The sequence below is a fragment of the Sus scrofa genome, chromosome 8 (genome assembly GCF_000003025.6).
Source record: "Sus scrofa isolate TJ Tabasco breed Duroc chromosome 8, Sscrofa11.1, whole genome shotgun sequence".
In the NCBI taxonomy this organism is placed as follows: domain Eukaryota; kingdom Metazoa; phylum Chordata; class Mammalia; order Artiodactyla; family Suidae; genus Sus; species Sus scrofa.
The window spans coordinates 28,449,024-28,593,202 of NC_010450.4; the positions used below are offsets into that span (position 1 = coordinate 28,449,024).

Here is a 144,179-nt window from a genome sequence, read left to right on the forward strand (position 1 = left end):
AATGATAACTTTTCTTATTTATTCATCTTTCTTATGAAAAAGATAGTATAGTATATTTACTCCTTTAGAGTTTGCTTTTTAACTTTAATAAAAATGCTCTTAAAATCTCCTAGAAATGACTCTCAATCAGTACACAGAGAAATCCCTTATTTAAGTCTATCGCTGTATAATGCTCCATGGTGTAAAAGTACCATGGTGTATTTAACAAATCTCCTATGTTTAGACATTTTGATAGCAGATGATATTTTGCAATTATAAATAATTATGGAATGATTACACTTGTGCATATGCATTTTTATATTTTTGGATAGATATCTCTAAGATAAATTCCCAGAGGCAGGATTTCTGGAACAAAGGGTAGAACATGTAAGTTCTTAGATATTGCTAAATTTCCCTCTACAGATTTCATGTAACTTATGTTCTCAACAGCGTGTATATGAGTGCTTGTTTTCCCACATCCTCTGCAGTAGAGACTGCTTTCAAGTTTTAAAATCAGTACCAATCTGCTAGGTGCCAAATAGTGGCCCAGCATAATTTTAATTTGTATTTCTCTTATTATAATCATTGAATATGTTTTCATATGCTTAAGGACCATTTTTAGATACTTTTTTGCTCACTAGTCTGCAGAATTTGGGTATCTTTTCCCCCTCTATTTTAATAAGTTCTTTGTAGAATACTTTATTATTTACATTGCAAACATTTTCTCCTGACTTGTCATTATCTTTTGATTTTTTGAATAATTTTTCCATCCAAAAGTGCTGTGTCATCTATACAGTCAAATTTATATGCCTTTTCTTTAATTACTTCTGGACTTTGATCTATCATTTCTTTTATTTCCTCTGGAGTTTGAATTATAAAAAGGCTTGCCCTTTACAGTGTTTTCTTTTAGTATATGTATAGTTTCATTTTTTAATAGATCATGCTTTTTTTACAGTTTTATGTTTGCTTTTATATATATTTTTACAATTAGATCTCTTCACATATTGTTTGTTTGTTTTTATAAATTAAGGTATAGTTGATTTAATTTTATCTTTTCCAGAAGTCAAGAAACAGTAGTGTAGTGTTGGGACATGGTCCTGGTTCCTTCCCAAGGAATATACTTAACAATATATCTTTGAGTTCTTCTGTAGGAACTATGGTCCACATCGACGTGGAACAATGTAGTTTCAGGCTGAACACAAGATTCCTAGAGCATCTTCCAGTTATCATACCACCAACCAATCAGAAGAAAGCCATACATCCTGCAGTTTTAACCCTAACTTATGCCTTATAAAAACTTTTCCCCCAAAATCATCTGGGAGTTCAGATTTTTGAGCTCAAAAACTCATTCTCCTTGCCTGACCCTGCAATAAACCTTGCATTGCTCCAAACTCTGATGTTTTAGTTCATTTCCCTTTACTGCACATTGGGAACAAAAATTGGGGTTTGACAACGAAACTTTATTATTTGACCTATATTATTATCAACACTTTAAAATAGAATTTGAAAGAGCATTATTTGCCACTTGTGGTTTTAAAAGGCATTTTTGCAAGAAGGAAGGTAAAAAAGGTGTAAGATAAAATTCATATTTTATGGCAAGACAAGAAAAATTTAAACACAAAAAAATTTCTGCCCTCTGGTCTTCTCTCTCCCCTCTATCATACATTGTGTATGTGCATTATGCAGTGACCAAACCTCCTCAATCAGCAGAAACACCTGCTTAACTCTAAAGAGCAACATTCTCCTAACATTAATAAGACAACTCCTTAAAAATAGCATTCCTTCTTGATCTTGTAAGGGGTCAGGATGACCCAACACTTTCTACTTGCAGATTATGTAGACTGTTAATAATACATCACTTAATGTACAGCCCTCTGGCTCAAGAAAACTTATATAACCGTGCTGTGCTTTGACTTCTAATGGGCGGAACAGTTTTTGGAATTTCTGAGATGCTTTTCCCAGGTTACAATTCTCACTTTGGTTCAAACAAAATTTTCCATTTGTTTCGTAAAGTAACTGATTAGTTTTTCATCAACAGTGGTAGATGTGAAACGTACCTTTTTCAAATTTGCTATCATCCATCCATGATGCAAATAAAAGTCCAAAGGTGGGTCTTATCAGGTGTTAGAATTTTAGTACAAAACGGGTTCCTAGTTAATGCAGCGAATGGTAGTTCCAAAAATAGAGTTTTGTGGTGGCAATCCAGTTGGAAAGAATGATTGGGGACTGGCACTTTGCTTACATAGTTATCATACTGTTTCAATAATTTTATGATTTTTCATCTAGGTCATACAGTTATTTCCAGTGGTTGGGGAGCCTAATGGAGATCATGGTGAGGGGGGTGAGAAGAGGGCTTCAACTTCATTCTCCTGACCACACTCACATACCTAGAGCACCATCACTAAATCTTTCAAAGGAGGTTCCTGTGAAACTTTGGGACCTGGGAATCAAGGTGAAACAGGGCTAGGGCAATAGGTAATACATCACTGCTGTTGTTTTCAGTCACGAGTGGAAACACTTATACTGTTCAATTTGGTTACCTCAGGACAATCTGCCACTCCAGCTGTATTCCCTTATTAGACTATAAGCTCCTGAAGACTATATTCATTAGGACACTGTGGATTGCCACTGACAGAAAGCAAATTCAAACTAGCTTAAGCTAAAAGTGAATTTATTGTGAAACATGCCTGGGAATCCTAGGAGGGGAATACTTTAACAATGCAATTCTCCATTTGAATTCATTTTGCATGAAGTTGTCTTGGCAGGCAAGACAGCTGTTGGTAGCACTAAGGCTTATATTATCTTGGTTTAACAACCACAGTAGAAAATGCTTCTTCATTTTTCTTTCCACATGAATCACTGAAAAAGACTCTGTTTGACCTTGCTTGGCTCATATACGTATCCTTGGCTCTAGTCATGGTCATATGCCAACTCTGTATCCTTAAAGGTGATTTTTTTTTCAAGGAGAAGGGGCTGTCAGACACAAACAACAGGTCTACTTCAAAAAAGAAGTCAAAATCAGGGTCACTTTGATAACTCCCACAGACCCTTGACCTACCTATTCAGTCAGTGGATGCCAGAAGAGCAAAGAAAATTTATTACTAATGAATTTATTTACTATGGACAGCAACCAAAGTAATTTGCTAGAAAGAGGTGACATGAAGAGAAAATTGGCAGGTAAAAGAATAGATGTGAAAAGAAGGGAAAATACACAAAAAAGTGGAAAATAAAGTGAAACTTTGTTTTGTTTTATATATTTGTACAGAGAGTACAGAAAAGCCATGTTAGCTTTCTTTACGAGAAAAAGATTTTAAAGGCATGTATAATTATTGGTATCACTTTTAGAGATTCTGTACAAAATGCCAGGGAGTTTAGCCAATTCCTCTCATGACTTGGTTGTTGTTAGCTGTGGCATCTCTGTTACATTGTTATATAACCATTGATATTTGATGGGCAATCCCAGTAGCTTTTGTGAGCATCTGCTGACTATAATTACTGGTGTTTTACACATGAAGATTGTGAAGATAATTACATTGGAATGCCAAGGTTATTTAACAATTACAAGCTAGACTTGGTAGCCAAGCCTCTCACTACAAATTTCATCACCCAATATTCCCATCGAAAGTAACCCAAATCAACCAGCAATGAGGATGTAACATACAGATGGCATCTGTACCCTTCTCAAACATTTGTAGCCTCATATCCTCCAGGAGAGAGAACACAGGCCACACATACACATGCACTCACATACATACATCCACAAAAACAAAACATCACTAAGCAGTGGAGAGTTGACTGCTGATTGGGAAATAAGGGATAAGTCACATTGCACAATATTTAACATTCTACCAACTTGCTTGCCACCCCCTGCCCCCATTTCTGTATCTTTCTCCTTTTCTTTCTTTTACATCGTAGATAGCTGTATATGTTTTGCTAAAGAGCTCTCCTCCCCTGGAGCCTGAGCACCATCCCTTATGTAATCTGAGGCTTATGTCTTCTACCCAAGAGGCAGTGGATTAAGGATCCAGTGTTGTCAATGTAGCAGTTTGGGTCACTGCTGTGGCGTGGGTTCGATCCCTGGCCTAGGAACGTCCACATGATGTGGGTGTGGTCAAAAAATAAATAAATAAAAACTGATACACAAATAACTCTAAGCGATATTCTGTGATGACCTACATGGTAAAAGAATCTGAAAGAGAATGGATGTGTATACCTATATAACTGAATCACTTTGTTATAGAGCAGAAATTATCACAACATTGTAAATCAACTATACTTCAATAAAAATTTAAAAATAATTTTTAAAAACTTGATATTAGAAATCTTCATTTTAAGGGAAATATGATTTTCCCTATTCATTTCATTTGGGTCCCTGGGTTATTTTGGTTAAAGTGAATAAATGGTAAAAGATTGAATATCTTAATGATGAAGGTAAATAAAGTCAAAACACTTGGTACATATAAGCTCATTCAATGATCACCATAAACCCAGTAAGAAAGTAGTTTTATAGTGCATTTTACTGGGGTATAAGTAAGGGAGCTGGATCCTCTGACTTCTAAACCCAAGCTTATCTTATTCTGCCATGGGCACTGAGTTGGTTGAGTTTATCCACTGAAGTTAAGAGAGAGGTATAAAGAGTTGCCTGGAGGTTGCACTTACACATACCTGTTAAGACATCTAAAGGATTTATACATCTGCCTCAATTGGATCAAAAAAACCTAGGAGAGCAAGGACTAGAGGATGAATCAATACAAAGAAGCAATTCTCAGGAGCCATGGGGGACAGAACAACTAATCTCTATTCTTCTAGCATGTTTAAATGTCTTATTTTTAATCTTGTCTCTCCCATAATTTACGTGGGTGAGGAGGAGACGTAAACTCCCTTAAAGCAATCAACTACTACTTTTCCAATATCTTTCCTACCTTGGGTTACCTCTCCCTCTAAAAATCTGAAGTTTGTTCTTTTTTACTAAAGAGAGAAAACCAAAATGTTCAAAGTTGTTCAATATCTTCTCTACTACTTATTCATATTATTCGACTTACCTCCCTTTCCTTTCTTTCTTTCTGCCCCAACACAATTAAAATAGTTACTACTGCTGTTATAATTGCTCCAGAGCTCAGATCTGTGGGACCGAAGTATTTTGCATGATCCTGTTACTATATTTCTAGGCACCTCTTTTATTCGAGGTAACAGGTAACGACCCTCTTTTGCCTGAATCCTTTTAAAATTCTGAACACATCTTAGAGCTCCCTGAGCAACACTGCCAATTTTTGAAAGTAACACTAATCCTTCTTCTCTGCCTAGATCATTGCCAAATAAAAATCAAATCTCTGAGTCCTTAAAATACTTGATAAAACATCAGCCAGTTACTTGTGGTGTTATAAGTAGTAGAGAATAAAATCAAATGTAGGTAGAGATCAAACTTAATATCAAGAAAAACATAAAAAGATGGGATAAATATTATTGAGCAGTAAATAGTATTGCTACCCATTAGAAATAAAAAAAAAAAAAATCTGAGTTAAAATTCAGGCTGCGCACTTAACAGACAACCACTCTTGTTAAACTGCTAAATTTCTCTCGTCTTTAGGCTGTTAATCTGTACAATGGAAATAACAGTAGCATCTCTTTTCAAAAGTTTTTTGAGGATTAAGTCAACCAAAAAAGAGACATTTAGAACAATATCTGACATATATTAAGAGAACAATTAAAAAATTAGGTATTTCAACATGAATATTTGTAGTTGACTGGATCAGATCACAGATGAAAATGAATCCCGACACAGAAAGTTACTGGGTGTTACTCAACCCAAAGAAGTCATTGGGAGGTTCCCCTGGTAGGATGGCCATTGAGTGCTGAAGTTTAGATCCCGTATATGTTTGATTTACTCTCGTGATCTCTGAATGTTTTATAAAGTCTTCCATTTTCTCCTAAAGCAGACACAGAAAATTCTTACAAAGAACTGGAGCATAAAAGAATTAGGGAGTAAATTTTCCTCAGCCAGTAAAGAATGTTAAGGGACCTGTTTGAAGAAGAAAAGAAAAGAAGAATAGTTGCTGTGTGAAAAACCTTCCTCTGGATAACCCAAATTCAACCAAATGTCTACTGAGTCTCATGATCCCTGAAGAAAGTTATGTAAAACTTTATAAAGAGGATTCTGCTTTAAAATCTCTCTTAAAAGGAGGTAAATTATTCTGTTATTTCCTTGAAGCTGTATAGCATAAAAGGTAGGCTTATAGCACTTCTTCTCTAGAATAAAGTCTAAGGAATTGAGCTAATGCTTTTCCCTGTCTTAAGTGCCCTGTCCAACAGTATATCTCGCAGTGATAATTTTACATTTATTACATGATTATTTTATTACTACCCACCTCCCTCACTCAACTAAAAGTGCCAGGAAAGCAGAACCCAGTCTGGTTGTTTTTTTTTTTTTTTTTTTTGCCATTTTATTCCCAGTACCTAGCATTGCTGTCTGACACTTAACCAATACTTAGTAGATATTCGCTGAATTAATTAATGAAATAATTTTTAAAAAGAATATATAATTCCTTCTTATAGATGATCCCCCAAAGAAATTACTAGTCTGACAAGTGTATATATCGCCAAGCATAGATTTTAATGTATAGTTATTGATGTGTGCCACAAATAAAACAATAAATGTTAATATCATATCAAAATCTTAGTTTCTTGAAGAAATTGCACTGCCATGCTACCCTATGCCTGTGTTCCTATGTGGCAACTATCTATGCAAGCAAAGCATCTGCCATTCTTTCTCAAGAGAAAGTTATATGCTCTCCATTTTCCCTAAGGTCTTGTCTACTTGTCTCATCTATGCCAATGCTGTTTCACTTGTAATATTAAAAACTAAAAATAAAACTAGGGAAATATCGTAATTGTTATACTTGGCTATTTTATTTATTTACATACACATTTGAATGTATGATCTTGAATTTATTTGAAAAGAAAAATACATAAGTGAGTCAGACATGTTCAGCTCAGACTATATCAGATTTAACATAAGAAATGTGGGTTAAAGGTTAAGGTTAATATCTTAGTCATACATAAATTTTACCACCTATGGGATAAGACTCATCCAAAGGGACAGATGATTATACTTCCCATAGCCAACACCCATCATCCTGGCTATAATCATCCATTTACTGAGTTCACCTGACCATTTCAGATGTAAAGGCCCATTTGTACACTGAGCGTAGTGACTGCTTATGTTTTATATAGAGATGATTGGAAAGCATGGCATAAAGTCATTCAGCCTATTTAAAGAGTCAAAAGTTTAGTACCAGAAAAAATTTTAGGAATATTCTAGTCCAACTAATTTTTCCGGTGTTTTTAATTTTTTTGGCTTCCTCCTTCACTTCCTTCACTTCACCCTTTGTCATTTAAGAAAGGGTGAAGTGAGTATCTTGTCCACTATCATTCAGAGCTATGATTAAAAGAATGCATTTAAGATGTCCAGAGAAAGAATAATGGAGCTCTGTTAGTGCGTATAGAGTATCATAGAAGGAAATAAGCATGCATTCCAGCATATATTAGGAAATAAAAATGTTTTTAAAAGTGATGAAAGTTTCCATCAAAAGAAGCTAAGAAAACAAAAGCAATGAAACAAAACAAATACACAAAATAATAAAATAAAAGCCCAATGAAAGCAGATGAAAGAAACAATAAAGCTCTAACCAGAAATTAATGAGATAGTTTATAAATGTATAGAACATACAAAAAAGGAAAATATTTGATTTCTGAAAGTGATACACTTGTGGAAAGACCAATTAAGATAAATAGAAAAAAAATTACTAAGTTAGGAAGGAAAAATGGGATACCAAGTCAGATACCATAAATATTTTACAAGTTAATAATAGAATATTATTTTTAAAGGTATGCCAAAAAATTTGATAGCTGGGATGAAATGTTTTATATCCTTTAAACAGTTTTTAAAACTAACATGAGAAAAAAATTCTGAATAGCCATATACCTGATAAGGGAATGGAATCCATGATTTAAAAAAAATACAAACAGACCACATCAATTGAGATTTTATTGCTAATGAATGCTTCCAAATATTTAAGGAAGATATAAAACAAAATATTTTGTAGTCCTTCAGAGTACAGAGAAAGAGGCAATTCTGAATGTGATACCAAGCCCTAAGGCAGATATGAAAAATGATTACAGACCAATATGCCTCATAAGCATAGAATAAAAAATTATAAGCAAATACTAACATATTGAATCTCAAATTATCTCACAAAGATAAGGCTAAATTAACATTTGAAAAATCAACCAAATAATTAACCACATTGATGAAAGAAAGAAGAAACTATGTGTTCATCTCAATAGATACAGAGCAAGTATTTGATAAAAGTAAATGTTCATGAAGAACCAGAAATAAGATGAAATACAAAACCTACAGCTAACAGCATATTTAATAATAACATTTCAAGGACTCTTCCTTGAGATCAAGCACAAGAGAAGTGTGTACTGCTGCCATCTCTACAGCATTGTACTAGAAGTCCTAGTCTGTGCAATAATGTAAGAACAAAAAGGTATAAATATAGGTAGGTAAAACAATCTTTATTCTCAGATGACATGATCACATACATAGAAACATCTAAATTCTATAAAATATTTGAAATAAAAAGATGTTAGGATGGTCAGTGACTGCAAAATTCAATGGTATTTCTATATTCTAAAAAGAGAATAAGAAAACTAAAATTAAAAATACTGTCTATAAGAGCATCAAAAAATCCAGGATCAAGACATAAATCTTTTAAAAATATGTGCAAGGAGACGGGATTAAGATGGCGGAATAGAAGGACTGGAGCTCAACTTCTCTCCTAAAAACAACAAAATTCACAACTAAAGACTGAGCACTTTCCACCCAAATGGACCGGAAACCCATACCCTACTCCAGAAGAAAAAGAGGAGGCCACATCAAGAGGTAGGAGGGGTGATTTCGTGATATAAACAACCCCATACCTCCCGGGTGGGAAGCTCCACAGACTGAAAACTAACTGGTTCACAGAGACTCACCTAAAGGAGTGAGAGTTCTGAGCTCCACATCAAACCCTCACATGCTGGGATCTGGCACTGGGAGAAAGAGCCCCTGTGGGCTTGTGTGCAGGAGCTCCACAGGACTGGGGGAAACAGAGACCCCATTCTTAAAAGGTGCACACAGACTTTCATGTGCACTAGGTCCAAGGGCAGAGCGAGGCCTCCACGGGAACCTAGGTCAAACCTGACTGCAGTTCTTGGAGGACATCCTGGAAAAACAGGGGTGAATGTGGCTTGTTGTGAGGGAAGGACATTGAAGGCAAAGCTCTTGGGAATATTCAGCAGTTGCCTTTCTCTGGAGGTGGCCATTTTGGGAAAATCTGGCCCCACCTGTCAGTCAGCTGCTGAGAAGCCCCAGGGCAAACAACAATCCAGCTGGATCACAGCCCCACCCCTCAGTAAACAGGCTACCTAAAGACCCCTCAGGCATACAGCTGCCTCTAATCCCATCCAGAGACTAAGCCCCACCCACCAGAGGGATTAGAATCGGCTCCTCCTACCAGTGGGCAGGCATCAGCCCCTCCCATCAGGAAGCCTACAGCAAGCCCCCATACCGACTTCAGCCACAAGGGGGGCAGACACCAGAAGTAAGAGAGGCTACAGCTCTATTATCTATAAAAAGGTCACCACACCAAAAACCTACAAACATGAAAAGACAGAGAACTATAACTCAGATGAGGGAGAAAGGAAAAACCCCAGAAAATCAGCTAAGCAACGAGGAGATTCTCAGCTTCCAGGAAAAAGACTTTAGACTGTGGATGCTGAAGATGGTGCAAGACATTGGAAATAAACTGGAGACAAAGATGGATAACTCACAGGAAACACTGAGAAAAGAGATACAAGATATAAAACTTAAACAAGAAGAGATGCAAAATACAATAACAGAAATTAAAAATGCACTAGAAACAGCCAAGAGCAGAATACAGGAGGCAGAAGAACGAATAAGTGAGGTGGAGGACAGATTAGAAGAAATTACAGATGCAGAACAGAAAAGAGAAAAAAGATTGAAAACAAATGAAGAGAGTCTCAGAGAACTCTGGGACAATGTTAATTGCACCAACATCCATATTATAGGGGTGCCAGAAGGAGAAGAGAGAGAGAGAAGGGGACAGAAAAAATATTCCAAGAGATAATAGCCGAAAACTTCCCTAACATGGGAAAGGAATCACTCACTCAAATCCAGGAAGCACAACAAGTACCATATAAAATAAACCCAAGGAGGAATACATCGAGACACATATTAATCAAACTGACCAAAATTAAAGACAAAGAGAAAATCTTGAAAGCAGCTAGGGAAAAGAAACAAGTAACATACAAGGGAACCCCAATAAGGTTATCGGCAGATTTTTCAGCAGAAACTCTGCAGGCCAGAAGGGAGTGACATGATATACTTAACGTGATGAAAGGGAAAAACCTCCAACCAAGATTATTCTACCCAGCAAGGCTCTCATTCAGATTTGAAGGAGAAATCAAAACCTTCTCAGATAAGCAAAAGCTGAGAGAATTCAGCAACACTAAACCAGCCTTACAACAAATACTAAAGGAATTTCTCTAGGCAGGAAAGAAAAGACAGCAACAGGAAACAAAAATGCCGCAAATGACAAGGCTCACCAGTAAAGGTTTATATACAGTAAAGATATGAAATCATCCATGCACAATTATACCACCAAAATCAGAAATCATGAGAAGAGGTGGGTACAAATGCAGGACATTGGAGGTGAACTTGCAATTAAGAAAACAACAACTTAAAACAATCTCATATACATATAGATTCTTATATCAAAACTTCAGAATAACTGCAAACCAAAAATCTACAATGGATACACAAACAAGGAATCTCTGGAGAAGAAATAGCTCTCATAGTAAATAAGTGCATAATCCACCATGAAGGGAGCCATTTGACATCATTTTTGGAATGCTGAAGTCTTACATCTGATTCTGATTTCCTCTCCATCAAAGAATTTATGATAATTATAATTAAACAATGTGACTGTACAATTAAATAATACAGTTCTACAATTGTATTATTAATAACCATTTCTCTCCATGGTACAATGTAAGGTCTATAATGTCTTGTTTATCACATCACCTAGAATGGTGTAATGCCTATACTGAAGAATCAATAAGATGTAACAAATTGTGAGGACATATTTATATAGTTTCATTGTTTTTTAACCAATTTATGCATTTTATATTTTACTTATTTTCAGAGGGTGTATTATTTTTGTTATTCTTATCAGTTAAGTGATTCTTTTTATTATGCTATATAAAATATTTAATGGTATATAAGGCTTTCTTCTTTATAAATTTTAGTTGCATAATATAACAATTTTAATATAATGCTAATTTTTAAAGAAAAATTGAAATGTAATAGATAAAACTAAGAAGTAAAGATGAAAACCATAAAAATGGGATAAAGTATAGAATAATTTCCTATTTGTCTCAGCATATTTTCCATTCCACTTCTCCAGTGGGAGTCACTTAATTTGTTTCTTAAGATCCATGAATAATAATTTGTGTGAATGTAATTGTATTTAAATGTATTTTATTCTGTAAAAAATAAAAATTAAAACTAAAATAAAAATTAAATAAATAAATAAATAAATAAAAATAAAAATATGTGCAAGACTTCCACACAGAAACCTTTAAGACACAGTTTAAAAAAAATAGATAATTAAAGGGATTATGGATTAGAAGACTCGGTATTCTTTTTAAAAAAATTCCAATTCTATTTTTTTATTTTATTAAAGTATAGTTGATTTACAATGTTTCTGCAATATCTACTGTACAGCAAAAATATTCTTAAGATGCCTATTGTTCTAACATTCATCATTACATTCTCACTGTCAAGACTCAAGATAATCCAAAGCAAAATCACAGCCAGCCATTCTGTAAAAATTCATATCTTGATTCTAAAATGTATATGTAAGGGTAAAAACCTAAAGTTAATGAGACAATCATGAAGAACAAGTCAGAGGGCATAGAATACTAGACTTCAAGATGGACTTTAAAACTTCAGTAATTAAGACAGGATAATACTACTATAAAAATAAACAGAGTACAGAATAGGGAACAGAACATAAAAGAATATAGGAAAGCCTAATGTTCTGTGGTATAGTAAAGATTATATATTATATTGTAGGTGTGACCACTGATTTGCCACAATTTTAATGAACAGTCATTATCACTGACAACCTGCTATGTATAACATGCAGTAAAAGTATAAGGAAGTTGAATAAGCCATACTTTATGATCTGATGAAGTTCATATTTCAGATGTATTTGCAACTTATCTATGACATAAAAAAGTAACATAACAAGGCATATAGGAGATACACCATTTTTATGTAACGAGCATCCTGGAAGACATAAGAGATATAATAAATCTGAAACTATGAATCATATTTTACCAACAGAGAAGCTTATTTTTTATATGAGCACAAGCAAATAGAAATTGGGTCTGCTTTACCTAGTATTAGTACTGAATAATATTCATTTTAGGACTGTGCATTCAGAAAAAAAGTGATTTAAAAATAAAATACTAGAGTATGTGAAGAGTGAAGGTATGTTACACACTACTAAGGCTTTGCAACTTAATCTGCTAAAGTGAAAATTAACATTTTTATAGAAATTCACAATAATTTTCATTTAACTGTTTCCTTTTTTTTTCTTCATTCAGACTTTAGCTTGCTATGTTCTGATTGGTGCATTACATGAGTTCATATTCCCTTCTGAGGGAAAACAATGTTGTACGACTCAACCAGAAAGGAGTAACAGATGGTATCTGATGTTGAAAGCTATTTGCCAAAGTCATAAATTTTATATTAGCAAGATCTGGAAGGTGGATTAATGAGTCATCATTCTTCTGTTTTAACGTTCCCAGAGGCTGGTTTGAAATGAGTTTGCCTAAGTAGTCCCAGTGAAAATTACATTTTACCAGAACATTCTTCTCATTTCTAAATAAAAATAAATGCAATGCATCTTACTAAGCATCTTTTGAGACCAAATCCTCTGTGATACATGAAAGAGAGGGTATCATGTACCCTTGAGGATCCAGGACTTAAAATAACCTCTCTTAACCATGGTTCCTCATCGGTAAAATACAGCTGCATAACTACCTGAGCCCTAAGGTCATATGGTTTCTAAATTCTTCTAATCTTTGCCTCACTTTCAATCTATATTTGTATTTATATGGAAGGAAAAGAGAATAACACAAATCAACTTTTAATCAGATATGTAGGATAATGATCATTTTATTAAACATAACATGAATTAAAGTTTAGACTCCAGGCAAGTCATAGAAACAGAAGTGAGCTTGGAAATGAAAAAGATGAAAACAATGGACTTAAATTTGTGGAGGATCCATGTTGGAGTCATCCTGAGAACTTTGGTTAAATATAGGTTTCCCCCACTCTCTGAAAGTTGAGCAATCCTATGAAACCATTTGTGAGCTAAAATGGCATAAAGTGGAGAGGTAATTACCTTAGAATACATCTTGCTAACAGATGCACAAAAAATCAAGATAAAGCACAGCTGCTCACAGACACAGTTCAAAGCTATGGCAGCTTGATGAGAGAGCAGTTCCTAGGCAAGAAGCTTGGCAGTACCACTCTCACTGCTTGCGGTACATGCTGCCTCTGTAACTGACAGCTGCAAAACAAACACTGAACAATAGTTTTGCTTTCTGCTGTTTTTTTTTTTTTTTTTTTTTTTTAATAAAAGAAAAAATCCTCTTCGGATTTCCTTTAACTAGCAAAAACAGGTACTAACGTAGGTCTTTGGTAAAACGAAGTACTGTAAAGCAAGCTCAAAAAGCAGGGGATACCTGTAAAATAGGATTACTTAAGGAAAGACTTTAGATATATAGCTGTGAAATTAGACTTAAAACTAATAAATTAATAGCTAATTTATTAATAGCTAATAAATTCTTGAGAAAGAATGTGACGTGAAGAAAGTTGTGTTTGAAGAACCAAGAACTGCAGAACTTATTTACCTACTACTTGCATGTTTGTAACCTTAAACAACATCTCCCCTGCTCCCCAACCCTCAGTTCCTGGTAACCACCTTTTTACTCGCTGTTTTTATGAATTCAGCTCTTTTAGATACTATGTATAAGTGATATCATAGAGTATTTGTCTTTCTTTGAATTATCTCAGCACAATGCCCTCAGGGTTCATTGTGTTGTAGCAATTTTCTTCTTTCTCATAGCTGAACAACATTCCATTGTATACTGTCAATCCTCAGTATCAAAGGGGGATGTTTGGCTCCCAAAGCTATTTGCCCATATGAACAAATTAAAGTGCTTTAAACAGAATTCTTTCATTACTTGTACACTAAAAACTCTTTGCATTTTTTTGTTATAAACCTTTTTACTTCTGTGTAAAAAAAACTACATACACAAATTTATGATGTATGTTCAAGTTAACTTTTTTATTTTTTCTAATATGCATGGCCAATATAACCATTGCTTTAAAATATACCTATATATTCTATTAGAAAAAATATCCTATACATTAATACATGTTGAGCAGTTAGAAAAGCACATTGTACACAGTAGGCATCCAATTAATGTTAGTTATTTTTACCAGATAGTAATCCTTACGCTAAAAGTGCCTCTTGGCTTTTTCAGTATGGTTTATTTAAAAGTTTGATTCAATGTAACTTGTAAAGATACACTTCTTTGTGGATTTGCAAATTAATCTTCCAAATTTAAGTCATTAAACTGGTTTGTTTGAACACTGGCTGGTATAAATTTAAATATACCATGATAATCACTATATGTTTTACTGATATTTGGAATACATACAGAAGTAAGCATGGATTTCACGAACAAGCTGGAATCTGTCAAGTGCAAACAGAAGGTAATGTTATTCTATGTGGGTCTATTCCTCCTGTGACTTCTGTATCAATTTCAAGGTTTCTATGGCTTTCTCAATTAATGTTATCTCAAGTAATCTCAGAATGTCTAGTCCAATATAAAAGCGAATGGTCACACTCTCATGCAATGTAAAATGGCTTTACTTACTCAGCTTGGACCTGCCTTGGGCCTGGAAGCCTGTAGTCAGAAGGAGGATTATGGAGGGTTCTCCACTATTTCTTCACTTTGGCCCCTTCCTCTGAGTAGCTGCTGATGTAGGCCCACCAGCATTGGAGCAGGTGTAGAATGGAGAAATAATAGTCATAAAATAAACCTTACTGCCTGAGTTATAATCTCACAGTACTGCCCTCTGGCTGTTGGACATTTTTTTTCCCATTTTTTTTTATTACTCAAATGAATTTATCACATCAGTAGTTGTATAATGATCACAACAATCTGATTTCACAGGATTTCCATCCCACAGCCCAGGCACATCCCCTCACCACCCAAACTGTCTCCTCCAGAGACCATAAGTTTTTCAATGTCTGTGAGTCAGCATCTGTTCTGCAAAGAAGTTCCGTCTGTCCTTTTTTCAGATTCCACAAGTCAGTGAAAGCATTTGATGTTGGTGTCTCATTGTATGGCTGACGTCACTTAGCATGATAGTTTCTAGATCCATCCATGTTGCAAAAAATGCTGGTATTTCATTCTTTTTGATGGCTGAGTAATATTTCATTGTGTATATGTACCACCTCTTCTGGATCCACTCCTCTGTCGATGGACATTTAGGTGGTTTCCATGTTTTGGCTATTGTAAATAGTGCTGCAATGGACATTGGAGTACATGTGTCTTTGCGAGTCGTGGTTTTCTCTGGGTAGATGCCTAGGAGTGGGATTGCTGGATCAAATGGTAGTTCTATTCTTAGTTTTCTGAGGAATCTCCATACTGCTTTCCACAGTGGTTGCACCAATTTACAATCCCACCAACAGTGTACTAGTGTTCCTTTTTCTCCACATCCTCTCCAGCACTTAATGTTTGTAGACTTTTGGATGATGGCCATTCTGGCTGGTGTAAGGTGGTACCTCAGAGTGGTTTTGATTTGCATCTAATAATGAGTGATGTTGAACATCTTTTCATGTGTTTCTTGGTCATCTGTATGTCTTCTTTGGAGAACTGTCTGTTTAGATCTTCTGCCCATTTTTTGATAGGCTTGTTTGTTTGTTTGGTATGGAGTTGCAGAAGTTGTTTATAAATTTGGAGATTAGTCCCTTGTCAGTCAATTCACTTGCAAAGATTTTCTCCCATTCTGTGGGTTGTCTTTTTGTCTTTTTTAGTGTTTCCTTTGCTGTGCAGAAACTTTGAAGTTTGATTAGATCCCATTTGTTTATTTTTCTTTTTATTGCCAATACTCTGATAGGTGGATCTGAGAGGATGTTGCTGTCATTTATGTCAGAGAGTGTTTGGCCTATGTTTTCCACATAGTTCTGGAAGTCCTAGCCACAGCAATCAGAGAAGTAAAAGAAATAAAAGGAATCCAAATTGAAAAGGAAGAAGTAAAATTATCGCTATTTGCAGATGACATGATACTATACCTACAGAATCCTAAAGACTCTACCAGAAAACTGGTAAAGCTCATCCACAAATTTGGCAAAGTTGCAGGATACAAAATCAATACACAGAAATCGACAGCGTTTCTATATACTAACAATGAAAAAGCAGAAAAGGACATTAGGGAAGCAATCCCGTTTACCACCGCATCCAAAAGAATAAAATACCTAGGAGTAAACTTACCTAAAGAAACAAAAGACCTATACTCTGAAAACTACAAGCCACTGATGAAAGAAATCAAAGATGACACAAATAGATGGAAAGATATACCATGCTCATGGATTGGAAGAGTTAATATTATCAAAATGATTATACTACCTAAGGCAATCTACAGATTCAATGCAATCCCTATCAAATTACCAAGGACATTTTTCACAGAACTTGAACAAAATATTTTAAAGTTTGTTTGGAAGCACAAAAGACCCAGAATGGCCAAAGACATCCTGAAAAAGAAAAATGGAGCTGGAGGAATCAGGCTCCTGGACTTCAGACTATACTACAAAGCAACAGTCGTCAAAACTGCATGGTACTGGCCCAAAGATAGAAATATAGATCAGTGGAACAGGATAGAAAGCCCAGAATTAAACCCACGAATCTACAGCCAACTCATCTATGAAAAAGGAGGCAAGAATATACAATGGAGAAAGGAGAGCTTGTTCAATAAGTGGTGCTGGGAAAACTGGACAGCCACATGGAAAAGAATGAAATTAGAACACTCCCTAACACCATACACAAAAATAAACTCCAAATGGATTAAAGACCTAGATATAAGACCAGACACTATCAAACTCCTAGAGGAAAACATATGTCGGAGATTTTAAATCCCGTTGCTTTCTCAAAATATATTGCTGCAGGTGCCTAAGGGATAATTATCTTCAGGGACAATGTAAGACTGTGAATATCTGATCCCTTTGATGCTTGCTGGACACTTAAGTGTCTCTCTAGAGGTTGCTTCACTCTTTGAAAAAATGTCTGATCGAGCAAAGTCCTTTACAAGGCAGCTTGCAGCTGGTTCACAGTTATGAGGTCTGCATGTGACTCACTTCCCTGATCTCCAAGGTGGTACAGCTGGCTATGGGCCACAGTCTCACGTATTTAACACTTTTCTAGGTCTGATTCAGGTCCTAGACCTGAATGTCCTAAAGCTACAGATATGTTTTCTTAGCTCAGTTCCTTAAAACCAAACTTGAGGTGGGGTTTTTGAGAAGATTTAATTTATTGAGGCAGTCTCTCCGAAGAAAGGGAGTGAGAGAAGTGGAAAATAGTGCAAGAAAATACCTGGTTTTAGCTGAAGTTTACTTTCAGCTGATCCTATGAGGGTCTCTGGAGAAAGAACAGAATTGGTCCCAATGAAAAGCAAGGGTGCACACATTTTGCACCAGTTATTACTGGCTGCAAGAAGCTTCATATAAGTCCAGTTAAGGGGCGCTGGGCAGGATGCTCCCTGCATCTACTACACCTATTGTTTTGCTAAGCTTCCCTCACTAGATGCAGTTTTGAGGAAGCAGTCTTTTGTTCTCTCCCCATGTGGAAGGGTTGAGAATATACAGCACAGTTCTCTCCCAAAAAATTCTTATTCTTATCCTCTTGAATGTTCTAATAAATCTCTAGCCTTCTGCTGGCTTAGCTTTGAGGTGGTTGATGAGTCAATACTGACAGAGCTCATTTCACACCCTCCTGGCTTAACCCACTTTGCTGTTTATTTAAGCATATTGTCTCAAGATTAGGAATTCTTGGAACCTATTTTATTGTTTTTGGCTTTGGCCCAAATTCTGAAAAAATAGATAAACTTGCATTTATCCCCCCTTAACAATCCAATCTCTCAGAAACAGGAAATGGGAAAATCTGCTCCTTTTGGCATGAGGTGGCAAAGGGAGGCTTAGAGAATTGTCTATGGTCCAGGAAATTCTGGATGTTTCTAGTAGACTTCCTCTGTTATATAAACCAGATAGCCTTGTTGATGTCTGCATCCTTTTAGTATTTCTGGAGTTATCTGCTGCAGTTAATAATTCTATAAAAATTAAGGATTTTCTTCTTCAAGCTTTCTTCTTTATACTTTCTGTGGCAACTGAGCTAAATCCCTCCTTTTCTCAGTGGGAGGTGACCTCAATATTATGATCTTAGCACAGAGACAGGCATAATTAGTAATTAATAACAATGGGCACTACAGAATTTTTCTCCTCACCCTACCCATATCTTGCTTGAATAGACCCTATGACCTTGAATAGACGTTCTGACCATAACGGTATCAAAATCTTGCTTAAAATTTTCTTTATACTTGTTGGATCATGAATGACAAAGGATGCTTTTGCACAGTACAGCTCAGTAGTCCTCAGGAATCTATATGCCAGTGTTTAACACACTGTACACCTTAAAATTACACAATGTTATATGTCAATTTTATATCAATTCAAAAAGAATTTTTGCCAAACTCTAGCAGTAGAAGGGAAGGAGCAGTAACTCTGATAACATCTTGCTGTATATGAGAGAAGCAATGGCTTTTTTGTAAGAAAGTCATCGGCGGCAACTTCCACTCTAAAGGAAGATATTAAAGAGCAATTTGCTGATGCATTTTTAATAGCATTAATCTATTTTCACATTTTTAGTTCTTTGCAGTTGGCAGTCAATAGGTAATGCATTACTGAGCATTCCCAGTTTGTGCAACATGTGTATTGATCTTCAATGAAAATGTGATAGGCAGAAAGAGTACTTGAAAACTGAAATCATTCATAGCTGAATAACCAAGTCTCTCCAGAAAGGTGGAGCATACTCTGTTGAACATGTGGATAAATAAAAACAAACTTGCAATTAGAAGATGAATAATTTCCGGAGATCTAACGCACAGCATAGTGATTAGAGTCACCAATACTGTACTGTAAAATCTGAAGTTGTTACAACTAGATCTTAAATGTTTTCACCACAACAAAGAAATAATAATATGTGACATGATATAGCTACATGTAGGTAGAGCTACACTGGTAATCATATTGCAATATGTAAATGCATGAAATCAACACATTTTACACCTAAAGTTGCACAATGTTATATGTCAATTATATATCAATTTAAAAAGAATTACTGCCAGACTCTTGGATTTTAAAATTTATATGTATTATTGCATTTACCTATAAAAATAAGATTTTCTTGAAAATGTTTAACTTTCATATTTACATCATAGATTTTTATCCATTTTAAATGAGTGAAGTAAATAAACAATCTGGAATTGAAATCTATGTGTAATTGCACAAAAATACATTTTAGTTAGGAAAAACATTGCTATCCTAAAAGGTTTTCTAATTAAAAACTAGCTGAAAAGAAAAAGTTGTTTCTACAAGACAAACAAAGAAGCTCCTTTATTTTGGAACATATAGGGAACTTACAGAAACAGGATATAGGCAATGAAATATTTAATAAAGGAGAACTCTGGAGGAAACAGAGCAACAGGATAATTTTTTGTGAGAATATTTAACTAAAACTGCATATTGTCTTCCAATTAGTAATAAGAAAATAAACACATCACTGTTTAATGGCTGAGAATTGTTGACAGAACCATTGAGTGATATAGGAACAAAGGAGGATTTCTAATTAAAATTTCATGATAAGTGAATTATGTCACACAAGTTTAAAACTACCTTTGCCAAAACTTAAATCTAAATTTTAACCTCCCTATAGAGCCTGGGAAGGACCTTGAATATATGTTTAAAATCTTTGAATTAGCATTGAGACTGAGCATTAGGACTGATACAACATAGAGCTGTGGTGACTGAAGTACAGATACAGATATCCACGTAATTTTTCTAACTCCCATTGGCTCTTCGGTAGACAAGATAAAATCCAGCATTTTTCAATATAAGCCTCAGTTAAAAGGCTCAGCAAGAGACAAAGAATGATTTGGGAGAAATTTAGAATAACTGGGTCAACAGTTCATATTTATGTTTCCTGGAGGAGAATGATGCCAGGCTGATAAAAATGATTTATAATTCTTAATAAGAGGCAGGTATGCAAGGGACTGTGAGGGCTTATGGGTGGGGGCAGAAGGGTGGAAGAGAATAGTGTGTTGATAGACTATAAATAAGAATTGCTAAGAGTATATTTTTGTTGTTGCTAGTTTTTGTTTTGATTAAAATTATAGGGGTATCACCTTCCATTTTTTAAAAATTATAGTTGATTTACAGTTTTGTGTTAGTTTCGACTGCACAGAAAAGTTACCCAGTTTTATATATATATATATATATATATATATATATATATATACACATATATATATGCATGTGTGTATAAATATATATATAAAAATCTGTGTGTGTGTGTATATATATATATATATATATTACAAATTATATTGGTACATACATATACATATATTCCTTTTCAGATTCTTTTCCCTTATAGGTTATTACAAAATATTGAATATAGTTCCCTGTGCTATACAGTAGGTCCTTGTTACTTACACATTTTACATATAGTAATGTGTATATGTTAATCCCAAATTCCTAATTTATCTCTCTCACCCTTTCCCCCTTGATAACTGTAAGTGTGTTTTCTCTGTATATGAATCTATTTCTGTTTTGTATATAAATTCATTTGTATCTTTTTTGTAGATTCCACATATAAATGATATCATGTGGTATTTGTCTGGTTTATTTCACCTAGTATGACGATCTCTAAGTCCATCCATATTGCTGAAAATGGCATTATTTCATTCTTTTTTAAGGCTGAGTACTATTCTGTTGTTTATATGTACCACATCTTCTTTATCCATTCCTCTGTTGATGGGCATTGCCGGAAATATCTTGATCAGGAGTTCAAGGACTAACAGGTATAGGAAAAAGGACACTTATGCTAGAATTTTACAGGGAGTATCTTCATGGTGAGGGGCAAAGGAAGGTGGACTAACCTGGGACCTCAAGTCTTTAAAAATCCTAATCTAATCAGTCAGCTTCATGCATCTTCCTATTTGGAGCCTGGGACAAATTATCTTTGCTCTAAAAATGACCCATCTCTAGGAGTTCCCTTCTGGTGCAGCAGGTTAAGGATCTGGCATTGTCATTGCAGTGGCTTGGGTTGCTACTGTGGCACAGGTTGAATCCGCATCCTAAGAACTTCCACATGCTGTGGGGTCAGCCAAAAAAATCAAAAATTAAAATGACCCCCATCTTTTTACTAGTGGGGAAAGGAAAGAGCTTGACCAAACTAAAAATCAAGAGAAGAACCTCAAAGAAGGACAAAAATGAAAGAGGTCATACCAACAATAAAAATCACTGCTCAGGAGAAAATTAAAACCAGTAAGAGAATATGACATGTGGCAAAGAGAAGGAACTATATGCTATAGGAGATTTAAATAACACAAGAGGACTCTACCCTGACCTTAGTATTTCAAACTAAGGAAGCATCCACAAAACAAAAAGAAGGACTGACAAGAGGCATTCTGGGCTTACTCTTTTGAGTAAAAATATATGTTTTGTGATGGTCAGTGACAGCTTGCTGGGGCCAGGCTTTGTGTGTAAGGACAGTTACAGGTGCTAACTAGATGTGCAGCATCTTCCTAGAGCAGCACCATCCAAAAGAAAGCTACTGAAAGCCATGTATACAATTTAAAATTTTCTAACAGCACATTCAAAATAAACAGGTAAAATGTGTTTCTATAATACACTTTTATTTAATACAGTCTATCTAAAATGATCGCATTTCAGTATTTATTCAATATAAAATTGTTTAAGAGATATTTTAAATTATTTTTATATGCTAAATCTTTGAAATCTAGTGTGTATTTTATAATTAAAGTGCATCTCAATCAGGAATAGTCACTTTTTCAGGTGTTCAAGAGCCACATGTGGTCAACGGTGATACCATATTGGGCAGTTCATTCCTAGAGTGTGAATCTACAGTGTTGTAAGTAAACCAAGCAAGGCTTGTCAGGCTGCATCATGACTTTCTAGTTCCTAGCTTCTTTTCAGCAACCGTACTCAACCAAGTATTTCCTCATTCACATATTTATACAAGCATTTCTTTTCTGCTGACTCTTCTTCCTAGGGCTGGAAAAGTCCTCAAGTCTCTCCCATACTTAAATGCAAAGCAAACATGTTCAATTCAATTCTTCATTCTCTTCGGAGTGACATATGCTCATTCTTTCCATTGCCTCAGACTTCACTAACCTCTCAAACATGAGCTAGGGCACTGCACAAGTCCAAGAACTTCATCTCCAGATATTACAATAGAAAAGTATCTCCAGGTGTTCATTTTTCAAGACGGATATTTCCCTTCTGTCTACAGCCACTGTACAGAACCTGCTTGTCATCACACTAGCAACTTGCCTCTTTATTACACAACACAATGACACACTTTAGTCCTTCTCTGCCCTTATCACTCAGCAGTACCTGTCCTTCTCTCTGTGTTTCCCTAACATCAACATTTGATTTTTAGGTCCCCTCTCATGTTGCTTCTTTTTGGTCTCTTTCCAGGCTTATATTTTTGATACTATCCTTTATATTCTAGTTTTCTCAGGGTCTGTACTTCTCGCTCTTCTGTCCTCACATTAAAGATGTTTATGAGGTCTTTTATTCTCATATCATCTGCTAGGACCTATCCTTTCAAATCTGTAATTTTCTTAAAAGTTTAATGGAAGTCTAGTTGATTTACAACGTTTTGATCATTTCTGCTGTACAAATCTGTATGTTTATTCCAGAATTCAATTCCTGGACAACAAACCACAGAGCCAACCTTCTTAATTTACATCTCTGCTTAGTTTTAGTCCTCAGGGATTTCAAACTCAACATGTCTGAAACATAATCTATCTTCTCCATCAGGAAAACTTCTGAATTCCCTGCCTAATCAAGAGTATGCCTACCTACTCAGTTGCTAAAATCAGTCACTTGTCTCCATTATTTTTTTTTTTTTTTTTGTCTTTTTTTGCTATTTCTTGGGCCGCTCCCGCGGCATATGGAGGTTCCCAGGCTAGGGGTCCAATCGGAGCTGTAGCCACCGGCCTACACCAGAGCCACAGCAACGCAGGATCCGAGCCGCGTCTGCAACCTACACCACAGCTCACGGCAACGCCGGATCATTAACCCACTGAGCAAGGGCAGGGACCGAACCCGCAACCTCATGGCTCCTAGTCAGATTCGTTAACCACTGCGCCACGACGGGAACTCCTGTCTCCATTATTTATAATTCTATCTCCTTTAACTCCAGTTACTCAGTCACAGTACCCTATCATTTTACTGACCTTGTATTTCTTTAAACAGTGCACACATTTTCATCCCTGTTGCTGCTCTTTTATTTAGACCTTGTTGAAGTGACACAATGGAGAAAGTTTCTGGTTTTGAAACATGTTTCCTAACCTTGCTGAACACTATTTCTTTCATATCGTGTCTATGAAAAGTATGTAAAATAACACATAATGGAAACTCAATTTTCCACTCTTAATAATCCCTGAAAGATCTCTCTAATCCTCACAATACATACAAATGCCTTAGTATGGCCCACAAAGACATTCATGATCTGATCCCCAGTTTAGTATCTTTCACTTTAAAGTCTTCTCTTTTTTAACACAGGCCTACTTTTTTTTTTTTTTTCCCTAGGAGCACCTGCATGTTTTTATTCATCTTTCTCCACATCTTGAACATGTTTCACTGGAATAATTTCTACCTGATCATTGCCAAGAATTTTTAATCACTTACCAAATTTTGCTAAGCTATGACCTCCTACAAGATTCTCTCCCTTGACACCACTCATACGCTGTCTTTACATATTTAACCATAGCATTTATTTAATAGAATTATAATTATATGTTCAATTATTTGTCTCAGAGGTCTTATCTTAATGGTTACCAAGCCTCTCCAATGTAATAGACACAAGAATATAAAAAATAAATGAATGGATGGTTTGAGGTAGATATTCTGTATATGACACTAAAAATTTGGGTAATGCAATTGAAAGTTATGGCATTAAAAGTGAAGAAGGCATGATAAAGAAACACATGATTATATCAATGACATGAAAAGACAGGACTTTGGTTTCTAAACCAAGATATATTATAGTCCAATGATGGAAACACTCTTGGCAAGACTCTTAAGAGGTCCTCTGGTGAATTGGAAGTATTAATTGACATGTTCTCATAAAGAGAAAAATTTAAAAGAAAGAGAAAAATTGACTCAGGGAAAACCAACAGATTCATTCTATTGTTGGAAAAACTATAAAATAATTACCTTGAGAAAATAACTGGTATAATGTTACTTACATGTAGTTATGAGCTCAGAAACAGATGTAATAAATTGATTAAGCCTGAAATTAATTCCTGCTCTTTGCTTTGGAGGTTCTAGTCATTGATCAAATTAGACTAGACATAGATATTTCTATTAAAGCAAGAGAGCACTGCAGATAATCTGAAAATATAGTTCTTTAGCTACAAGAGAATATAGATTTGTAAGCAACAATAAAATATTTGGATTTTGCACTTACCCTACAATACCTAAAAAATTACAGTTACCTAAAAAATTACAGCTGTTAAGAGGAGATGTACCTAAAAAGCAGACATATTGAGCCTAGTGAAGAGGTTTGGGAAATTCATAGAGAGGGACCTCCTTCTACTCTTCTTTTGGGGGCAAGTTTTGAAAAGTAAAGAATCCAAAATTTTCCTATTGCTTGTTAAGTTTCAAGGAGAAAAGATATATATTGAGAGTCTAAGCAAATGGGCTTGGGACAGAATTACAGAAGACATGTGTTATGGGCAGAATTCAAGGAAGATTTAGGTACTTTTTCCTACCAGTGAAGGTGTCTCAGAGATGCAGTGGACTTGAAGGCCATGTGCAGTTAAGATGAAGAGACTATAGCACTGACATTCACGAACCAAACATGCTACCGAAATGAAATGTGTTATTTTTTATCAGTGTGGAGTCTTCACAATACTTACATCCCTCAGAACTTAGAGAAACTGGTGAAGATGCTGAATTGATTGAGATAACATTTCTGCCTCTTGGCAGAAGGGAGTTTGTGATAGAAATTTAGTGCAGTTAAAAAAAAAATAAAGGATATTACATCTTTTGCTCACAAACAATACTAGAGGAATGAAAAGAAAAAAAAAACCAGTAAAATAAAGCCTAAAAAAATAGATTCAAAGAAATGTGATGGTGGTCCTCAAACATCTGAAGGACTTCAAAATGTAATTTCTTCTGGGTGTTTTTTAGGAGACCGATGATATATTCAGTAAGTGGAAATTACAGAGAGAAATATTCATGGTAAATTAAACAAAAAACCCAATCCTATTGGTGAGAGTCTTTTAACAATGGAATGAACTCCGTATTGAGGTCTTAAGCTCTGCCACTGGAGCCTGGAAGAGAATCAATATGAAGTGCTATAGAAGCAGTTCTTCAGTTTGGTGAGACAACAATCCACATGCTTCCTAATGTGCTACCAGGACGGTATAAATTTTCACAGTACATCAAAGCCTCAGCACATTTATTCTGAATAGGACACTAAAAGAATGACAAAATAACAAGAGTTTAACCTGTATCTTAACAAAATTTAAACCAAAACAGGACTTGCAAAAATATGTAGAAATGCTTGGCAGCTTTGTAAGTTTTATTTGAACTGTTCTGCTTTATATATATATATATTTGCCTTATATGTTTTGCTAAGGCATTTACTCAACTCTGAGACTAATGGATGGTAAGAGGCTGCCGGAGATAATACTGGAGATAATACTGGTTCTGTCACACATCTATAGTGATAAGTCTTGAAATTATGTGAACATATTCTTGTGGAGAAAATAATGACAAGAGGAATTCAATGTTCACATTGGAAAAGAAAAAAAGTTCTGTGAACAAAGAGTGTTTGTCATTCTTGCCATGCTTTTCTAACTGTGATAAAGGCATGCAGGTGACAGAGTTGTAACTCAAAAGTTATTATTACTTTTTTTTTTTTTTTTTTGCATCTTAGCTCTTGACAATGGATGATTAAACACCTGGCTAATCACAAGTTATTTAATCAGAGAGTTTTTATGTGATTCTTTGAGTTTTTGATTCAGTATTTGCAGAGATCATTTTATGAGATATCAGATAGAAAATGTTTTAAAACCACTGAGATACTCACAAGTAGCATTCAATTATTCATCACTGTGTCTCTAGGCATTATCTTCCCTTCCATCCTTTTGGACACTGGCTTGAGTAATCAACAAAATAATTACTTCTATCACATTGGATGGTAGGCATCATGAATTGGAAATTGTAGATGGAGAATAGCATCAATATTAAATCGACTGGTAGGAAACCTAATATATTCATTTAAAATAATTCATAACAAAAACACAAGCTAATAAATCCAAATAGGGATAGGGATGCTAACAATCTTCATTTATCATATTTTACTACATTAAAGTTTATGACACAAAGTTGTTTTTATATGTAATTACTTTGGCAAATGAAAAAAAAGAGATAATGGAAAAAAATGTTAATTACTGGCAGAGGCTTTCAATCAGTCATCTTCAGAATTTAAAACTAAGACTCAGAACCCCAAGTTTGGTAGAGCTGAAGGAGTTCTATTTCAAGAGACATCAATAATTTCTTGGAAATTTAGCAGCATTTGTTATTTGATCCTTTATATTAAATAATTCTCAATTCACACACCATAGAAGGCCCAATATTACTCATGACTTCAAATGAAAATTGCATAGATACACAGCCACATAGAATGACACAGCTACACAAAATTGATGGTAATTCCAGAAACCTGGGTCTTTCAGTATATTTTTATTATAACCCCTGTCATACCCTTCCCTAGGCTAAATGTATGTGATACTAATGATCTCTACCTTTCACTGAGTGCATATGCTAATCTTAATACAATTTTAAGTATTTTAGATACATTCCCATTTGATCCATACAATCCGTAGTATAGGTATTATTTTATTCTAATTTTATCATGTGGAAAATAAACATCAAAGGAGTTAACTAACTTGTCCTCTAGTAGGTGGAGGATTTAGTTTCTAACTGGGACTTTAAAGTCCATATATGTCACCACTACTCTATCCCACCTCTTGAAGGCCGAAGTATACATGGTCCCTGCACTTTTAAAAAGTTGCTGAAATAAGACTTTCCCTTTTATTTTCATTTTTGGTTGGATCCCCAATGCTAAGAATGTTTATTTAATGTCTGAACATTCTAGAAACAAATGTCACTCCATCCTTAGAGAATTTAAGTAGTAACCATTAAAAAGTAGGTTGATGACCTTTATAGTATCATTGACCTTGAAGGTATATTAAGAAAGACTTGAATACTGATTAGGAAAGTGAATATTTCTTTAGAAAGAAGAGTAATTTTAGTGCATAGTGTCTTTCCCTTTTTAACTTCATAGAACAGTGGGGTTACTTTACTTAACTGAATCTAAGGAAACCAATTAGCTTTTTGCCACATAACTAACCACCACAAAATTTAGTGTCTCAAAATAACAACCATTGATTTAGCTTGTAATTATGTAGTTCAACTAATGAGGCTATATTTGACTGGGAAGTTTCCTGATTTTGGCTGGACTCTTGCTTCTGCATTTAGCTGTCTGATCAGATGAGACAGGACTGATCTTAGCTGGCTCATCTGGATTCCATGTGGCCTCACATTTTCCAGCAATTTAGCCCATCCTTACTCACACAGAAGGGGTGCTGGGGTCCCAGGTGGGAGAGTAGAAATATGCAAGGTCTTTTGAGTACTAGCCTTGAGACTGGCCCAACAGTGCTTTTGCCAGCCCAGCTTAAGTCCATATGTAAGGGTGGCAAGGCTGAATCTACTCTTTGATGAATGGATCTACAGAAATATGTTGCAAGGAATGTGGATTCAGGAATAGCAAAGAACTGGGGCCATTTTTGCACTTTATTCCCTTAAGTTAAGTATGCTCTGAAAGAACACCTGAAGAGTTTGACTTCTATCTTTTGAAAACTCAGAGTCTGGTACATGACTCACTGATGAAAAGAATAAAATCAAGGTTAAAGGAAGAGAAGAGAGATGACTCCAGAGGAAGAAAGCTGTAGTATCTTTATTTGTGGTGACAAGTAGTCTTGCTTTTGTGGGGCATGCATAAACCCCTCAGAGTTATATTGAAATATTTCTATCCAGAAATATCTCCTTCAGGTGAAACTGTTGTGGAATAGATTGTAGGAAAATATGAGCAGAGGGTTGAAAAAATAAGGAGCCAGATATCAGAGATTTTTAGTCCTACTAGAAAAATATAATCAGAGGAATCTAATAATTGTATTTTAGAAGAACAAAAATGAAAAAAAATTTACTCCCCAATACAGAATATAAGCATTGATAAATGTCACTTGCAGAGCACACCATACTAGACCATAACCCCAGTAGTCAAGTTAATATTTCTGACCCTTAGCTTCAACACTGGAGGATCTAAAGCAACAAAATGATTGAAGATGAGGAAAAGAATAAAATAACAAAGGTAAGTATTGAAGAAGCCAGCACTTCAGTGAGTAGCTGAACAAAAATATTCATGCAACAAAGTATTTATGCAACAAAAATATTACCACCTCTACCACCACTGTCCTGGTCTAAGTCATTGACTCATGAATTATTGCATTAACCTCCTCCCTACTTATCCTTGCCTACTACAGCCTATATTTGACATAACCATAGTGATTCTGTTCAAAATTAAGTCAAACCATGCACTCCTCTGCTTAGACCCCCTTTCTCTTAGACTAAAAATCAAAGCCATAAGTGGCCTAAAGACCTAGAATAGACATGAAGGTGTGATGCTCAGATCTTTCAAAAAATAACTTGACATCCACCTGCTCAGAGTGCAGTTTAGCTGAAGCTTCTAGCTGCAGCATCTCAGTATCTGCTGGAGCATATGAGATCCCACCATCCCCAGGTAGTTCCCAGCCAATGATGTACTTATAGTGGGGGTGATAGACTTGGCTATTCCTGCAAATGCAAGACTCTGCTTATAGGCCCTCCTTGTTCTGAACCATTTTTTTGGCTGAGAAATGTCAAATATGAATCACAGTGAGGTAGTCCCTGCCCAATTCTGGCTCCTCTCCTCTTGTTTTTCATAGATATTAGATTTGCAGTGCAGTCTGAAAGCTTGCCCTAACCAATCCCACCCTTCTACCTTTAAAAAAAAAAAAACTGAAGTATGCAATATTTTGTACACTATTCTAAAATTAATAATAAATTTACAATATTATATTATCTTCAGGTGTACAGCACAGTGATTCAATATTTTTACACTTTGTACTTCATTAAAAGTTGTTATAACAGCTATAACTCCCTGTGCTATAAACACTATATCTTTGTTGCTATCTATTTTATCTCTTAATCCAATCAATACATGACATATATCTATCTACCTATCTATCTATCTATATGCCATATCTTCTTTATCTATTTCTCTCTTGATGAACACAGGCTGCTTCCCATATTTTGTCCATTGTAAATAGTGTTGCTATAAAATTAGAGTGCATATATCTTTTCAAATTAGCGTTTTTTTCCCAGATATATACCCAGGAATAGAATTGTTGGGGCATACCATAGCTATGCTTTTTAGTTTTTGAGGGACCTCCATTCTGTTTTCCAGAGTGGCTGCACCAATTTACATTCCCACCAACAGTGCAAGAGAGTTCCCTTTTCTCCACACCCTCTCCAACACTTGTTATTTGTAGACTTTCTGATGATAGCCATTCTGACAGGTGAGGTGATATCTCCTTGTTTAGATTTGCATTTCTCTAATAATCAGGTATTGAGCATCTCTTCATGGGCCTATTAGCCATCTATATGGTTTTCTTTGGGAAAATGTCTATTCAGTATTCTGCACATTTTTGACTGGCTTGTTTGCTTTTTCTTGATATTAAGTTATATGAACTGTTTATACATTTGGGATAATAACCCCTGTTGGCTATATATCATTTGCAAGAATTTTCTCCCATTCTGTAGATTGGCTTTTTGTTTTATTGATGATTTCCTTGGCTGTGCAAAAGCTTTTAAGTTTAATTAGAACCTATTTTTTTTATTTTTCTTTTCTTTCTAATAAATGAATTCAGCAAATTTTCAGGATATAAGATTAAGATACAGAAATCTGTTGCTTTTCTACACACTAATAATGAAGTATCAGCAAAAGAACATGAAAAAAATCCCATTTGTAATTACATCAAAAAGAATGAAATATCTTTGAATAAATTTAATCAAGGGGTTGGGTTCTCTGAAAGCTATAAATTATTGATAAAGTAAATTGAAGATGATGCAAAGAAATGGAAAGATATCCCATGTTCTTGATTGGAAGAATTAATATTAAAATGATCATACTGCCCAAAGAAATCTACAGATTTAATGATATCCCTATCAAAACACCCTTGACATTTTTCATTGAACAAGAACAAATAATCTTAAAATTCATAGGGCACCACAAGAGACCCCAAACTGCCAAAGCAACATTGAGCAAAAAAGAACAAAGCTAGAGGTATCACCCTCCCAGACTTTAGGCTACACTACAAAGCCATGGTAATCAAAACAGCCTGGTACTGGCACAAAAACAGACATATACATCAATAGAACAGAATAGAAAGCCCCCAAATAAATCCACACACCTATGATCAATTAATCTACAAAAAAGGAGACAAGAATATACAGTGGAGCAAAGACAGTCTCTTCAATAAGCAGTGCTGAGAGAACTGGATAGCTACATGTTAAAGAATAAGATTAGAACATTTCCTCATAGGGGAAGTATCAAGGTGGCAGAGTAGTAAGACATCATGATCACCTTCTCCCACAAACACATCAAAAAAAACACATCTACATGTAAAACGATTTGCACAGAACATCTACTGAATGCTGATAGAAGAACTTAAACCTCCAAAAAGGGCAAGAAACTCTTGACATAGAACAAAAGAAAAAAAGAGAAAGAGAGAAAAGGAATCAGGATGGGACTAGCATTCCTGAGGGAGCTGTGAAAGAGAAAAGGAACCCATATCCTGGGAAGCCACCTAACCAACGGGGAGATCAGCTGAGCCAGAGGGACCTCAAAGTCGCCAAGAAAAGTGCAGCAGCTAGACTGAAGAGGGCAAAGTAGAGTGAGAGCCACACAGATCATCTGCACCACCACCCCAATGACCATAGCCTGAGATGCTCAGGTGGGGGCTGGATGCTGAGACTCAGGCTCTGGAGGTCATTTCCATGGAGAGGACTAGGGTTGGCTGTGTGGGGACAGCCTGAGGGGGCTAAGGAGTGGTGTGCCATGGGTGGGGGAGCAGTGTGCTATGGACTGGGAGTGGAACTCAATGGCAGAGGGAACCCAGGAGGAGGACTGAGTACCCAGGAGAAGCAAGGCACCATTGTTGGGGAGCGCAGGAGCAGGAGAGGCAGACTGCCATAGGAATCTCCTTGTATACACCTTGGCTCTCAGAGGGCAGGACACCTCTGGCACAGGCTACAGATGGCAAGAAGCCACTTGCTTGGGCTATGGGAGATTGGGTACTTCTTTTGTGGGCTATGGGAGACTGGGTACTTCTTTTGTGGGCTATAGGTGGCTGGGCATCTCTTGTGCAGGGTAAGGGCAGCAGGGGGCTAAGTGCAATGTGGTGCCTCTTGTGTGATCTACAGGTGGCAGGGAAAGACCACAGCAGTACTCCCAGAGGCCAGAGGGACACGTGGCCTGCCACCACTGGGGACTTGTGAGTGGGCTCCACCTGCAGCCCCAGTCATCTCAGGGGTAGGCAAAAATAAAAAGAGGGCACTGCAACCAAGCACCACCCATTGTTGCTCTCACTCCCGTGGGAACACACCCACCCTGCTAGTGCCACTGCAAAACGCTCTGGGCAGCACCCAGACACTTGATCACTGTCCCTTCCCAGGAAACTACAACTAGGAGCAGCTGGTGCAGCACTTCCTACATGGGCTAACCGGGATGGGGTACTTCTTGCATGGTCTAGAGGTGGCTGAGGCAAACCACTGCAGTTATCTCTGACTTCAGAGGTGGGCAGGGCCCACCACCACAGAAACCACTTGCAGCCCCAGTCACCTGAGAGGGCACCACAGAGGAGGGCGCTGTGACTGAACACCACCTGTTGTTGCTCTCACTCTCTGGGAGCATACCCACCCTACTGCTGCCACTGCCAAATGCTTTGGCTAGTGGCCACACACTTGATCACTGTCACTTCCCAGGATCCTGCAACTAGGAGCAGACTGTAGAGCACCTTCTGTGTGGGCTAAGCACGACAGGGTGCTTCTTGCATTGTCTGGGTGAGGGCAAACCATCACTGACTCCAGAGGTGGGCATGGCCTGCTACCACTAGAAGTCTGTGAACAGGCAGCACTTGTGGCCTCAATCATCTCAGAGTGTTGCAATCAAACACTATCTGCTGTTGCTTTCCCTCCCCTGGGAACTCACACCCCATGCTGCTGCCACTGTCAAATGCTCTGGGCACCTCATAAATCTGCCTGAGGCCTATTACTACTTCCCAGGGCCTTGCAACTAGGAGTAGACTGTGCAACCTTCCTGCAGATCCTTGCTGATGTTAAGAGCCCAGCAACCCAGGCACTGAATACTAGCCCTACCCATTGCCTCTTTCTCGCTAGAAACACACTCAGCACCCTGGAGATAACAGTCTGCTCACCCAGAAGAAAGAGACAGCAAATATTCAAACTCCCAAAAATAAATAATAACCCCCCACAAAATAAAGAGGGGTGCTTTTGCTTAGAAGTAGCCCTGGAAGACTACAGTTTGGCTTCCCAAAACTCACAGAAAAAGAAAAACATAACCAAGATGAAGAAGCTCAGGAACCATTCCCAGTTGAAAGAACAGGAAAATTCACCTGAAGCAGCAAACAATGAAAGAGACCTTTGCAGTCTGACAGACATTGAGTTCAAAAGAGAAATAGTAAAAATACTGAATGAATTAAGGCTGAATATTAAGGAATTAAGAGCAGAACAGTAATGCAGATTCCTTTAGAAAGGAACTAGAAAATGTAAGGAGGAACACAGAAAAATTAGAAAATTCACTTGCAGAGAAGCAAACTGAGCTAAAGGCAATAAAGAGCAGAATGAATAATGCAGAGGAATGAATCAGTGACTTGGAAGATAGAATAATGGAAATCACCCAATCAGGACAGAAGACAGAAAACCAAATGAAAAAACACAAAAGCAATATAAGAGATCTATGGGATAATATAAAGCAGGCCAATCTACACATAATAGGGATTCCAAAAGGAGAAGAAAAAGAAAAGGGGATTGAAAATATACTTGAAGAAATTATGTCTAAAAACTTTCTAAATCTAAAGGAAACTGATAGCAAGATACGGGAATCACAGAGAGCCCCAAACAAGGTGAACCCAAATAGGGTGACATCAAGACATATTATAATAAAAATGGCAAAAGTTAAAGAGAGGATTCTAAAGGCAGCAAGAGAAAAACAAAGCGTTAATAATAAGGGAACTTCCATGAGGCTATCAGCTGATTTCTCTAAAGAAACACAGGACAGAAGAGAATGGCAAGATATATTCAAAGTTCTGAAAGGAAAAAAATCTGCAGCCTAGAATACTCTATCCAGCAAGAATATCATTTAAAACAGAAGGGGAAATAAATAATTTCTCCAACAAACAAAAATTAAAAGAGTATAGCAGTACTAAACCCATTATAAAGGAAATACTGAAAGGGCTTCTCTAAATAAAAAAAGAAGCGAGAAGAAATAGAATGGAGCAAACCACAACTGTAAAGTAACTACTTTCAATAAGCCAGCATACAGATCTAAAAATGGGGGGAAAAAAAACTACAATAAAAGTGATGGAAAACACAAGGAACAGCAAAAGGACAAACACGAAGCTGTAAAAAAGGACTTCAAAGTTACAGAATGTTTGGAAGTAAAGAAAGAAAATCTAGACTCTTTTTTTTAAATAATATAAGCCTATATGACTATAAGGCTAAATCAAGCAGATACAGGAACAGGTTCACACACTTAAAAAAACAGGGCTATCACAAATCAAAACCAAACATTATATTCACAAAATCTGAGAAGAAAAGTACTGAAGCATAAAATAAATGGAAATCATCTAACCAAAAAAGGAAAGGAAGAAAGGAGAAACATAGTATCAACTGGAAAACAAGGTTTAAAATGGGAATAAATGCATATTATCGATAATTACCTTGAATGTCAATGGACTGAATGCTCCAAACAAAAGACACGGAGTGGCAGATTGGATTAAAAAAGCAAAAACCTATAATCAGCTGTCTACAAGAAACTCACTTTAGGGAAAAGGATACATATAGATTGAAAGTGAGGGAATGGAAAAAGATATTTAATGCCAATGGACAAGACAGGAAAGCAGCAGTTGTGATACTCTATCAGACAAAATAGACTTTAAAATGAAAGCCATAAAGACAGACAAAGAAATTTAATGGTATCCTCATTCAAGAAGAGGATAGGACAATCATTAATATATATGCCTCTAATATAGGAACACCCAGATACCTACAACAAATACTAACAGACATAAAGGAGAAGTTGATGGGAATACAATAATAGTAGGAGATGTTAACACCCCACTCACATCAATGGACAGATCCTCTAGACGGAAAATCAATAAGGCAACAGAGATCCTAAAGACACAATAGTAAACTTAGACTTAATTGACATTTTCAGGACATTACATCCAAAAAAAAAAAAAATCAGAATATACATTCTTCTCAAGTGCACAAGGAACATTCTCAAGAACTGATCACATACTGGGGGACAAAGCTAACCTCAACAAATTTAAGAGTATAGAAATTATTTCAAGTATCTTCTCTGACCACAACAGCATGAAACTAGAAATCAACCACAAGAAATGGGAAAAAACTAACTACACGGAGACAAAACAACATGCTACTAAAAAACAAACAGATCAATGAAGAAATCAAGAAGGAAATTAAAAAATACCTCGACACAAATAATGAAGACACAAACATTGAAAATATATGGGATGCTACAAAAGCAGTGCTTAGAGGGAAATTCATAGCAATACAGGCCTTCCTCAAAAAAGAAGAAAAATCTCGAAGCAACAACTTAACCCATGACCTAAATGAATTAGGAAAAGAAGAATAAACAAAACTTAAAGACAGCAGAAGGAAGGAAATCACAAAGATCAGAGAGGAAATCAATAAAACAGAGATTCAAAAAATAGAAAAAAATCAATAAAACCAAGAGCTGGCTCTTTGAAAAGGTAAACAAAATTGACAAACCTCTGGCCAGATTCACCAGGAAAAGAGAAAAAAACTCAAATAAACAAAATGAAAAATGAAAAAGGAGAAATTGCAACAGACACTGCAGAAATACAAAAAACCATAAGAGAATACTATGAACAATTATATGCCAACAAATTTGAAAACCTAGGAGAAATGGGCAACCTTCTAGAGACTTAGAGAGTACCAAAACTGAATCAAGAAGAAATAGATTAATCGAACTGACCAATCACTAGAAATGAAATTGAATATGTCACAAAAAACACTCTCTACAAATAAAAGTCCAGGAACAGATGGCTTTACAGGTGAATTCTACCAAATGTACAAAGAGCAACTTATACCTATCCTCCTTAAATTTTCCCAAAAGGTTGAAGAAGAAAGAACACTCTCAAAGACATTCTATGATGCCACCATACCCCTAATTCCAAAACCAAACAAAGATACTAACAAAAAAGAAAACTATAGGCCAATACCTTTGATGAATATAGATGCAAAAATTATCAACAAATTTTAGCCAACCAAATCCAACAGCATATAAAAAAGATCATACACCAAGACCAAATGGGATTAATCCCAGGTTCATCCCACAAGGATGGTTTGACATACAGAAATCAATCAACATCATATACCACATTAACAAAAGAAAAGTCTAAAACCACATGATCATCTCAATAGATGCTGAGAAAGCATTTGACAAAGTCCAACAGCCATTCATGATCAAAACTCTTACCAAAGTGGGTATAGAGGGACCATACCTTAGCATAATAAAAGCCATTTATGACAAACCCACAGCAAATATAATACTCAGTGGAGAAAAGCTAACAGCCTTCTCACTAAAATATGAAACAAGACAAGGATGCCCACTCTCACCACTTTTATTTAACATAGTTTTGGAAGTCCTAGCCACAGCAATAAGACAAACAAAAGAAAAAAAAAAGGTACCCAAATTGGAAGAAAAAAGGTAAAATTGTCACTGTATGCAAATGACATGATACTATACATAGAAAACCCTAAGGACTCAATCCAAAACCTACTTGAACTGATCAACGAATTCAGTAAAGTAGCAGGATATAAGATTAACATTCAGAAATCAGTCTCATTTCTGTATACGAACAATGACATACTAGAAAAGGAATACAAAGATGCAATATCTTTTAAAACTGCACCCCCAAAAATCAAATACCTGGGAATATACCTGACCAAGGAGGTAAAGGACTTATATGCTGAGAACTATAAAACATTAGATAGGAAATTAAAGAGGATTCAAAGCAATGGAGAGATACTCCATGCTCCTGCATTGGAAAAATTAATATTGTAAAAATGGCCATACTACCCAAAGCAATCTACAGATTCAATGCCATCTCTATCAAATTACCCATGACACTTTTCACAGAACTAGAACAAACATTCCAAAAACTTATATGGAACCACAAAAGACCCAGAATTGCCAAAGCAATCCTAAGGAACACAAACCAAGTAGGAGGCATAACTCTCCCAGACTTCAGGCAATATTACAAAGCCACAGTCATCAAGACAGTGTGATACTAGTACAAAACAGACATACAGACCAGTGGAACAGAACAGAGAACCCAGAAATAAACCCAGACACCTATGGTCAATTAATCTTTGACAAAGGAGGCAAGAATATAAAATGGGGAAAAGACAGTCTTTTCAGTAAGTGGTGCTGGGAAAACTGGACAGCCACATGTAAATCAATGAAACTGGAACACACCCTCTCATCATGCACAAAAATAAATTCAAAATGGCTTAAAGACTTTAACATAAGACAAGACACCATCAAACTCCTAGAAAAGAACATAGAAAACATTCTCTGACATCAACCTTGCAAATGTTTTCTCAGGTCAGTCTCCCAGAGCAACAGAAATGAAAGCAAAAATAAACCAATGGGACCTAAACAAACTGACAAGTTTTTGCACAGCAAAGGAAACCATAAAAAAAAAAAGACAACTTATAGAACAGGAGCGAATAGTTTCAAAAGATGCAGCTGAAAAGGACTTAATTTCTAAAATATATAAACAACTTATACAACTCAACAACGAAAAAGCCAACAACCATGGGCAAAAGACCTGAATGGGCAAAAGACTTCTCTAAAGAAGATATATATATGGCCAACAAGCACATGAAAAAATGCTCAATATCACTGATTACTAGAGAAATGCAAATCAAAACTACTATGAGGTACCACCTCACTCTAGTCAGAACACCCATCATTGGAGTTCCCATCACGGCTCAGTGGTTAACAAATCCTACTAGGAACCATGAGGTTGTGGGTTTGATCCCTGTCCTTGCTCAGTGGGTTAAGGATCCGGCGTTGCTGTGAGCTGTGGTATAGGTCTCAGACGTAGCTCGGATCTGGGGTTGCTATGGCTCTGGTGTATGCCGGCAGCTATGGCTCTGATTAGACCCCTAGCCTAGGAACCTCCATATGCTGTGGGAGCAGCCCTAGAAAAGTCAAAAAACAAACAAACAAAAATAATGGCCATTACTAATAAGTACACAAATAACCAATGCTAGAGAGGGTGTAGAGAAAAGGGAACCCTTCTGCACTGTTGGTGGGAATGTAAATTGGTACAAACACTGTGGAAAACAGTATGGAGGTTCCTAGAAAACTAAATATAGAACTACCACAAGACCCAGCAACCCCACTCTTAGGCATATATCCAGACAAAACTTTCCTTGAAAAAGACACATGCACCCGCATGTTCATTGCAGCACTATTCACAATAGCCAAGACATGGAAACAACCATTGACAGATGACTGGATTAGGAAGAAGTGGTACACCCACACGCACACACACACCCACACACACACACACACACACACACACACACACACACACACATGGGACTACTATTCAGGCTTAAAAAAGAACAAAATAATGCCATTTGTACCAACATGGATGGAACTAGAGACTCTCATACTAAGTGAAGTAAGTCATAAAGAGAAAGACAAATACCATATGATATCACTTATATCTGGAATCTAATATATAGCACAAATGAACCTTTCCACAGAAAAGAAAACCACAGATCTAGAGAACAGACTTGTGTTTGCCAAAGGAGAGGAGGAGGGAGTAAGATGGACTGGGAATTTGGGGTTAATAGATGCAAACTATTACCTTTGGAATGGATAAGCAATGAGATCCTGCTGTATAGCACTGGGAAGTGTATGTCATCACTTATGATGGAGCATGATAATGTGAGAAAAAGGAATGTATATGTGTATGTGTGACTGGGTCACTTTGCTGTATAGTAGAAAATTGACAGAACACTGTAAACCACCTATAATGGAAAAAAATAAAAATCACTAAAAATATTTGAAATTTTTTTTTTAAATTTGCTCATACAATATAAAAAATAAACTCAAAATAGATTAAAGACCTAAATATAAAACCTGCAACCATAAAACCCCTAGAACACTGACATAAATTGTGATATTTTTTGGATCTAACTCCTAAGACAAAAGAAATAAAAGCAAAAGTAAACCAATGGAACCCCTACTTCTTTTCTCACTCATAGAATGGTGCCCCGATAAACTCCTGCACTCCTAACTATTTCAACATCTACTTGCTGGAGTGCCTGAAATGGCCACATTCTGGCCCTTTGTGCTTCTGTGACCTTACATCTCCTACTCTTCCCCTCATTCACTGTGCTTTACCTTCATTGGCCTCCTCCTGGCTTTGAATGTGACAGGCCCACTCTTTCCTCTGCCTAGAGCACTCTAAACTCACACATTAGCATGGCCAACTATTTAACATTATTCAAGACTTTATCAAATATCAATTTTTCCATGTGGCTTTCCAAGACCAATGTATTTCTGCAACCTGACACTCTCCCACCACCATGCCTGGTACCTATATTCTCTCTCATTCTTCTGAGCTTTTTCCATTTTCTATAACATGTAACCTGAATTTAAGATCCTTCTGGTAGTATCTCTATTTAGATCACTGAAATATCTCTAACACTCAGTTTGTGCTTGCCATGTAACTATTTTTTTAATGTGAATTCCATCTTCTGTGCAACAGCTACAACCTTCTGTTGGAGTCAGGCCCAAAATGGGGGAGGAAGAAGCTCTGAGCTGAGTAAAAGGTAGAAACTTTGACGGTTAAGAGTTTTTAATATCTGGAATTGATACCTAATTTACCTGAATGTGATGGGAAAACTATGGAATTACCAAGGTATTTTCAGGGATGGACAGAACAACACAACAGGGATGTGAAGGAAAAAACAGCTGCTTTCTGATTGCACCGGGTTAATTAAATCCAGTTAACCTTATAAGTAATTTCATACACAAAGCATTACAGTCTAATCGGATCATTGGTATACCAAGGAAATAAAACAAAATACAAAAACAAAAAAACTACAGAATCAAAAGAGTAGACATCAAGTCCAATCAGAAATGACTAGTTAGGAAGTTTCTTTCGTGACTCAGCAGTAACAAATCCAACTAGTATCCATGAAGACTCAGGTTTAATCCCTGGCCTTGCTCAGTGGGTTAAGGATCTGGCATTGACATGAGATATGGTGTAGGGCGCAGTTGCTGCTAGGTCCAGTGTTACTGTGGTTGTGGTGTAGGCACGCAGTTACAGCTCTGATTCAACCTTCCTAACCCCTAGCCTGGGAACTTCCATAAGCTGTGAGTGTGGCTGTAAAAACACCAAAAAAGAAAGAAAGAAAAGAAGGAAGGAAGGAAGGAAGGAAGGAAGGAAGGAAGGAAGGAAGGAAGGAAGGAAGGAAGGAAGGAAGGAATTACTGACTAGTTAGGTGATCTAAATTGCTTTCTCTCTGGCCATCAGTTTCTCATCTGCAAAATGGTGACAGTTGTCAATTCACAGAAGTTTTGTGTGACCCGAAATTATTCAATTTAAGTAAAATGTGACCTGGAAACTATAAAAATTACCATGTGGTTATAATTTGAATTGAGAAAGAAATATTGATCTTTCCATGATCATTCGCTAACAAATATTTTTTGCTGATTCAAATTGAGAATAAGATAACTTATTAAAAATTCCAACAAGTATATCGAAGAGAACAAGGTAAAGAAATAGTGTAGTTTCCTTTATTAGAAATCTGCTTTTCTTCTGTATTTCCCTCCTCATTTTTTGCAAGGGACCCCTATTTACCTTAGTGATGACAACAGAAAATGAAGGCAAAGACCTGCACTGTCTTAGAAATATGAGAACGAATTAATGCAAAACCCTGCATATTCATTCAAACAGAACTATTGAAGGGCTCAAGAACTTATATTTTTTCGAAAGGGACAGAATTAAGAGACAAATTGATTAGTGATGTGTTACTTAGAAGACATGAACAAGGAAGGTACATTTCCAAAAATATACAACTCATAATTACTGTTTAAAAGATGTTTTAATTAAAAGGTAGACTCCAAATGAAGGTATGACATGTATAGGTTCAACCAACGGTAATCATTTGATGAGGAAAAGATACTTTGATACGTTTGAAAGGTGGCTATAACTCTTTGTTCCTAATTCACAAGTTGAATATTGGGTAGTTCTGAGTAGATGATAAAGTAGTATTAAAAAAAAGCAAACTGTGTGTATGGGTTTGCAGCAATGTATTTTTAGTTCTTCTATTACCACAGTAATGATATTGCAAGGTGTTTAAATCCTGTTCATTTCTAAACACAAATTTATACTCATTATAAAAGAGATACACTATTTCACACATGAATTCTTTTGAATATTTGGTATTTTACTAATATTCACATCCCTAAACTGAAGTCTAAATAATGAAATTGCAAAGAGATGGAAAGAAGAAATTATTCAATTATGTCAGCTGATTCAGCTGGTCAGAATCCATGTGTTTGATTCTTTTCCTAAATTAACTACTGGTTAATGGACACAACTAATACAAGTCAACATAGATAACTGGAGGTGATAAGTTATCTGACTTATCGGGGACCAAACCATTTTTAAACCCAAAGTCCATGCAATATGAACATTAACACATCAGTGGACCAGTCTAACAGCATTTATTAATATTGGAAAACAACTGAATTATTAGGAATGCCAAAATATTCTGAGGTCAAATTTTTAGTAATGCTATTTACAATAACGTATTTGAACAAAATAAATGATATCAAGGACCCACAAGTATCAACCCTAATAAGGGCAAATAAAAAAATCATAAAGTATTCCACATGTAGTTCAGAGTTTTCATGAGTATAGGTTTAAGGACAGTAATCGATTTTTCTCCACAGAAAAACAATATTTATATTTCAATAGTTCTGCTTGAATGATATCCTATCTAGAATTTTTTTTTTTTTTTTTTTTTTTTAGATTTTTAGGGCCACACTTGTGGCATACAGAGGTTCCCAGGCTAGGTACCATATCAGAGCTACAGCCGCCAGCATACACCACAGCCATAGCAACACAGGATCCAAGCCGCGTCTGTGACCTACACCACAGCTCACAACACGCCAGATCCTTAACCCACTGAGCGAGACCCAGGATCAAACCTGCGTCCTCATGAATGATCGTCAGATTCGTTAACCGCTGAGCCACGACAGGAACTCCTTAGGTAGCACTTTGATTTGATTCAGTCTTTAGTCCTCAGAGCAAGGAGGATTCATCATAACACGCAATAAAGTTCTCTGTACTTCACTCTCTGGAATGTATCCCAAGTCCTAATCCATCCAAAAGTCATTTCTATTTTTCCATCCAATTAGTGAGCTCCTACTGTGTAGCAGACATGACTTTACTTTCAGGATAAATGAACAGTGATATAAATTACCTGTCTCCAGAAAACTTATGCAGCTTGGGTCTCAAAGATCTCATGGAGTGTAAGAACAGTGAACTTGGAAACAGCACCTAACTCTGCACTGGAGAGAACCGGGTCAGGGAAGACAGACCTGAGAAAATGACGCAGTGATGGATGGTCATGAACAAGAGTAAGGTGAGCAGCAGCAGGCGGGCACCAAAGTGGAAGGAAAGGAATAGGAGGAGGGAGATGATTTTCATGGTGCTACAAACTATGTTCAACTTGGAGCTCGCCCCTTTCTCTGGATCTTTGCAATTTCCCTCAAACTGACACAAACAGTTGTAGCTTCCAGTGTTATAAATTGCTGCATGTTCTTTTGCAAGCCATACTGTCAATTTTCTATTTCTCCGTCACTCTCACCCAATGCCCAGCATGGAGCTGTGCACAGAGAATGTTCTCAATAACTGAGGTATTAAGTGAAATGGAAATTTTAGAATAGGAATTTTTAAAAGATCATATATTACCTTCAAAAACCACTGTAAAGACACATTTAATCTATGTCTTTATATGGATTCATCCCAGTAGGTGTTGACAGAGTTCTCTGTCTTCCTTCCTTTCTGGCTGTCATCACAGTATGTGAATTTTGTGGATACTGACAGAATTGAGTCCATGACACTAATTTCTCAAATAAAGTTTAACAGAGATCAGGCTAAACTGCTTTTGTTACTTCCTCAAGAAGGGAGAGGGCAGCATGTCTTATAGATAAAATTGACCATTTTTCACCCCAAAATTATTCTGTCATTCTGTGCTGAATGTGGCAATTCTGATTGTTAAAATCATTTATGGAAGGCTTTAAGAGAAAAGATGCTGCCAAGGTATGTTAGCATTGATTGTTTTTTTTTTCCTCTGGTATAAATGCTGAAACTGGAAAAGTAGATATAAAAAATAGACATATCTTGAGATCTGATTTTTGAGACTCCCTGTCTAATATTCAGCCTCTTTCAAAGCAAGTACAGTCATAAAATAATATGCTTATTAAGAATGTATTCCTTTTTAAAAGGATTGTTTTTTATTTTAAGAAGGAAAATATTTTAAACAGAGAAGTCAGTACATAACATTTTAAATCAGAATAAATATTTTAAAAAGTGAGTGGCTACAAAAGCAAAGTTCTCAAAATTATGCCAAAACATGAGAGCATTTTGTAATTCTAAAAATGCAAAAAATGTTGGTTTAAGTGACATGCAAATAGACTTGCTATTAAGGTATGGCCTCAAATAACATTCATTTCTCTGAAATTCATAATTAGGTCAAATACATCATTATCATTCACCTTAGGTTTGCTGAGAAAATACAGTTTTTGAGAAAAAATTAACATAGGAATTTATTCTTATATCTAAAAACAGGAAGAAAAAAAACTTCTTACATTTCTATTGAAAATGAATGTATCCACCTGCTATGAGAAATTCCCTTTCCAGGTAATCTCCTCAGGGCCAGATTCATCATTGATAAAATCAGGGCACTTTTGGCTTTGCAAAATTTGAAAATTCTATGAGTAATGAACCTATGCCCTTTCCAATGATATGATTTTGTATCCCTTGGTTAAGAATGAAGGGAAAGAAGCACTGTGGAATTGTTCCTTTTATTGCTCTTTCTCTTTGCCCCCTGCTCTAGAGCTCTGCCAACATGCTGGTTGAGGGCCTTCTTTGTACCAACAGTCACCTGGCTTAGAACCTATTCCCTTCTTACTGGTATGTGAAGGGTTATATTGGTAGAGCTGGCTGTGAATCCACATCCTGAGCAGTTGATATGACTCTGTATGGCAGGACTGCCTTACTGACTAATCTAAGAGAAGCTCAAACAGAGCACTCAGGTATGATGGAGCCAGCTTCTACAAGGCCAAATAGGTGCGACTGTGCTTATAAATGGAATTGATTCTTATATTTAAAGACTGGTAGCCCAACCCACTGATATGATGAGGTTGTGACTAGACTAACAACTCTTTCTTCCTTGGGGGAAGAGTCAGAGGTAGGTAAGCAGAGAGTAGGGACTTTTTTGAGAAGTTGAGGGAAATTTTGAGAAGGTCCCTTCTCAAAAGGCTGAGACAGAAAAGCAGAACAAGGAAGAGATTAAGTTTTCTGCTAAGAGTCAAATGCTAATTTAACTCAGCATTTCCTAATGCATGTTCCAAAAGAATAAATATATTTTTGATAATCCATGGATTTTTCCATTTACTTAAATTGTGATATCATTAGTTTTTGATAAGTTAAATCAATGGTTTTCAAGATTTCAGGAGAAGGATAAATATGAGGCCAAACAATAAAGTCACTGTTTTTTGGTGTTTTGTTTGTTTGTTTGTTTGTCTTTTTAGAGCTGCATCCATGGCATGTGGAAGTTCCCAGGTTAGGGGTGGAATCACAGCTGTAGCTGCCAGCCTACACCACAGGCATAGCAATGCCAGATCTGAGCCATGTCTGTGACCTACACAGCTCATGGCAACACTGAATCTTTAATGAACTGAGCAAGGCCAGGGATTGAAGGTTCATCATCCTAATGGATACTGCTGAGCCACGACAAGAACTCCCATCATTGGTCATTTTTGACTCTCATTTTAGGTTATTGCTATTATTTTTCCAAAGCAAGACAATAGCCTTGGGTGTTAGGCTAGGATAACTTGTTATAGAGGTTTACTATAGAAAGCAGTTAGAGGGAATTTCAAACACTGTGAAGTTGTATTTTTGCACAAAAAGAAATAGAAGACTCTGGGCAGAAATGGGAGGTAAATAACAACAACAGACAACTGTGACCAGCAGTTCCATGTTCCAGGTAATTCTCAAATACTTAATACATCTCATTTGATCTTTATAACAACTTTCTGACATTATCTTCATTCTACAGGTATGAAAACATGGAAACTAAGGATTTACATAACTTTCCCAAGTTTACACAGCTATAAACAGCAGAAGGTGGATTCAAACTCAAGAATCCCAGGTCCAGAGCTAAATTTGATGGTACAGTCTTCTACCTCTGCTAATTTATAAAGAATTCAGACACAGTTTTCCTCACCTCCAACAAGCTTATCTTCACAGAGTAAAACTTCAGGTCAAGAGGTTGGTAAGGGGTGGGGGGGAGTGATACAAAAGAAGTCTCAGAGAAATTAAGGAGAAGCTATCAAAAGAGGGAGTCAAATACCTGGCTTCATGTTTGGAAATCTGGGATATGGTCACCTGAAAAAGTGCCACTTTGCCTTCATGGGCAGCCACAGTGATGTGTAAATGGTGTCATTGATGTTTGGGTATAGAGATGGCTTGAGTTATGCTTCTTTGTGTTGTGAAATCTATCTAGAAATCCATGCATATTCTGGAGAGAAAGAGAAAGACAGCTAAGTTGAGAAGAGTTGAGAAGAAAGCCATATGACTTCTCTGACACAAGGCAGAGTGGCTATTAGAGAGAGAAATCAAATTCTTCCTGAGACTTAGAGACCTGCAATGTCAGTGAAAACCAAACTGAGGCCAAGTCATCAAGGATTTGATCACACCAGTAGGACAAACCATAAGCACATCTGTACAGTTGCCAGTGATAAATTCTAGCAGACAAATCAATGGATCAGTTCGAAAGGAAGAAGTCAAGACCAGCACTTAAGACAATTTATGAGTCCAAAGTAACAATCTCCACCCCCAGACATCATGGGCAACAGTTAGTCCCCACTTCATTCCAGGTTCATCTAAGATTGGAGTTAGAAGCCGTAAGTGTCTCTGAACTTCTGAATATTTACCAAAAATATCTTTGTTTCAGAAATTGTTTTGAACTGGGGAGGTCTGAGATACAGTGAACTAACACTTTTAATTTTGTTTCTTACTCTGACCCCATCACATTCCATTACCCAGAAAATAAGAGATTATTTTGAGAATTAGAGCAGTTGTTAAAAAAAAAAAAATTGAAAAATTTTGTACAACCTAATTGGTAGAGTGTTCAACTGGAAATAGCAGCTGCAGAGAACAGGATTAAATGTGTTGTTAATAAATATTATTCAACTCTCATACTAAGTGAAGTAAATAAAAAAGAGAAAGACAAATACCATATGATAACACTTATATCTGGAATCTAATATATGGCACAAACGAATCTTTCCACAGAAAAGAAAATCATGGACTTGGAGAATAGACTCGTGGTTGCGAAGGGGGAGGTGGAGGGAGCGGGATGGATTGGGAACTTGGGGTTAATAGATGCAGACTATTGCCTTTGGAATGGATAACCAATGAGATCCTGCTGTGCAGCACTGGAAACTATGTCTAGTCATTTATGACAGAGCATGATAATGTGAGAAAAAAAGAATGTATACATGTATGTGTAACTGGGTCACCATGCTGTACAGGAGAAAATTGACAGAACATCGTAAAGCAGCTATAATGAAAAAAATAAAAATAACTATATTTAAAAAATGAAAAAATAAATAAATATTATTCGAAAATATTTTCTTGAGGAATTCCTGTTGTGGCGCAGTAGAAATGAATGTGACTAGTATTCATGAGAACGCAGGTTCAATTCCTAGCCTCACTCAGTGGGTCAGCAATCTGGTGTTGCTGTAAGTGATGGTGTATTTCACAGACACAGCTTGGATCCTGCATTGCTGTGGCTGTGGTGTAGGCCAGCAGCTACAGCTCTGATTTGATGCCTAGCCTGGGTACTTGCATAGGCCACAGGTGCAGCCCTAAAAATAAAAAAAAAAATAAAAAAATAAAAACCAAAAAAATGTCTTGCTATATAAGACTAAGAATACTGAGTTAAAAATATACAGGTTTCTGTGGGACAGGATTGCTCAGAAATTTAAATTAAGGTCATTAGCGGTATGAACCTGAGAGCAAATGAAACAACTTCAAATTCTGAGGGAGTTCCAATTGTGGCTCAGTGAGTTAAGAACATGACTAGTATCCATGAGGATGAGGGTTCAATCCCTGGCATCATTCAATGGGTTAAGGATCCACAAGCTGTGGCCTAGGTCACAGATCCGGCCAGGTCCTGTGTTGCTGTGGCTGCAGCTGTAGCAAAGGCCAGCAGCTGCAGCTCCGATTCGACCCCTAGCCTGGAAACTTCCATGTGCCACAGGTATGGCCCTTATAAATAAATAAATAAATAAATAAATAAATTTTTTAATTTAAAAAAATTAAACTATACTATTCCCAGATATTTTTCCATGTTAAATTTTCTGTGTTAAATTTTCCACTTAACATAATTAGCAATCCACAGAACACTCTTTAAGAAATAATGGTTTGGCTCAGTATGTGGGATCTATGCGATTATCAAATACAAAGTCAGGAGATTCAGATCCAGGGTATATATTGTCACTCATACACACTCACATACACAAATACAGAAGGAGAGAGAGTAAGAAAGAGAGAAAGAGAAATCAATATCTCCTTGGAGAGCAAGTATACCACAATTACTTACTAATATTTTAGTGAAAATCACCAGACCTGACAACCTTATCCTACTAATGTGCATCAGATACTCATTTCATGCTAGACAATGAAACAGATTCTTTTTTTTCTTCAGATAAATTATCCCAGATATAGCCAACTAAGTAAAATCAGGTATGGTAAAATGGTCTGAATTTTGAGTTAATATTAGTCAAGAAAAGCTAAACAAGCTTTCCTCCTTGGGTGCTCAAACACACTATTTACTTGAGTACAGAGATTCAGAGGCTGTGGGGTTTTTTTTTTCTCCCAGTGTAGATTATCATTTATTAATTTGTAATAGAGTTTTGCGGAAGTATTTTTCAATAAAACCTAGATGACCAAAATAGGGGTTCCTGCTAAAATCCACATATTTTAATTCTTGCTTTTTTAAGTTTCACCTAAAAAAAAAACAAACTGTTCAGATGTATAAATAATGAACATTTTGCTTTCTTAAATCTCTTTTTTGAGGCTGTTCCATTTTACATGATAAATCCAACTTCAGGAGCATCACTTTTAACTCTCAAAACAGGTGTTGCCACAACAGGTAGAAAATCCATACCAGAGTATAATCAGTTATTCTGAAATGATCCTAATGTTGTACCAACACAAATAAGTTGTTTAAACTCATTTTTTAGGAGCATCTGTTACTGGCAAATTTAATACCTGATTGTCAGATGAGGTTTTCTAAATCCTTTCATCCAGGAAATAATAGGACCATAATTTACTTTAATCTTGTGTCTGATAAATCCTTTTCCTAAGAGTCCAGGCTTCACCTAGGGAAGTTAACATCTTTCTACCCTTTGTTGGCTCAGCTCTTTCCAATTAAAAAAAGGCAGGTACACGTTCTGGTTACTTTAAGTCCGGGAGGCATATTATAAGTAAACATGGAAAAGCAAGGAAAATCATACTACCTCGAAATATATTACTGCTCAAGAATTAGCAGTTTCCCAAGGTGTTCAAGAGCAGCTGTGGTGTCCTTGGAGAACTTGGCTCCTAATGCATGAGTAGGTCTCCCCATTCTAAGGCTTAATCAATGCATCTGCTGGCTTATGCACAACACTCAATCATTAGCACTCTCCCTATCTCACAGTCATGCTCCCAACAGAGAGGATTAGATTTGTTAGAAAGACTGACTATTGTGCCCTCATAATCTCTTGGCAGTCCTTGGCTGTTTATATGTTTTCATGGGCATAAATCTATTCTGGCTTCCAGCAACTCCTATGGGGAGGGGAGAATCCCATTATAAGATTTCCTCGGAAAGAAAAACGAGTTGTGAGCACCGCAAACCTAATAAATTCTTTTTTTCAGTGCATCTTAGTGTGAAGACTCTTTCAAACACTATAAATAATATGAGCTCTTAGCTACCTTTAAGTAACACATTAGCCTGCCACAGTTTCATGGATGCCTGCAGAAGACAGAAGATTCCTGAGTCAGAGGCAATGGGCAGTTTTTAATTCAGAACAGTACCAATAGCCAGAGTATCCTCATTCTATTCCTTTTTGCCAAAGCCACAATTCCTTCGGGGCAAGAGAAAGTGGGCAAGGGGATATTTACACAAGAGGAATCCTAGGTTTAGGTAACCTGAACCTTTGATGTGGTCAGTAAGCCTGCCTGAACTTTTCCCCAGAGGGAGACATTATCTTTATTATATTTGCTTCCACCTGAAGGTTTTTGTCCCTCTAAAATTTATATGTTGAAATTCTAATGCCAAATGTGATAGCATTAGGAGATGAGGCCTTTGGGAGGTGCTTAAGCCATAAAAGTAGAGCCTTTATTAATGGGGTTAGTGTTTTTCTAAGAAACCCCACAGAGAACACTTGCTCCTTCCATCATGTAAGGATACAATGAGAAGTCTGCAACAGGTAAGGGAAGAGGGCCCTCACCCCACCATGTCTGCAGGCTGATCCCAGACTTTTAGCCCCCAGAGCTATGAAAAATATATGTCTATGGTTTATAAGCCACCCACTCTGTGGTATTTTGTTATGGCATCCCAGATGCCATAACTAAGACAATTCTGGACAGTTAACAAACTTGAGCTCTGCTGCAGAGAGAGACAGTATTTCTATCTTCCAAGGTTGTCCACTAGGCAAAATACCCCTGTAGAATATATCAGAGAAAAAAGTAGCCAGTGTCCCTGCTTGCAAGACATGCAGAAATACAGAACTGTCTCCGAGAAGAAGACTCTAGCCCAAAGGGCATATATTAAAAGACGTAAACAGAAACAATGTTGTCAATAAATATTTAAGTTGTATATGAAAACTGAAATCACCAAGTGTGAACTACATTTTTCATCACTCATAGTCACTAGAGGAATCCATCTATGCCCTCTCCCCATACTAAGACATCTACCAGATTTTGCCTTAAACTGACTGCTGCTTCTTTGTGGCTTTATGTCAAAACACTGAGAAAACTGACAGCTTGCTCTTCAAAGACCCAGGGTCTCCATAAAGATAACATATTTGCTATTCATTTCCAATGTCATTTCCTTCTTCATCTTTTTTCCATGAACTACAAAGAGACATGAACAAAAATTTTACTGCCCTCAAAAACAGAAATATCAAGAAAATTCCTCCATCCCGAATATTAGCTAGTGTCCTCCTCTTAAGCAAGTCCATTATCATAGCTAAGAATGAGTGCTTATGGGAAAAAAAAAAATGGATTTTTAGGAAGTAACAGGATTTCACCAGGGTATCTGTTTGCTTTGCTTTGCTTTGCTTTGGTTTTGCTTGCACAGATGTATGTGTCATACATTTCTGATGACAAAATAACTGATTATGGCAGAGACTTCCTGCCTATCCAACATCTATGTTTCTCATGTTTTATTGCAATTATATTAGATTTATTCAGACCATTAAGATAATCAATTACATTATTTGGCTTTTCTTGGAGCTACACATTGCTATGAGACTAAAGTTGCCAAAAATGATAATGATACAAGCAGATGTGTTGGGGGAAAATCAGAAAAGACTCCATGGGGAGCTGACTCTGCATGGAAGTTTGCTCTTTTGACCCTCCTTTACCTCTTTTCTCTCTACTTCATTACTGCTAACATAGCTGTGAGGACTGGAGCTTTTGCAGCCCCTGCAAAGGATTGTGGACCATGTTAGAAGTAACCTGAGTTCCTAATGACTTTCTGAAACCATTATGACAGACTTATACTCTCCATTTCCAAATCGCTATTATATGCGACCATGAGAAATCCAAAAAAAAAAAAATTAAAAGCATTCCTAATACATATAAGCCACTGTTTTTTGGTTCTGTTTTGGAGAGGGGTATGTTTTACTCTTTGCAGCACTAAATAACTGCAAACTATGTAATGGTTCTTACATAAAATTTAGAGAGTGCATTAAAAATATAAGAAAAGCCAAAACAAAACAAAACAAAACAAAAAAACTCGGATTTTTGTTTCAGTGGCAAAATTTATCCAGATTATTAATGTGTTAGAAATGAGTGAATATAAGACATCTCTAGTATGAGGAAACAAGTACTTTATATTTAGAATTTTTATCTTTAACACTTCTTTTAGGATTACTTTTTTAAGCAGAGCACATTCTTGGCTTTAGAAATCAAGGATCTAATATCTACCCTTGAGGCCCTCAACAAGGCCCATGTGTTAAAAACATCATCACCTGAGATTTTTTGCTAGGCCTCAGGCTTTTGGTGGTGTGTCTAATATTTTATATTCGTATAGATTTTATTATGAATATAGCACAAGCCCATGATAAATTCAAATGGTATAAAGAGTACAAAATGAAAAGGAAATGTCTTCATTAAACCCCTTCCCTTCCTATCAAACTCTAAATGATAAACAAATTTTACATATTGTTCCTAAAGATTATCATGTCTCCAAATATATATAAACACAATAAATATCTATTTTATGCAAGGCACTATTTTTAAGTCTTAGGATTTAGTAGTGAACAAGGCAAAATCTTTGACGTCCTGCAATTTTCATGGAAAAATACTTTAAATGGAAAAGAAAATGGAAGGAAGGAAGCAAGGAAGGGAGGAAGGAAAGAAGGAAGAAAGAAAGGCAAATAAAAAAAAATATTCAGTATAATACCACATGGTATGGTACTCATTCTGAAGAAAAAGAAGAAAGGTTTGGTAGCAGAGAGTGACTTGGGTGGGGAGGTTGCTGTATTTAATACAGAGTGGTCAAGAAAGTTTGTAGAGGTGAGATTTGAGAAACTGTATGAAAATTATGGTGAAGTGTTTTATGTGCTGTTATAGCACTTTATTTTTTTAAATTAATAATAAAGCTTAAAGTTATTTTCATTTGCATATTCATTTCAAACATATCACAGGTTTTCATTTCACAGTAAAAGAACCAATGTTTCAGACATTCCTGAATTTGATGACTATTATGAGGTGTAATATCAAATTTCACATTACCTAGTCTAATTTCCTGTTTTAGAAATGAAGGTATTGAAATACAGATATGTCCAGTAACCTAGGTGAGACATACAGGTGGAATATGTAGGATAACTCTCAACTGTGGGCTTTGGCATAATTTCACACATTATTAACACAGTTCAAAACTAAAAATTAAAACTCAGACTCCTCAACTACAAAATACCATACTTCCATCATCATTTGGGGTGAAGATGATCAATTGTTTTCCAGAGCAATGTTTGGTATTATCTCTAGTCAAATGTCAATGCATTTGACAACTAAATTATGAAATCACATGCTATTTCCATTAAGAATAGATCCCAACAATGACCAGGATCGAAAAATTCTACTGGCAATGGTACATTGTTTAAAATATTTATATATACGTATGTATATATGTATTGTATACATACATATATATATATGCGTGTATGTGTGTGTATAATAATAAGCAATTCAATTTAAAAAGATCTATGTACGCATTTTAGTTCCAAATAGGCTAGTTGCCTGCATTGGTGTTTTGGTCATGGTAAATATTCTTCCAGATGGGTTGGCTGAAACTTTAATCTCATTTTGGTTAAAATAAATAATTTTTTAGTCAATGACCCAAATTACTGACTACTAGACTTAAATGTTTTACAAATATTTAAGGATGTTTTTAGTTGCCTTGAGAAGGGACCACAATACTTTCAAACCCATAACTTTATAAGTGCATAACTTGATGTTACTTTTTGAAAACATGAGGAAATAGCAAAGTGATAAGATGTGATAATTCTAAGAAATACCAAGGCATAAAAAAATATTTACAGAAGTTCTTGTTGTGGCTCAGTGGTAATGAACTCGATTAGTATTCATGAGGATGTGGGTTTGATCCCTGGCCGCACTCAGTGGGTTAAGGATCCAGCATTTCTGTGAGCTGTGATATAAGCTGCAGACACAGCTCAGATCCCGTGTTGCTGTGGCTGTGGTGTTGGCTGGCAGCTGTAGCTCCAATTCATCCCCTAGCCAGGGACCTTCCATATGCCTCGAGTACAGCCCTAAAAAGAAGAAAAAGTACATTATTTCTCCCATAAAAGAGTTCACAAAGTTTGCTATCTATGCTAAAATAAATATGAAAGACCTGGAAATTGATGAGGAAATACAGACCATGATTTTAAAAAAACAGTGATTTAAAAACTCAGAAAAACACATGTGAATATTTAAAATAAAACAAACCTGAAAGTGATGGCAATTTTTTCTCTAGCTCTTGAAATAAATGAATGTGAGAGATGCAATGTTAGTTTCTAGTGAACAAAAAGCATATAAAGAGTTGATTTTTTTGATCAAACGTGATTGGCTTCACCAGCAGCATAATTAAAATTTCACCTCATCCTGGGAAGCCTGAGGACATAAGGGTTAAAGATAAACATCCACCTGAGTGATTTAGGTGTTCACTGACTTTGAGGCTAAATAATCTAGCCATTTGAATTCACCCAGCTTCATCATCCCCTCATCTTTTATCCTCTTAAACACATTTCCTCTCTAGGCATTTTGTCCATCAATTTATGATAGTAATCCCAGAAATGAAATTGCATGCCATAAATAGCTTAAAAATACAAACCACTACACAGAACAAAATTTAAACACAGTAGGTGTTTGTGATTTAAATTACCTGTGACAAAGGCAGCTGTGTTGCAGCTTCTCTCAACCACTCAAAGTAAAAAGAAGCTGCTCATATTTCTTCTCAAGGCTCTGCAATCTAAACATTTTTTTTAATTATTGAAAAGCTGAAAATGTTCAAATAAACTGGATAAAGAGAAAATAAAATTTAGAAGTAGAGAAGTGGAAATGCAATTTAAAAGGCAGAAATGCGGGAATAAAATAGATCACATAACAAGGGAAAATAACATTTTTCATACAAAAGAACTTATAAATTAGGTCTTTATAAATACGAATGAAAAGGAAAATGCTAACTTCCTATATTCAGTATAATTCAGTTCCTAGATCCTTTTCCTTCAAATTAAAATTTTAATAATAAACATACAGGGATTTATTTATTAAAAAAAATTTTTGAGTGTCTACTAGTTCTAGTCCCTTTATTATGTTCTACGGAGGATTCAAGATAAACTAATATTGTGCTTTTTATGCAAAAATTTGGATGTGATTATGGTCATAGTGAAAAGACATCAGAGGGAAAAAATGTGAGAAATGAAAAGGTAAGGAAGCCAGTAAAAGGTTGGTACCTTTTTAGGAATTTGCTTCTTCACTTACCAGTAAGCCCTTCTCTTCCTACTCCAACCCTCAAGTTAGAATATAAATGTAAATGCTATCTTCCTGTTCTCAAGAGGTTTCAAGGACATAGATCACATGTGCAAAAGAGCAGAAGAAAAGTAGAATTTTGAGTCATGTTATAAACTTGATTGGTGAGATTTACTGATGTATTAGATAAGAATAAGTAGAAAAGGAAGATAAAGTATCAGTTCTCAGAGTTATTGTGTTTAAGCGGGTTAACAATCCTACCAGTATCCATGAGGATGCGAGTTCCATCCTCGGCCTCACTCAGTGGGCTAAGGAGCCTGTGTTGCCACAAGACGCAGTATAGGCCCCAGATGTGGCTTGGATTCTGCATTGCTGTGGCTGTGGTGTAGGCAGGCAGCTGCAGCTCAGATTCAACCCCTAGCCTGGGAACTTCCATATGCAGTGGGTGCGGTCCACAAAAGCAAGAAAAGAAAGTATCAGTTTTCTATCTTGGATGTCTAGAAGATAACCAAGTTAGGATATATGAGAAGGAACATAATTGAGAGGGTAGAGCACATGGTAAATAACCAGCTCATTTGCAGACTACCGAGTTGTAGGACACTCCTAGATGCAAATAAAGATGTCTTAGTAATAGAGCATAAATTCAGTCATCAAATTGGCAAAAGTATTATGGCTACAAGAACTAACTGGACAACCCAACAGCAAAAAAAACAATCAATCAATGGAAAAATGGGCAAAAGACCTGAATAGACATTTCTCCAAAGAAGATACACAGATGGCCAACAAACACATGAAAAAATGCTCAACATCGCTGATTATAAGAGAAATGCAAATCAAAACTACCATGAGATATCACCTCACACCAGTCAGAATGGCCATCATTAATAAATCCACAAAGAACAAGTGCTGGAGGGGGTGTGGAGAAAAGGGAACCCTCCTGCACTGCTGGTGGGAATGGAAACTGGTACAGCCGCTATGGAGAACAGTTTGGAGATACCTTAGAAATCTATACACAGAACTTCCATATGATCCCGCAATCCCACTCTTGGGCATCTATCCGGACAAAACTCTACTTAAAAGAGACACGTGCACCCGCATGTTCATTGCAGCACTATTCACAATAGCCAGGACATGGAAACAATCCAAATGTCTATCGACAGATGATTGGATTCGGAAGAAGTGGTATATATACACAATGGAATACTACTCAGCCATAAAAAAGAATGACATAATGCCATTTGCAGCAACATGGATGGAACTAGAGAATCTCATCCTGAGTGAAATGAGCCAGAAAGACAAAGACAAATACCATATGATATCACTTATAACTGGAATCTAATATCCAGCACAAATGAACATCTCCTCAGAAAAGAAAATCATGGACTTGGAGAAGAGACTTGTGGTTGCCTGATGGGAGGGGGAGGGAGTGGGAGGGATCGGGAGCTTGGGGTTATCAGACACAACTTAGAATAGATTTACAAGGAGATCCTGCTGAATAGCATTGAGAACTATGTCTAGATACTCATGTTGCAACAGAAGAAAGGGTGGGGGAAAAACTGTAATTGTAATGTATACATGTAAGGATAACCTGACCCCCTTGCTGTACAGTGGGAAAAAATAAATAAATAAATAAATAAAAATTACACTAGCAAAAAAAAAAAAGTTGCCCTTAAAATCTAAAAAAAAAAAAAAAAAGAACTAACTGAAAGACAGGGAAAACTAACTTCCACTGAGTGCCTTCCAAGACACAGACCTGGAGCTTTGCCTAATCGATCTTACTGTTTATCACAACAGGGTGACTGTAATAGTTAGGACTCAGGGAAACGCCATTTCAAGCCCGCAAAGTATAAGTGTTGGATATTCTAACAAAAATAATGGGAACCCTCACTTCATTGCTAGTGGGACAACATTTTGGAAAACAGATTAATAAGCCAAGATCCAGAAATTACTGTCTAGATGTAACTGTTTTCACCTGGATTAAAAAGAGTCTTAATGTCAATGGTTAATTTAGGAGTTGCAATCTCAAGGCAAATAATTTAAGAGAAAATGAAAGTGAGTCAGGGAAAGGTGAAAAGTAATATAAGGTGATGAGTTACTGTACTGGTAACTGCCTTAAGAGGAGCTGAGAATGGCCAACAGCTGTTATTTGACAGCTGCATCTCACATGGTCATGTGGGATGATTCTGAAAAGGCTCTGCAGAAGAAAACATGCATTAGAACAGTCCAGGGCATGCAGGAAAGGACAGAGTAATTATCTATTCCTTCCTATTTTCTTTCTTGGTCAAAGTTCACCCACAAGAAAGTCAACTCTGTCTCACTTCAGGTTGCATCACCAAACCTTTGGCAGCTGTTTGGGAAGACATACTTTTCTCTGTGACAGTCACTTATCAAATTCAAAAGTGGCAGAAAGAGCCAGAGGATTCAGGTGTAGGGCCAATCAATACAACATATTAGTCTTTGCAACAGCTGAGGTTCAGAAAATGCTAAAGATACATAGGAACGTAAAAGAACTTGAAGAGGTATGTAAAAAATGTCCAAAACAATGTCCTAGAGAATTGCTAGTGTATGTGTAGTAGCAAGACTGGAGAAAAAAAATGATATAATGTTCCAGGAGAAATTAAAAATACATTGTTGTATACTCGAACTGTGGAATAATAAGCACTTGTGAAATGAGTGAATTATAACTACAAGTAACAACACCCATGAATTAGAAAACAATACTAAATGAAAGAACCAAGTCAGAGATGAAAATATGCAATAATATTCCAACTATATAGTTTAAATACAGGAAAAAATGATATAGCGCATTACAGAGAAATGCTCATATATATGGCAAATTCCAAAAGGATGATTAATAGAAAATTTAGGATAGTGATTTCCTCTGGGGTGAAGGACCGTATGATTGGGGACAGAACTTTGAAGGCGCAGTAATAACTGTTTCTTTAACTGCAGAGAGGATATATGGGTATTCATTTTAGTTGTCTTAAAATTACACATACCTTTTTTTTGTATGTATTACATATTTAACAATTTACATAAAACTTTGGCTTTTTTAAAAATAGTTCCTAACTGGACTCAATTCCCTCTCTTTCTGCCAATGCGGAACTATGATATGGAAAGAACCTCAGTCCTTAAAATCATCATGTAAAGAAATGCTATTCTCCAACGAGGAACACCCTGATTAAACTGTTACATGAGTAAGAAATAAACTTTACTCTTCTAGTTTGGGGAATTATTGGTTCAGCAGCTAGCATTATCCAAATATGCATACACATGTGATATGCGTATCATGTAAATATATATTACACAGTGCAATATATATGCAATGTAGATAGTAGCTATGAAGGATAATTATAAAATAAGCAATCATGATGCCATACCCAACTTAGGAATTGAAACATTCACAATATTTTTAAAACTCTCTGTGTAAACCTGTGCATCAAAAATGCTGAGGAAAAAAAAAGATGCTCAAATTCTTTTCTGAAATTTGTATCCTGATCAGGATCTTCCTGGATTTGCTACCTGGATTTGTCTTTCCCCAGGTACCTCCAAACATGACTGCTTCATCTCAAGCTTTGTTCATGTTTTTTAGTGTGCCCCTCCTGGTCGTGATATTTAATTTCACACATTAAATCCCCCCCAAATTGCTGTCAATGATCCTTTTTTATTTGTATCCATAGCACTTATTACCTTGTAATTTACTGGGTAATTTACTCATTTAAATTTATTTATCATTGGCAATCCTCTACTAGAATATTAGATCCATGAATGCAGAGAATTTCGTCTGCTTTGTATACTTTTTTATCCACAATACATAAAGCAGTACCCGAATAACTATATCTATTAAATGAATGAATGAGTGATTAGAAGACCGTGCTTATATTAACTCAGCTCAATAAACTGTGATATTACTAGGACACAATTCAGAGAGTCAGCCTTTGAAGAAGTGATCATTCTTTTAGGAGCATATTCTACTTTTTGATATTTTGTGAACTGGTTCAAATTTGTGTATATCTAAATATATCTCTAACCAAGTAAAGCTCTAAATATATTTAGAATATTTCAGTCTACCCAAAAATGTTCTCTTCTGCATACCTTCTTTAACCAAATTTCAGTAAAAGACATGTATACTTAGACTATCAATTCCTAGGTGTTCCTGTAGATGATAATCTTCATTTGAGGACTGTATCTCTCAAGGAAGGATGCCTAAAGATTTTACCTTTTGCCCCAGCTTACAAGCTTTTTATCTCAACCCACTTAGTAAGAAAAGACTTGCCATAATCAGATGAAAGAAATCCTCAGACTCAACAAAGCCTCATTTTATAGAAAGCAAAGTAGCCCCATTGGGAGGACTGGCCAATTTCTCACTTTCATTGATTAAAAAAAAGGCGGGGGGGCTCATTGACAGTATTCCTGAGGCATAGGAGCCATTTTCAAGGCAGACATATATTCTTTTCTCAACTAAAAAGGATTCCCGAGGGGAAAGTAGTCTCACACTGACATGATTCCCAACAGGAGAAGGACAGAGATTAGGATCCTTCTCACTGAAGCCTATATGTGTCTTAAGCTGCCTCTTTTACCTTTGAATGTATGTTTCAGTTGAAGAATTCCTGATCCTAGCTCCCTTTTCATGGAACATCATGATTTTCAGGAAAAAATTCTTGTAATTATATTGTCTTTAGGAAAAAAATATGTTTACAGACCTGGTATGTTATTATAATCAATCTTGACTATATTCTTAAAGAGTATGCTTTTCACATAATGAGGGAATTAAAGTTGCTTATATATGTGAAGCTGTAGCTGATGGTTAAAAGCTGATTTTTTCTAAGATAACCATTTAATGTGTACTGATATCTCACAGAAAATAACACTAATAAAATCTAGATGTCTCAAGTGGATTTCTTATAAATTATCTAGCACACCTTTATGATTACAAGATACAGAACAGGTACAAGTTTGATACAAAGAGATCCTTCATATAATCTGGGTACAAATGTACAGTCTTAACCTCTAAATCAAAGGGCCTTGAGACGTCAGCTTTTATTTTTACCAACCATCTATGAATGCTTCTTTATCTCAGAGTTGTGTTACCCTACTGTAGCTGAGTCAACAAAAACTTATTTGTTCCAATTTCCTTGTGAACAACTATCAATTCAAGGTTGCAACCTCTGGTATTAGCAGAAATTTTTAAGAGGTAGGGCTAAATCAAAGAAAATGAGCTTATAGTTTCCTGTTTCAATGCAAAAAAAAAAATACAATACAAATTTTAATGAGTTTTATGAAAGAAAAATACAGATTTTTTTTTAATGTAATAAGGAAATAATATAGATTGCAGATTAAAGCTGATAGCTGGAAAATCAGCAGGAATAAAAGAATAAATGAAGGAGCACTACTAGTGGTAAGATTAACATGTACAAAGGCCCTGTAACAGAAGAGAGTTAGATGTGATCAAGAAACTGAATGTTAAAAAACCCTGCAATGGGAGTTCCCATCATGGCTCGGCAGAAATGAAACTGACTGGTATCCATGAGGACGCAGGTTCAATCCCTGGCCTCACTCAGTGGGTTAAGGATCTGGCATTGCCATGAACTGTGGTGTAGCTTGCAGACGTGGCTTGGATCTGGCATGGCGGTGGCCAGGCCATAGGCTGGCAGCTGCAGCTCCAATTCGACCCCTGGCCTGGGAACCTCAACATGCAGCAAGTGCGGCCCTAAAAAGACAATAAATAAATAAAATAAAAAACCCTGTGATGGAAGCTAATTAGTTAGGATAAAAAACACAAGTACTCTGGTTAATAATACAAAGTCTCAACAATTTAACAGAATGAGAATGTATGTCTTAGTCTTGTCCAAAGCCAGTCAGGTGGCTCTTCTGGGTGTTTCTTCTCTGAGCATGATTCAGGTACGGACTCCTTCCATTAGGTGGACTTGTCAGTTCAGAATTCTTCTCTTCCAAGGATGAGAGCGGATCACATGGGAAATGCTGGTATTGTCAATGGGGTACATCCCTCTCATTCACATTCTATTGATGAAAACTGCTCATTTGTTCCCAATTTAGGAGCAAGAGAGAATGAGAAATAGAATCTTCCTTTTATGCTCTGAAAAGGTGCCTATCTATGCAGTCTTTGTCCCAAAGGAAGAAGAGACATAAAAATTGAGGCCAGAAAGCTAAGCAGGTGCCGTCTGTACACTAAGATACTGAATTGTATCTTAAAAATAGGAAGTCAGGAGTTCCCGTCGTGGCGCAGTGGTTAACGAATCCGACTAGGAACCATAAGGTTGCGGGTTTGGTCCCTGCCCTTGCTCAGCAGGTTAACGATCCGGCGTTGCCGTGAGCTGTGGTGTAGGTTGCAGACGTGGCTCGGATCCCGCGTTGCTGTGGCTCTGGCGTAGGCCGGTGGCTACAGCTCCAATTCGACCCCTAGCCTGGGAATCTCCATATGCCGCGGGAGCGGCCCAAGAAATGGCAAAAAGACAAAAAAAAAAAAAAATAGGAAGTCAGTGGATGACTTTAAGCAACAAGGTGATAGAATTTAATCTATGCTTTAATGAAATTACTCTAATTATAAATGTGGCTATAAGGAAGGGAGTTGGGTGTACTGGTTTGAAGTTCAAAAAGAGAGGACGATTTGGCAATAAAATTTTGAATATGATGCCCTATTAGAAGTAATTGAAGTAGATAGCTATGGGTGAATTTGCTACAGAGAGAGAAAAACCAAAACAAAAGATGATTCAAATAACATCATTTTTTATATAATTCTTGTTTTCAATACAGCTTAAAGGCCAATGAAGTATCTTCAACTTTCAGATCAATAATTATTACTCTCCACTTCAGAAGGGGGAGACGAAGGAGGGTTTGTGGATCCGGCACTTAGTTTTTCTCTTACCATCTGGAGATGCTGACACAGTGCAAGCAGCTTTATTGTACCTACTTTTTGGACCAATTCTGGAAAGAACACAAATAGCCAACATTTTCATTTCCAGAACTTTTTCCTAACGTGTGAAAAGATTTAAGTGTATGGGTGAGTCAAAGGATAAGTTTCTGTGAGTCACTGAAGAGTAAAGAATAGAAATGCCAATTTCAATTTCTAGTAACTGACAGTTTTGATAAACATTTATAAAACAAGACTATCTGTACCATAACATACAGTAAGATGAAAATGCAATGTAGAATTCTCCTTTCGCTAAAAGTTCCTGAATATAAGAACTTAAATAACTGATAAAGGAGAGTCATCGCTAAAGCATCATGAATGGGAAGAAAAAGGCACCAGAGACAAATTGTTCTAGGTCAGTTATATTTTCCAGAGAAGGTATTTGCTTACTGGTGAAAAACTGGTTTCAATCACCATTAGGGTTCATTTACACATTTCCTTTTATGGGCATCTGATAATACAATAAAGAGAAGGTATAAACAAATACAAAATGGTCTTTGCCTTCTGTGGTTACTAATGAACACCAGAGCAAGAGAATGGCCCAAGGGGTACAGAGTTAGACAGCAGACAGTCTATGCATGAAGCTCTGGTTGGCAGAATCTTCAAAGTCAGTTGCATCCAGATATTAATTTCATCTTACCCAAAATTATATATCTGACATGGTTGTTCCATCACTGGTATGCCTTATTTGATACAGCCATTCAAGACTGGTGTAATAAGAACTCTACCCCCAAAGCAAATTTTTTTTCTAAGAAACAATAGTGTATTGATAGCAAGTATTCTTATACTGGCCCTCATCTTTTAAAGTTGAAGTATAATTGACATATAACATATTATCTTCACGTGTACAACATAATGATTCAATATTTGTATATATTGCAAAATGATCACCACAATAAATCTAGTTAACATCTGTCACCATGTATGGTTAGAATTTTTTTTTCTTGTGATGAGAACTTTTAAGATCGACTCTCTCAGCAACTTTCAAATATGCAATATAGTATCATTCACTATAGTCACCATGCTGTGCATTATATCCCCATGACCTACTTATTTTTTAATTGGCAGTTTTGTAATTTTTGACCACCTTCACCCATTTTGCTCACTCTCCTTCTACCTACCTCCAACAACCACCAATCTGCTTTCCATATCTCTGAGTTTGTTTGTTTGCTTGTTTTTGCATATAAGTGAGATCATACGGTATTTGTCTTTCTCTGACTTGAGTCATTTAGCATAATGCTCTCAAGGTCTATCCATATTGCTGAAAACGGCAAGATTTTCTTTTTTAATGGATGAATATTCCATTCTATTTATTTAACAATTTCTTTATCCATTATCCTTTGGTAGACACTTAGGTTGTGTTCATTATCTTGGCTATTGTAAGTAACGCTGCAATGAACACAGTGGTACATGTATCTTTTTGAATTAGTGGAGGTTTTTTTGCTTTTTTAATATTTTTTAAAAATAAATATCCAGGAGTGGAATTGCTAGACTATATGGTAGTTCTATTTTTAATTTTTTGAGGAATCTCCATATATTTTTAAAAAGCAATTTGTTTTTAAGCAATGGAGAAGTTGTATTGAAACAAAAGATTTCCGAAATCCCATTGTTCTAGTCGCCATAGAATATTATAAATATATGCATCTATGGGGCTCAAATAGACTTCAAACTATTTTATACCACAGAGGTTCTTTAAGAATCTGATAACAGCTATAGACCCCTTCTTCAAAAAAAGAAAATGTCACATATAGTGACACAATTTCTAGTTCTTTTTTGGACTTCTAAACTCAACCATGTATCAGAAAATTTAAGGTTCAGTGGGAGGATTTACTTTTCAAATCTAGACTTTGTATTCATTCCTTCCACTCTTGGTCCACTGCTACAGCTACTTAGATATTCTTATTTTAATTCTATTTTTATAAGCCTGCATTCATTCTCTAATTTTTACTAACAGAGGAACTTGCTGACTCTGCAAAGTGCTCCTTACCAAACTCACACAGTCTTGTCATCTAGTTTTTAATTTCCTCTTTAACAGGATAACCACAGCCTTTCTAAGATCCTCTCAAGTGGAGATCTGTATTTCCAAAAAAAATTATCTTCTCTTCTTTTTCATAATCATGTAGTTCCATTTCCTTAATGTGACACTCAAAACTAAGACATTACTTGATCTGGATTTTCACTATACTTATTAAAAAATTCTAGAGTCAGCTCTTTTGACTTATAAACTTTCTTTCTAATAATACATCCCTATTTGGCATGGTTCCAGTTTTACCACAACTAGACCAAAGACAGAGAAAAAGACACTAGTGGACAGTTGACACTATTTTAAAATATTTTCTCTCTCAAAAGATAAAAAAGATCAAATCAAATCACTATGTTGTACACCTGAAACTATCATATTTTAATAATTACATAGAAATAGTTATAGTCCAATAAAACATATTTTTTCTCTCAACCCAAAAAAGAGACAGTTTGTTGTTTGTTTTTTTTTTAAACCAGAGAGGTTCAGAATGGGCTCAAGTGACAAAGAGAGTCATTAGTATTTTCTTCTAACCTACTTTATACCCTCTTTCCGCATTCCTACTGGCTTGCCTACACATTAATTATTTTTAAACTTATTCTATTCTGAAAAGTTAATGACAGTGAACAAATGGAGGAGTTTTTTTCTAATCACTTGGTGTGTGGCTTAAAGGATGGTTAGAAAAAAATAGATAAAAATATTTTATTTCATGCATATAATATACCAGGTCAAATCCAAAACTTTATAGTTACATATTTAATCCCAAATCTAAGCCATCATCATTGGAGTCTGAAGATTTTTAACTATAGAGACTTTATGCAGTCCTCTTTCTTTCCTGAACTTTAAGAATGTTTCTCCTTTGAGTGGGAGGAAAATAGAATGATTATAAAATACATTAACAATAAAAGAAACCAAGAGTTAGCTGTTTCAAAGGGAAAAAAATAGCAAAAAAAAAAAAAAAAAAGTTGCCCATCAGGAGAGGGGCCTGACAGAACTCCAAGAATACAAAGGAAAGTAATTAAATTGTTTAAATTGCTTCCTTCCAAATGGCTTAGGCTTAGTCTTCGGATTAGTCAGCACCACATAGGGAAGGAATGGCAGACAACAGCCACCATCAAGAAGCAGAGGATGGAATGAAACAGTGAAAAGGCCAAGCAATTATCTCCATGTCCTATTATGGAAGGTTAGATCTTTTCTGTGGGCATGGAGGATCTTGTCTCTAAGGGCTTCCTTTCCTTACGGAATAAGAAATATAGAAACACTTCCTGCAACAAGGAAATGATCTAACTTCTTGAAGAAAATAATGATTTCAGAGGCTTAAAGATATCCTTTCTGCAGGATAAATATGACATTTTTAATATCCCAACTAACTTTTATATAGTCGAGGGCTACAGCTTCAAGGATATTCAATAGGCAGCAAATTCTACAGTACAAAAAAATGGAGAATGAGAAGTCTTGGATGCTCAAAATTACTTTCTTCTACCTTTTTCAATGCCTGCATTCAGGAAATGAAACTATCTCCTGGGTTATAGGAATTGTCTCTGAATGTCCTCTTTACAATGCAGACTTTGTTGCTTTTTAAAAAAATAAATGCATTAACTAATTAGTAATTACTGATTAGCATGGATTTGAATATAACCTATTTGATTTATAATAAGTATGTTAGCTTTCTTTACTGGGAGGAAATTGGAAACTTAAAAAACAAAGGAGATACCCAGAAGACAATTGGTGCAATTTGACTCTTAAAAGGAGCTTGCTATAATCCAAAAGAGGAAAACAACTTTCAGAGTTTGGGGCAAGCACACTAAAAACTGCAATGTAGAAAAGTAAGGAGAACACTGAAGACAACAAATACTCAATTTCAACATTACCCAAAGCCTGTGTGGGCACATGTCCAGGTTTGCCTAAGACATTCCAGGCTTACATCTGTTATCATTATTATTTCTATTATTATTATTAACTCCCTTTTTATTCTCAGAAGGGTCTGAATTTGGTCCATAAATTTTATAGTCACCCCATGAAAAGCCATCCATTCTAGGTATCTCTTCTCAATAGAAAAGAAAGGTTAGGGAGGGGAAAATTTTTACATGTAGATATGAAAAGAAATGTCTTAGTGAGATTGTTGAAGACATTACATGCCAAACCAGTGCACTGGAAGTTGGTGTTTAGGACCAGAGTTTGTGGTTCAGAGGGAAATTTGTTTTTCTCTATGTCTGTTCTGTAAATGTAGAAACTACCCTCCTGCTCATGAGTTTGCATTCATTTAGAGGAGTATATGTGTTTGATCATACTGCACTACTCCTTTTTTTTTCTACACTAGCCATCTCATCTCCACATTTAAACCTTCAGTCTTCTCCTGGAAGGTCCCAACAAATAAACACAACTGTATCAATACAATTAAGTCAAATTAAGTATTTGACTTTAAAACTCAGGTGCTTAAAATGGAACTTTTGACTCCTGCCCATCATAATCTCCATTTCAGGAAATGGTTCAAATCGGAAATCCATGAGGCATATCATATCTTCTTTTTCTCTTATTCACCCAATAAAAATTCATCAATGGGTCCCCATCAGATCTACTTCTACAACATACCAACATACTGAGTCTCTCTTATTGCATTTAATTGACTTTAATCTGGTCACCATTTTCTTCATCTGACCTACTGCAACAGCCTTCTATCAGGTATCCCTACTTTCTTTCTTGGCCCTCCAACATGCTTTCCACACATTGGCCAAAGATATCTTAAAACAAACCAATCATGTTACTGACCCTTTGAAGGCTGTCCACCACACAATGAATAAACTCCTTACTATGTCTTACAAGGGTGTGTTTGACCTGGGTCCTAGCTATCACTCCAACCCCACCTTATGCCACCCTTTTCATTGGGCCTCACTCTTCACGCTACTTGATTTTTTTTTTTTTTTTTTGGAGATACCATGCTTTTTCTACTTTAGATCATTTGTTTCCTTTCTACTGAAATGCTATCCTCTCCATATGCACATGGCAGCGCCTTTCTCCCACTTCAGGCTTTGGCTTAAATTGTACCTTCGCAGGCATTACTTCTGGGGCCTTAGTCCCTTGTTTATATAACACACTGCAATTTATAATCATCTTATATATATATATATATTTCTCCTTTCAATAATTTACTGGTTTTTTCAAATATAAACTTTAGGATAACAGTGACCATTCCTGTGCTTTTTTATGTAATGACTCCAGGGTCCGTAACCTTGTAAACACTAAGTAAATATTTATTTGGTGAATTAATCAATGGATTAATTATGAGTCAGCTAATATTAATCAACTCATATTTCACTAGTGCCAAAAACAAACAAACAAAAAAGCCTGGAGGTAAAAAAATAATCAAAGTGCTTATCTCTGATCTGCAAAAAACTTAAAATTCAAAGGCTGTTTTCCAAAGCAGTCTGTTCTAGAAGTGATTTAAGATGGAAAAAAAAAAAATGTGGAAAGACGTGTTTTCTCTAGAGGTCACATAAACACCCCTCTTTAGGTCTGCTTCTAGGATCTACAAGCCAGCTGCTAATATACAACAAAGTAGTCCCACTGTTAACTCTGCAGTGCCCACTGCACCGACTTAAAGCAGATATCTGGGCTTATTTGATGGGCACCTTTACCATTTAAATGCTCAATTCCACACTTCAAGTCTAGCATCCAATTAAAATGTATGGGGGAAGTTCACACCTTAGTATCTGCCTACATAGCTATCTATTTATGTAGCAAAAGCTGTCAACATGACAAGAGAGAGAGAATTTTTTCCTCTGTTCAGGAAGTATACTAACAACATTAACAACATAAGTCAGAGCAAAATAAATCCATGCTTTTTTACCCATCCTAAGGTATACAAAGATGAAGACCCTTTTAACTTGCTCCAAGTATAATGACACATGAATTCTTTGGTTTATAACATTCTTACTTTCTATTTCATAATTCCTCGTAGCTTTCAGTTCTTCTTTTTCCTTACTCGCCTCCAGCATTGCACACATTGATGATGCAATAATGACAATGAAGATTTTATTGACCAAAATTCAATCTCTCCCTCACTTTCCCATCCTCTTCATATTCATATATACATATATATATATATATATATATACACACACATATATATATATTTTTTTAACCTTTGAGAATTGGTCTCATATCATGGGCCTTTATTCTTCTGTACTTAATATTTATAGTACACTTTTGAATGAATGAACAATGATTATTATAGTTTTGAATCTATATACAAAGTATTAAGCATTAGTTAAAAATTAGAGTGACTGGGTATTCCAATTAGGACATGGGCCAGAATATGAATAAACTGGGGCATAAGCAAAGAATTTAACCTGGCACGATGTCAGGTAGCTTATTTTGGTGACAAACCACCCCCAAACTTTGTGGCATACAATAAATATTTTTCTCACACTCACAGTTCTGTGGCTCTGCTCTGTGTATATTCATTCTGGACTAAAGCTGAATGGACAACAGCCACTCCAGGCCATGTTCTTCTCATTAAAGTGTCCTGGAGCTTCCTGAGGGACAAGCAGAAAGATTTGGTGACTTTTAAAGTATAAGCCTCTAACCGGCACACTGCCACTTCTGCTTACACTCCTTTGACCAATTAAGTTATAATGTCAAGTCTAAAAGCAATGGGGAAGGGAAAGAGACTTTTCTGAAGAAAGTGGGGTGAAAATAAGTCAATATTTGCTAAGTAATCTAATCTACCACACTCTACTTTCTTGTTCATAATTATGTTTGTGCCTATCTCATGCAAAATACCACCCCCAAAAGAAGACATCCCACATCCAATCAGGTCACATCCAATCATGGCATGGATATATATATATATATCACAGCATTCTGGAGATAGATAGATAGATAGATAGATAGATAGATAAACTTAGATACTTAGATACTTAGATAGTCAGTCTATATTTATTCTATAAATATCCAGATCTACACACACACACATATGTAGATAGACAGATAGATAGATAGATAGATAGATCTCCATCTGAATCCAAATTCAGTTCCTTTTGATCCAGAGACATAAGAACTAAAGAGGTGAATTACAGACCCCCACATTCCCAACATCCTATGTGAAGAGGGATAGAATAATTATGATAACATTTCCATCTAAAATGCAGATGACTTCTCAGCACCTTAACAGTCACTGTACCCCCAAATTTCTGAAATACTGCTGGAAAATGTTGCAAGTTTGCTGTACTCTGAGGAGGGTCATTTTTCTTCATTGGGCTCTGGTTATTCCACCAGGTATAGCTCCCTGGTCTACTGCTTCCCATAGTTCTTGGCTCTGCTCTCTGAGAGGTCCTTCCTTTTTCAACATTTTGGACATATACCTCTGAAAAGGGCAAGGAAGAACAGATGCATTTTGGTGGGAAAAAGAGGTCCTTCTGCATCTCAAATACATCTCTGACCCTTTTCATTTAGGCCGACAAAGATTTTGTTAACACAGTTCTCTCAAATACTTGTGTCTCAAATACGGTTCTCTACATATTTGATCCTAGTCAATTACCTGTGCTCAAATCCCCCCACAGTCATTTTTTAAGACATGCCTCCTTCTACAGATTGAATTATGGGTTCTTTGGATCCTTTGGGCTTTTGTAGAACCACATCCTTAAGTTTTCTGGAAGCTTTTTTTTCCAATTGAAAGAATCTATTAAATATCCTTTTAAACTCTTCTCAGGCCTGAACAAAGGCTGCATCAGCCACAGCTCTGATTTGTTATTTAAACTGAAGCTATGCCATAATGGCCACACTTTGGATTTGTTGAGAAGTGGTGTCATTTACAACACTGCAATTTCTGAATTATTTATACTCACTCTAAATTCTGTTTGCAGACAATTATTCCCCCAAGCTTATTTCTTTCTTGAGTGCCTTGTCAAATGCAGTGAGTTGCAACAGGCTCCCACTTTCATTATTTTGCCTCAATAGCACCTAAATCAAAGTTACAAGATTATTCACTATCTATACTTTCTTCTAAGTCAGAGCAGGCTTGGTTTTACCAAAAAAATGTTGCCACTCAGTAAAACAGTTCATCGTTTTTCCCTGTCCAATGAAAATCCCTTCCTGCTCACTCCTTGTTCCCAAAGCTAAAGTCCACATTTCAGGTTTCATTAATATCAGCAATCTGCTCCTTGGGGTATTTGTACCAGACTGATATTAGTTATCTAGTTCTATGTAATAAATTACAACAAACATATAGGCTTAAAATAATACACATTTATTATCTCACAGTTTTGAGGAGTTAAGGATCTGGATATGGCTTGCCTAGATTCTCTGCTTCAAGTTCTCACTTGAAAAAGTTACAAAGTCCTGGGGTGGGGTCCCTTTGGAGGCTCACTTAGGGGAAAGCAACTTGCCAACTTGCATAGTCGTTGGCAACATTCATTTTCTTGAAGTTTTAGAATTCATAGCAACTTGCTTCTTTAAAGCTAATGATGAAAAGACTCCAGCAACAGAGGTACTGCCACCTTATGTAATCATGTAAATGTAATCACATCCTTCCCATTAGTGTTGCCATATTTCACAGGAACAAGTCACAAGTCCTGCCCACTCTTAAAGGGAGGGGACCACACAAGGATGAGAGCAAAGGGGACAAGGATCATGGGGGCACTGCATCTGTTGTTCACTCAGCACCACCAATCTCCCTTCTAAAGGAGCAACTACATTCTCAGAATCTTCAAACTTGTGTATAAGACTGTGGGTTAGAGTTTGCGATGAGAGGAACTTCCATATAATTTGGGAAACAGAAGTGAAGTGAGAGCCACTATCCCTAGAAAGTTGTGGCACATAGGCGCAAAGACTTTTCATACCTCTTCAGACACTCTTGTCTTCTTCATGGCAGGTTCTCAGATTTCCCCCTAAGTTCTATTTACTTCACATACTCATGCATACATGGTGCTTCTGGTCAAAGTCATTATTGGCTGTTTCTCTGATCTCTACTTTTTCAGACCTTTATTATCCCAGCTTCTCCCTAATTAACGTAAGTCCTAATATGTAAATCACATGCCTTATTCCCATAACAGTTGTGGTGGTTCTATTTTATCAATGAACCCAGACAGATCCACATCTACTGCAGACTCACTATTTCCAATTCTGTATTATAACTAAATTACCTTGAGAGTATTTTTAAAAATCTATTATTTCAAATCAGAATGTTTGGAAAGTGGTTTCTGGATTATCACAAGTTTCCCAGATGATTTTGATAGAAAATGAATCTGGGAGCCAATGAAGCAGTGTTAATCTGTAAATCAGGAGATCTGAACCAGAGTCTCAGTTCTTAACACCAGTTAACATTCTGACATTTAATAAGTTACCTGCTATCTCCATGTCCCTCTATGTCATATACAGTATCTGCTTGTATATGAAGAGATCGGATTATTTCCAAGGTTCCCTTGATATGAAATTTAATTCTGAGATTCTATTTCAATCACAAACACCCTTATCTGTGTTTTAATCCAAGCTCTGCAACTTACTAGATCTGTGACTTTGAGATGGTTACCTCAGTCTTCTAGGCCACAATTCCCTCATCTATAAAATTAAGATGATAATAGTGCCTACCTCAATGGGCAGTTATAAGTATTAAATTCACCAAATCTACAGGGTCTGGAATATGGTAAGCACTATATAAGTGCTTATTAAAATAAAGTTTTAATGTAACTTGAAGAATAACACGTGTTTACTATTAGCACTAGTATTCTAAGTTAACAGTATAACATTCTAGGCAAGAGGGATAAGCAGTAAATTTAAGAACAGTACCTTGTGGAGCTCTCAAGATGACAGGAAAGATGGAGAGGAGATACAAAGAACTGTAAGAGAATGTGATTAAGTGGTCAGTAACCCAGAGTTCCTGAGGAGCCCTAGAAGTGATGAACTAATTTTTCCTGAAATGAAGAAGGGCGGACTCCGAGGATATTACATTTGAATTCTTTAGAAGAACACTGCCTGGGGGTAGAAAGCAGTACTCCAAGACAGTAATTACACATTCACACAGAGAGAAAAGAGCAGACTGCCAAAAATATTTTTTCTACAGGTAATAAACAGGCTTTTGACATAAATATTTGACCCATAAATTGGTGAAATATAACATTACTGAAAGTTAGAAATGTGATTGGTAGCAGTTATCAGAACACTCAACTTTGACGGCTTCAGTAAGTATGGGAATAGACAGCTCAGTACTGATAAGGTGGCTCAATGGCCCCTGCTAATGGGAGTGCAGGCAAGGCATGTGCATAAGACCACACAATCTGTGCAGTGCACTGTACTACATGCTGCTAGTGACATCGACTGCAAAATAAGTCCAATCCTCCACCCACCAGTCTCGGGCTCTTTCTGTATTTTGTTATCACCATCCTTAAAATGCAGGGCTTTATCCTCGTGTTGCAAGATGGCTGCTATATCTTCAAGCCTCATATCTACCTTCTAGACACCAAACATGCAGAAAGGCAAAATGGAATAAGAATAAAGATTATTTCTCCTAATAGGGCTTTGGCTTCTATTCAAAAGTGATGCCCTTCACTGGGACTTTCTAACATCTCATTTCCCAGAGATATGGCACAGCTTAACTGCAAGTATGGTGGGGAGATTGAGCAGGTAGCTTTCCAGAAGAAGAAAGCAAAAGAGAAAGAGGATTTGATTGAAGTTGACATTTACTGACATAACCCATTTGGAGATCCTTTTGAGGGAATCCTGCAGTGTTTTGAGCTTCATAATTTCCACATAATATACCATTGTAGGAGGCAATGACCTATGCCCTGTTTATTTCCTTTTTTCCCAATCTTGGCTCGCATCTATGCACCAGCCCTGTTGGACTTCATTTCTTGGACATAAAAGGTTCTTCTCTGCCTCAAGATCTTTGCCTTATTCTTTCTTCTGCCTGAAATCCTGTTTACTTCCCTCTTTCTCCTTTCCTAACTCATTCCTGCCCATTAATCAAGTATCAACTTATATGTCACATTTAGAGATCTCTCACAAATGCCCAGGGATGGTTAGTTCTATATCCAGAAGCAGACTTTAAACTTGGTTTCATATATGTATTCTGCTCTAGCTTGTAAGCCTTGTCTGAGGAGGAATTAGCTTACCTACCTACCAGGTAGATGGTCAATAATATATTTTTTTGACTTGTTTGTTCAGTTGTTTAGTCAAAGAGTTTATAAAATTGTAAGAATTCCTACATGTTTTAGCTTTCTACAAAATCCACAATTTAGTATTCCTATGCACCACAGGAAATACTTAAAAATAAACAGACTTGCTATTATAGAAATCCAGATATTAAAAATATAGTAATAACCTATAGAAGCCATTGACAGAAGTGTATTTATATGAGATCATTTGTTCTAGCCCCATACAAATGGTAACTCTGTCTAAGAGACACCAATTTAATCACTTCTTTTACTCTTAAATCTTTTCCCTGGGGCCACCAAGAGTAATTTAAGAATATTCATAACACCTCTTATCCTTTTAGAAATATGAGTAAATAAAAATTGACTTTTAGAACTCATGCTTTTTTTTGTGGCACAGAGGAAATGAATCCGACTAGGAACCATGAGGTTGCAGGTTCAATCCCTGGCCTCGCTCAGTGGGTTAAGGATCCGGCATTGCCATGAGCTGCAGTGTAGGTCGCAGACACGGCTCAGATCCCATGTTGCTGTGGCTCTGGCGTGGGCCAGCAGAAACAGCTTCGATTAGACCTTAGCCTGGGAACCTCCACATGCCCCAAGTATGGTCCTAAAAGGAAAAAAAGACCAAAAAAAAAAAAGAATTTCATGCTTCTTTTCAAATTCAGTATCTTGGTCTAGTGCATTCCTCACATAATCATGCCAGTCTCTAAGACAATTTATATTTTTTATTTATCAAATATATATTATCTCTCTATAATACGTTTCTTTTCTGTGCATTTTAGTAAAAATTATTTTCATGTGTAAAGATACACATATTAACTTTAGAACTGCCATATATAGGTTATCTAAAAATGAATTCCTCATTTTGTAAAGGAATTAAACCACTGTAACCACCAACAATGAACATTAAAATATTGATAATTTATTACAGTACATTTTATACCCTGAAATTTTTGTGATACTTCATTAATACTATATCTAACATATGACAGAAGACAGGAGGATAAAACTTAAAACCTCTCTTCTTATCCAAAAACAAAGGAAATGAGTGGTTTATGCTTTCAATCAATTATGATCTATTGTTGATTCTTAAAATTTGCCTTTTGCTACTTTGCTGGCTTTTGTTTTCTTCTGGTCTCCTCTGTCTTTAATATCATCAAAACAGTTAGTCTACTTCATAGAAAGTTTTTCCACAGGGAAATCTGCTCTGTGACTCCATACTATTTTTCTGAGTTTACAAAATATCCTTTATATCTTCACTGCCACAGATGTTGGCTTTGTTGTAATGCAATTAAACATGAAACGATTAAATGATGCATAAAGAACATCAATGTCAGATTAGGTTCTCAAACTCATTAGTAGACAGCACAATGACTACCCCAAGAGAGTATATTTTTGAGGAAGAAAAACAGTCAATGTACTTTCCACTTATTGCCTATCTCTTTTTAGAAACAAATAGGATTGTACTTTATTTGCTTCGGTAGTCATGTTTCCAGAAACTAAAGGAAATGAATCTCATCTATGCCAAGTTATAGCCAAACTCATTTTCTAAATTTAGAAGAATCTTGAAATCAATGGTACCTCAAGCTGTGAAAACGAGTCGAGTGATAAAGGAAAGCATACAATTAGGTTTGTTTCTGGCTGGCCTGGATACTAGGGAAGGAAGAGTCATAATCACTAGTCTTTGAACATCTAGAGATTACAGGTAAACATCTTTGCATTCTATTCAAGATTATATCAAGCAAAAAAAAAAGTTTTAAGAAAGTAATTAAGTAAAAGCAAAACATTTAGGAATGTAGAATAAGAAACTTCTTGTTAGCAATTTCTCCTTTGGGATACACAATTTAGTTTTCAGTTGAAATACAGACTGAAAGAATCCAACTTGATGTTCATTGTAACCTCAGTATAACACACTTTTCAAGGAAATTCTGGTTTCCCAAGCACCTGATGAACTCCATTACTTCTTCTGCTGATTAGAACACCCTCTAATGTACCATATGACTCTTCACTTATTGTTGTTAAAGTGCACTTTATTTAACCATTAAAGGGTGTATCTTATTTTTTGATCAGTGGTTTGATGGAGCATTTTCACATGAGAGTTTTAAGTTTATAAGACGTCCTGTCAAACTCCCAAATTCTACAAGAAAAATTAGTTAAATTTTAAAAATAACATTTGTAGTATATTAGGATCTGAGATTACACATTTGTGTGTTCCCTTGCTAATACACACACACACACGTGTGTGTGTGCATGTGTACATAATTTACATGCAACTATTTCACACCTAGTCCTGTTTTAGTCAGGGTTCTCCAGAGACATAGAACCAATAGGGTGTATATGGATACAAAGAAAGATATTTACTATAAGGCATTGCCTCAAATGATTATGGAGGCTGAGAAGTTCCATGATCCATCTTCTGCTCCTTGGAGGCCCAGGGAAGCCAGTGGTACAGTTCCAGTCCAAACCTAAATGCAGGAGAACCATGAGCACCAATGTCGCAGGGCAGAAGAAGGTCAATGTTCCAGCCCATAAAAGAAGAGTAAATATTCCCTTCTTTCATTTGATTTGTTCTAGTCAAGCCTTCAATGGATTAGATGATGCCCACCAGCATGGATGAGGGCATCTTCTTTACTCCATCTACCTCTTTAAATGTTAATCTTTTCTGGCAACTCTCTCATGGACACACCCTCATAGTTTTCCAGCTCTCTGGGCATTTCTCAGTCCAGTCAAATTAACACATAAAATTAACCATCAGAACTCTCCATTTCTCTCATACCAAAACAACTGTAATCAAGTCAAAAATGTCTTTAACCTTTCAAAATTTTATTTATCTCCCTTGCTGTCTTAGAGTTGCATCTAAATCCTTTAAGATATATAGGCCAAGGAATCTGAAGGGGCATTTGATCTCTGACCATCTTTAATATTTGTGGACATTTGCTGACACTGCTATGCTAGCCTTTTGTCTCCATTTATTGATCATCCTATATCATTCTAAGTTTTCCTCACACTTATTGATCTGGAAATATCTTAAGGCTTTGGCTTATTTCTTAAATAACATGCTCTGGAGTTTATTTACTTATGGGAATACCCACTAATGAAAAGAAAAAAGAATTGATTCAAAGGAGGTGAGAAAATTTGTGGAACAATGTCTTTTAAATATGAAGAGGGGGTAGGAAATAGTACATAAGTGGAGGGTTTAGCCCTAGGTATGAAATAGTAAAATTGATCCATAGAAATGAAAGAGAAGGTAGAGATAAAGGGGCAGACGTGTGCATGGGAACTTGCAGAAGTTCGTTTCTAATTGTTTTTTTTTTTTTCTCAATGAAATGAGAAGGAGGTTCATCCATCAGTTGACCATGAAAGTAGTGGAGGAGGTTGTTTGTAGAGCATATGTTAGATATTAAAAGAGAGAAAAGGAATAAAATCTTATCTAAGACAATAGAAACTGAATGGGCTACAAGTTTCAGGGAAAAGTCTTATATGTGTGTTTTCAGCCCCCTTCAACTTCAGGGGGACAAAGCATGAATAATACAGGAGTTGGGTTTTACCAAGATTGGTTTAGCCAAGCATGTATTAGAAAGCAAGAGAGGGACAAAAGAGTTGAAAGTGTACATAATTATAAAGATTAATTATACAATATAGGCTTCACTATAGCTCTTCCTACAAATTATTTCAATCATTAGCTTTTGTCTTTCCTCCCCCATTTGAGCTTTCAGAAGGTAGGAAGTAGGTTTTGTTTATTTTTGTATCCCTAGATCTCAACACAATTTTAGCAATATAGTTGTTAGCTGAGTAACTGAAAGAAAGGATCTCTCTTCTCTTTCATGGCATGTCTTCTTGGTTAAGAATAACTCTTTTATCATTGTTATAGCAAAATCTTCATTATCCCATTCTCAAAATCACTTTATGGTGAAAGAATAATGCTGTGTTCCCAGCCATTATAATCATAGCTTATTAAAATCAGGGAGAAGGTTTTGAAAATTTCAGAAACCAATTTCTGCTTTCACAACATTGCTGAGAATTTGGTCACCACTACCTTTAACCACAAGGAAGGCCAGGAAGTACAGTATTTTAGATAGACATTGGTACCTAAGTTAAAAATATGTAGAGTTTACCCTACTTACAAGCAAATAAGTTATCCTGTCAAAGTTTTATATATAGGTACAGACAGAAGCGTCAATGTTTCTAGATCACAGTTTCAGGCAATTACTCACAGACTAAGTCAGTTCCCTAAACCCCAAGTTCTCACAAAACAATAGGACTAAGAACTAATATACTACCTGTATATGCAATGCATTTACATCATAGGAGTCAAAATTATGAGACTCTTGAGTTAAAATTTTGACTCATAGGAATCACAATTATTAGTCTCAGTTTATGGAGAGAATTCTGGCAAAATTACCCATATTCTCCTCCACAAAGCAAAGGACTTTTTCTCTGGAATGTAAACAAATATTCTCTGGAGAAGAGAGAGATAGCTGGGGTCCTTAGGTTTCTTAACCTAAAGTGTAAGTGATTGTCTTTAGGGAGATATATCTCTAAATCTCTCTTAAGAAATAAACTACTGCTAACTCTTAAGACATGCTGCCGTTCAATCATCCTTTAATAAGGCTTGTCAGTGACTGCTCAGAAGTCTCCAACCATGCAGAAATGTAAAAATATTCATGGAAAATTGTCTCCCCACAGTTACATGCATACAGCCTGAAATCAGAATCCTGCTATTAGTATAAAGAATGGAATGAATATTTTGGAAAACAAATAATGGTTTCTAAGACCATTAGAGTCTCAATTAAAATTTTAAATGTTCTTAATATATTGCATTATTTTAAACGTTTTAAAAATGTATTATTTTTTAAAATACTGCTTTTCATGGTGACATGTTTTTAGATAAGTCACACAAGTTTTCTGTACCTCAGTGCCATTATTGACATAATAAACAGATTTAACAGTATAACTACTAAGGTTGCTTACAAATTCAACCATTTCTATTTTAAATAAAGTATAAGTTAAATATATCCAGTCTGGGGATAGAAGACCTTTTATAATATATTTTTTGAAATATAGATGCTAAGTGTCAAAAACAAATATATACTGAATTATCTAAAAATGTTTATTATGGCATGTCCAGGTATGGCTTTCTTTATATTTACCCTGCATGCAATTTACAATACACCTTGCTTCTGGGAACTGAGATATTTCTTACTTATTATTGAGGTAGAGTTGACTTACAATATTGTGTCAGTTTCAATTATACATCAAAATGATTCAGTTAAATATATATTTTTCAGATTCTTTTCCATTATAGGTTATTACAAGATACTGAATACAGTTCTCTGTGCTATATAATAAATCCTTATTGTTTATCTATTTTATACATAGTGGTATGTATCTGTTAACCTTATACTTCTAATTCATTCCTCCTCCTCAAATTTTTCTTAATTAAAATAAATTTTTGTCCATCATCTTCTAAAATATGGCCTCTGTTTCAGTTTTTCTCTATCACTCTTCCTTGGACTCCAGTTATACATATCTAAGACATTTTCACCATATCCCATTTGTTTCATGTTTAACTAGTAAGATTTTTCTTTCTTTTTTACTCTGTGCTTCAATCTCTTATTTTCTTCTGACTTATTTTGTTGGTCACTAGTTCCCTCTTTAGTTCTTTTGATCTACTGTAAAACTTCTAGTGAAGTATTAATTGCTTATATTTTAAAGTTCTAGAACTTTCATTTGATATTTTCATAGATCTTTTTTAATCTATCTTGAAATTTTTCATCTAGGCTTTTATTTTCTTATATATGTTAGTCCTTATATGAAATTGTGTGTGTGTGTGTATATGTGTGTGTGTGTGTATATGTGTGTGTGTGTGTGTGTATATAAAGATATATCTATAAGTCTATTCCTAGTGTCTGTTTTATTCTCTCAATCCTGTCTCCTGGGACGTCCAGTAAGTTTTGTCTTCTGGACGTTACATACAATTTTTGAGGCTTTGGACGACATTATTTTCTACTAAAGATGAAAATGATGATTTACTGTGAACTTCGGTAGAGCATTAAAGGTAGACGAAGATCATTTCAACCCCAAATTAAAATAATTTCAAAATTTGGTTTTAATCTCTATAAAGTCTTTTTTATACATTCTTTTTCACGTACTATCTGCCATTATATTCTATCCTAAAAGACTGGATATTGTTCCCTGTGCTGTACTGTATGACCTCATTACTTATTTTTAGTCTGTACTTAATCATGAAATTTAGCTATTAAATTTCTCAGTTGAAAGCTAGGATATTTGTAAGTATCTGCTTCTCTTAGCTGATACTAAACCACAAAGTTCATCTCTCCAACTCTTGTGAGACATCTAAAATCTTATCTTCTCAGCTGCTTAGCTTCTGCTCTCTACTTGAGTTCTTGACTTTTGCCCTGCTCTACTTAAGAATCAGAAAATGCCTCCGTGGGAAAACAGTGCAAACGTGGGGCTATGTTCCTCCTCTCCTCCTTGCAGAAATCTCTGAAATTTTCTCCTGCTCTAAGTCCTGGCTGCCTTTTTAATCCAGAAAGACCACATATTTTGTTTTTTTAGGACCTTAAGAATGCCGAAGACTTTGCTCAGATTCTCAGACCTTTAACTGCCCCTTTCTGCTCATTGCCTTATTCTCCAAGACTTGAGACTTAAAATGAGGCAAAATTCCTTACAAAGCAAACTGGTGCAAAATGTCAGACTCCCCTCAATGCTATTCCTTTCTCTCCAAAATCTTAGCTTCTTTAGTACTGGCTTGTCTTGGCACCACTCCAATTCCCTCAAACATTTTTAAAAAATGTATTCAGCTTTTCTAGTTGTTCTTTTTCAGAACTGTTCTGATTCAAGCTAATGAGGAACATTATTTCACATAAATATTTTAAATATAACCTTTAAAAAGTAGTTGATACCATATGTGTATTTTTCTTGGATTATAAATTATTTTTATTTGTACAAAGCATTATTTAACTTTTATTTTTATAAGACAATTACTTGCCTTGACAATATATTGTCCTAAATATAAAATGAAAAGGCAAATATGAAATCAGTAGTTGTTTTTGTTCTAAGCATTTGAGGTAACTGATAATGATGACTTATTAATAACAGTAACATTTATTACTTATTATAGACCAGGCATTGTCCTAAAGTTATATGAGCTTTAGCTGAATTTCTACAATTCACTATAAGGTCCTTTGATTATGCCAATTGAATAGATGAAGAAATTTAGACACAACTTGTCAAATATTCCACCATTGCTGGAATGGAGCGGGAAGCAGGTATGAAGTAAACTTTGTAGGCACAGTAAATGTAAAGAATGAAGTATAAACTATGGATGTTTACTTTTTCTGGAAAGATTGTTAAAAGTGGACAAACCTGAAATCCCACTGGAATGTGTTTCTAACAGTGACATTTCAAGCCTTGATAGACAAACAAAGGAAGACACTTGGGCAACTCGACAAAAAAATTACTTAGTTCCTACTTTGTTTCAGAACACAAAGGAAGTGTATCTGAGTCTGGCCTGGAGGAGACCCTGGGATTTCTACAGAGGGACACTCAAAAGCCACCTTTCACCTCCCAGTGATCACATTCAGTGTGTGTGCCCCTAGCCTACACAGACTGAATGGAGTATCACTGGGTAGCAAGGTGGATCTCTGACATACTGGCACCTAGACTCATGATTGACCTAATGTATTTTACCTAAAATTATTAAGTTCTGTAAAACAATATTTGAAGTAAAAAATGCCTAACTTATACCATGATATGGAAGAGGCTATTATAGGAGAGTAGATGGAAGTCAGTGGAAAACCTCCATTTGGTGGCTTCTAGCATTGAAATTTCAGCAGGTACCATCTTCTCAAGTTCCCAAACTCTGCTCCTATTAATGAAGTATGTTTAATACCTTTATCCTTTTAATACCTTATATGTAAGCAAGAAACAAAATTGTTGTTATTTGCAGATGTGAGGATTCCTTGTGTAGAAAACCAAAGAATCTCTAAACACAGATTCTTAGAACAAGAAAGTTCAACAAGATTGCTGAATCAAGATTAATATGTAAAAGTTAATAGTATTTCTACACACCAATAATAGCTAATTATAAAATGTAATTATAAAATATATCATTAATGATAGCAACAAAACTACAAAGATCAAAGTATAAAGCCAGCAAAAGACATAAAGAATGAAATGAAAGCATTCCAGTACAAAAAAGAATGCCTAGGAGTTCCTGTCGTGGCACAGTGGTTAACCAATCCGACTAGGAACCATGAGGTTGCCGGTTTGGTCCCTGCCCTTGCTCAGTGGGTTAAGGATCCGGCGTTGCCCTGAGCTGTGGTTTAGGCTGCAGACGCAGCTCGGATCCTGCGTTGCTGTGGCTCTGGCATAGGCCGGGGGCTACAGCTCCGATTCAACCCCTAGCCTGGGAACCTCCATATGCTGCAGGAGTGGCCGAAAGAAATAGCAAAAAAAAAAAAAGACAAGAATAAAAGACAAAAACAAACAAACAAAAAAAAAAACAAAAAAGAATGCCTAAATAAATGAAAAGATAAACTGTATACATGAATAGGAAGACTCAACATTGTAAGAAAGGCCTTTCTTTCTTAACATCCAAAGTTAAGATACAGACTTGAATATGGATTTTCCTTGTATAGAATAAACAAAAAATTAGCATTCAGAATATGTAAAGCACTCCTACATAAGGAAAACAATACTATTGAAAAAAATGGGCAAAGAGATATGAACCATCAGTACACAGATGAACAAAAATTAATGTTCAATAAACACTGAAAAAATGCTCAAATTCATTATTGAAAATACTAATTAAAACAATGCAATGCCTATTGGATTGGTAAACGTAAAAAGTCTGTCAGATGACAGAGAGGTATATGTATACAAACACGCACATACATACACATGTAAACATATACACATATACATATATATTTAATTTTATGTGTACATATATATATATATATGTACACACATTTAATCCTATGTCCTCTAACAGACTTTTAAATATATATAAAAAGCTAATGCACAATTTAGAAATAAAGTCAAACATGTGAAGCATCTAACAGTTGTACATATTAATTAGGAAAGACAAGAAATATTTCATAGAGATAATGTGCACCAACTTCAAGGTACTGAATCTCTAGGAAAATACAGAAAAGAAATGTGAAAGAAGGGAGGTGGTTTTTAATTGTATATGTAAGGTTTTATTTTTGTTAGTTTTAAAGTAAAGAGATTGGAAGTAAAAACAGGAAAATGTTTACATCTATCAAGTCTGAATGGGAGACACATTAATATATGTTATATTCTCCGTATTTTATCATCTGTTTCAAATATTTCATATATGAAAGTATATTAATTATTACAAAAATTTCCCAAGGCATAAAAATCCTCTCATGCTTAATATTATGCACCTTGTTATTATAGCAGAAATATCGCTACGCTTGGTTGAATTCAGGGCAGTCAAAAGGTATACTAAACTGAATTTCTGGTGATCTGGAAAGGGTTTAGACAGTCTGTAGTTGTGATATATCTTCAGGAATGAGAAAGTACAGCCCCTCCAATGTGTAGCTGGCTCTGATCTTGTCTCCTATTGTCTTCCTTTTAAAGCCCAGCCTTACTTTTTCCAACAGGGAGACCAATAGGCCTGCATTAATTTGCATAACTGACACAGACTCTAACCAATGTCTGCCAAACAATATATTTCAACTTATTAACATAGAAACTGGGAAATTAACTGCCACGGTTTAATTCTGGATATGGCCTTTAATTCAATCAATACTTTCCATTTGTGATCAAATTAATTGCTTGAAAATTGATTAATGAGAAGATCCAGCAGGTAGTAATTAACATCAAAGTAAAAAAAGATTTTAAGTCCTGTGCAAATTATTTAGGTACATTAGAGAAAATTCTGGTGAACAGCCAATAGAAACTATAGCTATGCTTTAAATTTAGCATTTACTTAGTTGACCCAATATTCTGGATTCTACATCACAATTAAAGAAATATTCAGCGATGATGACTTAGTGCTGCAAATAATGTCAAGGCTACATAATTAACATCTTTTACTTGGTTCTGTATAACTCAAGGTTAGATACCAATTAATTCATAATTCAACAGCAAAACTTTTAAAGAGCTTCAGATCATTAAAGTTCTTTGGAAATAAGTTATCATTGTACATTAATTATTTTAAATCATCTTTTACTGCCAAACTTGGGGAACGATTCCTACATCAGTCAATTTAATTTATCAAAGAGAATTAAATTTATCATTGACCCAGCAATGAAATTGCTCAAAATATTAATAACTATCAGAGGCTGAGCATCCTATTAACTTATTAATTAGTATTCCAACACTCATGCTGATTTTAGGAATGCCATTAAATAGTAAGTCTGATCATAGTTAGCAGTAGCATCTCTGGAAATTATACATCTAAGAAGTTTAGTGTCTGTAATCCCTTTGGGAATAGGGGCTAGCAGCTTTGTTTTAAGGCTTTATATAAGAGGCACATATGGTTTTTACAAGGATGGTTATGTTTATTGAGGTGGCTTGATGGGGGTGATAGAGATTATGAAAGAGTTTTATCATTACCATCTCTTCCTCCAACTGCCCCCCAACTCCTATCTTTGATTCTACCAAACCAGATTCATAATATTGCACTCAATTTAGGCAATAAAAATTTATGTACATACAACATACACCTTATTTTTCCATTTGATTTATTCAAAGATATAAAAAAATACTTGCAGTATTATTTGATAATATTTCCATAAGGAATTGGGGGCAAATAAAACCAGAGCAATGACACAGAGTTGAGTTGGGGGGAGATGGCCACAGAGTGGGAATTTAGAAGAATTAGCAGGGGAGCTTTAGGTGAGGACAGAGCAGCCAGTTAACTTTATGACAAGCTTTGAGGACTCACTGATTCTCCAATCTGAAAATTCTCTTTCCAATGCGCATTTGAATAAAGTATACCACAGCTAAAAAGCAAATATTCCCATGAGCAAAAATAGAGTCACTTTTCATCATTAGAAGCTTTAGATATAATTTTTTAATCTGGTGTGTTATTAAAACCATTAAAATCTGTATTAGTTATCTATTGTTGTATGAGAAGCTACTTCAAGATTAGTGACTTAAGTAACATTTATTATCTCTGTGAGTCAGGGATTTGAAAGAGGCTTTGCTGGCTAATTCTGACTTAGGGTCCCTGATGAAGTTGTGGTCAAGATGTCAGCTGGGCCTACAGGAGTGAAGGCTTGGCTAGAGCTGGGAGACCCACTTCCTAGTTGGAGGACCCACATGGCTGTTAGCAGGAAGTCTCTGCTTCTTGCCACATGAAACTCTATACAGGGATTTTTGGGTTTCCCCAAGATATGGCGATCAGATTCCCTTAGAGCAAATGCTCTCTGAAAGAGAGGAAAAGACCATAATACAAGTGCAATGTGATGAAAAAAAAAGGTAAGAGAGGAAAGGTTCAAAATAACATTTACCAAATTCTGATCATTGGTACATAAATAGTATGTAAAATATCATGTAAATAGACATTTACCAAGGGGGGAGGGGAAACTGTGATCAAATAAGCTTGAAAACAAAAAGTTTAACCAAGAAACAAATTGAACAACTCTTTCTTACTGAGAGATTTCATGTACTTTATGAATTCCCAAAGGAGGAATATATTTTATAGCTATTGTTAATTAAAAACTTTCATGGTTCTTTTGATAAAATTCAGTAAACAGAGGTAAGTAGGAGATACACTTTTCTTCCTTACTGTCTTAATAACAAAAAGAACATTACAAAATGTGGAAATTTTTTATAAAAGTCTTCCAATCATAGACATTTATTTGCAAACTAAACCAGCAAGAAGTTTCAGCAACCATCAAACCAGATCTGTCAACAGAGAGCTTCATAAAGTAGGAGGGCATAAAACTACAGCTTTTAATTTTGAGCTCTGCTAAAAAGGGCTAGTTAAGCTTAGAAGATTTTTATTCATGAATGAAAAATTATTCCCTCTATATCTTATGCTTCTTGGCAAACCACTACTCATGTGTGGGTTCCTGAGGAGAGAGGGTCCATACTGACTAATCACCTCTAGAGGTTGGATAAAAATCAGTTCACACACATATACATCAAACGTGCTGTTAAAATAAATTACCACAAGGACAATATAGAAATAACATTTCCCACACATTTAACCACATTCTTCTCTTTCCTCAGAGCATTTGTGGGACTAATATTTTTAGAAGAGATATGGAAAAATCCCTGCATGGGAAACAATCAGGAAATAACAGGACCAGGTGACTTAAGAGGACTTGGTACCTAAAAAGAAGGCAATAAAATTATAATGGAAAATTGATGATGACAGATGCTGACAAGAAAATGTACCTGCTTCTCACTCTCCCAATGAAGGAGCTATAAGAGTTAAATGATTTCCAGTAAAAAGACGGTATTATTTATCAGGACACATCACTGAAGGGAGGCTAATTAAAAGTCTTAAGGCTCAATGCCCTGGGGAGGGGCACAACAATGTCTTAAAATAAATAGAAGAAAAATATTAACTAAACCAGTGTTCTTTTTAATTATAAAAGATAGCAGACAGACAATCTAGTCATTTTATTACCATTCTGATCCTAGATTCAAAATAAGCAAATATCTAGGACCAAGTTTATATTTGAGGAGAAACTATGTAATAAAATGTTTTATGGAAAGGCACAATAGGAAGTAAATTAACCCCAAACAGTGCCATCCACAACAGGAAATATAGTGGAAGTGCAGACTGTTTAGTTTTTCATGAGTAAACTACCACTTTACACATGTAACCTACTCACCCTCACAACAACCCTGTGAGGATAAAATCACTACTATTCCCATTTTACACGTGAGGATAGAAGGCAGGTAATTTGTTCAAGGACAAAATACTGGGACTCTAAACCAAGTCTGTCTTATTCCACAATCCATGCTGAATTTCTATCTACATTGCACTTAGGAGATGAATGCTGCTCTGAAGACACCAACTTCTGGCCATAAACCAAAAGGCAAGAATGTTGTGTGGGAGGGCTTACCTAAAAGAAGGTCTGTCTTTAGAAATAAGACAACAAAGAGTATAGATCTCACATTCCAGAATCAAGAAGAATTAGAGCCACATTTCACAAAGCAATGTGGTATTACCCAATGGAACGATTATCTCTATTCTCTCTTCCACATAACTCCTCACCAGTATGAAACATTTTTTAATATGGATTTTGGAAATAGAAAAAAATATCCTTAGTTGATTCTCAAGCTCTTTGTGTTTTAAACTCTTAATGTCAATCCTTTATTATGAAAAAGAAAAAACACTTCTTTTACTTGGAATTAATTTTAGCCAACAATTCTAAGAGCAGATTGCTTTCTTTCAAAAGAAAAAAAAAAGTTTGCAAATGCAGAAATAACTTAGATTTAGTAACTCACACCATTAAATATTTTTTCACCCATTGTGTAAATTTCAATTCAATAAGCTTTTATTATGTACATTCTCTGTGTCTAATACTATACTAAGTGCTCCAGGAATATAGAAAGCATGTGATCCTTCATCAGTGCCTTCAAAGAAACTAATTTCATGAGAGAAACCAGGCATTAAATGTTAAACTGTTGAAGCATAATTCTGGGAACCATATAAGTAAGTGCCCAGATGAAAATTATAGACCAGATCTACTCTGACTGCAGTTCAGGAGATATTTAAAAGGAGTTCATTATTTAACTGTTCTGGTACTAAATAAATTTAAAAACTATACATAATCCTTCTTAAATACTATCTTTGCAAATTGTTTCATCATCAATATTATCAGGAGTTCCCATCATGGCTCAGCATTAAAGAACCCAGCTAGTATCTATGAGGAGGCAGGTTCAACCCCTGGCCTTGCTCAGTAGGTTAAGGATCTGGTGTTGCCATGAGCTGGGTGTAGGTAGCAGACACAGCTCAGATCCCTAGTTGCTGTGGCTGTGGTGTAGGCTGTAGCTCCAATTCAACCCCTAGCCTAGAAACCTCCACATGCTGCAGGTGCAGCCCTTAAAAAACAAAAGACAGAAAAAAATTATCAAACAGCTATTGTACCAAAGCCATAAAAACACTAAATGCTTAGATGCACTATCTCATTTAATTCTTCAAATAATTCCATGAAAGAAGTATTGTTATTATCCTCATTTTATAGCTGAGAAAGATAAGATTTGGAAAGATAGCATTATGATGGCAGATGATGCTTAATATTATACATGGAGCCAAACTACTAGCCCCAAAATTATGGTTCTAGCCTAAAGAAGAACCATATCTCTGAGGTCCCTGAATAACTTATGTAAAATAGGCCTACATCTCATTTTTCATACCATCAACCTGTTTTCCTTCTATAAAGGAAATTTGCAATTAAAAATTGCATTTATTTGTTTACTCATTTATTTTCTGTCTACTCTAAGGTACATGACCCCAACAACCTTTTTCACCAATGTATCTGATACTAACCTAACTCCTGTCATATCATCGGCACTAAATAAATACTAAATGGAAGGAAGGAAGGAAAAAACTACCAAAGCAAAAATTGTACTAGACAAAGTTAAATAGGCAAGGAAGACCTTTAATTCAAGAGCTATCGTGATAGGGAAGAAAGTCCAGAGCTGAGAGTGACCTCAACCCCAGTGAAACAAAACAAAGGGCTACACAGGTTTAAGAGCTGGGATGGGGGATATCAGAGGCCATCTGTATTTGCTAATTGGCATTACCAAAGGGAAAAAGCTGTCTCATTTTTATGACAGGAGGTCATTTTACAACTTGGAGCAAGATGCCCACTGAAGTTAGGTTCCCATCCTCTCACAAATGGGGAAATAAGGACATGGCCATCCCTGATGAACACATTTCAAGGGAATGGTTCTAAGTTCTTGAAAAAGACACTCCTGGATTATAGAACTGGAAAGAGACCTTAGAAAAAATTACATCTAAAGGAGCAGAGAGGAGTTCCCCCATGTCCAAGCAGTTAAGGATCCAGTGTCATCACTGCTGTGGCTCAGGTTCAATCCCTAGCCCAGGAACTTCCACATGCTGTGGGAGCGGCCAAAAAATTAAAAATCAAATAAAAGTAAATAAATAAAAACCTATACAGTTTAAATAAAACACAAAATTTATTTTAAAAAATAAAAATAAAGGGGCAGAGAATTAATTTATAATTACAAGCTTTCTAAAGTAATGGCACTAAGAAATAGAAGGTCATGGGCCAATAGTCAGGAAGAAACCTGTCTAAATTTTAGTCAAGATGAAGGGAACTGTGAGGCCTTCTTGGTCAGAAGGAAGGAAGAAGGAAGGGAGAAAGGAGGAAAGAAAGACAATGTGGTGGTCCTAAAATTATGCTTCTCAGATGTCCTTTCAAGAGAACCTACTGTGAAGAAGATGGTTGGCTGACAGGCTCCCACTGCTATACCTTTGGATCTGCTTGCAGTGGTCACAGAGACGCCAAGCTCTCCCCACTGTTCCTGGCCAATAACTGAACCAGAGTCTTACTACAATCTCAGGTTCCTCCCACTCCCTTCCCCTTCTTTCCCTTTCTCCTGCTGCAGCTAAGTCTGAAGGTTTTCCTGCCTAATTCTGCTCCTTTTCCACTTTATTTTTAACAGATGTTTTTCCTAATAAATTTCTTACACATCTAATTTTGTCATCTTAGAGATCTAAATGGACACTGAGGGGAAGGAATAGAGGCATGAAGGGAAGGGAAGAAAAAAAGAGGAGGCAAAGGCAAAAGGGAACAGTGAGAAAGAAAAAAAGAGAAAATATGTGAGAGAGACAGAGAAACAAAGACAGAAAGCAAATGAGACCACATTTACTACAAAGGCTCACCAATCTTGGCTGCAGTCCTAGAACTTGCAGGTTGAATTTTTGCTTTGACCCTGACTGCTATCACTAGCAGAGATGCTTTGAAGAAAGCAAATGCCATACATAAGATGACTTTTGCCCTCTGGGTAATGGTCCTCCAGGTGTCCCTTTATGGCAGCTCTGGGGATAATAAAAGTTTGATACAGTAGCTACCTCACCTGTACTAAAGGAAATAGCTACTTTTATGGCCCTTCCAGGATGGCCCAACTCAATGCTACAAAAAAGGACCTATAAGCTATGTCTATACTTTAATATCCTGCTCCCATAACTATGTTTTGGGCTCTGAAAAAGGATAAAAGTTCTCATCTTCCAGTTCACCTCACTTTTCAACCTAGTAACAGGCAGATGGAAATATAAACTTTCTTCAGAGGAAGCCTTTATCTGCATACAAGTATGAACTAACCTTCCTGGCCTAAACCAGTGCATCACAACTGTGCAGTGACCAAAAGATGGCTAATACAAGACCATCGGCGGAACACCAGCACTGCAGTCCAGGAAGCCCATGCAAGGCCTGCATGGTTTTTTCTTAAATTTTTCAGCAGTAGGACACGAAATGAACATTAGGAAAACACATCGTTCCTGGGGAGAGGTGGCCACACAACCACTTGCGAGCAAATCTTCACATAAAAAGATAAATATCTCTCCAAAGTACAAAAAGTGATTTTAAGGGTGAAGTCAGTCAAAATCAGTATTTAGGAAAAATAAAACTTTGTTTATTGCTACAAACACACGATCTGCCAAAGAATCGCTCAATTTATACTATTTTACTTACAGAAGGACCATTTTCTTCTTCTTCTTTTTTTTAATGGAAATCAGAGCCTACCTGGAAAACTTGATTCAACTTTGCCCAGGTCTGGGTTGTCTCCCAAATCTTGTGACGCTCCAAACAGCCTATTTTATTTTTAACAGCTCCCAGTGGTTGGAGTTATGCCAAGTGCTATCTGAGAAGTAAAGATTTCAGTCAGCCCCTAGATTCAGGTGAACTGGAAGCCAGGCCCTCCGGCAGCAGCTGTTCAAAAATGCAAATATATACAGTTCCCTGTGAGGGCAAGCGTCAGCCCTGCTGGCCACCAGAGGCGGGTGATCTGGAGGGAAAGGTGTCCTCTGGGCAGCAGTTGCAAAACTCAGGGCTGCAGCTAAGCATACATGCTCTTTGCTGGGGGACACCAGGGAGCTGTCAGGAGGCGGAGGAAAAGGGCAAAGCTGGCAGCCCCAGGTGGAGAACCCCTCCGAAGCCTCTGGACGCTGCCTGACCGGAAGTCTGCTCCTCTGGCTGGGCCGCAATCCCTGCAAGCAGTCGGCTGAGACGGTGTTGCAGTCGCTGTGCCGTGTCCTGGAGTCGTGGCCTGCCAGGGACTGTCCCTGCAACTGTTACCATCCTGGTGGGCCCAGAAGTACAAGCCAGGAGAATAAGGAGCATCCCCTCAGTGGCACCTTCAAAGACCGGATCAGCACACAGAAAAACCAGGACATGGGCACATGGAAAGCTTCCTTTGGGAGCGATACCTGTGCCCCGGGAGGCAGAGGGAGCGTCAAAGATGGCGGCACGCTGCCTGAGGCAGGGCGGGGCGAAAGCAAGAAAAGGGGGGAAAACGGTGGGACCCACCAGCTTCAGCAATGGGAGGCGGGCAAAAAGGAAGAAAAGGGGGAAAAAAAAAAAGATGGGACTCTCAGGCTTCAGCATGGCCAAGGGGAGCAGGACTATGGACGTCTCAGTGGAACTTCCTCCTCGAACCAGTACTTTAAAATTAGCAAATGAGCCACTTCTGCAGAAAGTCTGGGTGCTTTCCAAAGAGCCGCTTCTTAGGAGGCCCTGAGGCAGGTGAGTCCACTGAGGGCCCTGTTCAGGGCATCTCTGGTTCACCACAGCCCCCGGCTGGACCTCTTTCCGTCTTTATGCCCGGATGTTTTTGGACGCTTGGCTCTCAGGAGCCAGTCTTAAAAGTTGGGGTGCCCCATGTGGGGTATGAATGCTTTGCTCCTCAGGGGAAGCTCCCGGCTTTGAGTCCCCCCTTCCCCCACCTCCACGGTAAAGTCTCAATGCCAGGGAGGGGTGGGGGGCGTGGATATCCTGTGTCTCAGCCTCTGCTACCCTCCTGCATGTGGTTTCACCTTCATTTGCCTGAGGTGAAGGGGGGAGGGTCACTCTACCGATTTTTAGTGTATTTCCGGAGGAAGTTTTCCATATACACCTGCAGATTTCCCACTTCCCCGGGAGGAGGTGAGTTCAGAATCTTCCTACCTTACCATCTTGAATCCTTATTTTGTTTCTCATTTTGAAAGTTTATTTTAAAGATCGTTTTAGGAGTTCCCATTGTGGCGGAGTGGAAAGGAATCCGACTAGTATCCATGAGGATGCTGGTTTGATATCTGACCTCGATCAGTGGGTAAGGACCTGGTGTTCCCCTGAGATGTGATGTAGGTCCCACACATTGCCCGGATCCCTTGTTGCTCTGACTGTGGCGCAGGCAGGTCCAATTTAACCCCTAGCTTGGAAACTTCACTACGGTGTGGGTGCGGCCCTAAAATGACAAAAAAAAAAAAAAAAAAAATCATTGTAAGAACAGAGTTAAAAGCAATCTGAGAAAGTATTGCATTGAATCAACTCATTAAATAAGTATGGTAATTAAGTCAAGCAAAGGAAATACGTTTTCTTCTGCAACCCTGGAAATAAGTTTTGTTGTCCTAAAAGTCCTTAGGCTTGCAAAAAAGGGAAGGGGGTGGAAATCAGGGCAGTTAAATCTGCCTCTTAATTGGGTAAATATGTCCTTCTCAAGTCATTTTGATCTTCAGACTATGGCTTGTTTTTTTTTTTTAAAGATGTAATGTTAAAAATTCAGTGGGATGGCGTTCCCATCGTGGTGCAGTGGTTAACGAATCCGACTAGGAACCATGAGGTTGCGGGTTTGATCCCTGGCCTTGCTCAGTGGGTTAAGGATCCGGCGTTGCCATGAGCTGTGGTGTAGGTTGCAGACGCGGCTCGGATCCCGAGTTTCGGTGGCTCTGACATAGGCCAGGAGCTACAGCTCTGATTGGACCCCTAGCCTGGGAACCTCCATAAGCTGCAGGAGCAGCCCAAGAAATGGCAAAAAAAAAAAAAAAAAAAAAAAATTCAGTGAGATTTGGTGGTCTGTCCTTTGCAAGCACAGTAAATTCCTGTAAGATAGACATAATTGTCTGACCCAAGTAAGCGTGAGTTCGCAAAGGCTGGAGTTTTACTTTCTTTTTTGATGACTTCTGCAATTAATCTTCTCATTTTCTACCATACTTCCACCCTCCTTATTTTCTACTCATTTTACTGTCAAAATTGGTCTGAGGTGTGAAAGCATTTGAGTATCACTGCTCTAGAGTGTTGTTGTTCTGTCTTCTTATACCAGTATCATAATCTATTTTAATCATAGTTTCTTCAAAAACAATGAATTCAACCCTACAGTCAAAACACTGCTGGCAACTTTCAAATAGCATTGCTCAGATTCAGAAACGGTACTTTAACTGGTATCCCTAGCACAAAGAGAATCTCAGAATGGAGCCCCACAGTGAGAAGCGAGGATCAAGTGCCATCAACAAACATAAAATCAGATGGTACATTAAGAAAACCAGAACATACCTTGATAAGAAGCAGCAACATCTATCACTGTACAGTTAGCAGAACCCTAGAGGCTCTTTGCAGCTAAGAACATCAAACTACAAAGTAGCCCAAGGTAGCTGAGTCAATACTGTGCTAGAAAAGAGAAAATGTTCAGGGGAGAGCAATGAAATATCTGGGGAGGGAAATAATAGGTGATGAAGAAGGAAGTTTATAATGTAACACAAGCATTTGAGATGTAAAAGTAAAAATCGAGATTTATTTATGCATTCTACAGGTATTTTTCGAGGACCTACTGTACTCCAAGCACTATTCTAGGCACTTAGGATACATCTGCAAACAAAAAGACAATAAATGAACTCTGCCATCAGATAGATTACATGGGGGAGGCAGGTCAGAGAGGCAAACAATTAAAGAGGAAGAAAGAGAGTTTCTACCAAGATGAAGGGCTTGAGATCTGCACTCATGATAAGAATAAGGTCTATACTTAAAGAAGAGGTTTTAGGAAATTTTTCCAAAACCTTGAGGACTGAAGTGCCCATGCTTCACCACACCTTGTGAGTTTACCAAATTTAAAACATAGCACAGGTGCTACATAATGGAATATTTGAATACATCTTTAAAGCATCTAATTATTTTTTAAATATTTATCCACTTCATGGTCCTTTGAAGTAGGAAAGATAAATGAACTGATACTCAGGAAACAAATGTTTTTTTTAGTAACCACAGTAGTTTGGCAGAAGTTACCGTGTTGTTATTGCTGCTAGATGGGAGTACTCTCATTCTCCTCAAATGCTCCTGTCATCACAAAGTTCTGAGATTAATTTTCCTCTAGGAACCTAGGTATCATTAGCATTAGATATCCAGAGTGGTTATCTTGACTATTGGATTTAAGATTTATTGCCTCATGTGAAACTTGTAAGCACAACACACATAAACACAGGGAATTTACCTTGTAAAACTCTTTTTTAGCCAGGATTATTTCTGCATGTATTTGCTGTATCTTACACTCTGTTTCGTTTCCCTCATTCCTATTGTAGAGTCATGTCCAAGTTTCTCCTGGTGGATTGTCTATCACTCAGAACAGGAAGATAACAAAGCAGCAATACTTCTGAAATTGTGTCAGCTTGGAAGGTAATTAAATTTGCTTGCTCTAATTTGCAATAATTGTTTGAAGATGTGAAGCTCTGCCACACATCATTTTGGCAGCTATCATTAACTTGGGCTGTGAAATGGATATTACATACACTCATATGTCATTCATTATAATGCCAGCCAAGGAAAATTTTAAGAGAAATCTGTTTGGGGAGAAAAAAAAATGTACCGAATGTGCTCTATGCCTGCTGCACTAGTATTGCTGCTGGTTTCCATTTCTTATATAAGTTTGTTTTTGCTTTTATTCTTTCTCTCCAACTCATGGTCTTATTTTCACCTAAATTAGACAAATCTAATGCCAAACCTAATGCCAATAAGACAATATTTTAGCTGTGTTATCCTGGAACAGTGGCCTTACTTCTGTAAGCCTCAATTTGCTCATCTGTAAAATGGGCATCATGAAACTGCCTACTTAGTACACTGCTGTTTTGCTTTTTTTAGAATAAGAATTAACTATTTGAATGCAAATAAATTACTTATTCACAGTGTATTCAGTCCATCATTCAATAATGATTTATTTGAAAGGACCATGTCCAAGACATTGCTTAGAGTAAATGTTTAATAAAGGACGTTTAATTATTATTACTAATAAATACATCATGTTTTAATATATACCAGGAACTATGCTAGGAGTGAAAAGGAACTAAAGATGAGTAGAGCAGTGTCCTAACTCTCTTTCCATGTTGTGATACATACATACACAACTATCCCTTCTCTGAGTATAAAGAATCTAATGTAGGAAGAGGTTGAAAATATGTCCACGTTTCTACAGCAAATAGCAGAGGTTCTTCTAAAAGCCAGTTCAATGTCATTTCTATTGGATTTAAGAAAATACAATGTTCCATATTTCAAGAAAAAATGTAAACAATTCTAAATAAAATTTCCCAAATGGCTCTTCAAAACCCACACCAGTATTAGGGCTGTGTGAGAGAAACAACCACAGAGGAAAACGTCAATCTGAAAAATGACATGTCTTCTGCAGGCTGATAAATTGTCCATATTACAAACCCAAACCATCTCCAGTGAATTTATGAGTCATTAAAAATAATAAGAGTGATATCTGATCAGTTTTCAGATCTGCTCCCCAGTCATGTTTGATTCTACAATCAGACATTTATTTGCCCATAGAAGGAAGAGCTCTATTCTTCATAGTATAAGAAACTCTGTCAAATCATACCACTTATGTTCCTTTATTATAATCTGTACCTGTGCAAGTTAAGAAATCACTTTGTATATAATTTGAAGGAATACCCTCATCCCTGTTATCTGCTCCCTACCCCATCCCCACAAATTTATCATTTTAAGGAAAACATATTTCATTTCCATTTCTCTTTCATAAAATGGGCATGGTGAATCACTAATTCAGTACATCTACAACATATCCACAGAAGATAAATTTAATCTGCAGAGCTCAGCTAAATCCCTTAGGATGGAAACTTGTCAAAAAGCTATGGAGTACAACACAGAGCAGATAGTTTACCACCGTATTAGATGGGGATTGTGTGTATGGTGATCTTTATTTGCAGACCTAGGGAATAAGGAGAGATGGCATCGCATGTCAGCAGAAGGGCAGATAGACGTGTAGGGGAAAAGTAGGAGCGATTGATAATAGCAATATATAACGATATATTGATGGTTATCTCTTATTGTATGCTTATTGTTCCAAGAACCATACTACATGTTTTACAAGTACAGTCCTCACACACACACACACACACAAAAATAAAACCCCTATCTGGTATTGGTATTTTATTGCAGCTGAGAAACATATGGCTTCCCCATTGCCACACAGCAAATAGGTGGCTGAATTTCAATTCAGACCTGACTCCAAAGCCCAGATTCTTAACCATTGTGCTGTATGTCCTGTGATGCTAAATTTTCTCCTGAAATCAAAAGTCATCTTCTTTTTCCATCCGACTTGGGCATCCAGTAGCCTAGCACTACAAGGGAGTATACACAGCTGCAAATGGGGGTGGAGTGGGCAACAGAGACATTCTGAGGCAGTAGATCTGTAGCAGAGATCTGCTGCATAAAGCCCAGTCCATCGACACAGACCATGTTTGGAGAAAGCCATATCCTAAACAGTGTGGGTTTAGCTTAAAGTCCCATCAGATAACCAAATATATCCTCAATAGAGGAGGGAAAATCCAGTTAAATAGGAACTTGCTCCAAATACATTCTGCTTATTCTCTCTAATAGCCTCAGTCTTTAGAATGACTATGCCAGGTATCCGAAATCAACTATATTTTTTATGACTATTGCTGTCATTAAGTCACAATCCCTATGTTTCCCAGCCTTTGAGTTATTTCTTTGGGTTTTCTTTTGGGGGGGGTTGTTTTTGTTTTTTCTTTTTCTTTCTTTCTTTTTTTTTTTTTTCCTGCAACTCAGACAGCTTTCTAAGTTGCTCGTTCCTTGGAAATAAATCTACAGAGTTTATAAATAGCCAATTGAACTTCAGCACCTCCTACCTGAAAGTGTATTGCTAAATTTTTTTTAAAGAGTAAATTAACTGTGACTTCATTCAAATCATCTTTTACTCAGCCGGAAGGAACCTAGAGCACAATCTGTAAACTACATGTATTTTATTTCATTATCATAAAAATATTTTCTTCTAACTAAAAATATTAGTTACCTGTGTATTATCATTAAGCACAATTTATTTTGCCTACATTTAAAAGTTCCTTCCTCCTTAGAGAGATTGTAAAGTCATGTGTCCCTTTTGTTCTAAACAATTCAGTGAAGTTTGAAGCTGACAGGATATTGATTGGTTGGGAATATCCATGACCCTCTTTCCTCAGCTAAAGAGAAAGAAGGAATCTCTGAAAGGAACGATGTTGTGGACACTGTCTGTACCCTAGGGATATAGAAGCATCATGGAGATGTAGGTGCATGGCTCAGATGGTCTTCTTTTTTGTCTAAAAGTTACAAAATTAAAACTTTTTTCTCTTTTTCAAAGATTGAAGTTAACCCAACCAATAAAGAAGACATACATCCTTATTAATAACACTACTGATTTGAAAGAAACTTATAAAGGGACCCATTCTCAGCAATAGTCTCCTTTAAAAATAGACAAATTCACCTGCCTGTAAATAGTTGGAAATGGCTAAATTCTGGAGAATCAGATATTGAAAGCCATTCAAAGAATTTTAACACTGATTAAACCAACAGCTGCCTGATAGAATATGATGTTGATTTTCTCAGCTTTCAAAATAATCTCATGAATGCAACAGGCAGTAGTTATGAAAATGAATACACAGATCCTTCCTTGCTAAGCTCCATTTTTCTGCCTATTGGGTCAGCTGTAGATTAGCCTTTGTTATGCAGAAAAGTGATCAAGAGAAAGTAGCTGAAGACCAGCCTGCATTCCCCATGGGGTCAAGTCTAGAGAGGTAGGTTCTGTTTTGATGTGCAGTGTGCTATGATTAGGTTGGAGGTGACAGGACAGTGGGCCAGCAGTGAGGCTATGTGGATAGTCCAAGGGAAATAATTTTATTTTTTTTTTTTGCAATGTGTTAAGTGTGAAAGCTTAGAGGAAAACGCAAAATAGTATATCTATACTTTGGAGATAATTTTTGGTTAGAAACAGAATATTTGATGTGAAGACAAATCTTAAGGTATTTGCTAGGAGCTTCCTTGTAGCACAGTAAGTTAAGGATCTGGCATTGTCACTGCAGCAGCTCAGGTTGGATCCCTGGTCTGGAAACTTCCATATGCCATGCACAAGCACAACCAAGATAAAAACGTTTGCTAAACATTTACAGTATATTTTAACTACCCAGATACCATTCTCTATCTCAGCTTTGGTTTTCTTGAGACACCAAATAGATTTTTTTTTCACTTTTTTTTTTTTAAGGGCTGCACCTGTGGCATATGGAAGTTCCCAGACTAGCAGTCAAATCGGAGCTACAGCTGCCAGCCTACACCACAGCCACGGCAACACGGGATCTGAGCTGTGTTTGTGACCTACACCGCAGCTCACGGCAACACCAAGTCCTTAACCCACTGAGCAAGGCCAGGGATCAAACCTGTATCCTCACGGATACTAGTCGGGTTCAAACCTGTCCACAAAGAGGAACTCCCAGATTTAAATATCTTTTAATAATAGTTTTCTATCAGACTGCTGTTTCTATGTATGAGACATTTTGCTATATGAACCTCCATTGTATTTAGGTTGCAATGATAGTTTCTAAGACAATGACTTCCAACAGTCCCTCCACCTCCTTTTTCCCATCTAAAACCACAAAACATTTAGTAATAAGCACTACCTTTAAAAAGAGAATTTACATATGATGACTTCCCTTTTTTATAATCAAAGCTTTAATGATTTATTATATAAAGCACTACTGGGAATTAATAGAAAAACTACTGAGATTTAATAGGTAAATAGAAAAAATATACATTTTATAAAAGAGGGACATTATAAATACAAAAATACTTTTAGTATTAGTTTTTTTGAATAGTTCTTTATAGAACGTATGATTAATTGATATACATTGTATACATATTTTTAAAATTTTATTGAAATATAGTTGATTTACAATGTTGTATTAATGTCTGCTGTACAGCAAAGTGATTCAGCTATACATACATATATATTATTTTTCATATTCTTTTCCATTATGGTTTATCATGAGATGTTGAGTATAGTTGCCTGTACTAGACAGTGAGACCTTGCTTTTTATCCATCCTATATATAATAGTTTGGAGCTTCCAAACTCCCAATCCTTCCTTCCTTCCCTTCCCCTCCCTCTTGGCAACCGCAAGTCTGTTCTCTCTATCTGTGAGTCAGTTTCTATTTCATAGATATAAGGTAGGAGGTAGATGGACCCTAGACTGAGCAGCTGGAGCTTGTCTTCTACTGATATTTCAAGGAAAATATAATGACAGGAGCAAAGAGGAGCTGAGTTCTGCTGGAGTAAAAAGATAAGATGACCACATTTTTTATTCTTGAAGTCAAGGGGACCTCCCCAACCACACACATACAGGAAGATTCCACACGGGTCCAAAAGGGAGACGGTGCTAGCCCATGACATGTCCTGCCAACCTCCCAGAGACCCTCATGCTGGAATCCATCTTGGCTAGAAGGTGCACGTGCATATTGATGAGGGCCCTGAGTCAGATCAGATACAATCAATCAGCAAGGTGATAGGCCAGAAGTGACCCAGAAGACTGCCCCCATATAAAGAGCTTAAGCCATCCCAAAAGCACAACTCTCTTAGCCTGCCCATGTGCTTTTGGCACATACTCTGCTTCTAATAAATGCTTTGCCCACTTATTTGTCTCTGTATTCTTGCTGAATTACTTCTTCAAAGAAAAAAAGGACCAGGGTCCTACATCAAGCCTACTGGCCCTCATGGTCTAGCAGTTAGAATTCAGTGCTCTCACTGCTGCAGCCTGGGTTTGATTCCCAGAGAGAAGTGTGTACCTTAAGCCATACCTCATGATCACCCCCTGAGATCAGATATGTTCATTTGTGTTGTATTTTAGACTCCGTATGTAAGTGATATCATTTGGTATTTATCTTTTTCTTTCTGACTTACTTCACTTTTTATGATAATCTCCAGGTCCATCCATGTTGCTGCAAATGGGATTATTTCATTCTTGTATGGCATGAGTAATATTCTTATGTGTGTGTTTTCAAAGAGTTATGCTGATATTGATGTTTGGCCTCTCAGCATCAATGGTTCCTTTCCCTAGAGCCCCATTTCCTACATTCTCCTCTTGGTTGAATACCAGAGGCTCCTTCCACTAGATCCTCCCCTCCCTGCTCCAGTATGCAAGGTCAACTCAAACCTGGCCAATCAAATGTTCATCCCCATGAATTTGGCTCTTACTGTAATGACAGAAGAACAGAAGAAATGGTTGCAGTATATTCATTGTAACAATGACTACTGAGTATTTCATGCTTTTAAAACCTCCTGCAGCTGTCAGTCTGTATTCAGCCTCACTTAGAACCCTCTCCCCATATATAATCCAACAAATTCTCTTTTCAATTAAACTTGCCAGAGTCTATTTTTACTGCCTGCATGAAAATAACCATAACTGCACCTATATGTGTGAGTTGAATTTTAAAACTCACTTTTATTCTGAGTCATCTGATTCATTGTGCAAACAGCTTTGACACTTAAATATCATGAACCATTGCTTCACATATATGTTATCATAGCAAACAGCTAATTAAGATATAGTAGTCATAATAGAGTCATCTGAAAATGAATAAACACAGTTGGTTGTTGTGTGGTGAGGAAGTTGCCTTCCTCACTGTCAGCCTGTTTCAGAATCAGAAATTTCGTTTATTATTTTACTGAGAACTTTGCCAGGATAGAATCTCTAAAAGATCAAGCAGATCAAGAGCTACTCTGATGGGCATGCAAGGACGTAACCCATAGCCTTCTCTCTCTTTACCAAGCAAAGCCTAGTGCACAGACCAGCATCATCATCACTTTGGCACTTGTTAGAAATGCATGCCCTCAGGCCCTATGTCTGACCTGCTAACACAGAAAGTGCATTTAAAACCATTCTGCAGGACATTTGTTTACACATTAAAGTTTTAAAAATTCTATCTTGCTTCACGCTTTGCATTTATCATATTGCTATTTTAGTCTCCACTCTAATAGCAGACAGCCTCTATGAATGTCCTTTTCCAAAGCACTTTAATATCAATTTTCTCATTTCATTTTCATAATAATTTTGGGAGGTATGGGAGATAATACTGCTTCCCAGTCTAGAGAGACAACTGAAGCCTACTGAAGCTGACTGATGAGGCCACCACGGTAGAGGGACAGTCAGGATTAGCACACAGAAGTCTTCAATTAAAGAATCAGAGTTGGCTCTGGATGACTACTGGTTCATGAATCTTCTAAGAGAATCATTTCAGCAATATTTCCTTTAAAATATTTCTTCAACCTCTGCCTGCAGCTACCAATGGGTCAGGATCTTATTACTTCAGAAATCAGCTGTTTCACTTGTCTGTTTTAACTTTATAAAATGCTCTGTCTTGAAATATACTTCTCATATCCTTGAGTCTAGAAAGAAGAGAATGTTTTAATCCTTTCCCCTTCAAATATTAGAAAAGAAATCTTTCTTTAAGTCATTTCTTGTCCTGAGTAAATTATTTCAAGCGTTCACTAATGACATTATCAAATCCTTCAACTTGATCATTCCTATTAAGAATACTCAAAGTATGTGGGATTCCTATTAAAAATATTGCAAATAATCTAATACAGTCTGACCATCATAAAGTACAGAGGGATAATTACTCCCATTAATCCAGACATGGTATATTATTAAGGCTGCCTAAGGTTCATCCAGCCTTGATAATATTCATAAACTATTCTTGTCTTGTACTGAGATTGCATCTTCATTTTCATGTAAACCTTTCTCTTATCAGGTTTTCCCCATTCTATCTCTGAACTAGTATTTTTTGTTGTTATTATTGGTAGTGGTTTAATTTCTATGCCTGATAAAGAGCATTAGTTCTTGTTCAGTGGTGTCTTATTGGTTATAGATCATCATTCCAGACTCAGAAGGTGATTTGAAATCTCAGTTTTACTGTCAAGGCGGGACCATGGGGGCAGATTCTCCCATTCTGAGACAATCACAGCCAGTCCTTTCCTTTTCTCAGCCTCACAAAGAAACAGTCCAGGCCCAAATAAGTCTCTACAGATCTGCCTAAGATAGACCATCAGCATCCCACTATAACCTAAAGCCCTATTAAGAACTGTTGAGGTTTTGAGAGGCCAGTTAATCACCCTTCTCTTTGAATTCTAAATCATTTGAGTAATAGATATCAGATTCAGAGAAACACCAAAATTTAAGCTTTACTGCTCACAAAACTTACTGAGGACTATAATTTAAAGCAGAGGCCCAAATTGACTTTTGATGTCCATTCCTCTCTCTTCTACCTCATGGGAAGCTATCCAGTGTGAACACAGGATAGGAGTAGAGAGAAAAACACACCAGTCTATAGACAGACAGTTTGTAAATAGAACCATTGAGAAGCAAGAAGGGGCAGTTTAATTAGACAGAGCCCATCTGCCTAATGTCAGTCATCAGATCAATCACTCCACCCACTGTGGAGAACCACCTAGGAGGGGAGGTCTGGGAATGTTCTCTCAATATGTTCTCTTTTGGGGTGGGAAGGGTAGTCGCACTCCTTCTGAAATGGAAGGAACAAAATAATGTGTCCCCACTAACAGGAAGCCCTGGAGTAGGGTGTTGATCCTGCCATGCTGGTTGTTTGCTGTCTCTGGGATGAGATTTGTTCATTTCTCCCTCTAATCCTTTGCAAATACCACTGCTTGATTAGAATCCTTCCCCCTTCTCCACTAAAACAAATCTCCCTGTGGCTCTATTTACTTACAGGGATTGCATTATTTGAGTCATTGAATGTTGAAACATCTAAAAATCAAATTTGTTTCAAAGTCAGACACATCAAATTTAAATAGCTGCTGCCCATGGAATGGAATAAAGCTTCCTTTCCCCTGGATTATTAAAAAAAGGTTTAATTATTTTTGGACATTTGAAACATAGTAAAATGTACAAGCCAAGTTTCTGCTCAGTTCACAGCTTAGTCTGACAGCCTGTATATTTAAACCATAAAGGAAACATTGGGTGTTTGGTAGAGGACTTGTTAGATGAAAATTCTTTGAGTTAGTTCCTTAGGAAAAACCTGAAATTGTGAGGCTCTAAGTCAAGTAAAAGAATCCAGTGGCTTGCATTCTAGAAGCTTATGAAGTATCTTCTTTATATGCTTAGTTTTTATTTCAAGGTCCCTCTTTTATAGATAATAAATGAAGAAGTAAAAATGGAATAAAGTTAATAATATATTAATCATTATTAATATGCAAATAGAATTATCAATACATTTGTAATGTTTAATACAATACTATATAATTTGATAATACTGTAGTATTATTGTATTAAATTGTAATTGATGTTATTAAAATTATTATAATTTTAATAATGTTATAATTATAAAATGTTAATGATATTCTTATCCAAAGATAGGCCTAAGGACATGTACATACTCTCTTGGACACATAATACCAATTTAGATCTAATTATTGGAAAGAAACTTTTGTTGGAAGATAGAAACTCTTTTTTTCTTTTTTTAGGGCTACATCCGTGGCATATGGAATTTGACCCCAGTCTGAGGGTCAAATTGGAGCAACAGCTGCTGGCCACAGCCACAGCCACACCAACACCATATCTGAGCCATATCTACGACCTAAACCACAGCTCATGGCAGTGCCCCACATCCTTAACCCACTGACCAGGGCCCGGGATTGAACCTGTATTCTTACGGAAACTAGTTGGGTTTGTTACCACTGAGCCACAATGGGAACTTCAGGAGACAGAAATTCTAATTTGTATTTGAAGGCAGAATAAAAACTATTATTTTAGCTATGGACATTTTCTCACCATGATCTAAATTTAAATATTGATTTTTTTTTTCCTTTTCTCAGTTTTTTCTCTAAAGAAACATGTGCAGAGTGAAGAAACAGTAACTCAGAGTAAGGCCAGATTCATCTTTCCATTTCCCCCCAGGGGTTTTGTCAAACCCACCCATTGATTGGTGCCATCTATTGCTTTCAAACCACAATTGATAGTTATTACATTAAGAAACTTAGGGTGATTAGGAATGACTTCCCCTGCAGTTATTGACATTGGCAGGCTGCATTAGGTTAGCAAAACATGTTAGCTATGCAGACACTCTGCTAACATTTTATCTTTTTCCTTCTGGGAGAGTGAAGCAAGTACAGTGATGCTGAGCCCATGCAAGCTATCCATGGAAAGCATGTATGCAGATGTGGTAGTCTTGGGGGCCAGTGGTTAGAAGGTCTTCCAAGTCAAGTCTTAAAAGAGTTTCTCAAAATGTAGCCACGTGCAATCCACATGAATCACAAAGATCAGTAACTTAAAATGCAGATTCCTACTTCCCACTTCAGAATGACTTAATGAAAATCTCTGAAACTGCAACCCATGAATCTGTCCTTGTTTTTAATCATCTCTTAGTGGATTTTATGCATATGAAGGTCTGAAAAGCACTGAATCAAGTGGCTTATCCTGTAGCATGTTCTACTGTTTCATACTCTACTAGAGATTTCAAGTAACAACCCATTGGGTCTCAGGAAGGTCTGGTGTTTGTTATAAAGGCAGATTCTCCAAGCCTATTTGCATGAAGACAGATTGTTTATTACTTCAGAGTTCTTGACCTTGGCAGATAAAAAACCTTCTGAATTATACATAAAGTGTGGAGTGTTTTTGTATTTTTCTGGGGTGAGGATGTTTAGCCTTTATCAGATTTTCAAATACCTCCCTAACTCTCCTATATTTCTGGATCATTTGACTAAAGAAATCAAACTCATCTAATTGCACCTGATTTATTTTATCAGAGACATCATTTACCATGGTCAGAACAGCAGGTCATTTACTTTAGGACAAGAAGAATTAGTCCTTAAATTGTTTTGTGGCTTTTTTAATCATAAGTTTTTCATTTCCTAAATTATCACCTCTTTCTGAAATAAAATACCATGCACATTCATCATCAACCTAATATCAGAAGTCTGGTTCTGAATGTTCCATCAATTGAATGCAAAATTCATATCAAGGATGGGAAATAACTAAACTTCTGGCCACAAAATAAACCCTCTATTTCCTATTATCTGTCTATCACAGCTTTTGCTTCCAAAAAAAGGAAGAGGCTTTTGTGATGGAGGTCACCTGTAATTTTTATTCTACCACTCTCTCACTGAAAATATTTAAGTCTCCATTGTTGTGTGGTAGTCTTTGCACAAAGAAGTTATAATAAGAGAAGAAATGAAGCGAAGTCAAAGTGAATAAGGATAGAACCTACAACTATTTATAAAAATCTGATTCTGGGTTAGTGACAAAAAGCTTTTTTAGGTCTGGTTAATAATATTGTGTCAGGAAAGGCACCCTCTTAGACAAAGAAAAAGATGAGTTAGTTCTCTATAATGTGAATTTTGCAAAAGGCAGAATCTTTAGTTAATATATACATAAGCTGAAAGTGAATAACTATTGCAAACCAATATTTTCTGTCTGTAGAGTCAGGACTTAAATTTCAGCATATATCAATAGTACATACAGTAAATCTAGGTAGGAAAGAAGTGCTCTTTGAATACAAGGAGACATAGCATCTGACTCAAGAAAACTTCCTCAGAGCAAAATCCTGGGCCCATGAACACTGAAGAGAGGCCTAAACTCTAATGGTAGTTTTCCATCTGTGTTTGCCGTAGTCTAGCTTATATTTCTTACAAGTGCTATCAATGTCTGTGACAATAAACAATTCTTCACTAGGTACATGAATAAAAGATAATGACTAAAGAAGATAGTCCAGATTCTCATTATTTAGGGTAAATATATGACCTATATGAAAAAAATCTCAATGGCCTAATAAAGTATTTTTATTCTTAGCTCCTAAAAAGCTCAATATAGCACAATGGTATGTACTGTTCCATGCAGCAATTCAGAGACTAGTATCAATTCTTCTTTCCTGGGAGTCTGCATCTAACCACAAGGAGGAAGAGAGAGAATGGGGGGAAAAAAAATGAGGGATTTGAATGGGCCACTTCTGGACATGGCATACATCACTTCTACCTATATTCCACTGGTCAGTTCTCCATCACATGGCCCCACTTAACTACAAAGGAGACTGTGAAGAGTAGGCGGGCTGTGTATCCAGCAAGGTGCTTGGGGGTGGGGTGGGAGGGTAGGTTTCAGTTAGCAATCAGCTTTTCTCTGCCTTATTGGAATTGTAGCCAGCTCTTTCTTGAGGTAACGAGTACCTTGTAAGTAATACCAACTCATAGCCAACTCTAAGCTTAACTACACTATGTTCTCTGCAATAGGATTTTTTTCTCTGTTATCTTAAGTAGTAAGGTCACCCTAGTTGTAAGCTTGAGTGAGATGCTTACTAGTCTAACAGTACAGAGGGACTCTGCTAAGGTTAAATTGTTAATTTACTAAATGCCTCAGCATGTTAACCACTTAACCAACAAGTTATTTTTATTGAATCATTCTTTAGTATGATTGCCATTATAGTTCTATACCTCTTCTTAAAGAGCTCTAGATTATTCTAATGTAAGCTATCCTAATTCTCTTCTCCTTCTCATAAACATTAATTAAGCCACAGACCCTCTTATTCACACTGTTTTGACATGCACAATGTGTGAAAAATATAGTGAACTAATGGAATTATCTACTTCAATCTCATACACTCACCTCTTTGACCCTGCGGGATGATTTCTTAATGAGACCATCAGCTGTACATACCAATAAGATTAGGATTTATGCAATTACTTCTCAAATCTCAGCCACTCATTAGCACACTGCCTCTTCAGCAGTTAAGTGAATTAACCATTTAGCTATGGAGAGCCTTCATTTTTTTATCCATTTTTATCTCTAACTTTTAATATATCATAATAATATGCCTCATATTTACTGTACTGCTAATTTATGAGCAAGGTTTTCTGTTTAAAAAAAGAGATGCTAAAAATTATGTTTTATTAAAGTCTTTCCCACTTGCCTTTCACCCTTTCCCTCCATCCCATTTTCTACATTTCTCCAGAAATATATATGTTAATTGTTACAGTAAAAAAGCAGTCTACCCCAATACTTGTTAACAAACCTAATGACAAATTTCATCTTTCTTTAGTCAAGGAAGACTCAACTTTGGCAACTCGCACGCTATGGTTCATAAATCTGTTGCCAGAAAATAAATGTATGGATTTGGAGCATTCATGTATTTGAGAGTATATATGCATCATTATTACTCAGAAAAAATGGTAAAGGAGGAACTAGCATATTCTATCATAGAAAAGTGCTATGCGTAAAGAATGTTTAGTAACTAAAGCATCAAGAAAAGACAAGACCTTGTTACTGAAAACTTTATCTATAGGAATTACCATTATAAGGTATTTTACTTCTAAAATATTCTATCTATGTAACACAGTTTTGAAATGCTTGGACTCTTCCATTGCCATCTGCTTTAGCCACTTTTTTTTACTCCTGTGTGATATTGCTTTCCTAGGAACGTTTTTAATTTCAAACATTACTGAGTTGTAAAAGGAGGATAATGGGGTATTTCCATTGTTCCACAAAGCCATACCTTGACAAATGCCTTAAATACAAATATTAAAAATACTGCAGATTACAACAACAACCTTCTTTCTAAGGCTTTTTTAAAAACTGCAACAGAAGAGAGAGGTTTGTTTTTTTGTTTGTTTGTTGTCTTTTTGCCGCTTCTAGGGCCGCTCCCACGGCATATGGAGGTTCCCAGGCTAGGAGTCTAATCAGAGCTATAGCTGCTGGCCTACACCACAGCCCCAGCAAGGCAGGATCCAAGCCGAGTCTTCGACGTACACCACAGCTCACAGCAATGCCAGATCTTTAACCCACTGTGCCAGGCCAGGGATCGCACCCGCAACCTCATGGTTCCTAGTCAGATTTGTTAACCACTGAGCTGCGACAGGAACTCCAGAGAGAGTTTTGTATCTCTCACCTCTTTTATATCTTCTCTCCTTACCTCTGACAAAAGTGGAATCTTTTAGTACAAAATTGTGATGGTATCCTATGAAAGGCATTAAACATGGGCAAATAAAACCTTGTCTTATAGATGCTCCATTCTATGGAATGTACTATTATGGAACATTGTGATGATTATTGTCTGAAGAGATCCACTACTGCCATCCTGAGACAAATCCTGAAGAAAGGACAGTCTTCAGGATGGAGCTAAGACTCCATGGAGCAGGGAGCTTCAGAAAGGGGACTAGAAAAGAGAGATTGTGTGAGGTCAGGTAAAAAACTCTGGAGAACCAGGTATCCACGCAAGGAGACTGCATTGACTGTAATGTTACCACCAAAAGAGAAAAATTTATTTTGCATCGACCACTGAAAATTCTTATGTATTTCTAATTGACTTCTAATACAGTTTTATTTTAATTTTTGACAATAAACAGTACCTACCCATCCTTCCAGACACTGTACACTAGGTTAAAAAATAATATTATTTCCAGGGACCATCAACATAGTCTCTCAGTGGTAAATGTAAATTAGACAAAAGGTAGTCATGTATTTTTTTTTTATTTTTTATTTTCCCACTGTACAGCAAGGGGGTCAGGTTATCCTTACATGTATACATTACAATTATATTTTTAGTCATGTATTTGACAAAATCAATTAGTCAAGAAAATGGGCATTTTCTGGATGAGCTGGGACTTTATTATAGGATAATCAGTTTTGATCTTCTATTGACCCTGTGAACAAACAGATTTAAGATGTTTTTTACTCATCTGCTACCCCTACCTCTTATTAGAAGCAGTTTTTCCAAAGAAGGAACTTTGGTCATACATGCTCATAAAATCCTCCAGAAAACAACAAAGAAAAGAGACACAAACTTATTAATACCAGAAATGAAACAGGGATCATCACTATTAATCCCATGGACATTAAAATGATAATACAGGAATATTATGAATAATTCTCTACAACTAATTTGATAACTTGGATGACATGGACCAATTCCTTGGAAGACAAATTAACAGTACTCATGTAGGAGAAAAATATAATCTGAAGAGATCTATATCTTTTAAGGAAATTGAGTCAATAGTTACTAAACTTCTAGAAGAAAGCACTATAACTGTATGGTTTCTTTCTTTAATTCTACCAAACTTTTTAGGAAGAAATAATACAAATTCCCTGCAATCCCTCCCAGGAAATGGAAGCAGAGGAAGCACTTAATAATTCATTCATTAAAGCCAGTACTGCTATAATACCAGACAGAGACATTATATGAAAGGGATTCTCAAGATCAAAATTTCTCATGGACATAAATGTAAAAATTCAGAATGAAATATTAGCAAATCTAATGCAACAATGTATAAAAATTATAACCCATGACCAAATGGAATTTATTCCCAGTATGCAAGGCTGGTTAAACATTTCAAAATTAATCACTGCAATCCATCTCATTAACAAGTTAAAGAAGAAAAACCATATGACTTGTCATTGATGCAGAAAAAGAATTAACAAAATCCCATATCTAGTCATGATTTTAAAAGAACCCGTCTTAGCAAACCAGGAATAAATGAATTTGATAAGAAACATCTATAAAAAACCTAGAGCTAGTATGTTTCTTGCAGAAAAGCTAGATGCTTTCTCCCTATAATCAGGAACAAAATACCTCTCTCTCTTCTTATCCAACATAGTACTGGAGGTCCTAAGTGATGCATAAAGACAAGAAAAGTAAAGTGTATATAAGTTTGAAAGAAGTAAGTAAAACTGTCTTTGTTTATAGATAATGAGTGGCTGCAGAGAAAATCCCAGAGCATCAACGATAGCAAGAACAACAACAAAAACCTGCTGGAACTAATAAGCAATTATAGCAAGATTGCAGAATACAAGGTTAATATAAAAAAGTCAATTACTGTCCTACATACCATGAATGAAAAATTGAAATTTGGTATTAAATATACAATACTGTTTAGATTAAGATTAAAAAGTGAAATATGGATGAATCTAAGGAATAAATAAAATATGTATAGAATATATAAATAAAATTATAAAATGCTGATGAGAGAAATTTTTAAAAATCTAAATAATAGGGAGATCTATGTTCATGGTTGGATGACCTGATATTATTAGGATGTCAGTTCTTCCCAATTTGACCTATAGATTTAATGGAATCCCAGTCAAAACCCGAGCAATTTAATTTTTGGATACCAATAAAGTGATTCTAAAGTCTAAATAAAAAAATAAAAGACCAAGAATAGTTAACACAATACTGAAGAAACACAAGGTCAATGGACTGATGATAATCAACTTTGAGACTTACTCTAAAGTTACAGTAAGTTGTATTGGTTCAAGAATAGAAACATTGATCAATAGAATATACAGCCCAGAAACAGACCCATGCAAAAAACAGACAAATGGATCTTTACAAAGGAGCAAAAGCATTTCAATGAAGGTAGAATAATCTTATTTAACAAATGGTTTTGGAATAATTACATCTCCATATGCAAAAAAAGCTACACACGGACTTTACATATTTCGCAAAAATTACTTCAAATGGATCATAGACCTAAAAGTAAAATGCAAAACTACAAACTTTCTAGAAGGTAGCATAGGAAAAAATCTAGATAGCCTTGGTTTTGGTGATAACTTTAGAATATCAAAAGTATTATTTATGAATGAAAGAAATAATAAGTTGGACATAAAATTAAAAATGTTTGCTCTGTGAAAGATGCTCTTAAGGGAATGTAAAGACAAGACACAGGTTTGAAAAAAATATTTGCAAAACTTATATCTTATAAAGGCCTTGTATTCAAAATATAAAAGGAACACTTATAAACCAATGATAAGAAAGCAAACACCCAACAAGAAAAGGGTCAAAATTCTAAAGATACCTCACCAAAGAAGATATATAGATGGTAAATAAGCATATGAAAAAATAATCAACATTGTATGTCATTAGGGAATTGCACATTAAAAAACAATAAAATAACATTACCCACTTATTAAAATGGTTACCAACTAAAAAAACTGAAAATACCAAATCTTGATGAAGATACAGAGCAATAGGAAATCTCATTCATTGCTGATGGGAATGCAGAATTGTACAACCACTTTGTAAGATGGCTTGGAATGTCTTACAAAGTTAAGTATAGTCTTACCATTTGCTCTAGCAACCATGCTTATAGGTCATTTCACAAATGAGTTGAAAACTTACATGCACAAAAAAACTTGCATGCATGTTTACAGCACTTTTATTCATAACCTCCAAAAACTGGAAACAACTAGATATCCTTTAATAGATGGAACATACAATGGAACATGAATCGGTGCTAAAAGGAAATGAACCATGAAGTCATAAGAAGACATAGAGTAACATTAAATGTATATTGCTAAGTGAAAAAAGCTACATATGTCGTATGATTACAATTATATGACATTCCAGAAAAGACAAAACTGTAGAAATAGTAAAAGGATCAGTGGTTGCCTAATGAGTAGGGCAGAAGGGAAAAAAAGTGAAGTATAGGGGACTTGGGCAGTGAAACTATTTTTTGATGTAATTATACTAGATAATATATGAATTTGTCAAAAACCATAGAACTGTAAAATACAGAATGAACTTTAAGATCATGGATTTTAGTTAATAGCAATGCATTGGGTCATTAATTGTAACAAATATAATAATGTAAGATGTTAATTATAGGGGAAAACTGTGTATGCAGCGAGAGGATATATGGGAATTCACTCTTTTACCTGCTCAATTTTTCTATAAATCACATGTAAAATAAATGCTACATCTAAATCTGACAAAAGAAAGTTACATCAATTATATGAGCAATTCTCAAAAATAAGGTAAAAACCAGAAAGTTCAATTTAAAAATAGGCAATGGTTACAAGTAGGCAATTTATAGAATGAGAACTAACAAATATTTGAAGATGCCTAACTTTGCACGCATTAGGAATAACTCAGAGTTCCCGTCCTGGCGCAGTGGAAATGAATCTGACTAGCATCCATGAAGACGCAGGTTTGATCCTTGGCCTCACTCAGTGGGTCGGGAATCCTGCATTGCCTGTGAGCTGTGGTGTAGGTGGCAGGCATGTCTCGGATCCCAAGTTGCTGTGGCTGTGGCGTAGGCCAGCAGCGGTAGCTCGCATTCGACTCCTAGCCTGGGAACTTCCATATGCTGTGGGTACAGCCCTAAAAAGCAAGAAATAAAATAAAATAAAATAAAAAGTAATGCAAGTTAAAACAATGAAATACTTTGTTTATCCTTTAGATGGGCAAAAATAGAAAAATCAGATAATATTAAGTTTTAAGCTGTAAGACAATGAGAACTATAATACACTAAATAAATGAAACATACATAAACCCATAAAACAATATTACATGTATTTATTTAAGGATGCCTAAATATAGAAAGATATTTAGTATACGATTGGAGTGAATTTCTATGTGAGGAGGAAATGGGGGTTAGAAAGTAAAATGAAAATTTTAAAATAGCAAGTAAAAGTAGAGAGAAGCATAGACCAATAAATAGTGCACCATGAATTGAGGAATGTGATGGATTCAACTCCACACCTGAAATCCTAATATTAAAATAAGAGAGTTAAGGAAATAGAGCAGAAAGGCTTGAAAACAATTGGAAATCAAGAGATATTATATGCTATGTTCAAAATAGCAGATGAAAGATATTTCTTTTCTTTTTTTTTTTTTTTTTTTTTTTTTTTTTGTCTTTTTGCCATTTCTTGGGCCGCTCCCGCGGCATATGGAGATTCCCAGGCTCGAATCGGAGCTGTAGCCACCGGCCTACACCAGAGCCACAGTAACACGGGATCCCAGCCGCGTCTGCAGCCTACACCACAGCTCACGGCAACGCCAGATCGTTAACCCGCTGAGCAAGGGCAGGGACCGAACCGGCAACCTCATGGTTCCTAGTCGGATTTGTTAACCACTGCGCCACGATGGGAACTCCCTGGTTTTTTTTTTTGTTGTTTGTTTTTTGCTTTTTGTCTGAAAGATATTTCTAAATGTCCCAGCACAAGCTGTTTCAGTGAAAGTTGGGAGGGTGACTGAAATTAAGATAAAAGCAAGTAACCGGTGACCAAAGTGTGCAATGGTAGAGATAATACCAAAGGCATAGAATGCTCACCAAAAAATTTAAAAAAAAAGTATAAAAAGGGAAAAGTTTAAAAATTTGAAAGTTTTAAGTGGGACATAAAAATGTAATGAAAAAAAATCAAATATCTTGGTTCTTTTTTTATAGTGGAAATGTCCAGTACTAGAGAATTATGTTAGGAAAGAAGAGAATTCAAGAAAAAAGTATAAAAGTTGCAATTATTGGAATTCCCTGATGGTGCAGTGAGTTAAGGATTTGGTATTGTCGCTAGTGTGGCTTGGGTTGCTGCTGTGGCATGTGGAAGATCCTGGCCTGGGAACTTTTGCATGTCATGGGTTCAAGAAAAAGTTGAAATTGTTTTTTTATTAATTAAGGTTGGCTAAAGATAAACTGTACGAATCTGAAGGGAAAATGTAGAATGGAAAAGGATGTTAAGACCATGATAGAAAGTAGATAAATAAATCATCCAAATCACTGAAACACAAGATACTCCACAAAGCACAGGAGAGATTAAGGGCAGTATTGTGCAGTGGTTAAGACTAAACCTTTTCTTATTAGAAAACTAGACTTAGGTTTTGAGCTTACCTTCAATACTTACTTAGTGGCCTTGAGAAAATACCATTTCAGGACTTCTTTAAATGATGTTGTCGGGAGGATTAAATGAAGTAATGTATATAAATTTCCTTCACATGATAAGTATCGTTGTTAGCAGCATCAGTACCATATTTTATTTATCTCTACTCTAGCCACATCCATTAGAGAGCATCAAGGAAATGTTTAAATGTTCAAAAAGAGAAAATCAATTAATTATTATAAATACATTGAGTGGATAGAGAGAGATAAATAGAAATATAAGAAATATTCTATGTTAAAAGATTATTTAAAGAAAATAAAGGAGTTAGAAGATCATTAAGAGGAGAAAAGACTATAGTCCCAGAAATCAAAATTGAAGGAATCATTGAAGAGAGAAAGCTGTTAATATCTGAAGGGTTCTGGACCTAATTAGGATGTATGTGGTGGGGGGAGGAATTCCCCTCACAGCAAAACAATTCTCCAACACTAACTGAGTGTCTAGAGTTCAGTTAAAACTGTCCACTTGGAGACGGTATCAGATCCCACAGGTTAATGGCTCAGTCTTTGCAAGTGCCCCCCCAACACACACATATATCACACTTCAGACACCAATCACAAACCCAGGTTGTCACCTGTGCTTCTGACTGACCAGCTATATAGGATTGGAGTTTCCAATGACTTCTTCCTCAGGTTTGATTAATTTGCTAGAGTGGCTCACAGAACTCAAAACATTTTATTTACTAGACTATCCATTTATTAAAAAGGAGGAGCCTGATGGAAGAGATGCGTAGGGCAAGGTTTCAGCAAAGGTCTTAAAACTTCTATGTCCTCTCTGAGCAAGCCACACTCCCCAGATTTCCATGTGTTCAACATGGAAGTTTTCTGAACTCTATCCTGTTGGGATTTTATGGAAGTTTAATGAGATAGATATAACTGATGAAATCATTGACCGTTAGTTACCGAATTCAGTCTCCGGCCCCTCCCCCTTCCATGGAGGTCAGGGGGATGGGTCTGAAAGTTCTGACTTTCTAATCACATGGTTGGCTCCCCTGGAAACCAGCCCCCAACTTTAGGTGTCCCACATCACCTCATTAGCATAACAAAAGGTATTTACAGCTCTTATCACTCAGGAAATTCCAAGGTCTTTAGGAGCCCTGTGCCAAAAATGGGACAAAGACCAAATATATGTCTTATTATGAATCATAGTATCACAATACTACATAGTTTAGCATTTTGGAGATAATTCTAAACATTTGTATGCTCTTAATTATCTGTAAAAGTTAATTACTGAATGCCAAGTATGTTCCAAGCACAGTCATATGATGTAAATAGCTTTATCTTGAGTGTACATGTAAGAAATTTGAGTCTCTAAAAACGAATTTAAAATTTATCCAGGATCACACAGCTTACTACCAAAATATCAAGGATTACCCAATTCCAAGTAGAGAGCTTCTTCAACTACATGAAATACATTTCATCATCAAGTGTTATTATTTAAATTTATTCTTCATGAACATTTTGTGGGATTAAGACTGTCAATGCTAGAAGAGTAATGCTGTATGAGGTGTAATTTTGCCAGGGGCATCAAGATTATTCACATTTGGATGCGTGGGTAGGAGAATTCTAGCAACATCTGCTGCCCCTCCATGGTCCAGTGCACAGAACTATAAAAATGCAAAATGTTCTTTTTTTTTTTTTTTAATGAACAACCAGTCCCAAAGGAATCACTCAAAGGAGAAGGCAGACTTTAAACTTAACCATAGAATCATTTCAAAGCTAATTAGAAGCTACAAATTTGGAAAGTAAAATTTCAGTGCAGTATATGTAGAGCAGGGAAAGAATGAATTGGCAGACTGTGTTCTATCCACAGTCAAACTATATTTTTCAGCCCAGCACTGCCCACCTTTTTGTTTGACAGTTGGACTAGCATGGCTTTTACTGCACTCATGAAGTAATGGGAAGAAAAGGGTATAACTGTCCTTTCTACTCATTGCAAAATGTCCCCTTAGACTAGGCAGTAATTACATGAAGAATTGTAGTCAAAGGCTGAAACAGGTGGTGAAACCATAGCTGAGTCCTTGCCCCTGGGTGATGGGAGCCTATGGAGTTAGAGGAGCCTCTGACAAAAATCACACCAGCATCTCTTTCCAGCCCAGCCACTATGGTCTTAGAATGTGGACCAGTACAAAGGGGAAATGAAAATAGGAAGTTGAGAGATTTCTGCGGGAGCACAGCCCTAGCTCACAATCCACAGACTTATGCTCCTTTTGTGACAGCTGACTGGATCACCACACTGCTTGAATTCAAGTCCTAAGCCACCTTAAGTAAGTATCTATGAAAGCATCATAGAGCACTGAGGACTTTGGAATCTGGAGAACCTATGACAGTGAGACATCTTCCTACTCTTCCTTAGTAATTTTGCTTTCACTACTGATTGAAGAAAACGATTTTTAGTTAGTCCTTCCTCTCACTCCTGCATGCCTAACCCAGAAAACATTATCTCTGCTAAATTCAACCCACATTTTCTACTTAGAGTAGAAAGAAAGAGGGCTTTTGCTTTGAAGTAAATAAGTAACTGCATTAAATTTTGTGCACTAAATTATAGACTCCTGCTTCAAATACACTAATTTAAATAAATGAAATCATTAGCAAGTGTAATGTACATCCAAGAAAGGCAAAATAGAGTTGCTAAAACTTTTTTCAGGGCTGCCACAACACACTTATTCAGAGGTCAACCTTCTGGTAATTTTGGCTCTCTGAAGATAAGACAAGCAACTGGCTTGAGCACTGAAATAATATTAATCATTAAGCACTTTATAGACAGTTCCATTCATCACAAGTTTTTTGAGGACCCACTAGAAGAAAATATTTAATGAGCTAGTAGCAGAGACTGTAGTTGCTAACTACAGAATCCTTCCAGCCCTTTCTCCTAACATTTAGCTGAGCACATTGCTGCCCATAAGAAAGACTACATTTCCCTGATTCCCTTGATGCTTAGGATGGCCACGTTACTGAATTCTGACCAATGAGATGTAAGAGGGGTGTGGTGTAAAACTTCTGTGAAAAGTTTTGAAAGGGAGGAACCATTCATTTCTCCATTTCCTTCTTCCTGCTATTAATTATAGGAAAGAAGTGGGTAGAGTTAGAAAGTGGCATTAGGCCATTTAAAGCCCTTATCCAGTGTGCTAAAGGAGGAAGCTGATCTTAGCAGCCAGGAAGTCTCCTTCAAAACTATTCAATTCTGCTTTTATAGCAAGAAGCAGACATAGACAACGCCTGAAAGAATGGATGTGCTCCAATAAACCTGTATTTACCAAACAGGTCACCACACTGGTTTATCAACCCAAGAAAAAGAGAGTCAAATGGGAAGATGGAAGTAGTTTGACAGGGGAAAAGATATCAGAGAGCCCTTAGACTTCCTAACCTCCACATATCCTTTATATGAAAATAAATCAATTTCTACTTTTTAAAGCTGCTTTTATTGGGGTTGTTTCTCTATTACCTAGAGTGATTACTAAACCTAAGTATTACAAAAATCAGATTCCTGCCCAAAGTGTTATAATTTTGTGGGTCTGTATGGCAATTAAACATTGAATTTCTACATAGTATGGAAATTGTTATGATAAAGAAATCAAAGAATATGGAGGAGAGGTATCAAATCTAGATGAGGAATAGGCTTTTTAGAACAAGAGATGGTGAAGATGAGTTTCAAAGATGATGGGAAGCCACCCAAATGAAGACTATGGAAGCGAGTGTTCCAGAAAGCAGCAGCAGGGTGTGTAAATGTCCCCAGTAGAGAAGGGAAGCCAGATCATGAGGAGCTTTATGCAGCAAATAAAAGAACCACATCTTTATCCTAAAGTTACCGGCTCATCTAGGAGTGTTTCAGTGGAAGTGACTCTATCAGGTATGCATTTTAGAAAGATTAGTTTGGCTATAGATGAGAAGATGATAGGAGATGGGGAAGATAGAAGGTAGTGACATCTGAAATCAGCTGTGAAGATTTTATAATAATACTCAGCAATGAGGGTGGGCCTGGTTAAGGTGGCAGTAATAGATCTGGAAAGAGGGGCTTGACCTGAGATTTAGAAGATAGAATTTCCGATATGAGGATAGACTGGGTGAAGGGGAGGATAGTAAATAACAGAGAGAAGTTCTTTATTCATCCCTCCAAATGTTGGACCTTTTTCCACAATACCAAAAATTTTAAACTTAAAATTAATGGTTTACCCAATGTCGCAGCCCCATAGCAGATCAAAAGTGGGAAACTAGAAAAGGTGTTGGAAGGGTTTGTAGAGGCTACTAATCCAACAGAAGAGACAGGTGAGGGTCTCCTGTTGAGAGAAGGGCCAAAGCTGTATGTGGACAAGGAAATGGGCAGGAGTTCATAATTACGATCCTGGAACATCCACAAATGCTAAAAATACCTTCAATTACCTTCTGCTTAAGCAGGCAAGAAATCAAGCTATACATTTTAAAATATGCCATAATAAATGTGTTTAAATGTTCCAAGTGTTGATATTTCAAGGGGCAGTGTTCATTTAATTGGAAATTTTTCTTATATAGTATATCTTATTCTCCAAAGAAGTTAGCTAAATGAGGTGTACATCTATTAATAATTATGCTAATTTAAGTTTTGAGTTCTCTAGCTATTAATTGATTGTTTTTAATTTTTTTCACCTTTCTTATTAAATAGTAGGGCTTTGGGGAATAGTGAAATGAATTAATTATATTGATGTGCTTGGAAGTGCAATTCCAGAAAAGACATTTAGAGGTCAAACAGCCCAAAGGTCCTCCCTCCTGCTGCCATTACCCTCTTCAACCTGGATACTTGCTACTTATTCTTTTTTTTTTTTTGGTTTTTAGGGCCACGTTTTTGGCATATTGTTAGTTCCCAGGCTAGGGGTCTAATTGGAACTGTAGCCACTGGCCTACACCTCAGCAACACAGAATCCCAACTGCGTCTGTGACCTACACCACAGCTTCCAGCAACACTGGATCCTTAACCCACTGAGTGAGGCCAGGGATTGAACCCACGCACTCATGGATACTAATTGGGTTTGTTAACCACTGAGCCATGACAGGAACTCCCTTGCTACTTATTCTTTAGTCACCATTCTGGTTTTTCTTTCCTTAGATGCGACCAAATCCCTTGTGCTAATGCCTCACATTGCATTTGCCACCTTGTATAATGGTCATCCTTAATGAGCCAGTTTCTTCCACTAGACCATGAGTTCTTTCAGGGTAGGACAATATTTAATTGTTCTTATAAGTTTAGTGCAGCACAATGCTTGGCACCAGAAAAAAAGTTTTCAGTAAATGTGAATTAGGTAAAGACATGAATTAAACCCTGCCTTGCCTTTAGCTATAATTTTCTCTCAAACCACCAATAAAAAATTAGAGTGTAGCCTACTTTGAAGGAGTGCAATATTTATGCTCTATTACATTAACTGCTAAAAGTCAACTACTTGAATGGTCAAAACATCAAGCTGTCTCAAAACCTTTCGTAGAATTCCAAGGGTCTAGTCTCACAGTAGTTTCTTGCTGAAAAATATGGGGAAACCTTTGTGACTTATGAACTTTGAAGAAACAGATCATATCCTAGTTTCATTTTTTTTTCTGGTTTTTCCTTCTGTCTTTGTTTTGCTTTTATTTAGACTTCAGAAAGAACAATTAAATTCTTCTTACCTCACCTTGTCTCTTGGTGAGAAAAATGATCTCAGTGATGTTTATAAAGATATTAACTCACTGGTCATTCCATCATCAAAGTGTGTCTTGGAAATATTTTTATGATATAATTGACTCAGATTTTCCTTAGAAAAAAAATTCTTGTATTCTGCAACCTCTTCCTTTTTTAAAAAAATGAAGGTACAACAAAAAATACATCTGCTCACCTTAATTTTTCCCTCACCTTCAAAAGTTCCTTCAGAAGTATGCATAAACTGCATAGCTTAGCTGACATTTCAGGTGTAGTTAGCAATTCCATTTGTCTTGTCTGAAATCCATACTGTCAGAATTGTTCTTTGGAGGGATGGGAAAATCAACATTTTGTAGGTGATTGTTCAAATACAGGTGTGCCTTAGTAGGGACATACAGGTTATTTTTCCCCGAATATTGGATACTGTGGATGATTGGAAAATAGTCCACAATTATGCACATTAATGTCCCCCAAATGCTCCTAATATCTTCTACTTTAGTTTTGCCTAGGGTATACTCTAATTTGCTTTTTAGCCTTCTTCATAGCTTCTGATCCTAATTCTTCAGGTGTTTCTCTTCTTTTTTTTTCTAGACCTACCTAACAAAAATCAAATTAAGCAGCATCTGTGTAGCCCCTACTTAAAAGTATTACTCTGAAAAGATGAGGAGGAAAAAGCATCTTTCTGTCCCTTCTTCTAGGTAAATTGTTCACTGTCAAGAACCATTAAGTTAGCATTTGGGGCAGTTTCTCATTTTCACTAGTTATTAAAAAAGGCAAGGTTGTCTGTCCAGTAGAGTCGACTTAGAAGGGTCTAAACTAAGCCAAATTATTTAACTTTTTTTAAGAGAAAAGATAATTAACATTTATGTAGCCTGAATGCAATTGGTTCTTGCACAAAGAAGTGTTATTTTCCTAAGTGCTAATCATCCATTTTCTTGCATACCTTTAATTCAGTTTGTTCCAAAAGTGTAGGAGTAAATGTTGTATTCAAAAAAGGTGTACATGGCAACTGTAGGTTGATCTAGAATAAAAATGATGCTTGATAATAATAATTTGCATTACTGACAGATCTTGTTATTGCTTTAAGAGATGATAAAATTTTTATGAAAACCATATTTCCTTAAATATTTCCTCTAGAACAATCAGTTTCTTCTGTGCTTCTGGAAATTAGAGTAGCTATATATTACACCTCATCATTTTCTTAACTATATCTTTGAATTTATTTTCTTATTTTCAATCTCCTTGTCTCTGTGAGAAGAATTCTAGGTAAACTTCTTTAGTTCAGTCTTCCAGTTCACCATTTCTTTCTTCAGATTTACATAATATGCTATGACATATATCCATAAAGTTGTTAACTTCAGTAATCATGTTCTTTTTTTCTAACAGTATTTATTAGTATTTTAAAAAAATACTTTCTTCTTTTTGATGCTTCGTTATTTCCTCCTCATTTTTATTTCCTTTTGTTTTTTAAATGATATCTGAGCATATTTTATATTTGTATCTGGTATAACTAATTTTACTTGAGATTCCAAAACTACTGCTTGTTTTCTTCTACTGAATTTTATTCATGTGTATTTTTCCTCATTAGTTTCATTTGCTCATTTGTTTCTTTTTTAAAATAAAATTGTATATTTTAGAATAATATAAGATTTATAAAAATATTATGAACATAGTACGTATGTACCACATCAGTGTCCCCTGCTGTATACATCTTATATTAATATAATACATTTGCCACAACTCATGAACTAAAATGATATTATTAACTAAGGTCTGTACTTTATTAAGATATTCTCTAGTGTTTCTGATGTAATTTTTCTTTTCCAAGAACCTGTCCAGGCTACCACATTACATTTTGTTGTCATGTCTCCTTAGATTCCTTTTGGCTGTGATAGTTTCCCAGAATTTCCTGGGTTTAAATGATCTTGATAGGTTTTAGGAATACTAGCCAAGTATTTTTGTTTGATATCTTTCCCAGGATCCCGTGATTAGACTGAAATTATAGGTTTGGGGGAGGAACACCACAGAGGTAGAGTGACATTCTCATCACATCATATGAAAGGTACATTTTAGCAATATGTTTAATATTGTTGATGTTAATCTCGATCACCTGGTTGAATTGTATTGTTGGTTTTTTTCACTATAAAGTTACTCATTTTTCCCACTTTTCAAATTTACGGCTTTGATGCTTTTTGTGTCGAAGAAAAAGGTCATCAGTTTTCAGTATATATACAGCTTTTTGTTCTTGTAAAATTGGGAGTAACTTCCAGGCTCTTTACATTTTGGAGTTGAAATCCTAGTTTTTCATTTCCTTCTATTGCTCTCCTGTTTTATAGTGAGCAGAAATAAGCACATCTGCTATCTGACCTAGGCTTGCTGTCACCAAGTCCTACCACTGAAGCCCTTGCACATCATCTCAGAACTGTGTAAAGTCTCCAGCATAAATGCTAAAAACTGCTTATGCATAGAAAGCACACCAGTGACGTGGTTAAGAATAACTCAGGAGGAGTTCCTTTTGTGGCTCAGCAGGTTACAAATCTGACTGATATCCATGGGAATGCAGGTTTAATCCCTAGTCTTGCTCAGAGGGTTAAGGACCCAGTGTTGCTGTGAGCTGTGGGATAGGTCACAGACATGGCTTGGATCCCGTGTTGCTGTTACTGTGGCTGCAGTGTAGGCAGGCAGCTACAGCTCCCATTTGATGTTAGCCTGGGAATTTCCATATGCCATGTGCATACATGCATCACCCTAAAAAGAAAAAAGAAAAAAAAAGAAGAAGCCATTCAGCATAATTAAAGAATCACATGTACTGCTTTAGACTGGATCAATAGTGTTAACTATTATGAAAATTAGAAACTTCTATAAAATTTGAGCATATGGTTATAAACAATAATACAGGGCCTTAGTCTGGGAGTCAATATTCTAATAATATTTAAAACAAAAGCCATGCTGAAAATTTTCTTTTACTCAACTGTGCCTATTAATTTTAGCAGAGTCACTAAAATCCATCTATTTTTTTTTTTACTTAATCATCTAGCTAGAAAAGATACTGATTATGACATTAATTTGTGAGAGGGAAACCATATTTGACGAAGCAAATAAGATAGAAAAAATCTGTTCTCCCACTCTTACTTTCTCAACTACCAAAGGAAGAGCTGCACAAACACACTTGAACTGCTGACCTGAGACAATGTCTTTTTACTGAGAACTGAAAGAAACATTGAATATAACCTTTCTCTCTTTTGGGGGAGTGAGTAGTTGTGTCCTAAAAGTTTATCAGCTATAACTACATGGTCTCTACTCTGACTCCATCTGCACCTTCAAAAATATTTGAAAATTAAAAACAAAAATTATTGTTTATAGGAAGGCTCCAATGATGTTTATGAGATAGACACTCAATAATAATAATATCTAGTGTCCACTTTATACCTATAGAGTGTCGAAAGTTTTACACAAATGAACAAATTAACTCCCAGTACCCATTTTTAATTTACATTTTAATGGATAAGAATATTGATGGTATAAAAAAGAATGGACCCTATGTCCCACAGAATTATTAAAAATAAAAGCAAGGTGTTTTAAATATATAATATAGCTTCCATTATAGTATTGGTGTTTATAGTATCATTATAGATCATTATTGTTTATACCATGAATGTTAGAATTGTCATATTTAACGACTAAAAATATAGAATATCCAATTAAATTTGAATTTTGTCTAAACAACAAATTTTTTTTTGGTATAAGTATGTCCCAAATACTGCATAGGACACAGTTATACTACTTTAAAAAAACATTTTTTAGTCTTCCTATATTTTACCTGGCAGTGCTATTTACATATTATTGATTATCTCCATGTTGCTGACAAGAAAATTGAAGTAAAAAGCGTCACAGAGCCATTAAAAGAAAGGCAGTGTGCATTAAAGCTACAACATCAATTCTGTTTGGCAGAGAGTTGAAACCAGAGCTGTGGAGAAATTACATAATGTTACTTCTTGTGGTGCTTAAACTTCATGAGGAGGAAATGGCTGTAACTTCATAGCCCCTTTGTCCACCTGAGTTCTCTCAGGGCTGCAGACAGTTCCCAGCCCCATGACAGTTTCCCACCACAGGGGCCACTTTTCTCTGCCTCTTCTCTCTGCCTGAGCATTCTTTCCAGCACCTGCATTCAGGCGCACCCTAGAAGTACCAGGAGGGTAATGGCCCTGCAAGCACTCCTCAGGCAGTGTGAGAAAGGAGAGAGGAGAGGGATGTCCAGCTTGAAGGTCTCCTGAAGAATTACTCCCCAAGGGTCTGTAGTGATAACCTGCACATTAAGGTCTCTATTCTCTTTCTCTGTTTCATGCTTTACTTCCTCTTGTGCTGCCTGAGTGCTCTAGCCAAAACATGTATCCTTGTCCCATGGACTGCTTTTTCCAAGAACCCAAAGCAAGACATTGACCTAGTAAATTAATTGCTGAGAGGGAATTGAAAAGGCTAGATCCCAACTGACAGTTCTACTTCATCAAGACCACGAAGAATGGGAAGAGTCTCATTGCTCTCTTCATGAGGAAGTCAGGTTTATCAAAAACCAGCTTCAGATGGAGCAGAGAAAGCAATAAAGCTGGACTTCCGCAAATAGAATGTTGGAGGTTTATGTTCAAAGCAGAGGCAATGGATAGAAAATAGGGGTCATGCCTAGCAATCTTCCTCACCCTCACCACCTGTATTTTCACTATCATTTTCTTCCCCAGACCACAAATACCCACTGCCCTGGCTCCTGCTCTGGTTTTCCTTTGTTATAGCAGATTCAATCTTTAGTTTCAATGAAATATTGATGCGCTCTCCAAGAAGGGCAGCCCAAACTTTCATACTTTCTTTGAATTATGTGCAGGACCCTGTCGAGCTGCAGTTTTCTCAGGATGACCCCTTATACTCCTTCTCCATGAAAGCAGTTAATGTGCCTTCCAATTTCATGGGGCTCTTACTTTTATTGACATTTATCCTCGAAGCCAAAGAAAGCTACATGATCTCACTAATGACATAGTCACCCCATGAGATTGTGCAGGACATAAATATTCATTAGAACTAAGCTTTATGTCTTCCTGAAAGTTGACTAGCTAAGGTCGATAAGAATTCATGTTGGAAATGTGTTAGTCTGAACCAAATAATGAGTCCATTTGTCATAATGAGTGACATGGAAAGAGACCTTATAAAGGAGAGAAATGTTTTCCTTTCATCAAACTTTTACTTGCTTATCGTTTATCCTACCAATCAGCCACAGGATTCATTTGCATGATAATTACCAGAAATGCATAGTTTTATACAGAAGGAATTTTATACTTCCTCATAATTTATAATCCTTTAAGCTTTTTGGTAAACCCTTATTAACACTTGGAAATCCCCATCCTCTTAAAAATAGTGAGGGGAAGAAGTGGCATTCTTTATTGAAAATTTTCTGGTTTCCTAAACTGGAATCATTTTTATAGTCCTCAGTAGTATTTCATGATAAAAAAAAAGGTGATGCCAAAATACCCTTTGAGAGCATTTCAGTAACATTATAATATCTAGTTAATAAACCAATGTTGAAACTGTTTCCTTTTTACAAAAGAAATGTTTTTCTGCTTGAATCATTTATACATTTCTGCTGTAACACTTTAAAATTATGTTTAAAGTCTAAAAGTTTTAAAGTTTCTTAAATATCTCCAGCCACATTTAAATTGCCCCCTTTCTCTTTCACACTCTCTCTTATTCTAAGAAGCAAAATATGCATCTGACAATAGTGAACACTTTATCATGCTGTTTTAAATGATTCTATATTTTTCCTATTAAATATATATACATATATATTCATAACCAAAGAGTTTTGAGAATCTAAAGTATTTATTACTCTTTTTTAAGCAAGTTAACGCTGTTTCAAGGGAAAAAAATAGCTTTGGGGAAGTGAATATGTTCAGCTGATTTTTAAGGCTATGATTTCAAGCTTAGAATGTGTAAAACCAAGAGTTACAGGAGTTCCCATCATGGCGCAGTGGAAATGAATCCGACTAGGAACCATGAGGTTGCAGTTTGATCCCTGACCTTGCTCAGTGGGTTAAGGATCCAATGTTGCCGTGAGCTGTGGTGTAGGACGCAGACGTGGCTTGAATCTGGGGTTGCTGTGGCTCTGGCGTAGGCCGGCAGCAACAGCTCCAATTGAACCCCTGGTCTGGGAACCTCCATATGCCACAGGTGTGGCCGTAAAAAGACAAAAAAAAAAGAGAGAGAGAGTTACAGCTGTTGGAATTCCCATGGTGGCTCAGTGGTAACAAGCCTGACTAGGATCCATGAGGACACAGGTTCAATCCATGGTCTCGCTTAGTGGGTAAAGGATCCAGTGTTGCCCTGAGCTGTGGTGTAGGTCCCAGATGCAGCTCGGATCCTGCCTTGCTGTGGCTCTTGCATAGGCCAGTAGCTACAGCTCCAATTCGACCCCTAGTCTGGGAACTTCCATGTGCCATGGGTGTGGCCCTAAAAATGCAAAAAATTTAAAAATTAAAAAAAGATTTATAGCTGTCATATGCAGAATAAAATTGAGATTTCAGGGAGAAATGGGATGATTTTCTAAATGACAGATATTTATTATATATACTATGGTTCCAGGATTTCCCTCTTTTTCTCTCTATTATAGCCTCTGAATTTCACCATTCCTTAAAGGAATTCTAGGGGACATTCTGGTTCCTATTCCCTGGGAAATATGTAGTGGACAAGTCTGATTTCAACCTGTATTCACACCAAGCTGTATCCATTAACTACTGTTCACACTCTGTCACATCTATGGGATGATGGAAAATTCAGTTTTTAATGTTATAGAAATTAGTTATTTTCTGCACTATATAGTACACAAGGTGCTTTTAACATAAGTCAGTATGGATATTAGTTACCCCCTAGTCACATAGTGTTCATGATACTGTAAAAGCTGTTGATTTTTCTACCATTTAATTCAGTAAATCAGTGATATATTCTTAGGTCATGCAGACACTGCCAGTGCACCAGGAAATTTTGCTCTTTTTTGCAAGTCATTAGTGGTCAGCCCTTCTACTCAATGTTACAAGTACAGCACAGTCATAATTATACTGGCTGTAATTAGCCAACTTACAGTTGAATTACACATTCAAACTATCAGAAAAAAATAGAATTATGTAGGAAAGCGAAGAGCACCAAGGGAGAGTAGTATGTGAATTGCCTGGTAAGAGCCATTCTTTCTAGGAAAGAAGAACAAAAAAATATCCAATTTTTAAGCCAATGAAAAAGAGGAAGTTCATGAAAGATAAAAAAGGTGGTTTCCATGAAGCAAAATAATGAGTTGGCCTCGTCCTCTTTCTGGAGCTGAGAAAGAACACCCTATCATCCAGTGGTGTGCTGGAGACATCACATACTGGCTTAGGGTAGCCAGTTACATGCCTCTCTTCCTGACTCTGTCTTCAGTGATTGGTAGCTGCATCAGCAAGGTGGGAGTATTTATACCATGGAAATTGTAAAATGCTATAAATCTCCAGAGAAGTGGTTGTTACACATTTACCAACATACCTTTGCTTCCTTTAAAGGATTTATCTGATAAATTGACTACCTGAGGAAATGTTGGCAGGATGCCCTGGCAAATATGTTAGACATGCATCCCTCTGGCAGCTGACAGCTCTCAAGGAGCTCTCATGTGGGCTTCAACAAGTGAAAGTACTAACTACACCATCATGTTACTCATTCAGAAACGTTATTACATTGGTCAGAACTCAGCCTACCTCTTTCACGGTAACTATGTCTGAATATGGCAAAGCAGCCATCTGAAATGTACAGTGTCAACATAGTTTGAATTTTTTCCCTGGATTTCCAGATAACCATTTGTTTTCCCAAAGTATAGACCAGAGCAGAATGTATTCTCCTTACACTCCTGCATACACTATTTTTTCCTTAAAGGTTTTTTTGCCTTCTTTCTCTTTTGAAACTGAAACGCTTGTGAATGACATTTGTGGGTGGCAGGATTTAATAAACAATTGCCTTTGAAAAGGTTTAAGAAATATGCAAAAGTCACACCTAGGTTGACTGTCTAAAGAAGATCTTTAGGGAAATCAAGCATTCATGGATGCAGTCATCTATGAAGTCCGCTTTAAGTATGACTTATAGAAACAGGAACCGTTTGCCTAGGGCAATGCTCATAGTACATGATCAAATTTTTATAATCACAAGGAGAAAGGAATAGATTTTTTTTTTTAACCACACGTTTTTAGAGCAGTTTGGTTCACCACAAAACTGAAGGGAAAGTGAAGAGTTGCCATATAACCCCTGCCTCCCCGCCCCCCCCCCCCCCCCACCACAGCTTCCTTCACTATCAATATCAACATCCTTCACCAAAATGGTACATTTGTTACAATTAATGAGCCTGCATTACACTTCATTATCACCCAAAGGCCATAGATTACCTTAGGGTTCACCCTTGATGTTGTACCTTTTATGGGTTTGGACATTTGCATCCTAATATGTATATGTAGTACCATATCGAAGTTTCACTGAACTAAAAATTCTCTGTGCTCCATCTCTTCATCCTTCCTTCTCCCCTAACCCCTGGCAATTACTAATCTCCTCCATGTCTTTTAGTGGTTTGGTAGCTCATTTCCTTTTAGTTCTGTATAGTATTCTGTTAATCTGTATGTACCACAGTTTACTTATCCATTTACCTGCTGGAAGGTATCTTAGTTGATTTCAAGTTCTGGCAATTATGAATAAAGCTGCTATAAATATCCATGTGTAAGTTTTTGAGTGGCAAGTTTTCTACTCATTGAGAAACATTTCCAAAATCAAGAGATAGAGAAAACTGTAGATATGTGGCAGCTGTACCCATCAAGGTGCATCCGTGTCCTGTAAAAGATTCTCCATGACCTCAATTGTGGAAATCCACTCTGAATAGTTCCATTTACCTTCTTATATGTAACACTGTTTATTTCTGCATGGAACCCTGGTCTTGAAGATTTTATTACTCATATTTTCTCTATGTTAGCTCTCAGGAAATACCAAGTTCTTTAGTGTCAGAGAGCCTTGGAATTTTCCAGTTTCTCTATCTGTAACATTAGTCCATTGACTTTTCCCAAGACTGCAACCTCTGACCTCCAGATCTCAGTTTAAATGCCTCATTTCCAGAGAAATCTTCACTGACAACTTTCTAGGAAGCAGCCTTCCCTCACACACCCCATTATTACTTACCAATGTCTCTTGTTTACTTCTTCATAGCAGAAAAAGTAGAATTGTATTTTTTCTTTATATTCATTTGTCCTGTGTAAATTTGGGCCGTCTAAACAAATTTCCTCAGTTTGACTATCCTTATAAAAGCCTGGCACCTAAGGTTTTGAATGTCCTAAAAACATAAAGATAAGAAGTTCCCATCATGGCTTAGTGGTTAACAAACACAACTAGCATCCACAAGGATGTGGGTTCCATCCCTGGCCTCGCTCAGCGGTTAAGGATCCGGCATTGCCATGAGCTGTGGTGTAGGTCAAAAACACAGCTCCGATCCCACGTTGCTGTGGCTCTGGCATAGGCTGGCAGCTACAGCTCCAATTTGACCCCTAGCCTAGGAACGTCCATGTGCCATGGGTGCAGCCCTAAAAAGACAAAAAAAAAAAACAAAAAAAAGCATAAAGATCAAATCATTGCGGTTGGGGTGGGCTACTAAGAAGTAGGGAAGAGATAGACCTTCTGATAATTATCTCACATTTATAGCAATCTATTTACCTATGGGTATAGTTCCTGAAATAATGAATTGAAGTGTCTAATAAGCATTAATGTATTTGTGAGGAAGAGAGAATAAAATGTTTGAAATACAATCCAAAGACTTGGGTGATGCCTCAAGGAATACCTGATAAACAGAACTATTGATTGCCTCCTGCTGGTATGGTTGATGAACATGTTATGGATAACACAGGATATGAGTCAAATTCTGAATTTGGGACTCAACTTTCACAGAGGTAAAGTGTTAAGATCATTTTTAGAAGTGTACCAGTAGTGACAAGGTTTAAAAACAAAAATAGCTAACACTTGCATAACACCTACTGTGTACCATGGACTGTTATAAATGTAATGTGTTAACTCATTTAATCTTCACAACAGCTATATGTGGTAGATATGATTGCTCTTGGTATTTTACAGCCTCGAAAACTAAGGGCCAGAAAGTTTAAGTAAGTTGCCTAAGATCACACAGCCAGTAAGTATCAGACTTGGAGCATGAACCCAGTAGTTTTAGCACAAATTTCCATGCTCAGAACCACTTCTCTATATTGGCTCCCGAATAAGCAGAGCTTCACTATTCAAGGTTTTTTGTTAATAAGAAGTGAAATGGCTCCAATACCCATAATCACCATTAAAAAAGGACAATCCAAAATTCTTTGGTAGAAGGCAGAAGACAGAAAAAAAAATTCCAATAGAAGCTTATTATTAGAAGGGATTATACCTCTCAGGTAGCACTGGGAAAGAAATTCAAATAACTAGACTGAGAATACAGATCTCTTGGGTTCTGGGTATAGATGAACTTAGATCAGAGACAGGCTGGGAGAAAAAGGTTAAATAAAGAAATCCATGTAAAAAATATAATTAACATTTGTATTCTATATTGAACAAAGCTGCATTCTCTACTCTGTAAATGCCAACTATGCTTATTAAAAAATAGATTGCACCGTGGTAATTCCTCTTAACCTATGAGAAATGAATGCCTTTACAAAACTTGGCCTAGGAATCTTTTTATTGACTTGACAGTGTTAATATGGCTTAAGGCTATGGAAAGAATAGTTTTACTACAAAACTTGCAAAAATAGGTATCTAAAACACAAGCTATGTTTTAACATGGTGGAATTTTGAGCTGTGGGATGATTGTAATGTGAACTAATTTGATTATCAGTATTAAAATATAGCTATCATTTTGTTGGTAAATTAAAAAAACAGTTATCAACAGTAATTTTGAATATTTTCTCCTACTTGACCTTTTACCAAAGCAGCTCCATAACAGGGAAATCACTTAATACATGTTTTAATTAGCTTTTTCTTACCCTACACTTTGATCTTGATGTTAATGAGGTGGAGAAATAGTTGATGGGCTACAGTGGTGTTGGGGAAGAGATGGCACTATGCCTATTAAATGGCAGGCCCATTATACTCTCAAAAACATCCCTGGGAGGTCAATATTATAATTCCTACTCTACATGCTATCGCATCATGGCCAAGATGCATAGCTAACTCGAGTCAACACAACTTGGGGTCACCAGCCAGTCTGGCGAGAGAGTGACAGCAAGGGTTCCAGGAAGTGGCATCATTCAGTGTTATTCTGAGATTGGTGTAATAAGGGTCTCTCTCGTTTGTGATGCATGAGTGCCTTCTGTGCTAACTACAAATTCAGAAGGGGAACAAAGCATCTTCCCTTCCCTGTTGAAGCCTTCAGTCCTTCAGATCCCCAGCATATTGTTATAGTCCACCATCTAGAAAGAGTGTACTATTAAAAGTCGGAAGGCTGAACTTCAGAGCCTAATTTCCAACCTAGCAGATGAATCTTTGAATGTACTAAGACAATGACTATACCTAGACTTTTACCTTTATCTAGCTTTTATCTGCACCTATCTGCATCTGTATCATCATCTTATCTATGTCAATATTGATATAGATAAACCTATATAGAGATACCAATATAGGTATAGATATGTACTAGCATAAGGGCCAATTAAAAATATACACATTTTTTTTGGAGAACTGTCTGTTTAGATCTTCTGCCCATTTTTTGATGGGGTTGTTTGTTTTTTTAGTATGTAGCTGCAGAAGTTGTTTATAAATTTTGGAGATTATTCCCTTGTCAGTCGATTCACTTGCAAAGATTTTCTCCCATTCTGAGGGTTGTCTTTTTGTGTTTTTTAGGGTTTCCTTTGCTGTGCAGAAACTTTGAAGTTTGAGTAGGTCCCATTTGTTTATTTTTCTTTTTATTGTCAATACTCTGATAGGTGGATCTGAGAAGATGTTGCTGTCATTTATGTCAGAGAGTGTTTGGCCTATGTTTTCCTCTGGGAGTTTGATAGTGTCTGGTCTTGTATCTAGGCCTTTAATCCATTTGGAGTTTATTTTTTTGTATGGTGTTAGGGAGTATTCTAATTTCATTCTTTTCCATGTGGCTATCCAGTTTTCCCAGCACCACTTATTGAACAAGCTGTCCTTTCTCCATTGCATAGTCTTGTTTCCTTTGTCATAGATTAGTTGGCTGTAAGTGCATGGGTTTAATTCTGGACTTTCTATCCTGTTCCACTGATCTATATGTCTGTCTTTGTGCCAGTACCATGCAGTTTTGATGACTATTGCTTTGTAGTATAGTCTGAAGTCCGGGAGCCTGATTCCTCCAGCTCCATTTTTCTTTTCCAGGATGTCTTTGGCTATTGAAAAATGTCCTTGGTGATTTGATAGGGATTGCATTGAATCTGTAGATTGCCTTGGGTAGTATAGTAATTCGTGGATAAGTTCTAACAGTTTTCTGGTAGAGTCTTTAGGATTCTCTAGGTATAGTATCATGTCATCTGCAAATAGCGATAGTTTTACTTCTTCCTTTCCAATTTGGATTCCTTTTATTTCTTTTACTTCTCTGATTGCTGTGGCTAGGACTTCCAGAACTATATTGAAAAGTAGTGGCGAGAGCAGCCATACAGATGGCCGAGAAACACATGAAAAGATGTTCAGCGTCACTCATTATTAGAGAAATGCAAATCAAAACCATGAGGAGGTACCACCTTACACCAGCCAGAATGGCCATCATCCAAAAGTCTACAAACAATAAGTGCTTGAGAGGGGGTGGAGAAAAAGGAACCCTAGTACACTGTTGGTGGGATTGTAAATTGGTGCAACCACTGTGGAAAGCAGTATGGAGATTCCTCAGAAAACTAAACATAGAACTACCATTTGATCCAGCAATCCCACTCCTGGGCATCTATCCAGAGAAAACCACGACTCACAAAGACACATGTACTCCAATGTTCATTGCAGCACTATTTACAATAGCCAAAACATGGAAACCACCTAAATGTCCATCGACAGAGGAGTGGATCCAGAAGAGGTGGTACATATACACAATGGAATATGACTCAGCCATCAAAACGAACGAAATACCAGCATTTTTTGCAACATGGATGGATCTAGAAACTATCATGCTAAATGACGTCAGCCATACAAGGAGACACCAACATCAAATGCTTTCACTGACTTGTGGAATCTGAAAAAAGGACAGACGGAACTTCTTTGCAGAACAGATGCTGACTCACAGACATTGAAAAACTTATGGTCTCTGGAGGAGACAGTTTGGGGGGTGGGAGGATGTGCTTGGGCTGCGGGATGGAAATCCTGTAAAATCAGATTGTTATGATCATTATACAACTACAGATGTGATAAATTCACTTGAGTAATAAAAAAAAGAAAAAAATATATACACATTTTATGTGCCATAATTTTTTTGTTATCATTGCATTCTATAAAATACAATGATACCCTAGTGAGTTTCAGTCACTGCCTGTATCATATATCTTTTGCTAGCAACTAGAGTACTGTGGTGACTCAAATATTGATTACAGGATATTTTATTAAATCACAGTTTTTCTTCTTTTGCAAGATGATTGTTTGCACTTAGTTTTAAACCACCTGTTCCTGTTGTGACTCAGTGGAAGCAAACCTAACTAGTAACTGTGAGGATGCAGGTTCAATCCCTGGTCTTGCTCAGTGGGTTAAGGATATGGCATTTCTGTGAGCTGTGGTGTACATCACAGACCCAGCTAGGATCTGGTGTTGCTGTGGCTGCAATGTAGGCTGGTAGCTGCAGCTCCGATTTGACCCCCTAGCCTGGGAACTTCCATATGTCACCCTTATGGCCCTAAAAAGCAAAAATAAACTAGCAAACAAACCACCTGTCAATCGAAATGGTTGTGATTACAAATTAGCCAAAATTATAAGACTTCATTATAGCAAAAGCAATAATTCACACATGGAACAGCAAACTGCCCCCTAGTAAAGTGACCTACTTTTTCCAGGGTGTGGCACAAACTCTCATGAGGTAAGATGTTCCCCTTTCTGGCTGTTTTAGATAAAATATAAGAATAGTAGCATTAATTTCTAAATATGTTAAAATGAAAAGGGAGTGGTAAATTTTACCTTTTTAATTTTAAAAATGAGTGAAATACCTATTTCTTTTCAGAAAGTTTTCCATTTCATGTATATACATTGTGAACCATATATTAAGTGATGTCACAAGGAAAAATCTTTATGATCAAGATTACACTTTAAAACAAAAGGAGCATAGATGATGTGTTAGATTTGGACTCTTGAAAAATGGTGAAAGAGCCGAGAACTGTCTTTGGATCCACCCTAACCCCTCTCACTATCTATTTCCAGCTTCTAGAGCCTTTCTTCACCCCCAACCCCACCCGGGCTCCCCGCACTTTGGGGAGTATTCACGGTGCTCTCCAGCTCCTCAGCCCAATCTCATACATCAATGTCAAGCAGCCTCTCCTGCCTAGCTTACTCTAAATCTAATTTCAGATTGAAAAATAAGACAGCTACTCCAGATGACAACTTTTCAAATGCGCCTGAAGGATGCTAACATATTGATGGCTAGAAAATAGTATCAAGTTTCTCATCGGCATTCTTCTATTCAATAAAGTGCCATTATAGTCTATAGAACAATGTCCAATTTGTAAATTTTTTTTTTTACCCATGGGGCTCAGTATAACTATTTTTATTTTGAATAGGAAAAGATGTGGCCCATAAAAATGTTTCAGTTTTTCACTTGGCTTCCACTGAAGTAGAGTTAGATACAGATGAAGCAGCAGAAGCAGATGGGTGCAGGTATGGACACAGGCAGGGAATCAGCACAGGCATAGCTCACCATTACTCTACACCATTTTGTATAAGGACTTCTGCTTTCTACTCTTTTCCCAAAACAAAACTCTCCTTTACGTAAGTATCTGCCCTCAGTCAGTAGTATCAGAAAACATTGTCCAAGAAGTTCATTTTAAAAGCAGCTTTTGGAGTTTCTGTTATGGCTCAGCAGTAATGAACCTAACTAGTATCCTTGAGGACACAGGTTCAATCCGTGGCCTTGCTCAGTGGGTTAAAGGATCTGGCATTGCCTTGAGCTGTGGTGTGGGCCACAGACACAGCTCGGATCTGGTGTGGCTATGGCTGTGTTGTAGGTCAGCAGCTATAGCTCTGATTCAACCCCTAGACTGGGAATTTCCACATGCTCTGGATGCAGCCCTAAAAAGACAAAAAAAAAAAAAAAAAAAAAAAAAGCAAGCAGCTTCAGAAAGAAATGGATATTTTGATGAACAGATTTGAAACAGCATGACAAAATAAAGTCAATCATTTAGATTGATAGGCAGTGGCGAGCAGGTGTTTGGGGCAGATATCTTGCTGTTTAAATTAAACCTTACACTGTGAGCATGAGCATTGGAGTATTACATAAGTGCTTAACTGGGTGTCAATATTCCACCGTTCTTGGCTGTCTGCTCATTATGAGTAAGGCCAGCCCTCCAAATTGTGAAAGATTATAAAGGATAAGACATGTATATTAACACATTAGGGAAAAAAACATTTTTCTTGCATGTTTTAAAACATCAAGTCACCCAATAGCTTTAGACAGGAGTCTGCATTTGTGAAACATGTGGTTGGAATTGAGATTCTCATGTTGTATGTACCTCTTTGTGAAAAATGCAGATGGATTAACATTCATGGTCACTGAGTTAGGTTTCCATAGATATAGTTTCAATTGTATCAACCAGTGACAGATTGTGTATTTTGTTACTTTGTTTAAAATGGCAAACATTTTTAAACATCACACCAGCATTACACAGCATCACATATGAATATAATGAAAATATTTCATCTACTACCATTTTTAAGATCCCTAGGGCGTTAACAAATGTATACCAAAATTTTGAGCCTGAAAGCCTGTTGGTGTAACTCAGCGGACTGGCATGGCCCCCAGGGAACTCTTTAAGAAGTCAGAACTAAATGAATTTATGATCCCATTAGTATCCAGAGAAGAGTTAACCAGGTAACCTGATGCTTCGTTTGCTATAATTCTACAGAGCCTTACAAAAGATAGGGAGAATAAATTTTTTGCCTGAACTCCTGAAGAAAAGATACTATTTTATTTGGTTTTAAAACAGAGGACTACAGCTAGGTAGAAATTTACCAGTCAGAGGAATATGGAAATTATGTTATTTTTCCCTACTAGACCAGTACATTTTTTTACTTTTAGTTTTTTAAGTTTTGTTGAAATACAGTTAATTTATAAGATTGTGATCATTTATGCTGTACAACCAAGTGACCAAGTCATACATATACACATATCCATTCTCAGACACTTTTCCCACATAGATTATCACAGAATACTAGGTAGAGTTATCTGTGATATACAACAGACCCCTGTTGGCCAATCATTCCATATACCTCAGTGTGCATATGCCAGTCCCTAATCCCAGTCCATCCTTCCCACCCCCCCACCTGCCCCTTTTAGTAACCATAGGTTTTTCAAAGTCTATGTGTCTGTTTCCATTGTGCAAAAAAGTTCATTTGTATCCTTTTTTTTTTTTTTTAGATTACACATATAGGTGATTTCATACGATGTTTGTCTTTCACTGTCTAACTTCACTTAGTATGATAGTTTCTAGGTCCATCCAAGTTGCTGCAAATGGCATTATTTCATTCTTTTTTATGGCTGAGTAATAATCTATTGTATATATGTACCACATCTTTTTTATCTGTTCCTCTGTCAGTGGACATTTATGTTGCTTGCATGTTTTGCCTATTGTCAATAGTGCTGCAGTGAATATTGGGGTGCATTTATCTTTTTAAATTATGGGTTTTTTACGGATAGATGACTAGGAGTAGGATTAATAGATTGTATGGTAGTTCTGTTTTTAGTTTTTTGAGGAAGTTCCATACTGTTTTCCATAGTGGTTGCACCAATTTACATTCCCACCAGCAGTGTAGGAGGGTTCCCTTTTCTCCACACTCTCTCCAGCATTTATTATTTGTAGACTTTTTGATGATGGCCATTTTGGCAGGTGTAAGATGGTACCTCATAGTAGTTTTGATTTGCATTTCTGTAATAATTAGTGATGTTGAGCATCTTTTCATGTTTTTCTTGGCCATCCATATGTCTTCTTTGGAGAAATGTCTGTTTAGATCTTCTGCCCATTTTTGATTGGGTTATTTACTTTTTTGCTATTGAGCTGCTAGAGGTGTTTGCATATTTTGGAGATTTCTATATACTAACAAGGAAAGATTAGAAAGAGAAATTAGGGAACAATCCTATTTACCATTTCATCAAAAAGGATAAAATACCTAGTAATAAACCTACCTAAAGAGACAAAAGATCTATACCGTGAAAACTTTCAGATGCTAATGAAAGAAATCAAAGATGATACGAACAGATGGAAAGATATACCATGTTCTTGGATTGGAAGAATCAGTATTTTCAAAATAAGTATACTACCCAAGGCAATCTACAGAGTCAACACAATTCCTATCAAATTACCAATGGCATTTTCACACAACTCAATCAAAAAACTTTTTAATTTTTAACTTATATGGAAACACAAAAGACCGTGAATAGTCAAAGCAATCCTGAAAAAGAAAAGTGGAGCTGGAGGAATCCAGCTATACTACAAAACTACAGTCATCAAAACAGTGTGGTACTGGCACAAAAGCAGAAATATAGATTAAATGGAACAGGATAAAAAGCCCAGAAATAAACCCAAGCACCTGTGGTCAACTTTGTGGTTGACAAAGCAGGCAAAAATATACAATGGAGAAAAGACAACCTCTTCAATAAGTGGATAGCTACAAGCTAATGAAATTAGAACATTTTCTAACTTCATATGCAAAAAATAGATTAGTACATTTTTTAAAGAACATATTTTTACATTATCATATTTCTCAGAGTTTTAAATCTACTAAATACTTAATGTATTATTGCAAAATTAATCATATATATAAGTGTTGCTCTTTTAATTAGAACCTAGCACTGGGTAAATCTTAAATAATGACAGTGATAGGCCTTAAGCATATTATGTGGGGGAATATTGTATTCTCAGTGGCTTAAAAATAATATGTACATAGATTATAACCTTGAAATGTTATTATATGAAGATAAACTTTTTCAAATAAACTAGTAATTCAATCCAGTGAACTTTCAGTACATAAGGAAACAATAGTCAAAAATCTCTACTACTCTATAGATTTTATGTCCTAGCAGGATGATAACAACCAATAAATAATAGATCTAATAAATAATTATATAGTGTGGTACAAACTTATAAATGTAATGGAACAAAAGAAAAAGTAAAAGGGACTCAAAATCTTGGGTGGCAGGTGTGTGAGCTGTTGTCAAGTTTCAATATTAAAAGGGGTAGTCAAGGTAAGCCACATTAAAGTGAGATTTAAGCAAAGATTTAAGAAGTTGGGAGAACAGCCAAGCAGGTGGCTAAAGGCAGAGCATTCCAGGCAGAGGTCAAATCCAGACCAAAGATCTTAAGGTGAAAATGTGTCTGATATGCTCACGGAAAATCAAGGGAGTCAATGTGATTCTCTGGAGTAGTGGCATCAGGGAAGAATTATGGAAAAGAAGATCCAAGAGGCACACAACAGGAGAGCAGGCAAGATCATGTAGAACCTGACAGATGATTGCACAGATTTCAGCTTTCACCAAGTAAAATGAAAAGCCATTACAAAATTCTGAGACGAAAAACAATCTACTCAGGTATAGGTTTTGAGTGGATCCATGTGCTGCTGCATAGAGGACAGACTGTAGGAAGACAAGGGTAAATGCAAGGTTGATCAATTAGGACTATTGCAGTAACCCAGTAATATCTGATGGTGGCTCAGATTGGGGGAGGGGGGACAGGTAGAAATAGTGTAGAGATGCTTAAAAGTGGTCAAATTCTGGATATTGTTTGAAGTTAGAACAAAAGGATTTCTTGATGGATTTAATCAGAGTATGTGATTAAAAGGGGAACCAAGGATGACTCCAAAGAATTTGGCCTGGACAGTTCCAAGGATGAAATTTCCCACAATTGGAATGAGGACAGTTACATGAAGGAGACTACAGGAGGAAGATCAGGAATTCCCTTCTGGACATTAAGCCTGTTTAGAACAGCGACAAGTAGAAATGTCAGGCAGCTGGGTATATGAGCACAGAGTTCAGATGGAAGGCCTAGGCTGGAGATTTAAACTTAGGTATTATTAGCATTTGGATAATATTGAAAACCACCAGGCTAGATCAAACCAGGAATTAGTGCATGGATTAAGGACTAAGCCTGGAGCACTATAATATTAAGTAAAACTTCAAGACAAAAATGAGGACCAGCGAAGGCAACCAAGAAGAGCAAGCAGAAGCACTCATTTGTAAGTTAAAATGTTCATTCTGACAATGAGCACTGTTCTCTATGCATTGCCATTTTCCTTTATACAAAGAAGTTCCCTTCACCCAAGATTTCTGTCCCTGATCTCAGCAGTTTTCTTTCCTTCTTCCCTCCCTCCCTTCCTTTCTTCCTTCCTTCCTTCCTTCCTCTCTCTCTTTCTTTTTCCTTTTTTAAAGTTTATAAGCAAGCTTTTATTTGGTGTAGGAATGAATATTAGCTTTCTCTTAAATCTTTTCATTCCTTGTATTTATTTAAATACTTTATCTGTACATTCTTTTTAATGCCCACAATTTTTAGCTTTAATTTATTTCTATATTTATAATACAGAATGATGTTTGAATTCACTCATTACTTTTTTATTTCTCAGTTTATCCAGATTATCTCACATTTATTCTTTATCTCAGCTGCTAAATTTTACAGATAAGATTATCTAGCATTATTCAATGTTCATATTTATTAGGGCTCATAAGCACTGAATTTTAATGGTTACTGAAAACAAAAGTCTGTTTTTACCCAGTCATTTTCCTGATAGTTTGACAACATAGCCATATTTTTTCTGGTGCATTCATTTTCCTATTCCTGAGAAAGTAGTGGGGTCCATACCAAGATTTTTTTTTTTCTAACCCCTTCTCATCAATAACCTCCACATTGTGTGCATTTCCTATGCCTTTTATTTGTATTGAAGATTATTGTTTTCTTAGTTTTAATTTCTTTTATCTGTGAGATTTACTGTGTTTTTATTTACCAATTCTTTCATTCTGACTAATCTTTGAAATTTCTTATTTCTTCAGATTCACATCCTGCTATTGTATGTATCTTTATACATATTGAAATGGCATTATAATTTAGTCAGTGTTCTTAAGCCAATAAATGTCATGTACCACTATGAAAATGAAACCGATATGAGTCTACATTAGAGACTTCAGGGGGTGGTGGGATGGAGATTATATGTGAATTGACTAATTAGGAATTCTAAAAATAGACTTAGAAGGGGGAAATTTACCAGTTAATAAAACTCTGGAAAACCTAATGTAAAGTTCTATATATTCAAGTCCAAGACATTATGTATCTAACTCAGAGTCCTACAGAGTTCTCAAACCCTTCTCATTCAAGTAGGTAAATAAATGTGCAACACACACATACACACTTAAACATCATGGAAGAGTAATGAAGTGCAGGACCAAAATTTAATAGATACCCATCTTGCTCTCATCCTTTCATAAGTCTATGTTTATATGCAGAAACATTTTAACTTTTGATAGACCATTTATTTCAATAGAGTGAACTATCAAGTTACTCAAGGTAGTCAAATTTGTTTGAAAACATTTTTGAATGTGATTAAACTGTTCACAGAACAGATTGTCTTCGCATACTTTTTATTTTCCAAATAAATAACAACCTATATGGCATACTCTATGGTGGTACTTTCTGTGTTTTAAAATGTTAATAAAGAGGGAAAGGCCTCTCAGAAATTATTAATGCTCCAGAGATCCCTCTATTTAAAACATTTAAAGTAGCCTTCTCTCTCTCTTTTTTTTTTTTTTTTTTTTTTTTTCTTTTGTCTTTTTGCCATTTTCTTGGGCCGCTTCCACGGCATATGGAGGTTCCCAGACCAGGGGTCGAATCGGAGCTGTAGCTGCCAGCCTACACCAGAGCCACAGCAACGAGGGATCCGAGCCGCGTCTGTGACCTACACCACAGCTCATGGCAACACCAAATCCTTAACTCACTGAGCAAGGCCAGGGATCGAACCCGCAACCTCATGGTTCCTAGTCGGATTCATTAACCACTGAGCCACGACGGGAACTCCAGTAGCCCTCTCCTTTTAAGGAAATAAAACAACAATATTAAATTTCATTTGAATAAATACTCTATGAGAAACTCAAAAGTTTTTTAACTGTGGTAGAAACTTAGAAGAGATAGAACCCAGCAATTTTGTAGATGTGTCATTTTCATTTTCATCACATTCTTGAAGAAACTTCTGGAGGCCCAAAGTGATGCTAGATTCCACAAAATGACAAACTTAAGTGTGAAGTCGTTTCTAGTGTTTTTATTAGATGTTCTGGTCTCTTCATGGTTTATAGGATTTTCTCTGAAGTAGCAGGGTAACAAAGTGCAGTGACCATTTCATTGAGTTCTGAGATAGCAGTTTCTCCATTGTTGGTACAACTGGCTGATTGTTTCCACAACTCTTGCTTTGCTTCTCTATTACCCATTTACCATCTCCTGATTAGCTACTCCCTATTTCCCTGTGGGGAAAAACCCCTCCACACTGACTATTATAATAAATAGTATTCCTTAGGTTGCCAATGCATTAATATCTAAACTTATCTTCCCTGGTTGCTGACAGATGCCATCAGGTACTTGCTAGCTTAGAAAAAAGGGATGCTGTGTCTAATATGGCCTGGGTTACTAAGATTTGGAAGTGTGTCTCCAGTCTGGAAATTAATAAAGTGTTACCTTTGTTTTCTTTGCTCATTGTTTCTGATGCATACATTTCCCTCCAGAGCTTTGTCAGAAAGTATGATTTGTTCAGAGACAGGATTTTTGTATTTTTGGATCCCTGGTATAATACCACCTTAATGCCAAAGCAAAAATTTCATCCTGTTTTCTAAAAGCTGTAGGTTAAGGCTGATTTCCAACTTTTGGATATTGATATGTGCAGTTTTGACTAAAAAGGCATTTATCCAGGGATTGATTTCTCACCCAAAAAAGTTAGGAATATTTTTGAGAATTCAGTTCTGGAATGAAAATATCATATTTGTGTTATACTCCCTCTGAAGAGATTGCATATATCCATAAAGTGCTAACATGATACTGGAACAACGTTTGAATGTGTTTGTAGAAAATAGCTTTGACATTGAAACTTGTTCTTTAAAGCCAGAAAATTCATATTTAGAGCATCATGGAGATAAAAGGATAGGCAGATGGAAAACCCTAGCAAGTGTTTTACAAAGAGCAGAGAGCCTGTCTGAAAAATGTGAATCCTTTTTTAAAAATTAAAAACCAAGTGCCCATCACTTTAGTTCAGCTTTAGTGTCTGGGTAGTTAAAAAGCCTCTCCATTTTCCGAAGGCTTATTTTGTGGTGGTTCACTCTCTACTGACTGTCCTGAACAGAATGGCAAATTGTTTAAATCAATGGTATCAGTTTAATTTTTGTGAAAATATGAATTTTGGCACTGATGGACAACTCAGATAAAAGCTTTTGATTTGGGAGTAGAATTCATTAATTACATAAATGGAAATGAAATTCAGTCAATAGCAGAGAGGAGAAATATGACTGGTGTTTTGGAGGCACTCATTTTTTAAAATCTTATACTGTTTTTCAGGTATTTACATTTCCTACAATATGGCAGATATTATAGTTAAAAAATTAAAATAAGCGTCAGTTGAAAACCAGGCTTATATATAACCTTGAAGAAGCAATTAACTCTCTATGAATTTTTCTAGGAGCAGTATATTAGAATGTATTGTTAATTCTCCTTTGGTATGAATCAAATGGCTTCGATCCATTTTTATGATCCGTGGATACTGGGAATGTTTTTCTGACTCTAAAAATACTTTTATCTTCATCAAAGGCCTTAAAATAAGACCACAAGCCTCAGTGCAACCTGAAAATTTGAGTGTGATTTAAGCCCATTGTGAAATGAGGGCTACCAGGTTATAATTATCTGAAAAGCTGGTTATTCTGTGATAAGAAGAAAGTTTTAAAGGCTGATATGTTTAAAGTTATTAAAACTCTCCAAAATATTTTGATTAAATCTAAGATCCATAGTGTTTCCTTGAGTTTTCTTAAGGAACTTTCCGAGTATAGATAAAAAAACTTCTCTGGATTAAGTCACATCATCTGAAAAAACTGTTTCACTCTGCTTCGATATTGCTAGTGTCTCCCTTTGGTATAAGGATGTTAGCCTAAATTAAATGAAGGAATGTTGTGAGGAACAGACATGTGAAGATTATTTCATTTGCTCTAGATATATTATTGAAGATACTTCTGACTTCATTAACAGTCTTGTATTTTTAACATGTGCCAAAACTCACCAATCAGCTGGTACCAGGAAAACACCTGTATTCACACAAAAGTATGGAGTTGTTTTATTTAGCCTGCTATAGCAAGAGAAGGCGCCCAGGGGACCATTAGGAGCATCTTAGCAAAGGGAAGCAGAGAGAGACTTGTTCCAGAGCTTGGGCAAATGCCGGACAATTCTGAGGACAGATTAGGAAAGTGGGCTGGGTGCTATCATGAAACAGAAGCAATTCGGTGATTGGGTATCTCAATGATTTTTTTCCCAGAATCAAGACAGTTAAAACAAGGATTATATTGTCACTGTAAGCAAAGAACACTCATGAGAAAGCACAGCTTTAGCATTAATACATGTATCTTACACCAATGTAACCACTACTTCATCTTCTTTTTTCTATTTGACCCAATTTTCTTGCTTACTTCTATTTTTTTATATACACTGGGCATTATATCAAATATTTTTGAAGTGGAGGTGTTACTGATTCTCCCTATTCTGTTGCCAGCAAGGGTCCTTCTGCCCAGTGTCATTCAGCCCAATAGAAGGAGACTTCCCATCCATTCAGAAGTAAAGGAAAGCTTTATTCTTTGATCAAGAATGGAGGGGGAGGAGGTTCTAGAGGACACATTCCCCCATAGGCAGTGGGCGGGGCTGCCTCTAGGGTCTCCTAATGGGGAGGGGGCAAAGTGCTCTAAGGGCGGGCACCACTGTGCTGTTCATGCTCCAGATCATGGTGCCAGGGGCAGAGTCTCTGCATACAGCCTGCCATGGCCACAATCTTGAATTGAGTGTTGTGGTCACAGAGCTTTCAGTACAGCCCTTTCCCACTGGTACCCCTGGTCTGAAGCTCCTGGGCAAGGCCTCTGCACACAGCACTGTATTAGCAAGTGAAAGAGACTAATCATGAAAAAAAGGGAAGAAAAAGGTTAAACTGTTTTATTACTTAGTTTCTATTTTTATTTCCAGAGAATCATTAATGGGCTTTGCTGGTCACAGAGAGAGAGTAAATTAAAAATACCTTTCAAGCCCAACTTCTCTCTTGTTTATAACTCACAGTTGTGGCAGGAAGAAGAAGGGAGCATCTGTGAATATAGACGGGGTCAGTAAAGAATGCTCTAAGCCATTAGCCAACATCCAAAACTGTACGTGGTTCTAGTCAGGACTTCATCATTAACTGGTCTTGTGACTTACAGCATCATTGAACTTTTTCAAGCATTATTTCCTCAACTTTAAAGGAGAGTTTAGGAACAATACAACTAGAATAAAATGAGAAAAGTCATCTGAAAGAATTCTGGTAATTTTTACACAACACTATATAAATATTTTATTAATAATTTAGTGCCAAGGGAGTTCCCGTCGTGGCTCAGTGGTTAACGAATCCGACTAGGAACCATGAGGTTGCGGGTTCGATCCCTGGCCTTGCTCAGTGAGTTAAGGATCCGGCGTTGCCGTGAGCTGTGGTGTAGGTTATAGACGCGGTTCGGATACCTCGTTGCTGTGGCTCTGGTGTAGGCCGGTGGCTACAGCTCCGATTCACCCCCTAGCCTGGGAACCTCCATATGCCTCGGGAGTGGCCCAAGAAATGGCAAAAAGGTAAATAATAATAATAATAATAATAATTTAGTGCCAAATGCTTTGTGCACAGAAGGCATATTGCTTAAACAAATTTATATTTACTTGCTTTAAATGTTTTCATTATTAAAACTTTAAAACCACTGTAATTATAATATACAAAAGTAGAAAAAGAGTGGGTTTCTGAATTTCCTAAAAATAGCAATACCCAGGAGTTCTTAACACACATGAAAGGCAATTGAGTTTTATGATGGCCTTGAAAACAGTTAAAAAAAAAAAAAGAAAGAAAGAAAGGAAAAAGAAATGAAGGGATAAGACAATGTAACTTTCCTTGAAGGCGACTATTCTAAAATCTTTCAAATTTCCTTCATTTTAGAAAGTAAAAATCACAATTACAGAGCAATTATATAAAATCTCCCAAGCTCATAAATGCTAATTTAACAAGCCTTAATTCAGATTCTAAATCACCTAATTATATGGTAATTTACTTATTCTCTTTAAAAAGAGTTTACACTGTTCTACTCACTTCTTGACCTTCGGACCTGTATAGTATAATTTCCTTGATAAAAAGGATTACTGGAGTTCCCGTGTGGCGCAGTGGTTAACGAATCCGACTAGGAACCATGAGGTTGTGGGTTCGGTCCTTGCCCTTGCTCAGTGGGTTAACGATCCGGCGTTGCCGTGAGCTGTGGTGTAGGTTGCAGATGCGGCTCGGATCCCGCGTTGTTGTGGCTCTGGCGTAGGCTGGTGGCTACAGCTCCGATTCAACCCCTAGCCTGGGAACCTCCATATGCCGCGGGAGCGGCCCAAGAAATAGCAACAGCAACAACAACAACAAAAAGACAAAAGACAAAAAAAAAAAAAAAAAAAAAAAGGATTACTGCTAGAAAGCAAGCAGAAAAACAATCACAGAACACTATGGCTAACGTCAAATAGAAGTGACCATA

At 36.4% G+C, this 144,179-nt stretch overlaps 1 protein-coding gene across 1 annotated transcript; it reads left to right on the top strand.

Moving 5' to 3' along the window:
* LOC110261944 lies at positions 14,852-93,390 on the top strand. Its single transcript, XM_021100524.1, has 4 exons — positions 14,852-14,896; positions 82,071-82,113; positions 89,622-90,352; positions 93,157-93,390. Exons 1-3 carry the CDS (start codon positions 14,852-14,854, stop codon positions 90,287-90,289), a joined length of 756 nt encoding a protein of 251 aa, XP_020956183.1. The 3' UTR covers positions 90,290-90,352; positions 93,157-93,390.

What these genes read in the sequence shown, in the direction of transcription:
- LOC110261944 (XM_021100524.1), top strand. Translation starts at nt 14,852, where the DNA reads ATGGATTTCACGAACAAGCTGGAATCTGTCAAGTGCAAACAGAAG. An exon ending in CTGTCAAGTGCAAACAGAAG is followed by an intron (nt 14,897 to 82,070) that starts GTAATGTTATTC and finishes TTGTTATTATAG; the next exon opens with CAGAAATATCGCTACGCTTG. An exon ending in GAATTCAGGGCAGTCAAAAG is followed by an intron (nt 82,114 to 89,621) that starts GTATACTAAACT and finishes GGTGATCTGGAG; the next exon opens with GGAAAGGTGTCCTCTGGGCA.